The sequence below is a fragment of the Chrysemys picta genome, chromosome 9 (genome assembly GCF_011386835.1).
Source record: "Chrysemys picta bellii isolate R12L10 chromosome 9, ASM1138683v2, whole genome shotgun sequence".
NCBI lineage: Eukaryota > Metazoa > Chordata > Testudines > Emydidae > Chrysemys > Chrysemys picta.
Genome location: NC_088799.1, coordinates 50,601,396 through 50,745,574, shown reverse-complemented (window position 1 = coordinate 50,745,574; position 144,179 = coordinate 50,601,396). Strand labels below are relative to the sequence as shown.

Here is a 144,179-nt window from a genome sequence, read left to right as displayed (position 1 = left end):
CTGTGAGTTACTGGGACTGCCTACCACTCCCTGCATGGCCCCATCCTCCCGCTCTTATAGTGGAACCACCACCTGATCCAACCCAGGTGTGGCTCCTTGGTAGTCAGGGTTGGCTAGGCCTAGGTCCTCCTGCCCTTCAGGGCAAGCTGCTCTGTTATGCCTCCCCTGAAAAACCATGCCCACCCCAGGGAAAATCCTACCCAAGGAGAACCTCCCCCCACTTAGTAACAGCCCTTCTTGGGGCTGGTTTTATTACCAGATTCCAAATAACCCAAGAGCCCCCAGTGAGCCTCAGCCAGGACACTGCCCTCCTCCCTGGGGTACAGTCTCCCTCAGGACTGCTGGAGAAGACACAGGGCCTGGCTTCCTTTGCCTTCTCCCCACAAGGGAAACGAGTTCCAGTGGGTCTTTCTACCCTTCTCCAAAGCCTTGCCCATGCCCAGGCCAAGCTTCTCTCCCCACAAGCCCTGCGCTGCTCTGTCCTGCTGCTCTTATAGTTAGGGCCCTACCAAACTCAGGGTCCATTTTGGTCAATTTCATTGTCATTGGATTTTTAAAATCATAAATTTCATGATTTCATCTATTTAAATCTGAAATGTCATGGTGTTCTAATTGTAGGGATCCTGACCCAAAAGGGGATTGTGGGGGGAGGGTCAGATATTGCCACCCTTACTTCTGCACTGCTGGCGGAGGTGCTGCTTTCCGAGCTGGGTGGCTGGAGAGCAGCGGCTGCTGGCTAGGAACCCAGCTCTGAAGGCAGAGCCACTGCCAGCAGAGGCGCTGAAGAAGGATGGCATGAGATGGTATTGCTACCTTACTTCTGCGCTGCTGCCTTCAGAGCTGAGCCTCAGCCAGCAGCTGCCACCCAACTCTCTGGCCACCCAACTCTGAAGGCAGCAGCTCAGAAGGAAGGGTGGCATGGTATGGCATTGCCACCCTTACTTCTGCACTGCTGCTGGTGGTGCACTGCCTTCAGAGCTGGGCACCTGGCCAACAGCCACCGCTCTCCAGCCACCCAACTCTGAAGGCAGGTCAGACGTAAGGGTGGCAATACCGCAACCCCCCACAATCACTCTTTTGAGTAGGACTCCCAGTTTGTGAAATGCTGGTCTCCTCCATGAAATCTATATAGTATAGGGTAAAGGGGGGATAGCTCAGTGGTTTGAGCATTGGCCTACTAACCCCAGGATGGTGAGTTCAATCCTTGACGGGGCCATTTAGGGATTTAGTTGGGGATTGGCCCTGATTTGAGCAGGGGTTGGACTAGATGACTTCCTGAGGTCCCTTCCAACCCTGATAATCTATGATTCATACAGAAGACCAGATTTCATGGTCTATGACACACTTTTTGCAGCTGTGAATTTGGTAGGACCCTACTTATAGTGGAACTCTCTGATCCAACCCAGGTGTTGCTCCCTGGTAATCAGGGTTGGCTGAGCCTAGGCCCTCCTGCCCTTCAGGGCAAGCCACCCTGTTACTCTCCTATAGCTGTGCTAGATGCTGCCTAGAAAATACATACCCAGCAAATCCCTGCCCTGGAGGGGTTATAATATAAAGTCCTGATCCTGCAACTGGATCTGTATGGGGGCAGCCTGACATCTGCACAGAATCACATTAAAATCCATGGGGCACCACCTGCCTGCATGGGTTCACCCACACAGATCTAATAGCAGGATCAGGCCCTAAGAAATCCCAGGGGATCCTCTCAGGAAGGGCTGCTCTACCGAGGGACCATTATCACCTTGTTGTACCATGTGGACCTCAGCTGTCACACACTGGTTTGCGCATGCCAAAGGGCTAGTGCACTGGGTCGCTGTAACAGTAGGGAGCTCTCTGCATTACAAACCTTACTCTGTCTGGAGAAACTCAGTCGCTTCTTAGGCTGCAAGGCAACAAGTCTGGAGGTCGGCTTCTCTGCAAACATTGTCTAATCTTGATTGACCAGAGACACAGGGTCCTTACCGCACGACGTTGTCCTCAGCAGAGAGCAGAGGTTCCTTGGGCTAGGGTGGCATTTCTTCACTGCTATTCCTTTGCAGCACTTACCAAGTACATATAAAACTGCGTCACCTGCAGCTCCTGGGTCAGAGCGCTCGTGGTGTGGGCCCCAAGTGCCAGGCCTTAGAGAACACTGCTCACCTCCCGCTAGGCTCCAGGCACTTGGGTCCCTTCCACTGCCCTTTGAGGAGGCAGGAATTCACCTCAGAAATGACTGCTGCACTCAGCTAGGACCAATGCCGCCATCAGGGCAGCAGCCAGCGGGGACAACCCCTTGATTAGTACAAGGGCCCAGCAGGGTCCGGGGGAGTCCCACAGACCCTCCCACACCACAATAGCATAGCTGCCAAGCCCTATGGAGGAATGCTCTCTAACCTGAGCAGCCCCCACTCCCCTCCCCCCCACCAGGCTCCTCATCCCAAAGGAAGGCCCCTGGCTGGGAGGGCTGAGTTCCAGGCTCTGCTGCATTATCTACTGCCCATCGCCATGGTTGCTGTGCTGGCCAGAGCTCCCTGCTGTACCGGGGCCGCTCTCCCAGCCCAGGGCTGGATTAATCTATTACTGGCCCTAAACCAAACCCCCTCATATCTGCCCCCAGGGTTCTCAGTTGCCCCTCCCCTGTGTGGGCCCTCAATGCAGCTCCCTGGACTTATAGAAGCTGTGGAGGGTGTCGCTGAGCGAGTCCTGCAGCCACAGCAGAGAAGACCCAAGCTGCTGGAAGTGGGTGAGGCCGAGCAGGTCCCCACGGGGAGCCCTAGTGCCAGAGCCAGTCCCATGGTAGCAGTGAGAAGGAGCAGTGCTGGCCACCCTGCTTCTCCCTCAGGTTTTTCCCACTGCACCTCCATCACAAGGGGAGGCAGGAGGCCAAATCTGAGGGAATATAGGCGACCAGCTGGAGACCACCAGTCCATAAGGAGTGGTGCCACTCAGAAGAGGCACATGGACAACAGCCAGGTATAATTAACCCTATCATTTCTGTGTAGGGGCCTTGGCTTGACCCTGCGATTGGTTCAGCAAAAGCGAAGCTGAAAAATCTCCTGCCATCAATACTATAACGTGAGCCTTGACAGATAAACGGCCCATAAAAGCTTTGTTCCTATGTTATATTGTGTGCAACACCCGATTTCCCTGCTTTATATTGTTACGCTGCCATATCCTTCAGCACTGCAATTATTGGCATTTACATTCTATTTCTTGAGGGGTTTCTACAAAGGACGCCTGCCAGCTTCCTCCCTTATATAGGACTGCTACAGGGTGTTCCCTGATTTTAATTGCTGTTGTAGCAAAGGCTGGGGATATAGAGAACATTCAGTTTTAGGGAATAAATTTACACATGGCACAACTCTGTTTTTTTCCAGCTGCACTTGCAAGGGGCCCCTAGAAGCTCACCACCTCCCAGTGTGACAAAGTGGGGATTTTTTGTAATATTTGTATGAAGCTTGTGTGTGCCCCCGTTTCCCCTATGTGCCTCAGTGTTACCTAGGGAGTAGGAAGGATTGCTTGCTCCCTGCACAGGATAAGAGATTAAGATACGTATGGCTGCTAGCTGTCTAGGACTTATCAATGGAGCTTTTGAGAAGTTGCAACTCCAATCACCGGGACTTGGATACCTCTCTGCAGGGAGCCAAGCAGTGTTTGCCCCGCTGGAGAAAAAGAGCTGGGGAGGTGCTGGGGGTGGTTAAAGGTTGGCTACTGAGGTTCTGGGCACACACCTGAACTGGGACACACAGAGGTCAGGGGGACAGGGCTTGGGGCTCTGTGCTGACCAGCATGGACTCTGCTGTAATTTTCTTTTCTCCATGCTAACCAAGGGCTTCCAATGCTGTGTTCCAGTCGACTAATAAACTCTCCTGTTGTACAGCATTGGCAGAATGGCACAGCAGATGCTGACGGCGGAGATGCGCTGCTCCCTAAGACTGTACAAGTCTCCCTCCGGGGTCGTCTCTGTGGGACTCACAGAACACAGCTCGTTGTGTGAAGCTCCAGCCGAAGGAGGAGGTGAAGCCATGTGACTTACCCTGGAGGAAGAGTGAGAGCCCTGGGGAGTCTGGCACACTGAAAGGGTTCCTCCCAGAGGCTGTTCCAAAGCTGGAGCCACAGCACCAATCCTGTGGATCCATGACACCCAGCTACTGGGCCGATTCTCCACTAGCCTGCCCCAGTGCAGCCAGTGCCAACGAATTAGGAGAGCAGTGTCTGACACCCACTTGGCACAGGTGTTAATGACGACACAAGCTGCAGGGCTGTGGGGAATGAGGCCCACTGGATCACTTTGCATGCGAGCAGAGATACTGGGAAATTACCCATGATGGGCATAAGCGCCAGACGTTCAGGTTTGTATCTATGCTCAGGAGGATCAAGATGGGCTGGACAGCTTGTGAGCACAGACTGTCAATCTAAACTCTGACTGTGGGCACCTCACTATGTTATCTGAGCACCTTGCAGGCAGGAATGGATCAGGGCCGGCTCTAGCGTTTTTGCCGCCCCAAGCACACACACACAAAATAAATAAATAAATCCGCGATCGGCGGCAATTCCGCAGCAGGTCCTTTGCTCCCAGAGGGAGTGACAGCCCCACTGCCGAATTGCTGCCGAATGGCAGGACATGCCGCCCTCTTCACTGGCCACCCCAGGCTACGCTGGTGCCTGGAGCCGACCCTGGAATGGATGGATTCAGCCACCAACACTCCTATCCAGCTTGGTGAGTGTCACAGCGAGTTCCCAGGCAGGGAGCTAAGGCACAGCGAAATGAATCGCTTTGCCCAAGGCCACGCAGTAAGCCTGTAGCAGAGCCAGAAGCTGAACACAGATCTCCCGAGTCCCAGCTCAGTGCTTTACCCACAAGCCCCTCCTTCTTACCCACGAGGGACGATTTCTAGCACTTCCCTGGCAACACTGGAAATGCCTCTTGTGTGGTATCTCAGCACCTCTACACTACGCTGGGCATGGGGCTGGGTGATAGGTATTGCCTCTGAACCCATTCACACATCCTTTACAATGACACGACCCAACATTCCCAGGGGGAATACACAGGGGGCTGTCAATTCTGGTAGTGCTTTGCAGCAGTATACACATGCACTGCAAACAAAAGTACATGCCCTTGTAATAATCTAATGATACACATAATGAATCGTAATACTATACGAGCATACCCACTAATCTTAGCTTCCTTTTCACTCACATCACATGGGGCGGAATCCACATTAAAAAGTCACATGAGGCGTTTCCGTTGCCTCTTAAATCATCTGCTATTCAAGATGGAGACAACTAACATGGCAGGATCCCAAATGGGTCTGATGTATGGAACAGAGCAACAGTTGCAAGGGCTCTGAATGCCCTCAAGGCCTCTACCACGATTTTAGCAAGGAGGGAAATTTGCCACGAGAGCAAAAAATGACTCCGCTGAAACTCCAGCCTGAAGAAACGGGCTGCTTGCCAACAGAGTCCCATGGGAAGGAGTCAATCTTTGAGCAGGCCTGTGCTAATTAGGCCTTCCAAGAACATCAGAAAAATACATCTCACTTTTTGAACTACAATATTTTAAATTCTTTCAGCAGCTCAAGACTCAGTTTTCTCTTCTTAATGCCAGTATTTTGTGCCTACTTACACATGTGGCATTGGGTCTCTCTCATTCATAGAGATTTGAATACACCTGCCTCGATTAGTGGCACAGAATGCAGCTGATAGAACTGGGGCTTAGAATGCCATTCTTGACGGAATGAATTTAAAAAAAAATGGAACCTTGATAAACCTGTGGGAAACACATTGGGACTCCCTTAATAGTGGAAGAACAGGAGAAATTTTGGGCACTGGCACAAATATTGCCATCTTCACAGCACACCGTCCTTTTTCCTTTCATGGATTTTACTGGCATTTAAAAAGCTTCAACTGATACATACTGACTACCAGTGAAAATGAGGTAGGATCAGAAGAGGCTAAAATAGGGAAGGAACAAGTGGCTCTGGAGCCGCATGTGGCTCTTCAGAGCTTAATATGCTGCTCCTTATCTAGGTGCTGATTCCAGGGCTGGAGCTATAGATGCTAACTTTCCAATGTGCTGTGGGGCGCTCACTGCTCAACCCCCTGCTCTGCCCCAAGCCCTGCCCCCACTCCACCCCTTCCCCCAAGGTCCCTGCCCTGTCCCCTGAGCCTGCCATGCCCTTGTTCCTCCCCACTCCCCCCTCCCCCCATAGCCTCCTGCGCATGTGAAACAGCTGATTGCGGGGAGGAGGGGGAGTAGGCGCTGATTGTTGGGGGCTGCCAGCAGGCAGGAGGCACTGGGAGCAGGGTGGGAAGCTTATGGGGGGGCTGCTGATGTATTACTGTGGCTCTTTGGCAATGTACAATGGTAAATTCTGGCTCCTTCTCAGGCATTGGCCACCTCTGACATAACGAGTGGAGTCCTGCAGGGATCAGTTCTGGGTCCAATTCTGTTCCATATCTTCATAAATGATTTAGATAATGTCATAGGGAGTACTCTTAAAAAGTTTGCAGACGATACCAAGCTGGGAGGGATTGCAAGTGCTTTGGAGGATAGGATTAAAATTCAAAATGATCTGGACAAACTGGAGAAATGGTCTGAAGTAAATAGGATGAAATTCCATAAGGACAAATGCAAAGTACTCCATTTAGGAAGGAACAATCAGTTGCACACATAGAAAATGGGAAATGACTGCCTACGAAGGAGTACTGCAGAAAGGGATCTGGGGATCATAGTGGATCACAAGCTAAATATGAGTCAACAGTGTAACGCTGTTGCAAAAAAAAGTGAACATCATTCTGGGATGTATTAGCAGGAGTATTGTAAGCAAGACACAAGAAGTAATTCTTCCACTCTACTCCGTGCTGATTAGGCTTCAACTGAAGTATTGTGTCCAGTTCTGGGTGCCACATTTCAGAAAGGATGTGGACAAATTGGAGAAAGTCCAGAGAAGAGCAACAAAAATTATGAAAGGTCTAGAAAACATGGCCTATGGGGGAAGATTGAACAAACTGGGTTTGTTTAGTCTGGAAAAAAGAAGACTGGGGGGGACGGGACATGATAGTTTCAAGTACGTAAAAGTTTGTTACAAGGAAGAGGGAGAAAAAGATTGTTTTTCTTAACCTCTGAGGTTAGGACAAGAAGCAATGGGCTTAAATTGCAGCAAGGGAGGTTTAGGTTGGATATTAGGAAAGAACTTCCTGTCCGGATGTTTAAGCACTGGAATAAATTGCCTACGGAGGTTGTGGAATCTTCATCATTGGAGATTTTTAAGAGCAGGTTAGACAAACACCTGTCAGGGATGGTCTAGGTAATATTTAGTCTTGCCATGAGTGCAGGGGACTGGACTAGGTGATCTTTCAAGGTCCCTTCCAGTCCTATGATTCTATAAATCAGAGAGAAATAAATGAGAGAGACATAATGCAGAAACCCCTGACTTAAAATATAGTCAGTGGAATAGTGCAAAGACACAAAAATATTGGAAACAACAAATAATGAATAAACCATTGACACAGAATGAAAATCCTCAACTGGCCACATAGACAGTTCTCTAGATCCTAGAGACAATTCTACTTCTAACAGACGGACATTTCTACATAGTTTTTCGTCGCAATGTTCTGTAGGCCCAGGCAGTTAAGATCAGAAAGGCCCAGCCAGGAGAGAAATGGGTTTCAGAGATCTCACATTTTGTTACTGGTTTAGGAACTGAAGAATAATTACCAGACTTAAAATAAAAGGGGTGTGTGGGATATGTGACAGACCCAGACCAGTGGGGTACAGGAGTCTGTTAGAGGGCAAATATACTGGTCACTGGATGAGTAGTTTTCTGTTCCCTGAGTGACCAGAGCAGGGGCTGCACTAGAGTAATCAGAAACCTGCTAGAACCAGTTAAGGCAGGCAGGCTAATTAGGACACCTGGAGCCAATTAAGAAGAAGCTGCTAGAATCAATTAAGGCAGGCTAATCAGGGCACCTGGGTTTTAAAAGGAACTCACTTCAGTTTGTGGTGTGAGTGTGAGGAGCTGGGAGCAAGAGGTGCAAGGAGCTGAGAGGGTGTGCTGCTGGAGGACTGAGCATTATCAGACACCAGGAGGAAGGTCCTGTGGTGAGAATAAGGAAGGTGTTTGGAGGAGGCCATGGGGAAGTAGCCCAGGGAGTTGTAGCTGTCATGCAGCGGTTACAGGAGGCACTATAGACAACTGCAGTCCACAGGGCCCTGGGCTGGAACCCGGAGTAGAAGGCGGGCCCGGGTTCCCCCCAAACCTCCCAATTGACCTGGACTGTGGGTTCTTCCAGAGGGGAAGGTCTCTGGGCTGTTCCCTAACCCACATGGTGAATCTCTGAGGCCAGAAAATCCACCAATAAGCGCAGGACCCACCAAGATAGAAGAGGAACTTTGTCACACTGGTGTCAGGAGTGGGATCTTGGGGTGCACAGCGTGGCGGAAGAAGGAGGGTGATAAAAAAAACAACAACAACAAGGGAGAGGGTTTATTTTTTTCACCACAATGGATGACGTAGTGTGGGTACTGATGCAAGCTACGGCGGCCCAGCAGGAGGCTACCCGTGTCCAGGCAGCCGCCGAACAGGAGGCAGTGTGGCTGCAGCAACAGACTAATCGCCTGCTGATGGACCAGCCTGCTCAAGCCCGAGCTATGCTGCGGGAACTGGTAAACCAGGTAAAGACCCTTACAGAGCTGAATCGTGGCCATGATGGGACGCGGCTCATACGAGTCAGCCATTGGCTGCAGAAAATGACACGGGAGGATGATGTAGAGGTATACCTTCTGGCCTTTGAGAGGACAGCCCTACGGGAGGCCTGGCCTCGAGATCAGTGGTCTACCATGATCTGCCTGACGAGGCTGCAGCAGACTACCCCCAGCTGAAAGCAGAGATCCTGGCCAGATCTGGGGTAACGACAGCAGTGCAGGCCCAGCAGTATCACAGTTGGAGGTACCAGGAAGACAAAACCCCGCGGTCCCAATTGTATGACCTCATCCATCTTGCACAAAAGTGGTTGCAAACAGAGTCCCGGAGTCCAGAAGAGATACTAGCGGTTCTGGTCATCGACTGATACATGAGGGGACTACCTACAGACCTTCGTGCCTGGGTAAGCCGGAACGAACCCTCCACCTATGACGAGGTTGTCGCCCTGGTAGAGAGGCGAAGGACAGCGAGGGAGCTAACCCGACCAGTTAAGTGAAGAGGCACCCCGGGTTAAACTAGCAGCACCAAGCCCTAAAGTTCGGGTGACTGGGCCACCAGGAGGGCCCAGGTGGAAAAAGAGAGTGGCTGAAGGCCCATCAGAGGCCACAAAGAGTCGGAGCACTGAGGGAGAAGAAGATCGTGATGTTAGACTGCCCAAACCAAGAGACCGGGGAACGCCTAGGGCTCCATACAGATGTTATGCCTGCGGGGAGTGGGAACACATAGCTGCACAGTGTCCCAATGCTGAGGAGCCTAGGCAGTGTAACCTGGGGAACTGGGCAGATCCATGCTCCCTAATCCACCTTGTGGGGGTCTCACTAACCCCACATATGTATACCAGACCAGTGAAACTAAATGAGGTAGGGACCACGGCACTGGTTGATTCAGGGAGTGCTATCACGCTTATCTCAGGGAAGCTTGTGAAGCATAGTCAGCTGCTGCAGGCTAAACGTACGGGGATAACATGTGTCCATGGGACAGTTAGTTACTACCCCACCATCCCAGTAAAAATCAAGATCCAAGGGAACACTACTGAGGTAGCAGCAGGTGTAGTCCCTAAACTCCCATACACGGTGCTCATAGGGAGGGACTTCCCAGGGTTTGGAAACTTACTCCCAGTAGGGGGATTGGAGAAAGATGGGGACCCTAACATTGGTGAGGCATCCACAGCAGACTGTCAACCCCCAATCGTCTCTGAAATATCCCCAGATTTGTTCTCCACTCCCAGACAGGGTAGAAAGACAAAAAGGGAAAGAAGGGCAGCTAAGGGCTTGGGAACCCGAATACTGACCCAAAGCCAGAGGGTCGCTCTTGTAGGTAGGCGGACCCGCGCAGCTGAAAAGGAGGCCACGCAGGAGGGAGAAGCACCTGAGTCTGACCCCCACCCTAATGCTTCTGAACCAGTAGAGGCAACAGAGACTGGGCCCCTAGATCTTGGGCAGATTAGCCTGGGAGAGGAAATTTTGGATGGGACCAGGCAGAAGACCCAAGGTATGACAACATTAGGAAGGAGGTGACTGAAATAGATGGGGTCCCCATGGAAGGGAAAACCCAGGGACCAGGACCCTATTTCATAATGAAGAAGGATCTCTTATACTGGGTTGCACCAGTACAGGGGCAGAAGGTACAGCAGATCCTAGTACCTCAAAAACACCAGAACGCTGTATTAAGTCTTGCTCATAGTCATCTTTTTTGGGGGCATTTGTGGGTAGAGAAGACCCTGGCACGAGTCCTATGACGGTTCTTCTGGCCCGGAGTACATGAAGAAGTGCAGAGGTACTGTGCCTCCTGCCCGGAGTGTCAGCTGCACAGTCCCCGTCCCCACTTGAGGGCACCTTTAGTACCCCTTCCCATCATAGAGGTCCCCTTCAAGCGAATAGCCATGGACCTAGTGGGACCCCTGGAGAAGACGGCTCGGGGCCACCAATATATACTTGTTGTTTTGGACTATGCTACTCGCTACCCAGAAGCCATCCCTCTGTGGAACATGCCCCTAAAACTATAGCCAAAGAACTGGTGGGAATCTTTGCCCGAATGGGGCTACCGAAGGAGATATTAACCGATCAAGGAATCCCATTTATGTCGAAGCTAATGAAGGACCTTTGTACACTGTTCCATATACATACCCTGAGAACTTGGGTCTACCATCCGCAGACTGATAGGTTGGTAGAAAGGTTTAACCGAACCCTCAAGGCTATGATAAGGAAGGTGGTAAGTCGGGATGGGAAGGATTGGGACACCCTTCTACCCTACCTTATGTTCGCTATCCGGAAGGTACCTCAGGCCTCAACTGGGTTTTCCCCCTTCGAGTTATTATACGGGCGTCACCCCCGAGGCATACTAGATATCGCCAAAGAGATCTGGGAAGAGGAACCCAATGAGGGGAGAAATATAATAGAGCGTGTAATGCAGATGCGAGACCAGATAGCCCGGGTTACCCCTATTGTACGGGAACATTTGGAGAAGGCACAGGAGGCCCAGAGAACCCATTACAATCGCCAGGCAAAAGTGCGACAGTTCCAACCAGGGGATCGGGTTATGGTGTTGGTACCAACGGCAGAAAGCAAGCTTCTGGCCCAATGGCAGGGGCCCTATGAGGTGGTTGGACCGGTGGGGGAAGTAACCTACAAGGTGCGGCAGCCAGGACGCAGAAAACAAGAACAGATTTATCATGTTAACCTTCTGAAACCCTGGCATGCACAAGAGGCATGCACAACGGTCCAAAAAGACCTAACCCAGGAAAACAAGCCTTCCAAACAGGTGAGAGTGTCTCCCGATTTAACACCAGACCAGAAGAATGAGGTGTCTGAGATGATCTTCCGGAACCAAGATGTGTTCTCGACAAAACTGGGTCAAACAACCGAGACATATCACCACATCATCACGAACCCTGGGGCCAGAGTAACAATGAGGCCCTATCGGGTGCCAGCGGCAAAAAGGGAGGAAATAAAAGCAGAAGTAAAAAAAAATGCTGGAGTTGGGGATCATCGAAGAATCCCACAGTCAGTGGTCCAGCCCAATCATGCTGGTGCCCAAACCTGATGGCACCACAAGATTTTGCAAAGACTTCTGGCGACTAAACAAAGTATCCCAGTTCAACGCATACCCCGTACCTTGCATAGATGAGCTAGTGGACCTTCTGGGTAATGCCCGGTACTTGACTACCCTAGACTTGACAAAGGGGTACTGGCAGATTCCCCTTGCAGAAGACGCAAAGGAAAAGACTGCGTTCTCTACACCAGAGGGTCTTTTTCACTATACTGTCCTCCCTTTTGGACTACATGGGGCCCCAGCTACCTTCCAGAGCCTCATGGACAAGCTATTACACCCGCATAACAGTTATGTTGCTGCCTACTTGGACGATGTGGTCATTCATACCCCAGTCTGGGAAACCCACCTGGAGAAGGTGGAGGCAGTCCTCGATACCTTCAGGCGAGCTGGCCTTACAGCAAACCCTGCCAAGTGTGCTGTAGGGTTTACAGAGGCCAGATATCTTGGCTACATTGTGGGAAAAGGTCTGGTAAAATCCCAAGTGAACAAGCTAGAGGCCATCCAAAATTGGCCCCGACCAAGTCGCAAGAAACAAGTCCAGGCGTTCTTAGGTGTGGTGGGGTATTACCGACAATTTATCCCCACTTTGCCACAAGGGCAAGCCCCCTGACAGACCTAGTGAGAGCCCGTGGACCTGATCTGGTGAGATGATCTGACGCAGCAGAGGAAGCATTCACAGACCTACAGACTGCCCTCTGCAGTAACTCCGTACTGATAGCCCCTGATTTCACCAAGGAGTTTATCCTGCAGATGGATGCATCGGAAGTAGGGTTGGGGGGCCGTTCTATCACAGATGGTCAGGGAGGAGGAACACCCAATTCTATACCTCATTTGGAAACTCCTTCCAAGGGAACAAAAATATGCAGTGGTGGAGAGAGAATGCCTCGCTGTAAAATGGGCCATGGAAACATTGCGCTACTACCTGTTCGGTCGCAAATTTGTCCTCCTGACCGACCATGCCCCTCTTCAATGGATGCAGCAGAACAGGGAGAAAAACACAAGGGTGACCAGATAGTTCTTATCTCTCCAACCTTTCCAGTTCCGTGTGCAACACAGAGCAGGCAGCCGTCATGGCAACGCTGATGGCTTGTCACATGTGCACTGTCTGGCGTCCCAAGCTGCCCAACCCCTTGGCGTTGAGCAGGAGGGAGGGATATGTGACAGACCCAGACCAGTGGGGTACAGGAGTCTGTTAGAGGGCAAATATACTGGTCACTGGATGAGTAGTTTTCTGTTCCCTGAGTGACCAGAGCAGGAGCTGCACTAGAGTAATCAGGAACCTGCTAGAACCAGTTAAGGCAGGCAGGCTAATTAGGACACCTGGAGCCAATTAAGAAGAAGCTGCTAGAATCAATTAAGGCAGGCTAATCAGGGCACCTGGGTTTTAAAAGGAGCTCACTTCAATTTGTGGGGCGAGTGTGAGGAGCTGGGAGCAAGAGGCACAAGGAGCTGAGAGTGAGAGGGCGTGCTGCTGGAGGACTGAGGAGCACAAGCGTTATCAGACACCAGGAGGAAGGTCCTGTGGTGAGAATAAGGAAGGTGTTTGGAGGAGGCCATGGGGAAGTAGCCCAGGGAGTTGTAGCTATCATGCAGCTGTTACAGGAGGCACTATAGACAACTGCAGTCCACAGGGCCCTGGGCTGGAACCCGGAGTAGAGGGCGGGCCCGGGTTCCCCCAAACCTCCCAATTGACCTGGACTGTGGGTTCTTCCAAAGGGGAAGGTCTCTGGGCTGTTCCCCCAACCCACATGGTGAATCTCTGAAGCAAGAAAATCCGCCAATAAGCACAGGACCCACCAAGATAGAGGAGGAACTTTGTCACAGGTATAAAAAAGATTATTCCTTTCCTTGTAAAGGATGAATCCTGCAAGTATGTATACTGACTAGCGCTTGCTGTCATCTGTCCGTAACGGCACACGCAGGCACCTGCAGGGCGGGGTTTGGAAGACAGAGCCCTGTCACTCAAGGATGGTTTGTGTGGCACTTAAACCCCTGGTCCAAAGGGAGTGGGACAAAGGTCCCTGGCCAGAGACAGGTGAGGGCTGGAGTCCAGTGACCTGATCAGGTGCTCCTGGAGTGGGCCATGGAGGGTGGTACAGGTGCAGTTACCCTGAAACGGTGACAACTGCAATCTATTTTCTTCATCGCCCACCAGTGCATGAGTCGGGGAAGTTTGAGGGATGATGAACAAGCCGTTTGTGAGCAAGAGGGACTGAAGGAAACGTCAGACAAGTCAAAGAGCCCGATTCTCCCCCATGTCATGGTCCCCCCAGCCAAACGAGTGCGACTGTGTGAGAGAGAAACTCTGCCATTCCAACCTGCCAGCGTTTTCTAACCAAACATGGTGCATCGGTTACCCTGGGATTTGCTAAGACAACAGCGGGAAGAGGATGGTGGGTGCACTGGAGGGCTTTGGCATCCTATGTTAGCAACGGCCAATCTTCAAGCTGAGCACTGTGTTCTCCCAGAGGGAATTGGGTCTAGCCTGGGGCTGCTTTTGACACATGCTGCAGAAAGCAGCTCCCTTTCAGACCTTGCTGCCAAACTTAGCTGCCTCACCACACCCTGCAGCCCTCTAGGAGTTAAGTCTAAGCAGGACCCTATTAGCCCCCTAATCCTGACCAGCTCAGCACTGCTGCCTCTGCAATCTGTTCACTAGCCTTTGCCCCTCTGAGCAACCAGCTTGGCTGGGCGTATGGCTACCGGTATCGCCAAAGTAGCTTGCAGCCGGTGGCATGTTCCGATCAGTCTGGGACTTTGACTTTTGTGGATTGGTCTGTTAAGATGATGGGCCTGATTCTCCTCTCCCTTATGCCATTTTCACACTGCCGTGATTCCATTGCCTCCACAGAATTTCTCCTGATTCACTCCCATGTACACAAGTGGAGAATCAAGACCCCTTAGGACAGGGGTGGGCAAACTATGGCCCGCAGGCCGGTTCCGGCCTGTCAGGGCTTTGGATCCAGCCCACGGGATTGCCAGCCCCATGGCACAGCGGGGCTAAGGCAGGCTCCCCTTGGCGGGGAGGGCAGAGGCCTCCGTGCACTGCCCTCGCCTCCAGACAGCACCCCCTGCAGCTCCCATTGGCCGGGAACAGAGAACTGCAGCCAATGGGAGCTTCGGGGGAGGTACCCACAGGCAAGGGCAGTGCATGGAGCCCTCTGCCCCCCTCTCTCCAGGGACATGGTGCCTGCCACTTCCAGGAGCGGCGCGGGGCCAGGGAGCCTGCCGTAGCCCCGCTGCATGCCGCTGCCACTCCGGAGCCACTCAAGGTAAGTGGCGCCAGGCCAGAACCCACACCCCTAACCCCTCCTTCACCCTGCACCCCAACCCCCTGCCCTGAGCCCCCTCCTGTGGCCCGCACCCCTTCTGCACCCCAACCCCCTGCCCTGAGCTCTCTCCACTCCGCACCCCTTCTGCACCCCAACCCCCTGCCCTGAGCCCCCTCCTGCACCCTCTCCCACACCCCTCACTCCCTCCTGCACCCGAACCCCCTGCCCCAGCCCTACATTCATGGCCATGCATGCAATTTCCCCACCCAGATGTGGCCCTCGGGCCAAAAAGTTTGCCCACCCGTGCCTTAGGACAACGGCCAGCTTCACAGAAGACTGCTGAGAAAATCAGTGCTCAGAGAGTGGGGTGGGGTCTGTTTGGAACCAAACCAGTGTATACAGTCCACACCTTCTTCCCCTTACACTGATTCTGTAACATAAAAGAGTTTTTATTCTGTTTCTCAATGAACTCTTCTCAACAATCATTTCTTCCCTCACAGAGACAAGCATTAGGCACCACCTTGTGGCTATGTTTGTTAAACGCACCATTTTTGCATGTTCCTATCTTAAGCCACTCTCCCTGTGGTATTTGTCTGGACCCATCTTACAAGGTTAACAGCAAACTTGCTGTAATGGATTTCTAACCCCATTGCAGTGACAGGGTGTCGGCCTCCTTTAATTTGTAGTGGTTTCATTCTAGTTGGCGCACTAGTTTAGCATTAAGGTTGCCTAGGCAATTCCATTGTAACCGCTCCTTTTCAACATCTCAGAACTTCCTGAAGCTTTGCTTTTGCGGGATGAAATTTTCCATACTTGCTCTCTGCCAGAAAGTTTTGGCTTATTCTTGTTGTAAATTTTGAGCAGACATCATTCTACTGGTTTTGTGACTGAAGGGAAAGATCCATTTTTTTTCCTGAGTCAAATTAATCTTATCACCTGTTTTTGAACAGCTTGAACAACAAAGCAATGGAGATAGAGTTGAAATTTGGCAGTGAAATAGCCTTTGTTGTGGAGCAGTGGTGTGGTGTTTGGGTGAAAATCAGCTGTGATTTGACTGAGTTATGAAGATTTGGGAATTGCAGTTTGCAGATGATACCAAGCTGGGAGGTACTGCAAGTGCTTTGGAGGATTGGATTGGATTAAAATTCAAAATGATCTGGACAAACTGGAGAAATGGTCTGAAGTAAATAGGATGAAATACGGACAAATGCAAAGTAATCTACTTAGGAAGGAACAATCAGTTGCACACATACGAAATGGGAAATGACTGCCTAGGAAGAAGTACTGTGGAAAGGGATCTGGGGGTTATAGTGGATCACAAGCTAAATATGAGTCAACAGAGTAACACTGTTGCAAAAAAAGCAAACATCGTTCTGGGATGTATTAGCAGGAGTGTTGTAAGCAAGACACGAGAAGTAATTCTTCCGCTCTACTCCATGGTGATTAGACCTCAACTGGAGTATTGTGTCCAGTTCTGGGCGCCACATTTCAGGAAGGCTGTGGACAAATTGGAAAAAGTCCAGAGAATAGCAACAAAAATGATGAAAGGTCTGGAAATGAGGGAAGATTGAACAAATTGGGTTTGTTTAGTCTAGAGAAGAGAAGACTGAGGGGGGACATAACAGTTTTCAAGTACATAAAACATTGTTACAAGGAGGAGGGAGAAAAATTGTTCTTCTTAACCTCTGAGGATAGGACAAGAAGCAATGGGCTTAAATTGCAGCAAGGCGGTGTAGGTTAGACATTAGGAAGTTTTTTTTCTAACTATTAGGGTAGTTAAGCACTGGAATAAATTGCCTAGGGCCATTGTGGAATCTCCATCATTAGAGATTTTTAAGAGCAGGTTAGACAAACACCTGGCAGGGTGATCTAGATCAGTGGTTCTCAACCAGGGGTCTGGGCCCCCTGGGGACCTGCGAGCAGGTTTTGGGGGGCCACTAAGTAGAGTCAGTGTTAGACTCCTTGGGGTCCAGGGTAAAAAGCCGAATCCCCACTCCATGGGACTGAAGCCTAGGCCCTAAGTCCCACCACCCAGGGCTGAAGTCGAAGCCTGAGTAATGTAGCTTCGTGGGGGTTGCTGTGGCATGTGGCCCTGAGCAACTGCCCTACTTGTATCTCCTCATGTAGGCCCTGGCTTTATATGCAGAAAACCAGTTATCGTGGCATAGGTGGGCTGTGGAGTTTTTATAGCATGTTGGGGGGGGGGGGAGGGCTCAGAAAGAAAAAGGTTGAGAACCCTTGGTCTAGATAATATGTAGTCCTGCCATGAGTGCAGGGGACTGGACTAGATGCCCTCTCAAGGTCCCTTCCAGTCCTATGATTCTATGTGCAGTATCCAGTGCGTGATTTTTAAAGCAACTTGTTTTAAGCACGGGGAGGCTGTGCAGCACATGCCTGGCTAACAGCTGCAAAGCTGCCTCAGCCACAGCATGGTTGTTAAAGTGTGAATTGAACAAAGCCTTCAAAGGTGCATAGTAGACCTCCTGATGCTGACAGCACATTGTGTGTGGGGGACAGCACAGTGAACGTGTCTAGCCAAATAGTGACAGATCATGGGTTTGTTTTGCCTTTCAAACAAGGCTACAAAAACTACATTAAGAAAACATTCAGGTTGCACAGATAAGTGCTCAAAAGTGGTGTATAAGCAACCTTACCTTGCACCCTGGTATCAGTACACAGCACTATAGACTTTAATGACAGTCACACACTGTATCTCAAATATTCTGCTCCATCACACAGTGGAGATCAAAGGAGCTTTGCCAGTTTACCCCAGCTGAGGATCTAGCCCCTAGGTCCTAATCAATATTGCCAATTCAGCAAGAGGGCCTGACAAAATTGCATTTGAATGCAGGAATATTTCTATTCTCACACTCTCCCAAAGATTTTCTAGATAATAGAAAGCACGGTAACAAACATCGACATTTTGAGAAAGCTGACTGAAGTGGGAGAAAAATGCCACAGATATCACTGTGACTCGCTAGCTGAATTGCAGTTTGACCACTTTCCCAACCCTTTCATATTTGCTTTCAGGGAACAGTTAAGTGCCTGAGATATACGGCACAAACACTTGGGAAAAACTTCTTTTGAGCTCAGACACTGGACTATTTGCTAGCAGAAAATTCCGAAGCATATATTCAACTGTAATATTTGAAATTCACAATAATCCGATAAGTGAAACAATCCCAAATGACTCATGTAACTAATACAACATGAAGTATGAAGATCATGGCCCTCACTCTTATTTACACTAAGCCCTCTTTACCCTGAGTTGGCAAAGTAAAAGGCCCTTGAGGTGGGCATAAATTATTTATAACCTCTCTAAGGCCACTTTACTCTGCTACAGGGGGGCAAGAGACAGCGTCAATGAGAATCAGGCCTCATATATTTACAGTGAACTGCTCACAGGCCATTTGTATATGGGGAAAAATGTGCAGATAAAGAATTCACAATGTCAAACAACAAATCCCACCAGGAATGTTGTGATCGGTCCACAAATGTGTAACTTCTCAAAGTGAATTCCTGCATGTGAAGAAGCCATTCCACTCTGTGATAAGCTACATTTGTGGAAGCTGAGCAGCATGCGTGTGTGAGGAGAGAAAACAGAGCACTCTTCAAAGAGCAAACGTGCCCGCTAAAGTTACCTATTTCAGATTTTCCATCTCTGTTTGCAGCCAGGTGGGCTCTGGTCTCTCATCGTCCTTGGTGCTCATCTGGTCTGGTTATATACTCTCTGCTCTGGTTTTCCTTATCCAAATGTTGCCCAATATCCTGGCTTTCCTGGCAAGCTGACTTGATGGCTAGCAATGGCTTGTTCCCATGTAAGGGAGAGAATTATGAGAGTTTGGGGTTCCTATTGGCGGTCAGGAATGGTTACTGATATGCGCTCTGTGGGTAGGCATGAGAGTCTTGTCTAGAAGGGTTGTTAAATGATAGCTATACTTACGTATAACACCACCAATGTGGGGTGTACCCAGTGCATGGCTCCCAGGGGACATTATAAAATCCTGCTCCACATAGTTCTCCAAAGTTCAATGACGGGTAGTGTTATATGAGCCCAGTCACAGACCAGGGCCCCATTGTGCCAGGGGCTGTTCAAACACACAAGGAGATGATTGTTCAAAACCATGATGAGGCTGGTCAGGCTCAGTGGTTAGAACACGACAGTCAGGCCTAGTGGTCAGAGCCAGACTCAGGCATCCAGAGAGGGGTTGGAGCAAGACTGAAGCAGGATTAGGGACAGAGCAGGTGCAGGATAAGGCTTAGGGAGTCTGCTGCCACAATCAATCCTGGACGGACATGGAACAGACTCAGCAGCTGTTTCCCCTGTGAAGCTTACATACCTGCCCTGAGAGTCACCAGGCCAGTTCAGTTGTGGATTGGCTGGGGCCTAGCACAGGAGTGACTCATCACCTTGCAATGAGAACACTGGAGCCTGCCCTCATGACAGATTCCTTCAGATGCCATTTGTGGGTGCCAGCACTGAATAGCTCTGTGAGGAACATCATAATTCAGTCACCTCTTTATCAACTCATCTTCTGGAACTGCGAAGAGAACCTTGCCCTGAACCAGCTGGGCTTTATCATCACCCTGACCTGACATCTGGGGTTACAAGCTGAAGAGGTTTCCTCCTTAGTCTGTGACCTACCACACTTGTGCTATGGTGTATTTTGTGTAATGAGCATAGGGGATGGGCCATGACTCAGCCCTGAACTGCACTCGCCTGAGAGTGAACATGGACCTCTAGGGAACTCCATGTTTGGATGGTGGAGTTCTCCTCAGTGAGTTACTCTTGGCTCTGTTTTTGAAGGATTTCAGAGTGCAGGTGGGGGAAGTGGATGGAGGAAGCACTCCTCCTTCCTTTCCCCGACTTCTGACGTTAGGGATTTACACCCTGTCTTTGGGGAGAAGCAGAGAAGTGTGGCATGGGGCTATAGAGAGCTGTGAGCACAGTCAGTTCTGTAGCACCCTGAAATCACCTCCTGGGGCACAAGGTGCACCATTTAAGTGTTGCCTCCTCTGTCTCCTTTTGTGAGGCTGGCCAGCAAAGTGTTATCACCTCCCAAGATCAGCTCGTTATCAGTCTGGCATGACGCTGTCAGTAGTTCACTTCAAAGGTGCATTGGTGCAGCACTGGGCCATGGCCCCTTCTAGCAGAGGGTCCACACAAGAGGCTAACAGAGCAAAGCAGCTACCAGGTAACACAGTTACTCCGTTAGCTCAAGCCCTGGGTTCATTCCTTGCTAGAGCCAGATCACTGTACTTGTGTGCATTTCTGAGAGGCCACACATCGCCTCTCTGGAAGGGTTACTTTGCTTTAGAACCATTTTAGGTTCCTCGTTTGCTACAGAAAAGGACCCAGTAACAGTTCACAGAGAATGTCTTAAAGGGACTTACTGTAGTACACTATAGGCTGTCGTATAAAGGGCGCTTATGAACTCCCTGGACCATAGAGGTTCTATATGAAACCATGAATGAGATTTCTGGGGAAATCTTCCCAAGAGCCAGCAGTTAAAATTTGCCAGTTTATTAAAACCAACAAGCAAGAGCACGAGAACAAAGGCAGAGAAAAGGAGGGCAGCTGTCAGGACAGGGACAGGACGCAGACAAGGAGCAGGTAGCTCTAAGAGCTGTTTCCCCTCTCCTAGCTGTACCCCAATCCTGCTGGGCCAGGCTTTTATACCACTGGGCCATGTCCCCTTTCTCCCATCAGCCATTGCTTCATTCACACACACGTGGGGAAAAACATGTTAATGTACCCCTTAGGCAGATATAATTTTCAGAGCCCTGTTTGTGACTAGTTCAGGACCAGTGCTAGCCCACAGGAATATGGTAAATATAGGCAGAGGGCTGGCCGTGGGTGAATGTGTACCGAAAAGAAGACAATTAGCTTATGAGGCACTTTTCACCAATGGAGTTGAAAGGAGGGGATCCTTCTCCCCATTGTACAGATGGAGAAACTGAGGCTCACCTTTGCTCAAGGTCAGTGGAAGAGCCTGGACTAGTGCCATGTTTGCTGAGGGCTTGTCAACATGGTCTGTTAGCACGCAGCAAGGCAGGCTGGGATCATACAGCGCACTAGGTGGCTGCACAACTGGTATGTGGACTGGTACTGCACACTGAATGGTCCGTAGTGCATTTTGATGTATGGCTGTTTGATTGGGAGGCAGCTGGGAATGAGTGCATGTGACGTTCTGCCTGGTCCCCACAGCTGCTGGGCTCTGAGGAAGGCAGGCAGTAGAGGAGTAAGGCAGGGCCAGGAACTGGGCAGGGGTGGGGAGAGTGCCTGAGACACTGCCTGTGGAAAGTAAGGTGAGGCAGAGGGACAAGGCTGTTTGTGTGGAGCTGGGGAGGGACACAGTGATAGTACCCATGGGGTAGAGTGCTGGGCTGAGCACACGTGGGGATGCATGGGGGACTGGCAGAGAGGAGGCTGGGCAGAGCGCCTCAGCAGGCATGTGGGGGGACTAAGCAGAGTACCTGAGGTGGTGTGTATGTATGTGGGGGGAGGGTAGCAGATGAGGAGCTGGACAGAGGGCCCAAAGGTGTGCATAGGGGGCTGAGCAGAAGGCCCCAGATAGGAGCCAGGCCAACGCTGAACCTGGAACCCCACCCAGTGTCAGGCTAGTGGGGCAGAGGGGGTTATCCGGAGGGTGATGGATCATCCTGGCACCAGCACTGGAGATTAGGGGAGAGGGCATCAAGGAGAGGTGAGGGCTGGGGGACCAACTGACTGATCAAGAGAGTAGATGGGCACCCCAAAGCACCCATTTGCCGCTGGATTTCCCAGGTGGTGCTGGGGGCCACAGGGGGAGGTGGGATAAAATGGGAAACCCATTCTGAGCAGAACTCAGTTATAGGAAGGAGCTGTGTGGGGTGTTTATTATAAACCAGTGAGACTTGTGGACCCATTAAATGGAATATGGAAGGGCTCATTAGCCTGTCACATGTTCTGGGGGATCTTCCCCCCACCATGCTCGGGGAGTCTATTTCCCCAGGGGGAGGGGAAGAGCTAATCCTTCCCATCCCTCCCCTCTCACGCCAGCCAGAGCCTGGAGAGTGGTGAGCTCAGCCCTACGGCCCCTGAGGACCCCAATGCCAGTGCTGGTGCCCTGCTGCTGGGAAAATCTGGTGCTGCAGTGGCTGGGAGCCCTGCCTGGCTCTGGGCTCATGGGAAGCCAGCACTGGAAATGGGCAGAGGAACAGGATTCTCTAACCATGCACAGGGAGATGAGGAGAGAAGTGGGGGTTGACCAATGGGGATATTAGACCATGGGCCAAAGTGCAGGGGGGAAAAGGGGCAAGGGAAGGTTTTACCTTCAGTCTGGGGCTGCAGTCAGATCGGCACCTCCCGTCAGCCAGCTAGATGTTCCTGTGGGATTCCTAAGGCAATGATAGACTGAAGCAAACCCCATGGCACCTCGTAAGACAGTCCCTCCCTCAAAAAGCTTACAATCTAAACGGTACCACGGACAGCACTTGAGAAGACAGTGTGATTAGGAAATTGCTCACACCACCAAGGTATGGATCTGCTATGGCAAATTCTCAACCCTGAGCAATGCCACTGACTTGATGAAAAGGTTCTACCCCCAGGTTCAAAGCTGGATGCCTAAAGTTTGGAACCTAAAGTCTCTATTTATCTTCTCAAATAGGGAGACAGCAGCTCCCATTGGCCTCCGAGCAAGATAAGGATGCTCAACGCCCTAGAAAAATCAGGCCACTTATTTAGGTGCTTTCCTTAAGGGCCAAGATGTCCAATCCTGGGTACCTCAATGAACAATGCCTGTACTTTCGGATTGCCATGCTGTGTAGTCTTCTCACCTCCAGGCTTACTGAGCTAGGGCTCTTTGGCAAGGGAAGAGGAAAGTATGGTAAGTCACAAGAGAAACTCTACAACCGGTAGAGCTTTTACCTAAGGAATAAGCTAAACTGAGCACATTTGTTCCATTTAAGGCATATGCCTTCAATTCATGACATTGATTATGAAGTCAGAACTGGGCAAAGAAGCTGGTGAGAATCCATTCCCCTCCCTTCCCCCCTCACCCCCCCCCCCCCCCCGCTCTCCTGCTGACTCTGTTTAATGTGGTTCCAACACCTTTAGTACAACAGTATTTTCAAAGAACCTCTCATTTCCCACTGTGCACGTTCTGCCAAAGCGAGAGGGGGGGGACCTTTAAAAAGGATGCTGCTAGTATCCTTTTAAACTAATAAAGCCTAAAGCAAACAATCCACCAAAGAGAGAGGTAACATTATTAAAAAGTTACTTGCATGCATATTTCACTGTACCATACCTGTAGTTCTGACACTCCCCAGAGAACAAGTTCTGATTGAAAAAGGCAAATTGATCAGAACTGTTACTAGGGGCTAGTATTACAGCACTTGTGAACATGAATCTCTTTTTAAAAGGGAAAGAAGATTTCTCCTTTCATTGAAGACCATCCAATATCACCGCAGCAGCTTTATCAAATAGAATTCCATAAGCTGTTCCTAAGCTGTAAGAAGTCTACAAGGTGCAGAGTTGCTGGCACAGAATGGCTGCGACGTCACAGGTGAAGCATTTCGGCAATGGGACCTTTGCGTGCCTCAGGTTTGTGAAGTACTCTGATCTTTCTGGATGAAGAGTGTCAATTGTGCAGTTATTTGATTCACCTACAGTATTTGAATCAAGTTTTATTTTTCATTTGCAACTAGTACAAAACTATTCTAACACGCTGTGTTATGTTTAATTGAAGTTTAAACATTTTAAGGAATAAATTATGTAGTACAGTAAATAACATTCACCTATTTTGGCCATAGCATAAGCATGAGAAATCAGAACAAACAGATAGCATTACCCGAACAAGGCAAGTTTCAGCTCTCAAACCAAACACTGAGAAATAACTTTTTAAAATCTAAATAGAAGTTATTAAAATTGGTGATTTAAATAAAGTGTTTTTACTACTCATTTTCATCATGATTTAAGCCATTTTGATGTAGCAAATCTGCCCTGCCTTTCACTGCTTAGTTTCTTTGAAATCCATGTGACTAAAAATACAGTTTCCTCTTTGAGAGGACAGATTCAGGGGGAGGTGGCCATTTTCCAAAGACAACTGGGAGTTGGATGCCCAGTTTCCATTGAAAGTCAATGTGAGATGGACATCAAATTGCTCATTTCCAGAGTCGTAAGAGCTAGTGCAAACACAAATCCTGGAATGGACATTAAACCCCATGTCTAAGCTGAGCTGTTGCTATCAGAGATCAGGAGACCTTCAGCCCAGTGCAGGATTCTTGCACCTTCTTCTAAAGCAGCTTGTGCTGTCCAGTCAGAGACAGGATACTGGATGGGATGGACCTTGGATCTGACCGCTCCTGGCAATTCTTATGCCCCTTTGTCTTTTTGAAGACTCCTCCCGTGGACTATATCCTTTCCCACATGGGGCCCAAGTCAAAGCTGGACTCTCCTGGCTATCTATCTTTTCATCTACTGAAAGAAACAACTGAGGAGAAATACATTCTTATACTTTTGCGAAAGGAGAAAATATCACTTTATTTTCAATATACAGATTAAGTTCCACCATAATACACATGAATAAAAATATTTTGCTTTTAAAACAAGACTAATTCTGCCATGTCCCTTTCTTGACTGATCACAATCTGTCTGGAATCAGGCATACAGCCCCTTCCTTTCGGAAGCTGTTTCCTAATGTGATTATGGTACTCCACAAGCTACATTGCATCTATCTAGTGCATAAAATGCCTTCACTCCACATACAAAAGCTACATCTTCATGTACATTTGCAAATACTAGTTGGGTACAATACTACTCCATCATCTTCCTGCACCCAAAACTAGTCTTCTTCCAAACCTAGAGGAATTACTCCCTATAATGGAGGTAAATCCAGCAAGTTATCCCAGCCCAGAGTCTCTTCAGTGATGGATAAAGACGACATCCTAGAGTGACATGCAGCACATGTGCATACGCAATATGAACTGCAAGCCACCAGATACTGAAATGAGAACAATATACATATATTTTACTCAGCAAAGCTCTCTCAATAATGTAATTATTCCAATAATTTGATTTCTTGGTTCTTTTCATTCAAAAAGAGATACTCCTATCCTAGCCTGTTTAAGATAGTCAACAATATTTAATTCCACACACAACAGAGGCATATGTTATTGCTTGCAGCATAAGCATATTTGCTGGAAATGCCTACAGAAGATTCAGTCCTAGACAAGAGGTTCAGTTGTAAAGCAAGAACACCAGAAGGTGCCCTACACCAGCTTTACAGTCTGGGCACTACAATGAGTACTTTGAAGGTTCTTCCTTGTCCTGCTGCATACGATACAAAGGTCAGTAGAACAATGTTGCAAGTGTGCATCCTTCCATCCTCTAGGGGATGGCATCAGTGATAAGGATCTCCCCCAGCACTGACTTAGGGATGCAAGAGCAGTTAGCATCTAGAAATAGCAACTTCTGCGCATGTAAGGGTTAAATCAGATCAGCGTCAAAAATCCACATTCCCTACCTGAAGTGTGGGTGATCTGGGCTGTCATGACAAGTGCTCAAGTCAGTGCTCTATTCTATCAAGTATTGGCAGAACAGGGTTTCAGATCATCTCACAATAGCTTGGAAAGGGTTTACTTTCCCAGCAGGACTAGCTGAGCCCATTTTTCCCCCCACGATTTTCAGAGCACAGATGACCTACGTAGCATTTCAGGATGCAGGTATGTTGTACCAGAGGTACTGTGCTGTACAATTGATTATGTTCTCTTATATGCACTGCATGTTTTTTAGTAAGGGTTAAGTTATTAGAATAAATGAATAGGATAGTTGATATTGCTTTTTAGCCATTTTCTTTCCCTTGTAAGTAAAAAGATAGGATTTTGTCTGTATCTATGTTAATTAGATTAGAGGAATTTCAAAGGCCCAGGCCTGTGAATGTAGGAATGTAGGAAAAGATAGTTGCAAGATTTAGTAAGGTCTAATTTATTATGCCTTTCTTGTTCAATATAAAATACTGCTATTTGATACCTTTTGAAGATTTCTGTAAAGAACTGTTTGTGTGAATGGGGAATGCATGCATCAGGAAAAGATAAGGTGCGAAGGCCATTGTTAGCCAGATGGCCAAGGGAGGAGAAGTGAAGAGACTCAAAGATGCCAGAGAACCATCAACAAGCATCATGGTTGAGGAGGGGCAGATTGACGACCCTCAGGTGAAGGCTAGCACTCTTAAACACAAGATAATTGATTGAATCGAAACCAGACAGGATGACCCTCCTGGAGGTGTTTTGGGCCATCAAAAGATAACACCCGCTGAGGAGTAACCGGTCATAAACTGACACAGCAAAATCCACAGACTTCAGTGGAGAACAACAACTATAAGAACAGGGTGCTTTGCCATGGGGCTTTGGGTTCGTCTTGCCAACAACTCCAGGAGCATCGGATCACGAATGACAGAGCCCGGCTCCCCTCTGCAACCAATCTGGCTGGCCACTAGATTGATCCAGAGTCTGGACTGGTAACTATAACATCAACTGGCAGGACTGTGTCCATGGTGTATGTGTGTGTGTGTGAGAGATTGAAAAACACATGCTAACTGTTGTATTCTCAATAAATGTGGTGTGTTGCCTTTTCCCCTATAAAAAGCTCTTGTGTGCTTTTTATAAGCTTAACAGGTACCTAACAAAACTGCTGACCAAAATGTTTACGAAAAGACTGGATTTCCTGACCTACCTCTCTGATTGAAACTGGAAGTTACAATAAATATTTTTAGGGAGTAATTACAGCAGTCATTGAGATCTCTTCTTTGCAAAAGCAGATACAAAGGCTAGATTTAGACTGACAGCATGATACAAAAACATTGGGCTATTCTAGACAGCTGAGTCCAAGAGCACCAGCCATTGCTGGAACTGGCCATCTAGAAGGAGTCACCTTAGCTAAAAAACTTAAAATCGCTACCTACATTAAAACAACCTGAAGGTGTTCTTGTTTTAGAACCTCCTTCACTGAGCTACCTTTTTGTGAACTCTGGTGTTGACTATCATCACTGTTTCCAATTTCCCAATGAGATCACACAACTAAAAATGACTCGCTTTCTGCGCACATTTCTGGGTACGATGTTATGCAGAAACGTAAAGCTGATAGTTGTAGTAGGTCACCTAAAACTCCTCTTCCCTGGAACAAGTTCTGGTGGCAGATTGGCTAAAATGGGAATATCTGCAAACATGAATATGCTGACTACCTAGCTACTTACATATTCGTTCACTAACCTTTGCTCTGAATCACTGACTGGGGAGAATAAGACTGATTCCACTGCTTGGCAATGCACAATCGCTTGTGCATTTTCCTGGTGAGACCAGGGGGTGGATTGCAGCAAATGGGTATAAGACTGTGCTAGGCTCAAATTCATGCTTTGTAAAGTCTCCAGATTTTCAATACAACAGAATGAGGTAGCATTGAACAGCCTTTGCAATAGGACTGACTCCATTTTTGAGTTCTAATAATGTACTTCCTTGCTACATGTTTTAGTCTGTGAGCCAGAGGCTTTTTAAGGGGGGGAAATAATAAAAAGAATAAAGAGGAAGAATTAGGCCAACGATTTTACAAAAGCTGCCTTTTTGGTATCAGCACTAAGCACTGCTCTCTGTCAGCTGGAGAGAAATACAAAACACTGCAGTTTCGTTCTTTTCTTTTTTGTTTTTAAAGCCCAAGGGACTTCTGCACAATCTGCTTGGCAATTCTGTTAAACTGTTCTCTGTCCTCCCGCCACATTTTGGAGGCATCAACATTGGCTCCACTTTCATCATTTGGTTCTGAAATGAGAAAGACAGAACAGATAGGCAGGTTACTCACCGAGGACTCTGGTTCTTCAAATGCTGCCTCTGCACATTCACCCTCCTGTGTGCCTGAGATACCATCTGCACCAGGGGGAATGTAGAGGCCCTTGGAGAGGAAATTCCACTATATATGCACCACCAACCCTACCCCTTGTTTCATGTATCTCACAGAAAACAGAGGAGAGTTTCAGCAAGGGTTTTTTGGGGGGGAAAAGCTTAAGTGATTGGTATTGGTGCTCTCTTAGTAGCTGAACCTCAGCACTTTAGACAGTATTTTGTCACCAATGAGGCAGTCAGAAGATTAGTGGAGGTTTCTAACACTGCAGGCTGCCACCTGGCAAACCTCTTTCTGGTTCTGGAGTTTCATGAAAACCCAGATTTCTCTCCAGTCCCACCACTGCAGGTCATCGCCTGCACCTGGGGGAAGAGTGCCCAGAAACACACAACATTCACTTCTAGAGCAACCTTCATCCAAGAATCTGAGAACTTTGCAAACAATATTTAAGCTCCTGTGAGGTCAGCAACTCATTTTACAGTCAGCTAAACTGAGGTACAGAGACTTACCCCAAGATTAATAAAGAACAGAGGTGAAAGGAGGGGCATAATTACTTCTTAAGGATCACATAGACAGTGGCAACTGAGAATAGAACCCAGGAGTCCTGGCTCCCAGCTCCTACGTCTTGCATCTGCTAGTTTGCTTTCATGGTTTGATCACAAGGAATTGGAGCCATTTCATGACAACAAGGGAATAAAGCTCATGAAGTCTCTTGTGACTGTACATGAACTTCCGATCCAAATTAATCCAACTACGGATGATTTGACCAGTTCAGAGCATTGAAACACTAATCTGAGGATCGCCAATCTCCAAACCTAGCTTCTTCCAAGCTGTGACCCTCCAAACCTTTCTCACTACTCCTGGAGGATCAGACTGTGAGACTCTGTACCTCTAGCAACCTCTCCACTAGGCCCCAGCTGCCTTCAGTTTCCAGTCTCTGGTAGGCACAACTGCAGAGCGCACAGTTTGAATCTCCAAGCAGCCAGGGTCCAGGAGAGAGGCTTCCAGAATCTCTGCTACACAAAAGATATTCAAAGGTGTGTCTCTTGGAAGGGGGAAAAGGGAAACAAAGTCATGAGGACAGAAGAGTCCAGGCAGCTATTGGAGTATTGGAAAGCCTGGGTAAGATGGTGGCACAATCCAAACCTTTTGAGGTCCACACATCGCTGTATTAAGCCTTATGATGTTTAACGTATAGCTAGGAATTGAACTGATTTGGGGACAGTCTTGATGTTAAAAATGGGAACAAGTAGAGTGCTTTGTGTCCTGTTCATTCAGGTTTTCTGTTCCTAAAACCTTGGATTTTACATCTTGATGGTCATGCTGTGATTATGGTCGGCTGTAGTATTTCTTCCCTGAGTGTATACATCCAGAATACCTCTCTAGGTTCTTAGTCAGCCTTCATCATAGCAGCATCTAAGCACCTATATTATATTTTTAATCACTCAGTACCAATTATTCAAGGGACACATTTCTATCTTCTCCAGTTATTAGATAGCCAAACTTTAGAAATTTATCTCCAGGGTAGAAGTCTGTGTGAAATATTATTACATTAACTACAGGGCTTGCAGGGATATCCCTGAACCACTGACCTCTTAGGTGACCTATCAGAGTGAGAAGCAAAAACTGAACCCTCATTTCACACACAATCGCAGAGAGCACTAACTGGGCCTCACAGATCTCCATGGCGATGCCACGGGCCTGGAGAGAAGCGGTGTGAGGTTGCATGCAAGCCACCAATTTGCTAATCCAGTCCAGATATTTTTAGGGTACTGGTACATTAATAAAGCAGTAGGTGGCTGTTATGGCCCTGACAAATCTTGCTGTTGCAGAACAAGGTCTGAGACCTCTGACTGCCCAACAAATATCAAAGTAAAGACATTAACCATGCTCTAGAAATGCTATCCTAGCTGAGCAACTCCAGATGAGGCACTAATCCTTACCTGCTAACATGCTAACCACTGACAAGAGGATCTTCTCCACGCTCTGCACTGGGCTCCACCGCTCAGCGCTGCTCTCGTACCCCATGGGATCATCCCCTGGAGCATGCAGAATGGAAATGCAAACTCGCCCATCTGGGTATACTGAAGAGGAAGCAGAGGAGATGAAAAGTTTTTTATAAATGATACATGTGCCCCTTTGAGCTCCTCAGCCCAGCAATGATTTATGTGCAGAGATGACCAGGACTTGCTCAGCCCTTGCCTCCACACAACTGCTCCTGAACCCAAGGGGACACTTTCCCTTCAGAAGGCAACAGGACAAGTTATGGGTGTTTTGTTATCTTCCCTGAACTAGGAAGGGAGAAACTAACTTTACCACCATTGTAGCCCAGGTCACAGAGGTGGGCTGTAAAAATCAGATCTCATGCGCAGGAATAAAAATAATACTCTATAGTGAAAGTAGGCAGCAAATTAGAGCCAAACATTTTTCAACATCGCTACTGCCCAAGCTTCTCTCTCCCAATGACTCTGCAATACGGATTACTGTACCTCCAGAAAATCGTTACCCTGTAGTTTCCAAAGTGAACCACAATTCATTATTTTCTGCCCATGTTTCTAGCCTCCGTACAGCCTTTTGCCCTGTCCTCACCACCCATTCCAAATTACTCTCACCTGCAAGTTTCATTAACATACTCCTTCCGGAACAGAGATGGAGATATTAAGAGTGGATCTCACCCCAATCCCCACAATACTCTGCTAGTTTCCTCCCTGCAACTGGATATAAAATACTCTGACACCCCAAGAACTCCACCCTCTGCTGGTCACTGCTACGCTGACTTGCTGGATTTTCAAAGCAGTGTAGAAAATTTTAGTCCTATAAAGTTAACGGATGATATACAGCTAAGTCACCCAGGCTTCTTGAAAACTTCAGTCCCTGCAGAACTTTCCTTACATTAAGGTTGGATCTGTACAGGAGTCAACTGGGAGATCAGTTTCCATGGTGACAGGCATGGTGATCTCAAGAACCTTGACAATCGGGCATAGATAAGGGCAATGGGAGCTGAGTGGATTAAACTACCCCTCTTGCTGATGTAATAATATACCATAATGTGCAGGAAGGGCAGAGTAGGTGAATGATCAGTAGCTGCACAAATTCCATGGCTTGACATGAAATATGGATTAAACAGGTATCTAAATCTCAGCCAGAACTTGAAGTGGTTGACATTCCAGAGCTTCAAGGATCAGAGGAGTAGCCGTGTTGGTCTGAATCTGTAAAAAGCAACAGAGGGTCCTGTGGGTACCCTAAGCAGGAGGCTTCTGGCTCTGTTGATTTGTTTCTTTATTTCCTTGTGTGGGTATCGTAGTTTTGAGAATGCATTTTGAGAATGTAGCCTCCTGCTACAAGACAGGCCCAGAAGAGAAACCAACAGAACTCCACTGGCCATCACCTACAGTCCTCAGCTTAAACCTCTCCAACGCATCATCAGTGATCTACAACCCATCCTGGACAATGATCCCTCACTTTCACAGACCTTGGGAGGCAGGCCAGTCCTCGCCCACAGACAACCTGCCAACCTTAAGCATATTCTCACCAGCAACCACGCACCGCACCATAACTCTAACTCAGGAACCAACCCATGCAACAAACCTCGATGCCAACTCTGCCCACATATCTACACCAGCAACACCATCACAGGACCTAACCAGATCAGCTACAACATCACCAGCTCATTCACCTGCACGTCCACCAATGTTATATATGCCATCATATGCCAGCAATGCCCCTCTGCTATGTACATTGGCCAAACTGGACAGTCACTACGCAAGAGGATAAATGGACACAAGTCAGATATCAGGAATGGCAATATACAAAAACCTGTAGGAGAACACTTCAACCTCCCTGGCCACACAATAGCAGATGTAAAGGTTGCCATCTTACAGCAAAAAAACTTCAGGACCAGACTCCAAAGAGAAACTGCTGAGCTCCAGTTCATTTGCAAATTTAACACCATCAGATCAGGATTAAACAAAGACTGTGAAAGGCTATCCAACTACAGAAGCAGTTTCTCCTCCCTTGGTGTTCACACCTCAAGTGCTAGCAGAGCACCTCACCCTCCCTGATTGAACTAACCTCGTTATCTCCACACTGATTTATACCTGGCCTCTGGAGATTTCCATTACTTGCATCTGAAGAAGTGAGGTTCTTACCCACGAAAGCTTATGCTCCCAGTACTTCTGTTAGTCTCAAAGGTGCCACAGGACCCTCTGTTGCTTATTCCAGAGCTTGTGTACTGGGGTGGGAAACATGCAGGGCAGGTGTGACCAGAGTTTTCCCTCTAGTGTTGTCAGACTTCAATGAATCAGAAGATGGGTCCAGGCACATAATTTGAATCACAATAAAAGGTTCACACATTTTGTGTGTTGCTTTAATAACTAATTAAATCAGTAACCAACAGCTCTGTGCAGAATGCCATGGACCTGTTCAGAAAATGAGAACTGAGTGCTGGAATAGCATTTGGCGCTGTTTTTAAAATGTATGAGCTTTTGAACACAAGCATTAGTATTATTCAGTAGAACATTTTTAAACCCCTACCTGCAGAGAGGAGTCCCGTAAAAACAGTTTGGTTGTGATACTCCAGTCTTTTTAACTGTACACTGTAATACTAAAAGACTAAAAAAAACCTTTGCTGAAATTCACGTCCAAGAATCTGAGCTGTGCCACGTATTGAACAGAGGCACCTGGCCTCACAGCAACGTCACATCAGGAATCTCATTAAGATGCTACTTTTTCTTCTCTTAAAAATATTCCTCACATTAGCTACTTTTAAGTTACAGAACAGCACAGAAGAATCTACCCCAGATTCAGATTATTTTTCTAACCATACACCACAAGGCATTCACCACCAGAGAATTCAGATGTAGTATAACTGCAAGAGTTCCTGCAATGATCCCCATGCAAGACAGCCTCACTTGAGTCCTGACCCTTGCTGTACCATGACCAAGAAAGCACAATAAGAGAGAGTTAGATTAGGAGAAAAGACAATCCCAGAAAGACATGAAACTGTCCACTGGTTAGGAGAGTTCCCACCACACACTTCAGATCTGGGGTTAAATGAGAGAAAATAGCCTTTGTGGGAACACCTGATGTCCTGCTATAATAGTTGCCCCTTTAAAAAATTATGTATTAAAATAAAGTCTTTAAAAAAAAAATCTGTTGAATCAAACTTACTGTTTGGATGAAACATCTCACATGTGAACCTCATCTTCGGAGGACTTAGAGGATAATCAAGAGGGAAGCTCAGGATAGCTGGGAAAACACCATACTCAAAACAGGTATCCTCTGGGCCCCTAGAAACAAATTAAACAAATTAAGTACCTGACTGCAGTGTAAATGACTCTCTCTGCAACAGTCATTTATTAAGAGGATTAATTAAAGAAATACAATTTAACCTGGATGTTGTGAACATCAAAAAGAAACCGGAAAGAAAATTATATTGCTATCAGTAATCCTGCAATCAGAGTCAAAATGTTAAGAAAAATATTATGCACACACCTGGGATTCCACTAAAATTCAACTACTACAGTTACGGTAGGGGACAGAAAAAAAAAGATCCCAGCAGTTGAGCGTAACAAAATGATTATTCGTAAAAGACTAAGCGGTTAGGGGCAGGGACTCTCTTACTGTGTGTTTATAACACTGAGCACAGCAGGGCACAGAACCTGAATGGGGCCGTCAGCTACTACTGCAATAAAAGTAGTAAGATGGCACATCAGTAGCAGCAAATTACTTATCATGTGCAGGACACTATTCTTGTGCAATACATGCTAAAGTCTATTTGACCGACAGACTTCTCCTGTCCTGGCCTGGCCAGCATTATCACCAATATCCCCCATTTAAAACTGTGGCTAATGACTAAGAACTTGTTGAAACTTGTTCTGAAAAGTCTGATATTTGTTTTCAAGTTTACATTTCAGGAGAAAGGTGGTGACACATCAACTCCCAGCATCAGTCACTGCTATTCAGAGCTTGTCTCCTCAAAGTATGAAACACAGACATTCAAAGACTGGGTCCCTTCCTCACCACTATGGCACACAAAGCATGCTTTGCCCCATGCGACCACTATCTCATTACAACCATGGGAAAAGTGATTGAAATGGCACTGTTAAGTTATTTCTCCTTAGGTATCCTTAGGTTTCAAGTCCTCTTCACACAGCTTTTGACAGCCAAGTGGACTCAGGGAACTGAAGTTTGTTCCCTGAGCTTTCCTCTATAATGCACACCCAGGGGTGCATTTTTATATTTTAGGATATAAATATTTTAGGATATTTACTAATGGAGAACTGCTGGCATTTGATTACTGTAAGACAGTGGTCACCAACCGGTCGATCGCGATCTCCGGCTAGGCAGCAGGGCTGCCGCTAAAACAGGCTCCCTGCCTGTCCCAGCCCCACGCCGCTCCTGGAAGCAGCCAGTACGGGGCAGGGGTCTCCCTCCGCATGCTGCTCCTGCCTTTAAGCACCGCCCCTGCAGCTACCATTGGCCGGGAATGGGGGAGCTGTGGCCAATGGGAGCTGTGGGGGTGATGCTTGCAGAGAGGGGCAGCGTGCGGAGCCATGTGCTGCCCACCCACCCCCACTCCCTACAGGGGCACACTGGTGCTTTCCAGGAGTGGTGTGAGACCGAGGTAAGCAGGGACCAGGAGCTGCCGGAGGTCACACCCCAACCCCCTCTCCCGGAGCCAGCACCCCGAACCCCCTTCTGCACCCCAAAGCCTCAGCCCTGACCCCCCTCCCAGAGCAAGCACCCTGTACCCCCTCCTGCACCCCAACACTCTGCCCCAGCCCAGAGCCCTCTCCAGCACCCAAACTCCCTCCCAGAGCTTGGACCCCTCACCTCCTTCTGCACCCCAACCCCCTGCCCCAGGCTCAGCCCAGAGCCACCTCCCACACTGCAAACCCCTGGGCCCCAGACCAGAGCTCGCAACCCCTCCTGAACCCCAACCCTCTACCCCAGCCCTGTGAAAGTGAGTGAGGGTGGGGGAGAGTGAGTGATGGAGAGATCCTGGGTTGCCCTTAAATTCAAAAAGTGATCTTGGGTGTAAAAAAGGTTGGAGACCACTGCTCTAAGAAAATCAAGAACAGAGACCCTGTTTTAGGGGATACATACACCTGTCAGAAATGACACACAGGAGGCAGATAGACTGAAAAGCGGTAGGGCAAAGTTCTGTGCTTTCCATTACGCAGCACAGATGGTGGCAGATGAGTTTGACGTAACTTAAAAATGGCAGACCAAAGACTACCAGCTACTAATACCATACCAAAATCCAACCAGCACTGGGCCCTTCAGACCACCTAGATATCTGAAAGCACCCCACCCAAAGGAGACCTGCAGGAAAGGGAAAGAATCAGAACACCTAGTGCAAGTGGTACACAGCCCCAAATATTAGGCCATAAATGGAGCAGTAAGGGCACCAGACACAGTCAACAGTAATTAGTCCTAGGCTAGGTCTACACTACCCGCCTGAATCGGTGGGTAGAAATCTCTCTCTCGGGGATCGAATTATCGCGTCTCATCGGGACGCGACAATCGATCCCCGAATCGACGCTCTTACTCCACCAGTGGAGATGGGAGTAAGCGCCGTTGACGGGGAACCGCAGAGGTCGATTTTGCCGCCGTCCTCAGCGGGGTAAGTCGGCTCCGACACATCGAATTCAGCTATGCTATTCGCGTAGCTGAATTTGCGTATCTTAAATCGACCCCCCACCCCATAGTGAAGATCTGCCCCTACAAGCCTAGTTAACTCCTTTGGAAAGGTCACACACACGCAAAGAGAGCACAGCATGGGAGCAAGCCGTGCAGCCAGAGGTGCAGGCGACTGGAGCAACGTGGAGCAAAAGGCCAGGGATCCACAGGGTTATCAACCTTTTACCTGCTCAGCCTATGCATGAACGTCTAATTGCACAGCCTGCCCACTCAAACCACTTAGCACGCGCACAGATGAGCCAACATGGCAAAAACTCAATACGTCTGATGCTGATGCTATTTCCCTCGCTAGACACCTCAAAACCCAGCCCTTTGACTCTTCTGCTCGCTCTCTCTCTCACTGGCATACAGCATCTTCACCAGACTGGTAGAGTGGCGCAGCTACATCGGTGCAGCTGTGCTGCTGTAGCACTTCGTGTCAACTAGCCCTTATTGTCACGCAAGCTCCCTGTAGCAACTCCAGCTATGAAAAAGTCACAATGGGAAATGGGTCATTTCAGCTGTATATACCCAATAAGTGTTATTCTGTTCCTCTCTTCCCAGCTGCTGCTCTGCAACATGTCCCGTTCCCCATGGACATGGCATGCAACTTCCTTGTTCCCTTCCCCCAGGGGCACTCCTCTCCTACTGGCAGTTCCAGTCCTGTTGACATCCCCTAGCTGACTGGTTCTCAACCAGGGGTTTGGGGCCCTCTGGGGGGCCGTGAACCGGTTTCAGGGGGTCCTCCAAGCAGGGCCAGTGTTAGACTAGCAGGGGCCAAGGCTCACTGCATGGGGCTGAAGCCCAGAGCCCTGACACCTGCAGCTGAAGCCAAAGCCTGAGTAACTTAGCTTCACAGGGCCCGCTGTGGCTGGGGGCCCCAGGCAATTGCCCTGCTAGCTACCCCCTAATGTCGGCCCTGGCTTTTATATGCAGAAAACCAGTTGTTGTGGCACAGGTGGGCCGTGGAGTTTTTCTATCATGTTGCGGGGGACTCTGAAAGAAAAACGTTGAGAACCCCTGCCCTAGCTCTTCTGTGGGCCATGACTGGCAGGTCCAGTCGGGAGGAGGTGTAAGAGCTGCCCCCACAATGTAGCAGCAGCCTGCAGACTGGTAGAAGCAGATGGAAACAAGGAGTTACAAGACACAAGCTGTTCAGAGCAGCAGCAGTTACCCGCTACCATGCCTCATCTAGTCAACAGTCAGCACAGTGGGTTTGTGCAGGAGCCTGTGCACCTTGCGATAACTATGTATCAACAGAAGTCTTTCCCACTTCGGCATGGCAACTGCCTTGTGCTACCACAGTCATCAGTAGGCAGGCACCCAAACCCTTGTCTAGTAAGAAATCTCAGATTTCCATTACATGTTTCCTGAGCTCTTCTAAAGAGCACAAACAGTTAACCTGCTCTTATCTCACTCCCCATAAACTTAAAACCAAACATGGGGTTGGGAGGGAGGGGAATATCAAAGCTTGCACATTAAATTACTAGGAAGGTCGCAACACTCTGTTCAACTATACCCCCCCACACCCCGCTAATTACGCAATCTGTCTCCAAGGCATGGTCCAGGATTTGGGCGTCTGCACGTCAAGGGGAAATAGCCAGCAGGTATGGCACTTTTGCTTCTTTGAAGATACCTTTGTGCTCCACACAGGGATGTCAAATATAGCAGCTCAAAAATCATTTTAAAAGATAGGAATTAGGTAGGGACTCATCTAATTGACCTACCAAGAGTCGAACTGTCAGTATCAACTACAGCCACATGTCAGGACGTCTTACCACTTGAGACAAAATACTAAACACTTCAGGAAGCATAATTGCTGTATATGGGGTCCCCACACTTCTCAGCTTTCAGACTCTTGTTCTGCGACATATCCAAGGCATACACAATGCTGCGTGCAATTACATAGATCAGAGCTCTTGTGAAAGTGTTCTCTATCATATGCATCTAGTTCACAAAATAACCAAGTGTCATAGGGTGACCCTGCTTCGACAGGCCATGGCATGACAGTGAACCTGCCTCAGTTTCCCCATTCAGAATCCCGCCAAACAGCCACTCTTAATGCAGATGGCCTTTGTGGGGTTAACTTATTATAGAAGTCCTGTGCACATAATTCACAAAAAAGTCCCACAACTCTAGTCCAGAATTCCCCCAGCATAGTCCAAACAAGTACATGCAACATACAGCCCGGGTATCTCCCACCAGGCCCCGGCTTCCCAGTACAGTCCTCTCTATCCTCATCTCAGGACACCCAGCCCAGCCCTTCTACCTGGAATACATCCCCACTCTTCCCAGTGGGAACCCCCACAGCCTTTGTGCCTGGAGATCATATTTAGCAGGGAACATCCCTGCCAAGAGAGCATCCTTCACTCCCTTTGGCCATCTCACAGTTCCTCTGGGTCCAACTCTCTGATCCGGGAGATGTGAGTCACTGGGTACCTTTCTGTACCTGATTCTCCCTGTCCTTTATAGCCCGCAGGTGCTGTCCTGCCCTCTTAGTTGGCCTGTAGACCGAAGTTCAACGTCTACAAGTCACAAGTACTAGGTAGGATTGCTCCTCAAAAGTGTGGGGATTTAGAAAGGCTGGACAGGTTAGTGAGAACGATGAACATAGACACTAGACCTGCGCTTTCTGCTCCTCAGGTTACTGTAAGATCAGAGAAACACAAATAGCCAGCGAGAATCAAAATTACACCACAGTCATGTTTGCCTTCCTCGTGGTTAGTCAGGGTAATTCAGTCCTGTGCTTCAGCAAGAAACACCATGAGCTGACATTTATTCTGGTTACAGTTTAAATACATTTATGTATTAAAATTCCTGAAAGTGTGTGAGATTTCTCGCATTCCCTTTAAAAGCAACAGGCAACCCTGGGGGTTTCTCTGCTCAGATATGCTAATGCATGATAATATGCCCCATTTTTAGGACTTCTGTTAAACATGCCAATTGTTTTTGTTTTAGTCATTCGCTGCTGCGGGGATCAAGTTCAAAGGGAAATCATGAAGTGAAACCAAGATGGGATTTTCTACTATGAAATGCATAAGAAGGGTGTGAATTTTAGACCTAAACAATTTGACAGAATCCCATTAAGTTCAAGTAGTATGCCAAGAGCACTAAAGTTAAGCAGCCATTTGGTAATCCCACCACCTGGTACGGAAAGGATCTCAAAGCACTCCACAAAACTTGAAGCTTCAACACCTTATGCTATGATCTTGTCCGGCTTCCCATGCTAATCAGTAAGGTGTGCTGAGTAGTTGGACACCTCCAGGAAAAACTCTGATGATGCAGAAGTTATTACGGCACCACAGCGACTGGTGCTCTTTCCTTCTAGAGGGTACAGTATGGATCCAATGCTCCAGTGTGGTGTTAGGGAGCTGCTGGAAATGGCATCTTTCAAATGAAGTGCAAAACCAACTATCACAAAAGATATGTAGCTACAGATAAGTCCTGGAGTCCCCCTCAGCAAAGTTCACATCGGGAACTACATTCTGCCCACCTACCTGCCTCCCCGTAGTTTCAGCTTGAAGTCACCACTTCTCAAGCTAAACTGTTGTGATACTGCACAGAGCCTTAACATAGTTATTAGTCATGTTTCGGATGGCTAACTACCTTTTGATCATGCAAATCTCACATCTTTAACTTTCTCAGAAAGCTGTGCTCCTCTGGAACAACGGAGATCACAAGGCCCAGGACAAAGCATTCCTGCTTGAGGAGATCCAGCTACGGAACAAACAATTATATGGAGCAAATAATCAAGCAAGCAATTTGCAAATATCTAGCAAATAATAAGGTGAGAGGTAATAGTCAGCATGGATTTGTCAAGAACAAATCGTGTCAAACCAACCTAATAGCTTATTTTGACAGGGAAACAAGCCTTGTGGATTGGGGGTGGGGAGGGTGAGCAGTAGCGATAGATGTGGTATATCTTAGTAAGGCTTTTGGTACTGTTTCGCATGACCTTCTCATAAACAATAGAAATACAGCCTAGATGGAGCTACTATAAGGTGGGTTCAAACTGGTTGGAAAACCGTTCCCAAAAAATCGTTATCAGTGGTTCACTGTCAAGCTGGAAAGGCATATCAAGTGGGGTCCCACAGGGATCAGTCCTGGGTCCAGTTATGTTCAATATCTTCATTAATGATTTAGATACAGTAATGGCATAAAGAGTACACTTATAAAGTTTGCAAACCCTCCCTGCTTGGTAATCTGTGCAAGTGCTTTGGACGATAGGATTAAAATTCAAAATGATCTGGACAAACTGGAGAAATGGTCTGAAGTAAATAGGATGAAATTCGATAAGGACAAATGCAAAGTACTCCACTTAGGAAGGAACAATCAGTTGCACACATACAAAATGGGAAATGACTGCCTAGGAAGGAGTACTGCAGAAAGGGATCTGAGGTGTTACAGTGGATCACAAACTAAATATGAGTCAATGATTTAACACTCTTGCAATACATCTTGGGATGTATTAGGTGTAGGTTCCCCCCTCCCATTGGTGGGTAGGGACTTGGGAATAGAAGAGGGAAGAGTGCTGTGGTGGAAAGGCTCTCTCAAAAACGAAGGCTTTGCAATGTTTCCTAAAGATGGTCAGACTCTGGATTCACCTGAACTCCTCTGGAAGACTGTTCCATTGCCGGAACCCACTCACCAGAGAAGGCTTTGCTGTGCTTGGTCCCGAGCTTTGTGATCTGCATTGTCCCAGAAAAGCACAGCTGTCATGGTGGTTCGCAGATCAAAATTTCATCTTTCATGTAGCTGGGGCTTGATCCATTAATTGCTTTGAAAATTAGGACCAAGGCCGTAAACTTGCATCAGGACCTGACCAGGAACCAGTGAAGGGATGTGAACATGTGCCTGATGTGATGGCAGCCTGAGTCATGGAGAAGGCAGGCAGATGCATTCTGTACTAACTTGTGCATGGTATTCACATTTAGATACAATGAGTTACAGTAATCCAGCCTGCAGGAGACAAATGCATGAAACACCACGTTCAGGTCCTTGTCCAAAAGGAAAGGCTGAAGCTACTGGTATACATGGAAACCGATGGTACCTGGTCATCCACATGTAGCAGGGAGTCAGATAGGTCCCTGAGGCTACACCTCTTTGACAAATAGTGGCTGTGAGCCTTCAATGGAAGGCAGAGAATGTCTTGGTCAGTTCTTCGAAGTGTTTCCCTCCTTGTGACCAGCATCACTTGAGTCTTGCCTGGATTCAGCTTGCGCCAGCTGCTCTTCATCCAAGAGCTAATTTCATGTAGGCATTCTGACACAGTAGTAGTGGCAGCAGCTGCATCATTTAAAATGAGATCTAGAGTTGAGTGCAACCATTGCACTTTAGGCAGCCAAGCCCATGGCATCTCACTCTATCCACCAGTAGTCTCACGCAGATACTGGAGGAATGGGGATAGTTTGGGTCTTGTGGTACCCCAAAGGTGAGGGTCTTCAGAGAGGAGGAGGAGTTATCACCACTACTGTTCTGCTGGAAAGGAACAACTGGAGCCCCTGTCGAGCTTGGACATCTGCTCCTCCTATGTCAGGTAGGGGGGTTATTAGCACCTTCAGGTCCATTGGGTCAAAGGCAGCAGAGCGGTCCAGTGCCCATAGTCATGAGGCGATTGTCCTTTAGTGCACCAGAGCTATCTCTGGGCTGTGCCCAGGTCTGAACCCTGACTGTGAGGCAGCTAGGATGTTGGTGGAGCACAGTGGTTAATTACTTCACTCAAGAATGTTTGGCTGGTGATGAGGCAGCAAGTAACGTTGGCTTCTGGAGACCTAGGATGAATTATTGTGTTTTTCAAGGAGTTTTGTAGGTATGCTTTTCTGAAGGAGGCAATGACTGTTTTCATTCCATTTAACAGGGTATTTTTCCTCTGTTCACCACCAGTGTAACTAAGGGAAGCAGAGCTCTAGAAATATGGTATTAGCAATGTGACGTTCCCTGGTTTATCCGGACCAGTGATCTCCTAGGTCACTCCAATCCTCAACTCTGGGAGCCAGCCTTACCCTGCTCTGCTGTGAGAACCCCCACTCCTGGGCTGTTCACGCACAGCCTCTGGCATGTAAGCTGCTCCTTGAATTGTGGAACTGAATGACACTAGCCAATATCTCCGGTCCCAGACACAACCCTAGAACCTCCATCTTGCAGTGTCCAGTTATGCCCGCTGGACGCCGCAAGCTTATATGAGGTTGTCAATTTAACAAAGAAATTGATATGCACAGGCTTGTTATCCCACGGGGTGTCTCTGACACGCTTCAAACCAAACGCACTGCTTCAGGTAGAACAAACAAACAAATTTATTAACTACAAAGATAGACTTTAAGTGATATTAAGTGATAGGCAAAAAGTCAGAGTGGTTACCAAAAGAAAAGAAAGTATAAGCACGTAATCTAAACTCTCAACCCTATTAGACTGGGTAACATCTAGATTTAAGCAGTTTTTCTCACCCCACTGGATATTGCAGTCCTTAATATACAGGTTTGTTCCTTAAACCTGGGCCGATATACTCTGTTGAAGTCTTGTCTTCTTCTCAGTGTCTTAGTTGCTTGCAGCGAAGGTGGGGGCAGGAGAAGGGTCCAGTCTATGTCCACTCTGTCTGTTTTATACCCTCAGTCCACGTGCTTGGGGAGCACAAGTCCAGGCATGTATGGGGGGCATTGCTGAGTCTCTCCAAGCAAGGTTGAGAAATTCCTCTGGTGAGGAATTTCCTTATGCAGGTGAGACATTGCATTGTAGCTCCCTTGCTGGACAATGGCTGTTGATCGGTTGTTTGACACCCCGCCTGGGCGTTGGTTACTTTCCTTGCTGTTGCCTCTGGGGCAATATCTGGGGAGCTAATATCTGGCTGACTCCCCAACTTACAGCATGTTTTAGTGACCACCATACAACACAATTCTCATAACTTCATATGCATTAATGGTACATATATATGGATAGAGAAGTGACTTTCAGCAGATCATAACCTTTCCCCTAATGCCTTACAAGGCATGCTTTATATGTAAGATCACAATTATATGAAAATGAGGAATATGGGGGTTACAATATGCTCCCCCAAGGTATAGAATGTCACAAGCAACCACAGTCCTCCTCAGATGGATATCTCTGCAGCCAAACGGCAGAGATCATCTTCCGCCCAGCATCACTGGTGCCTATTGTTTAAACTTCCTAACAAAATTTATGATATTTAGGACCCAGAGGATATTATTACTGACTACAAACAGTTCTAAGAGAGGCTAGATGAGACCACACAGCTTTACACCATCCTTCAGAAGATTTACTGATAAATTAAAATGCTTGAATAGTTCAGTTCTTCTCTGTCAGAGATCACAGACGGTGGTATTGGGCAACTGCTCACAGGTCCTTAGAGCTCTAGCATTCAGGGCTCTATTGGATCTACCCGAGAAAGACAATATGGGGTGTAGTGCCTATTGCTCTACAGGGTAAAAAGACTTTGCAGAATTTGATTTTTAAAATATAAATTTGACATTTATTTTTAAGCATTTTTATCAATTTATATCGTCACAATTGCTGGAAAGTATGGGAGGGTCAGACAATTATTTAATGATAGTAGATGCTGAGATTCAAATGGTTAAAGCTTTTTAACCATTCAAACCCTGTCAATACCAAAGTCAAAATATACAAAATAAAGATCCTTAAATCAAACTCGAAGTTCTCAAGTAGGCAAAACAAGAAAAATGCTCTCTCTACATTTTGATCATCAATGGAAATATTTTTCTGTTGGGTTGTGTGTGTACAGTGGAAGAGATGCACTATTGATTTAATATACAACATGAGCACAAGAAACTCTGGAGTCCATCAATAAGATGCTATTTATGGTGGAAGAAGCAACACTATGGAGTGAAAACCATCATCCAGGTGTCTGCCAAAATAGTAGGATGAGACAAACTGGTGAGAGGATAGGGAATTCTATAATCACTGATTATGTACATTTGTAAATAGCTTCTTTTGTGTTTGTGACAGCTGGAAAATGACCAAAAACCACAACCTCATCAGATCCTGATAAAGGGGAATTCCATGCTAAAAAAAGCCCTTCTCCAAACAAAAGTTCTAAGTCTAAACACAGATCTAATTACCTTTCAAGACAGATTTTTGAAAAATTGGCTTAAATTCGTATTGTTTATATTTAAAAAAGCAATCTTTAGTCTAACAAAGTTCTTAACGGGTGCTTCTGTTTCATTTTGGTGGGCTAAGCTATTTCTTTAACACAAGCGTAAGCTTTCATGGTATACTGCTTTTGAAGTTCATAAGGCAGGATACTAAAAAGGCCCTGAAAGTTTAATATTAAATTCATTAACTTTCACAATAAATTCTTGGACCCCACACAGCGTTAAGGTATCATCCAGTATTTTGATTAAATCCTTTGACATTTTGGAACAATTTATCACTATGTTGTATGAACCGATCACCCCTTTTCTAAAGATCCAATCTGCAGACATCTATTAATTCAGCCGCATTCGAGTGTCACAATAGCATCACAGATGTGCACTATGATCCGTTTCACACACTTTTGTGTGTTAGAAAGACACCTCTTAACACATTCGTCTGGGATAGGTAAACACACATGGCTTTATGGAACTGAAAAACAGCTACTTGGGAAGTTCAACTCAATAAGATCTTAAACTTAACTATTACAGCAGTGCTGCATTGTGTAAACACAGCGTTGAAAGAATTCAGCATTTTAAAAATAATTTCCCTTGCTTTCTAGAAGAGAAACAAGAGTTCCCACTTACACATCTCCCTATTACTTTAACCAGCTGTAATTCTTGTATTTATAAAGGGACATACTTGGTAGGTCCTTCACATGTGCTACAGAACGCCCCTTAAATTAGTCAAAATGAAAAAATGTCAAGCCTCCTGTTTGCCATTTCACTATTTATGCTGCTCGTTTACTTTTTGCATTGTATCCCTCGTGGACAGGGCTAGACTAATTACTGGCACTTCGTAGTCTGTTTAGTTTCTTGGACGTCATGCAGCATCAGCACAAAGTTGCAATTTTGCAGTCGCACACAACGCAGGGGGAAGCTTACATCCAAATATAAAGTAGTAATTGAATTTTCATTTTAAAAGTAATTAAAACATTCTATAAGATTTTGTCACATTTATTTATAATAAACAGTTTTGAGGACTAAGGTACTTGAATCTCTGGTTCTATTGCAATTGAGCTTCAAAATCTATCAAGTGTTAAAATGCAATTTTAGTATTGCACACCAAACCAATAAATTTAACAGTAATAATGCTTAATTTGCACTGATGAAAGATCACAAGCTAAACATACATGAGAGTTTGCATTTTAAAGGGTGTTTATTTTCAGTGCCAGCAAGAAGTCCCTGGTTATTTACATCTGCCTTATAGCGACAAGGGAAACAAAAATATTTTATGCCTAACAATACACTTTTAAGTTTCTCCTCTGTGTGTGTCCTCCATGACAGCTCTCACTATTTGGCAGAGAAAATGAGTTATCGGTACTTCCTCACTCCAAGGAGTTTGTCAAACCCTGGGAGATTTCTAAAGTCAACCAGATCATCACACTGTTTACAGAATACTACATAGTGTGTGCTCACCTTTCACAACTACAGAGATCATACTGCTAAGAATGCTGACTACCACATTTCCAACTAGAAGACACTGCATAAAGAATCATGGTCAACATTTCTGGATTTGGATGCCTAAAAGTTAGGCAATGAATGCATATTTAGAAATCCAATTATCTTATTTTCAGAGACCTAGAGGATCCACAACTCCCACTGATATTGTATTAAGACAGGGGGTACTAATTGGTTGTATTTCAAACCAATATTTTTCTCCTTCCAGAACAAGTCAGAGATCCCATTCTTTAATTAAAAATATCACCTTAACCCACTCCACATTATACAGGGGCTGCAGACCTCACGTGCTCCAGTCACCAATCCAGGCTAGGTAAGTTCTTACATCCATGATAACAGACAGTATTCCGTTTTCATCTGATGTCAATAATTTCAACGTTTTAAAAGTATCAGAGGGGTAGCCATGTTAGTCTGAATCGGTAAAAAGCAACAGATGGTCCTGTGGCACCTTAGAGACTAACAGAAGTATTGGGAGCATAAGCTTTTGTGGGTAAGAACCTCACTTCTTCAGATGCAAGAAGAAGAATCTTGCATCTGAAGAAGTGAGGTTCTTACCCACGAAAGCTTATGCTCCCAATAGTTCTGTTAGTCTCTAAGGTGCCACAGGACCATCTGTTGCTTTTAACATTTTAAAAGTTTAAGTCATGCTGTAAGTGTATTCCTGTGAAGGCTGGTTGGCAGGGATGATGAACAGGCATCAGGTTGCTTGCAAAGCCTACAATTCCACCACTCAACATCACCACCTTAGTTTTTATAACTAGTGCATGCCCATCTCAGTTTGGGATTAATACCTATTTATTTATAGCTGAATGAAATTTATCTGGGAGTTTGTTTGGCCCTTTAGAGGGGCCACATGGAAGTTAAAAGCTGCACTGTTAGAGAACTCTCAGCCCGTGTACATGCAATACTGGAAAGCATGACCGTTTGAAATGTCGCACACCCAGGAGTTATTTTTGCTGCCTAATGCCAGCGGATGTTACACGTACCTAAAAGGCATCCAACAATGCTGGCAAAAGGTATAACTTCTACAAGGACTCTTTCAGAGCATGTGAACTTTTTGTTAGGAAGAGTTTGCCTCACTGTATTGCCAACCCAGAACACGGTTCACTGGAAAAAGGATGCATTTTGGGTAAGTTTCATACCACTACTCTCCATGTGGGACATCTCTCCCTGAAAGTTCAGAGCTCTCATCTTACCATTACATGTCTAGATGCGGGAGTGGCCTGCCCTGCTATATGCCCTCTTCTCCAATGCTGTCAAGGTGCCGTGTCAAGAGGGCTACCTGGCCCTCTTGGCTGTGATTAAGGTAGGGGAAAGGGAAGTCACCCCTTGAGTTAACGGTTAACCAGTTAACTTTTTAAAACTGATATTTACATCCCTAGTTACACCACAAGGGAGTTAAAAGTTATAAGCCTCTCACATGATTGGCAAGAAAATGCATCCTTTCCTTTCAGATGTAAGGCCTCACTATGCCTAACCATCCTTTGTCAACTCCAGATTGGACTATTACAACATGCTTTGTACAGACTACACCTGCATACCATCCCAAAACCGCAGCCATTGCTAGACAAGGCAGCCTGCCTACAGAGCAGCTTTCCACACGCAGCATATTACATCTGTGCCATGTGATCTTCATGGGCTACCCACTGACTTCTGCATAAAGTTTAAGGTGTTGATTACACCATGCCTACCCCCATATTATCTGAGCTCCTCCCAGAAAGCTACGGGTATGTCTACACTTGCAGTTTTTGCACTGTAAGTTTCACTGGTGATAGGGAACCGGTGAAAGTAAAGCGCTGGTTTGTGTACTCACTTAATTCCTGAGGCGTCACAGAGTGTTTACATTAGCAGCACTTCCATCGCTGATGAGAGCAGCGCTCTAGGGCAGCTATCCCAGAGTGCAGCTCTCTCCAGTTTGACGATGGGTCTTGTGGGAAGAGGGGGTGATTGCGTGGCATCCTGGGTCCCTGCACAGCCTCCTCTCCCCAAACACTGATAAGCTCCAGTAGCTCAGCATTGCTCCATGCAGGGGACCCTTTGCTCGTGGAGCAGGCATTGTCACCTGGCCAGATAAGTGAGCACTTGCCAAGAAAACAGGACAGGGAGTTTCAAAGTTCCGGGGGCTTTACAGAGGGACGGGTGGATGTCTGTTTACCTGGCATCAAAGCAGCAGTGCTACTGGCCAGAGTGGTCACTTAGGCATGGTGGGATATCCTCTGGAGGCTAAAAGCTGTATAAACAGGAAGAACATGTCTTCACTTGCACATCACTGCAAAAGCATCACCAGTAAGAGCTATATGCCTCTCGTGGAGGTGGTTTTCTTTTTGCAGTGAAACTTCTGAGTTTCACTGCAAAAAGTCATTGGCAAGTGCAGATGCTCCCATGGTTTTTGTGCAAAAAAGGGACTTTTTCCCGCTTTAAATGGCAAGTATAGACATGCCCTAAGTAAGCATCTATATGTTTTATAGACAATGCCTATCGATCCTGTATGCTTCTGTCGTGGAAAAACGACCAGGCGTTGTGTTTGGATCAGAACAAGCATGAGGCTTCCTTTATTGAATACAAGCACACAGGGGGTGACAGCTATTGGAGCTGCCCCCCGATTCAAGGAACACACAAGCTTTTAAAGCTTAAAACCACAAACAAATTACACATACTTTTGTCTTAATTACCTTATTTGGAATACATTGCAAAATCAATACAGGTTAAAAGCAAAAAGAATAATCATATTTCCTTATTTGGCCTTTCCTGTTGTTATTTACAGTCTTTTTTTTGTGTGGTTTGTTTTTTCTAACAGTACTATTGCGGTTATACATTTCTTAAGCTTGGCTATTGCAAATTGTTCTGCCTCCTTATGCTCCTTATACACAGAAAGCCATTGTTCTGTTTTGGGGACTTTCCATTCAGCTCCTTATACACAGAAACATACTTGGCCAATACTTTAGGCCTACTAGCTTGACCAGAGTTTTAAGGCCCCTTTAGATTATTCTTCAGACTCCGTAACAGTAAATGTGGAGCTTGCCAAATCATTCTGGCACTTTGGTTAAGTGCTGGAGGGGGCAAAAAGAAAATTAATTTTGGAGACAAAAGGAAAACAGATGTAACATTGGCAAACTGTCTGTTTTCTTCTGCTTATAATGTGAGAAATCTGTCCCTATTTTGTTGAATTTAGTTACCGGTTTTCACAGTCTGCAAATCAGTCAACTCATTCTGTTTTCCAAGTTACGTATTTATGTACACATTAAGTTGATGTGGTGCCAGCAGTGATCCTTGGGGTATGCCACTACACCCAGCACACTACTTCACTGGGCCAGCATCACAAACTTTTATTATTCCTTCAATAATATGACCATCAGCATAAAATGACTCAAATGCAAGTGATCTATTTTCAAATACACATCATGGTCTGAACGCAGAGAGGTTCCCAACTTCCCCCTGTGACTACAGACTGAGCAGATTGCATGGAGTTCTCTTTTACGCAAGAATATACAAGACTGAATTAAGATTTTCTGTATTAATGCTTTCCTTTCTGACAAGCTAATCCAAAAAGTTAAATGTAAGATGAAGTTTAGCTCCAAAGGAGTATCAACTCACATGATCAAGGCTTCCCATTCAAAGAAGTTTTCTTCATTCATAGGCCCTATTTAAAAAAAAAAAGAAAGATACATCATTGCTTTACGAACAACAGTCAATGCCACATACCTACATCACATGAGTTCTATATAGCGCCTTACCTGCTACTATTCCTTCTGGTGGATTCAGGGTTAACTCTAAAATTCAGAATTAAAAGAAGATTGTTACTGATATATTAGGTTCTTTATATTACTGAAAATTCAAAGAATAAGACATTTAACCTATCAATTGGATTGCTGTAGCTCAGCATGCTAATTCCTGACAAGCAGTAACAGCCAATCAGACATCAGGAAAAACTTGGGAATGTTCCAATTCCTCCTACTGGTTGTCTACTTTCCTCATCAGTTGAGCCTTCCAGAGAAGAAATACCAACACATCGAGCTCACAGAACTGAACCACTTCATGAACTAACACAATCACTGACTTTCTAGCCAACCTGGCTTTAAAACTTTTCCTGAAAGCCCAATACACAACAATTTGAACTATAAGGGGAAAAACCACTACTCCACACAAACACAGAAAACATGCACCCTTTTTGAGGGTGGGACCCTAATGGGCCAGGAGGCAAAGTTTGCCAACCCCTGAAATATAGGGTCAGCTTATGAAAGGGTCATAGTTCTTGCTATTTTTACCTAACCATCTTGGGGGGGTCGACTTATAAACGAACGGGCTAATGAACGAGTATATACAGTAATTTCTGCTGAGAATAAAAACTTCGTAGCGAGCTATCCTGATTCGAGTTGAAAAGCTTAGGAATACACTGAAACACAGTCTTTTGAATTATTTTAGCCCTGTGGTACACTTGGAAGACGAATTCACAAAAGAGGCTCTCTAGTCTGCCAGCTCTCTGCGTAAAAAACAATACAATGAAAGCCATTAAGGAATAGGATTCAAAGGGGAAGAGTCAAACCAAGGGGTTCAAAGAATTATTTCTCTTTGTCTTGCCAAGTACAGTTCAATGTCAAGCTGGCAAATGACTGAGACAAGCACTATCTTCAGCTCATTTTCTTGCAAATATTCTCAATACTTGGTACCAGGGTCAAACCTTAACTGATGAAGAAGAGGAGTTGGCTATGACATGGACATCCAGCAATCAGCCCTCCATAATGCCAACTATAATAAACTTCAGGCTAAGGGTGAACCATTCAGAAATATATGTTTGCTGATGATGTTTTAAAGAAAGTCACACCTGTGAACTGGTAGAAGTCACTTAAGCACTTGGATTCAGAGACTGTTGAAGTGATAATCTCACTTTTAACAGCAGTAGCTTCTTCTGCCAATGTAGAAAGAATATTTTCTTCCTTTGGACTAATTCATTCCAAACTGATAAATTGTTTGGGACCTGAAAAAGCAGGAAAGCTTGTTTTTCTTTTCCAGATTACGAACAAACAGGAAAATGGAGGTGAAGATGACTGAGTTAGCTGAAGAAGCCAATATTTCAAGTTTCTCATGTTGACCTGGCTGACATAGTCAATTTAATTTTTGTTTTTGTTTTATTTAACTATTTTAGTTAAAAACAATTTTAACAAAAATAAACCTGATTTTAAAAAACATGAAAGTTTAACTAAATTCAAAAATTCATATGCTTGTTTAGTTAAAATATTATGTTTGCTGTTGAAGAAAAAAATCCAGAATACATAACGTCGTTGTTTTAGTTAAATAAAACAATTTAAATGTCTGTCTGGTGATGTTCTCCTCCTAATACAACCTGGCAAGAAAATCCTCCAAATATTAATGATTAACCTGTTGAACTGGAGATAGTTCACCTCCCAATGACTTAATATCTGCTTCAATTAACTTTGGTAAATGAAATAACCAAATAATCATTAATTTTCTGATATAGCTGTAAAACTAATCTGAAAAGTTTTCAAAATAAATCACTTTAAAAATGTATAGTGTGTATCTTCTAAAAATGAAACCTACATCTATCTCTGAGTTGTGAAGAATATGTGTTAAGGTTAGAACAACCAACAAGAATGCACTTTTATGCAGAAATCCATGATTAAATCGAGTCTTCCTGACTAGTGATTTAAATCAATTTGATTTCAATCAAACCCACTGTGCTATTATAGCCTCCATTAGAGATGGTAGAAACATTCTCTATCCTGAACTCACCCATCTTATTTATTACAGTTCCCTCTTGTGGTAAGTGAATCCATTATCACTACTTGGTAAGCTTAAGTGTTTTATGACGAAATTTCCTACATTTTTTAACACGTTCTCTCTCTTGGGATTGAGTTTCAATAACTGACTAGGGAAAAGCCCCAAATACTATGTTTAGGAAAGGAAGGGCATTTTCAAAGCAGTGATTTTGATACTAACAATGTTAACCAGCTGCAGGGGCCTTGCCTAAATATTTCTCTCTTTATTTAATGAGCAGCAGCAGCTAATCACAACCTGTCCAGTGCATTGCTGGAGTTTTCTCTTTTTGTTCCAGATGGACTCTTTCCAATTTTAAGAACAGAGTGCAATAGTGTGCAACTGAAATGAAATCGGCTTATGTCCTGAAGCATAAAGGCTTATATCTCTTCTGTTTTTTTTTAATCCTGTCTAATGGAACCGTAGATGTTCTCTGCCATATAAATGACTAATTTTTTTCTTAATCCTACTAGGCCGGGGTGGGCAAACTTTTTGGCCTGAGGGCCACATCAGGGTTGAAAAACTGTACGGAGGGCCTGGTAGGGAAAGCTGTGCCTCCCCAAACAGCCTGGCCCCCGTCCCCCTATCTGACCCCTCCCACTTCCCACCCCGACTGCCCCCTCAAAACCTCCCGACCCATCCAGCCCCCCCTGCTCCTTGTCCCCTGACCGCCCCCCTCCTGGGACTCCCCCACCCCTAACCGGAGCCAGACACGCTGCCGTGCTGCCCTGCAGGAGCATGCAGCCCCACCGCCCAGAGCGCTGCCCGTGTTGCAGCGTGGCTGCGGGGGGGACGGGAGGGGCAACAGCAGGGGAGCTCCCCAGCCAGGAGCTCCAGGGCTGGGCAGGATGGTCCCGCAGGCCGGATGTGGCCCGTGAGCCATAGTTTGCCCACCTCTGGACTAGGCCCTTGACCTCAATTATATCTAGTGGTAATAAATTCCACAGATTAAACACCTCAATTTTTTAAAGGAAATACTTTCTTATATTAAACACGACTATTTGCAGTTCTACGGTTCTAATGATGTAAAAGAATCTCCATTTTACAGATGTGGAAATTCAGACACAGGAGAGTAAAGAGCTTCCTAAGATCATATAGCATGTTACTGACAAAGCTGGGGATATGTCTACACTAGAAACACTACAGCAGGAGCACCAAAGTAGCACTGTAGCGAAGACGCTACAGAGATGGAAAGGATTCCTCTACTGCTGTAGTAAATCCACCTCTCCAAGAGCCAGTAGCTACACTGACAGAAGAATTCCTACCAGTCTCTATGCCAAGGCTTAGGTCGGTTTAATTACATCGCACACGGCATGAGCAATGTAATTAAGCCAACCTTACTTTGTAGCCTAGACCAGCCCTGGGAAGAGGATTCCAATCTACTAACTCTCACATGCTTCAACCAAAAAAATGCTTTTCCTCTAAAACAACATTCAACCAATTTCAGATTTAACACAGCACAAAATCCAGGACATTTAGGCCAGGTCTACACTATAAACTTACACCTGTATAACTATATTGCTCAGGGGTGTAAAAAATTCTCATCCCCCCTTCTCCCCCCCAGCAATTCAGTTATACCAACCTCACCCATGGTGTAGATAGCACTGTTGACAAGAAGGCTTCTCTCATAGACATAGCTACCACCTTTCACAGAGGTGGGTTAACCACGCCAACGGGAGCAGCTCACCTGTCAGCCTAGTGGTGTCTTAACTTCCCGATATTTCTGACTTTAGTGCCCAACCATGCAGCAAGCTGCAATTATTTGACTGGCACTAGCAGAATGGCCAGTCGGGAGTCTGAAGCACACAATGCTCATATGATTCAAGGAGGCAATGGCTGATATAGTTTTCCAAAGCAGGGAAAGACATGCACACAGGGCAAAAAAATTGTAACTGCTTAAACCAACGTGCAGAGAATGGAACAGGATCTCTGCTTCATTCAACGTACACTGTTAACAAGGCAGTTTTCTTTAGAAAATGTCCATCTTCCCAGGGCACATAATTGCAGCTTTGCATAGAATATAGGTTTTAAAAAAATCCTACCTGCATATATAGGCAATTTGGAAACACTCCTATCTGCCAAATACAAATAAATTTCCACCAGAACTCAAAAAGGAACATTGCCATACAAAACTCTGAACTCTCTACCCCAGCCATTTTGCCAGTAGAGCTCTTCAAAAAATTGTTTCAAGAATTTATTTACAACATATAAAAATGGGGAAAGTTTGCTGTTGTCGTCTTTTACTTGCTCATTCAGAAATGACAATTTTTTTACTTAAACTATAGAAAAAAAAAATACACACATACAGGCAGAGACCATTTCTGGAAAAATTTCAGCCCAACATATTGAAGTCCCTGAACATTATGAAAAACTGAAAACAAAGGATTATAATGCTCATGCAACCTTAAGTACAGATGTAAATAAAGCACCAGCTAGAGTATAACTGCCCAATTCTAGCAAACAACTGACTAAACTGAAAAAAGGAATGATTTAACTTCTTTTACAAGACCAGAGATGCTGGAAGGGAAGTTGCTACTTTACAAAAATCAGATTAAGGCCCCAATCCTACAAACACTTATGCACACACTTCACTACCCTATGACATGAATGGGACCACCAGGCCCGGCTCCAGCTTTTTTGCCGCCCAAAGCAGTGAAGCGGCGGGGGGGGGGGGAGGAATAAAGCCGCGATTGGCGGCACTTCAGCGGCAGCTCTACCGTGCCGCTTCATTCTTCAGCTGTAATTTGGCAGCGGGTCCTTCGCTCCAAGAGGGACTGAGGGACCTGACACCAAATTGCTGCTGAAGACCCGGACGTGCCGCCCCTTTCCATTGGCCGCCCCAAGCACCTGCTTCCTTTGCTTGTGCCTGGAGCCGGCCCTGGGAACCACTCACAGTAGAAAGATAAGCATGCTGGTGTTTGAAGTATCAAGGCCTTAATTTTTATGACACAAATGCACTAACATAAGCAACCTCTCTAGATCTCAATAAAAAAAATCAAGGGAATAAAACAAAATAAAAAAAAAATCAAAGCAAGAATTTCAGAGGTAGTACACTAGGGAAAAAAAGCCGCGAAACAGGTATTTGTCATAATTAGGAAAAAATTATTGGGAAGAGGGGAGAAATCAGATAAAAGGAAGTAGTGAGAAAAATATATATTCATAAAAAGCTTTCTCCAGCAGCAGAGCCTCTTAACTTCAGTTTACACACTAGTTACCTAATAATCCATATCCAATAAAAGCAGAATAGCACAATAAGGGGATCTAACTAAGATTATGAACAAACTTTTACAATATTTTTACTTTTGAAAACTATTTTGGGCTAAAGAAAAATACTAGAGGACAACTATAATTGGGTGTTCACTTGTATATCATGAGCATAAAACATCAGCAAAAGGCGTGAAGAGGATTTATGGTCTAGATTTACCTCTGCTTTTTGTAACAAAATCTTAAAGAAGAGGCTAGCTAGGAAAGTTATTGTCTGCATAAGCAGTTTTACTTTGTTTGTTCAAATGTTAGAAGACAGATCAATTAATGGTCTACAAGGACTGACAATTACATGCCTCGGAGAGCAAACATGTCAGACTTACAGTTATAATTTTCCAAGAGAAACTTAGAGTTTTGATAATAAACTACACCACTTAGAAAGTCGGGGAAGCTGGGGCACACAGTGTGCCAAACTTTTCTGCTTGTGTCTCCATAGGTGAAATCATTGCACAGTACATTAATTATTGTAGATTACATTAATTGTTCACAAGACTACATTCCATTATAGTTTGGAAGCCTCTTCTCAAGGAAGACTCAGAACTGGAATACCATATGTTGCAGGTCATGACTGAGATGTACTGGCAGAGCTGTGCAAACAATACATATAGAATGCTGTGATGTTATAGGATTAAAATATGACCATTGTTGCTACCATTGTTATATAAATACAGCAAATCTTAAACAAAGTACCGGTATGTCATCTATGGAAAAGTTATGATTTGCTGAATATGGTTATCCTATTTGGATGAATATATTATTTTTGTACCTGAAGTTATGAATATTGATTACGTTCCTGTATTTCAAATGTGTTTGCTCCTGTGGTAAAACCCACAAGGCAGTTTACATCTAGTCTAGCCAGCACATTGTGAATGGAGCATTCGAATGATGGCCCATCAATGAACACAATGGGTCATGGAAGAAGCCTAATGGGCTTTCCTGAGGACCTTCTATCTAGAGTATGGGTAATGGCTGCCCTGACAAATCAAAGCATGCAAGGACGTGACTAGACCATGTGGTACTAAACTTCATCTTGTGTGCTTGTATTTTTCCACAAACTATGCCAAGGGCTTTGTTTGGGACAATGAATTTTCCCTCCAGATGGCAGAAGCAATAAAAGGTCCTGGAAACATCTCCATTTTGCCTCTTTCCTGCTCTGATCTCTGGACTATGGACTTATACTAATGGGAGCATTTTAACCAAGGTACTGAGGACCTTCCAATTATTTGGGAGCAACCAGAGATTTAGCCAATTAGCAGTTTATGCCATCACTGCTTTAAACCTAATCCAAGAACTTTGCAATTATTGTATGTACAGCTCTACCCCAATATAACGCTGTCCTCAGGAGCCAAAAAATCTTACCGCGTTATATCAAACTTGCTTTGATCCGCCAGAGCACGCAGCCCCCCCCCCCCCCCCCCCCCCCCCGAGCTCTGCTTTACCGAATTTGTGTTATATCAGGTCACGTTGGGGTAGAGGTGTATTTTATTTTAATTTTCTTTCCCCCCCCCCCCTTTTTTTTTTTAAATAAATAAACCTTTAGATGTTAGATACTAAAGCACTGGCTGTAAGCATGTATTTGGGTGTGGTCTGAAATATTCATTAACTTGATGGGTAGTATGTCCAATCATTTGGGATTGGTAGAGCTTTTTATATGATGAACAAGATTTTCAGTAATCCTCATCATATTTGACTTGGCTGTCTGGGTGGAAGCCCAAGGCTGGGTTGCTTTAAGGGAACTGCATTTTGGCTTCTGGGTAACCAGTAAGGTATTACAGAAGTGTTTTGTTGCTATCTTGGTGGAGCTAAGTATTGAAATAACCACCAGTCTGGGGGATTGTCTGAACCATTCTTTGCAGTTTGCCCTAATTGAGCAATCGGAGCATGGCTCCCCTGGGACCCTGGCCACAAATGCCTACCCCTATTATGCCCAACTCTTTTTAATGCTATTAAGTTCATATTTTCATGAACCAGAGTTCAGTTAGACGTTTCAGACAACAGAAGCTCTATTTTTTTTTAAATTAGGAGAGCTACTTAAAAGGAAGAACATCTAAGATCCCAATTGCAAGCAAGGACTAATCCAAGGATGGGCAAAGTACGGCCCGCGGGACCGTCCTGCCGGCCCCTAAGCTCCCGGCCAGGGAGGCTACCCCCAGCGCCTCCAGGTTCCCCTTCCCCTGCAGCCTAACCTCAATGTGCCACCGGGCAGCTCAGCACCAGTGCACCCCCCGCGGAGGGGAGCAGGGAGGGAGGCTCACCCGCAGCCTCAGGGGAGCAGGCGGGAGGTGCAGGCGGCAGGAGCGCTGCGAATGCAGCCGGAGGACTCAGGAGGAGCACCGGGCGGCCGCGCAGCCAGCCGGAGAGAAGCAGCGCCTTAAAGGGAAAACCGCCGCTACTCTCCGGCTACAAGGCTGCCCTTGCTCCTCCTGAGTCCTCTGTCCATGTTCGCAGAGCCACATTCCAAAAGGGGTTGGGGGGCAGGGGGATTGGATAGGAGGTGAAGTCCCAGGGGGACAATTAGGGGCAGGGGGTCCCGGGAGGGGGCGGTTGGGGTCCCAGGAGGGGGGGTGGATAGGGAGTGGGGTCCCAGGAGGGAGCGGTCAAGGGACAAGGAGCAGGGGGGTTGGAGGTTCTGAGGGGTGCAGTCAGGGGGTGGGAAGTGGGAGGAGGCGGATAGGAGGCAGGCTGCTTGGGGAGGCACAGCTTTCCCTACCTGGCCCTCTATACCGTTTTAAAACCTCAATGTGGCCCTCGGGCCAAAAAGTTTGCCCACTCCTGGACTAATCCTTCCCCTCTTCTCGCCCAAGATCAGAAGTGTATCTAATGCTTCGGAAGGGTGCAAGGGAACTTTGGTATCTAGGGCTGTCAATTTAACCACTGTCAGATGCATCAAAATCAGCAGCAGCACAAAAAGACTTCACCCTTGCCCATAAGTAGCAGACCGTAGAGATCAGAGTAATACACTCTTCATGCTCATACAATCCTCATCCTCACTGAGAGCCAACAAGGGCCCTGATAAGTGCCTGGTCATCATGCAGCTTTGGGACATGGATACCTGCACACTATGAAAGGGACTGAGGCTATGGGCATGGCTACACTTGCGAGTCAGAGTGCATTAAAGCAGCACAGTGCGCTCTAACTCATGACGTGTCCACACTGGCAAAGCATGTAGAGCTCTCGGACTCCACGGCTACAGCGCTCCTGGTACTCCACCTCGGCGAGTGGAATAACGTTTGATGCACCCCCGCTGGAGCACTGCGACGCCAGTGTGGATGCCCCGGTCTGTTAATGCGCCCTGATTGGCCTCCAGAAGTGTCTCACAATGCCTGTTCTAGCCACTCTGATCATCGGTTTGAACTCTACTGCCCTGCCCTCAGGTGACCAACCGTCAGACCCACCCTTTAAATTCTCTGGGAATTTTGAAAATCCCCTTCCTGTTTGCTCAATCAGGCGTGGAGTGCTCTCAGCGAATCTTTCCAGGTGACCATGCCTCCACGCACCAGGCGATCCCCAGTATAGAGCAATGGTGAGGTGCTGGACCGCATCAGTGTTTGTGGGAAGGAAGCTGTCCAGTCCCAGCTGCGCTCCAGCTGTAGGAATTATGATACCTTCGGGCAGATATCAAGGAACATGATGGAAAGGGGCCAGGGTTAAAGTGAAGTAGCTGCGGAATGCCTACCGCAAAGCCCACGAGGCAAACAGCTGCTCCGGTGCTGTCCCCGCGACCTGCCCTTTTTTACAAAGAGCTGGACGCAATACTTGGGGTGACCCCACCTCCACTCCAAGTACCACCATGGACACTTCAGAGCCCAGTCCAACAAGGCAGGAGGAGGAGCAGCAAAGCAGGAGTGAGGGTGCTGAGGAAGAGGAAGACACCCCGGCATCCCTAGATGCATGCAGGCAGGAGCTGTTCTCAAGCCAGGAGGAAGGTAGCCAGTCGCGGTGGCCAGTGCTTGGGGAAGGACAAACACCAGAGGAGATTCCCGGTAAGCGGCTTTTATTTTGGAAAGGAAGTTATTCAGTGCAGGCTCTTGGGGCAAGGAGGGTTAGGTCTACATGCCTACATGCGGAATAGGGCATTGATGTGCTCTCTCACATTGCGGTAATCGGCCTCAGTGATCTCTTCAAAGGTCTCCTCCAGAACTTGGGCAATGCGCTTGCGCAGGTTTCGTGGGAGAGCCATTGTGGTCCTTGTCCCAGTCAGGCTAACATGTCCGCACCACTGTGCTGTGAGGAACGGGGGGACCATTGCTGCACACAGGCAAGCTGCATATGGGCCAGGGCAGGAGCTGCATTGTAGTAGAAGACCCTCCCTTGCTTCCCAGATCACCCTCAGCAGCGAGGTATCTTCCAGGATGAACTCCTGAGGAAAATTTGGGGACAGTGTTCAGTATAGGGGTCTCTGCAGCTGTTGGCTCTTCCCAAGGCACAGAAACCCAGAGGACAGTACAGCCATGAAATAATTAGTCCCCCTTAATCCTGTACTTACTCACCATTTTGGGGCTCCCGGAGGTTGTGTGTGCTCGCTTTGGGAAGGGTAAATTATGCTATTGTGTAGACTGTGCTTGCCCTCCTTAAGTACGGGGGAATCATTGCTCTGTCTGGTGTGAACAATGCTGCCTCTGTTAAGTGTTGCATTTTGCCTTTACAGATGCAACCTTGAGATCTCAGCCGTCCGTGTTATCACCGGCTGAGAGGCTGCAAAGAATCAGGAAGAGGTAGAAGCAAAGAGGAAGTCCCTTCATGAAAATCAAAAAGTGCAGGAGTGGCGCAGGAGTGAAAGGAGGGTCCACCAGCAGAATTCAGATCGCCAGCACCAAAGCACAGAGCAGCTGATAAGCATCATGGAGCGCCAAGCGGACTCGATCCCCACGCTCGTAGCCATGCAGGTGGAGCACTACCACGCCCGCCCCCGCTGCAGCCCTTGTCCCAAAACTCTTTCCCTTGTTCCCCCATGTCACCTCCAACCCACTTTCCCCAACATCCGGGTTCTTATCGCCACCATCTGCCTCCAACACCTGTATCTTCACCAACCAGCCCTGAGAACTACGACCCTTACCCTCTGCACTCAACCCCCATCACCATGCAGTATAAACATCCAGAAGTGCAGCACTCATTGCACAGCACTCCAGACAGGAAGGCTGAGTATGATAACAGGACATACGCAAATCTGTGATTGTACCATTCCCCACCCTACCTCCTTGCCCTTTCTGTTTCCCAAGCAGTTGTGTTTCTTTTCGATAAATGGATTTTTTGGCTTTGAAAACATTCTTTATTATTGCATAAAGTAAAAGATACCTTAGCCCAGGAAAGCAACAGGCACTGCAAGTCAGTGTATCATACGTAGAAAACACAGATTCCTACTCACATTGGAACCACTGCACTTCACTCCCGTGCAGGGCACCAGACATTACTGGTGGCTTTCAGCCTCAGATTGCTGCTTCAAGGCATCCCTAATCCTTGCAGCCCCGCGCTGGGCCCCTCTAATAGCCCTGCTCTCTGGCTGTTCAAATTCAGCCTCCAGGTGTTGAACCTCTGAGTTCCATGCCTGAGTGAATCTTTCACCCTTCCCTTCACAAATATTATGGAGGGTATAGCACACGGATATAACCACGGGGATGCTGTTATTGGCCAGGTCCAGCTTCCCAGACAGAGAGTGCCAGCGGCCCTTTAAACAGCCAAATGCACACTCCACAGTCATTCTGCACCGGCTCAGCCTGTTGTTGAACCGCTCCTTGCTGCTGACAAGGCTCCCTGTGTAGGGTTTCATGAGCCACAGCATTAAAGGGTAAGCGGGGTCTCCAAGGATCACAATGGGCATTTCGACTTTCCCTATGGTGATCTTCTGGTCTGGGAAAAAAGTCCCAGCTTGCCGGTTCCTGAACAGGCCAGTGTTCCAAAAGATGCATGCGTCATGCACCTTTTCAGGCCAGTCTGGGTTAATGTCAATGAAACGCCCACAGCGATCCACAAGCGCCTGGAGAACCATAGAGAAATAGCCCTTCCGATTAACGTACTCGGAGGCTAGGTGGGCTGATACCAGAATTGTAATATGCGTTCCATCTATCGCCCCTCCACAGTTAGGAAAACCCATTTGTGCAAAGCCAGCCACAATGTCATGCACATTACCCAGAGTCACAGTTCTTCTGAGCAGGATGCGATTCATTGCCCTGCAAACTTCCATCAGCACGATTCCAACAGTCGACTTCCCTACTCCAAACTGGTTAACGACCAATCGGTAGCTGTCTGGAGTTGCCAGCTTCCAGATTGCAATAGCCACCAGCTTCTCCACTGTCAGGGCAGCTCTCCATCTTGTGTCCTTGCACTGCAGGATGGGGGCGAGCGCCTCACACAGTCCCATGAAAGTGGCTTTTCTCATGCGAAAGTTCTGCAGCCACTGCTCGTCATCCCAGACTTGCAAAACAATGTGATCCCACCACTCAGTGCTTGTTTCCCAAGCCCAAAAGCGTCGTTCCATGGTGGTGAGCATGTCCTTGAATGCCACAAGCAATCTCGTGTCGTATGCATTACTCGAATCGATATCATCATCGGAGTCCTCGCTGTCATTTTCGATCTTAAAGAATAACTTGACTACCAAACGTGATGTGCTTGCGAGGCTCGCCAGCATATTCCTCAGCAGTTCGGGCTCCATTCCCGCAGACCGAAAGGGAAGACAGAGCGCACAGTACAAAGAACGTTGAAAGATGGTGCCAATTGTGGATGGAAGCAGAGGGATTGCTGGGATGCAAACTGATGCAACACGGGGCTTTGGGACAGGACCCAGAATGCCCCACATCCTCTGCCCTCTTCCCACAAGCCACAGCACCAGAATGGGAAGAGGTGCTCTGTGGGATAGCTGCCCACAATGCACCGCTCCCAATGCCGCTACAAGTGCCGCAAAAGTGGACACGCCAGTGCGCTTGCAGCTATCAGTGTGGACAGACCGCAGCGCTTTCCCTACTACGCTCTACGAAGGCTGGTTTAACTCAAAGCGCTCTAAATTTGCAAATGTAGCCATGCCCTAGGTCTACACTACAGCAGCCACAGCACTAAACCAACAAGAGAAAGCTCTCCCGTCAGCTTAATAATTCCTGCCTCCACAGGAGGCAGTAGCTAAATTGGCTGGGGAACTTCTCTCACCAACACTGCGCTGTCCACACTGGCGCTTAGGTCAGTGTAATTTACATCACTTGGGGGGAGGGGAGGCGTTGGCTTATTCACACCCCTGCATGACATAAAATATACCAAAGTAATCTGTAGCACAGGTAGCCTGAGACAAGCAACTAATTTGTCTGGGGTCAGCCTCCTATCAGATAGGAAAGATCTCTAGTCACAATTGTCCTGGGATTTTTATATACCGGTTGAGGATGGAGTCTTCAAGGGGGCCATTTAATTATCACAGCACAAGTAAGTACCATATCCCTGCAGCATTTGCAGAAGTCAGATTCTTGCATCATTCATAAGAAAGCAACGAGGCTTTCTCTGGATAAACTGTGAAGTAAACGTCTCATTGCTCCTTCTAATGGGAAAGATGTGAACAATACCAACGTTGCTCCACCCGAGCTCAACTCCAGCTTGTCCCACGGTTCACATCTCCAACCAGCCTCACCCGGTTAAGGGAGCAGAGCGTGCTCAGAACTAGGATGATTTTCACACTGCAGCTAAAGCAGCTGTTTACTTTGACCCCATTTCCCCACCGTCTTTGCTCCCTCACCTAGGGTGACCAGACAGCAAGTGTGAAAAATCAGGACGGGGGTGGGGGGTAATAGGCACCTATAGAAGAAAATACCCCAAATATCGGGACTGCCCTATAAAATAGGGACATCTGGTCACCCTACCCTCGCCGCAGCTTCTCCCGGGGGCCTTGGCACCCCCGGGTCTCCCCGCCTGGCAGGGAAGGGGCCGCTCCTCAGCCGCGGGCGGCCCACCAGGGAGCGCTGTCACACGGCTCCGCCCAGGGGCCTCGCCTTGCCCCGCTTCAACAGAGGCCCGGTGGGCCGGGCGAGACTTCCCCAGCCCTGGGCCAGCGGCAGGGGCCATGCCTGGAGGCCCTGTCCCGCGCAGGCCCGGGCCGCAGCACGGGAGGGAAGGGAAGGGAAGGCCCGGCCCGGCCCGCTGACTCACGCTTGTACTCGGCCATCAGCCGCTTGAGCGCCGTGCCCGCCATGCGCCGCAGCCGCGAGGAGCCGGAGCCGGAGCGCGTCCCGCCGCCAGCAGCTTCCGGGGCAGCAGCGCACCATAGAGACCGGGCGGCGCGGCTAGAAAGGCCGCCCAGGCCCAGCGCGCAGCTCCCTCTCGCTGGCGCTGCGGGGTCCGCCGGGCGCACGCGCTAGGGGCGGGGCTGCTGGAGACAGAGCCCAGGGGGGAGGGAGCGGGGACATCAAGACTCCGCCCGTGCGGCTGCTCCCCGCCTCTACAGCCCCGACCCCCGTAGTTAATCCTGCTGCATAGCGCTGCGTGGCGGGATCGTTGTGCGTCGAGCGGACGGAGGGTCCCGCGCAGCCCCGTGTCTGAGCGCAGGGGGCGGGGCCTGGTGCTTAGAAGGGCCGAGTTAAGGGGACGCGGCGGGTCCTGTAGTGCCATGCCTTGCCCTTCAGAAATGCCAGGCCTGGGCTGAGCTGGGCTGGGAGATGTGAAGTCCAGGTCTCCCTCTTCCCCCACGCCAGAGGCTGCCGGTGAGCGGCTGGGGGATTTGTTTATAGCAGAAGTGGACTGGGTGTGTGGTGGCCCTGGTAGCTAGCGCAAGCCTCTGCCATGTGCTGCTCTGCCACCCAGTTGCACCTGCCAGCCCTGTGCTGCCAGTGCTGCCTGCCTGTGGCCCCAGGCGGCTAGTTTGTCCAGTCCTGATGTGTCTGGTGATGGGATGCAGAGACCCCCAACTAGGAATGGAAGGAAGAGGAAGAGCCCCTGCTGCAGAGAGGCCTCCCAGCCAGGGCCGCCCAGAGGATTCAGGGGGCCTGGGGTCTTTGGCGGCAGAGGTCCTTCCACTCCGGGTCTTTGGGGCACTTCTTTGGCAGCGGGTCATAGAGCGAGTGAAGGACCCGCCACCGAAGTGCCGCCGAAGATCCGAAGCAGATGGAGTCATCACCGGCTAACTGCCACCGAAGACCCGGAGCGGAAGAAGCTCCGGATCTTCAGCAGCGGGTCCTTCACTCGCTCCGGGTGTGTTCGGTGGCACTGAAGAACCTGCCGCTGAAGACTTGCCGAAAACTCACGTGGGTGCCAATACTGGATTTACAATGGCGCCACTGGTGCCGGGCCCACAGTCAAAAGGGGCCCCGCCCACTCTTCTCCGCCCCCTGATCTCTCCTGTGGGGTCAGAGAAGCTTGATGCTGCTGGCTGACACGGAGCCGTGGCTGCCTCTGCCGGCAGCAGCCTGGCTCCTCCCCCGCCTCTTTCCCCAGTGTGCTACATTTCTTCCCCCCCCCCCGGCCGATCAGCTGCTTGCCGGCAGGAGGGGAGGGAGGAGGAGGGAGCCTCAGCACACTCACAGCTCCAGGGAGGAAGAGAAGAGGCGGGGGTGAGGCCTTGGGAAAGGGGCTGGAATTGGGGCATACCCCCTCCAGCCCCCTGCGTGAGCACCCCCATGACCCCAGCCCACACCCCCAGCCCCCTGCCCACCCTAACCACTGCACCCCCTCACATACCCGAGCCACCTGCCCTGACTCTTGCACCCCACACACACACACACCCTGCACCCCCTCACATACCCTGAGGCCCCTGCCCTGACTCCTGCACCCCCCCACACACACCCAGCCCCTTGCACCCCCTCACACACATCCAGCCCCCTGTCCTGACCCCTGCACCCCCCACACCTCCCCAGCCCTGACTCCTGCATCCCCCCACATCCCCACCCTCATCCTGAGAACCGAACAGGAGCTGCCCCACGTAAGTGCTTCACACCCCAACCTCCTGCCCCAACCCTGAGCCCCTGCCCTCGCCCTAGCTACTGGCCAGACCCCACACCCCGAACATTTTTTAACAATATTTAGAAAGATCATTAAGTGGTCTGTCGAGACCCTCCGTGATTTTCAAGTGGTCTGTGGAAAAATGTTCTTTAGTCTAACTTAATCAAGGTACCTCACTTTATTTTCATTTACTTGCTATTACTTAAAGGAGGAGGACGAAGGAAAAAAGAATGAAAAACGGGGGCCGGGGGGAGATAAGAGAGAGTGTTCTTTTTCTTGGCTGGGTCCCAAGGAGGAGCCCCAAAAATGAAGCTGAGCACAGGGCTGGGGGACCCCACTAACTCTAAATCCACCACTGGCTGTCACGTCACCAGGGCTGGGGATACTGTCAGGGCCGGTGTAACCAGTAGGCGAACTAGGCGATCACCTAGGGCGCCAAGATTTGGGGGTGCCAAAAAGCGGTGCCAAAAATTTTTTTTTACACTATAGTGGAGTCACATCTTACATGGGGGTTAGGTTCTAAAGTCACTGCGTAAGAGGAAAATCGCGTACAGTGAAAATTACCATAAACTACAGTATACACTAGAACAGGGGTCCTCAATCTACGGCACGCACGCCAAAGGTGGCACGCAAGCCGATTTTTTTTTTAATAGCAGGTTGCGGATCCTGGCTGCCGCTGAGCTTGCTGCCGACCTGGGGTTCTGTTCACTCAGCTGGCAGCGGGCTGAGCAGAGCCAGCAGTGGGCTGGCTCCTGCCAGCCAAGGTCTCGGCCACCGGCCCCGCTCAGCCTCCTGCCGGCCTGGGAGAACGGCAGGTGGCTGAGCGGAGTTACTGGCTGGGACCTCGGCTGGCAGCTGAGTGAACAGAACCCCAGGCCGACAGCAGACTCAGTGGTGGCCAGGACCCGCAGCCTGCCATTAAAAAAAAAAAATCAGCTCACGTGCCACCTTTGGCACGCGTGCCGTAGGTTGTGGACCCCTGTTCTAGTGTATACAGTACTGTGTATACTGTAGTTTATGGTAATTTTCACTATACGTGATTTTCCTCTTATGCGCTGACCTTAGAACCTAACCCCCGTGTAAGATGTGACTCCACTGTATTCATTTTTGAACATTTATAATAAGCGATGCTCCGGAGCGGGGGAGCGTGCAAGGTGGAAGTTTCGCCTAGGGTGCAAAATGTCCTTGCACTGGGCCTGGATACTGTGTCAGCTGATCCCCACAGTCTCCAACCTACCTGGGCAGTACAGCAGACATGGCCCTGCCCGCTAGCTCCTCTCCACTCCCTAGCCCAGCCACTACTTGCCCCCCCCCTTAAGGCTTAGCCCTCTTACTTTTAAAAATGATTGCTTGCCCCTCTCCCACCCTCAGGCTTTTCTGGCAGCCCTGTTGCCAGGTATCCAGTTTTAGACTGGAAACTCCAATAGAAAACAGGACCTGAGTGTTCGGTTAGCAGTGCTGACTGGAAACTAAATGTCCGGTTATAGGAGTAACCACATTAGCCTCCGCTCCTCCCACTCCCAACACCCACCCCAGAGGGCTAGAAGAGAACCTGTCCTGCTGCTGTGGGAGGAGAGGCAGCACAGTGCAGAGAGAGACAAAGAGAATGGGCTAGAACCAGGTAGGTATCCGCTCTATGTGGGCAGGGGCGGGGGGGATCCTGTTTACCCCCTCCCCAGCCCTGCTGCGCTTGCAGTTTACTCCTGACCCCTCCCTTGCTCCAGAGACCAACCCTAGCTCCTGCCCCACTGTGCTTTTAACCCCGGCCCCTTTTACAGTCATTCTCCAGGGGCCCCACAAATATGTTTGGCGCTGGGCCCACAAAAAGTTAATCCGGCCCTGGGGGGCAAATTGCCCCACTTGCCCCCCCCCTCCCCGGGCAGCCCTGCTCCCAGCTGCTGAACAGTTCATGCCAGGGATGGCTTCCAGACTCCAGGCTGGTGAGTGAGTGAGCAGGGCTGTAACAGCAGAGCTGCAGAGGGCTCCCTGCATGGCCTCAGAGGCAGTGTCACTGGATTCCTGCAAATGCTAAGTGCAGGGAAGGCTGCAGTCCTGTGGGCAGAACAGAGACCCTGGCACTCCCAGCTGATGTGACACGGTCAGGTCTGTGACAGCAGGGCTGCAGAGGGTTCCCTGCTCTGCCCCAGGAGCCAGTTAGCAGCAGGGTGGCCTCCCCAGCAACTAGGAACTCATCCTCCTTCTTGCAGTCCTAGCCAGGGGTCTCTGCTCTGCCCCACCACGACCTGCTCAGCATCTCCCGTGGCAAAAGGGCTGCAGAGAGCTCCCTTTGTGGCCTCAGAGCCAGTGTCACCCGGTCCCTGCAGGCACACAAACTGTGTGATGTCGGTGTCAGCTGAAATTGACAGCTACAGACAGTTATAGATTAAAATGGAACCCGGTCAAACCTGACTATAGTAGTGCTATTGCTCGGCTATAATCTTGAGTATTGCTCATGGTATGAGGGAGAATGTGATGTGGAGGAAGTTGAGAGGTGAGTGACACTAGGCAGACCTGCACTGTTAACACTGTGGGGAAATGTGCCCAGTGCTGAGGGTCAGCACATCCCCTGAGCCCTGCCAGTGATGCTGTGTATAGAGGCAGAGTGGCTGCAGCTGGGGGCCTTTGCAGATGTTATACACCATAGCAGGGCTCAGCCTCAGATCAGATTAGGCTGGCATGAAGGGGAGACTTCAGAGCAAGCCCAGGAGAAGGTCTATAGAACCTATGATTACCTAGATTCAGGGGCTCAAACCTTATGTCTGCCCTAGGCTGGAGTAGTGGCTGTGAATGGATTGCAGGAGGTGCATTTTGCTTTAAGAAGGTACAGCAACACTATCTAACTCTGGCACTTTTATAATCTGGAACATTCTGGGTTGGCAAAGTTCAGCAGTTTGCAGCTAAGCATTGAATTATACGTGCAAACAAATTGAAAAATGTTCTATTTACTTGGTCTCTGTGATACCAGGGCCTGCTCCTGCTGTTCCTTAGAATTCATGACAGCACATTTGAGTTCTTCATGAGCACTGCTTATTCTTTATTCCTTTGCTGACTCAGCCTTATGGGAGTTGGGAGAAAACGTCCATGACCTTTTGTAATAACAACTCACATTGATACAGCACCTTTTATGCCCAAGACTGTAATTACAGAGATGGAGGATTTAGCATCAGAAAAGAATGGCTAAATACACACACACACAAACAAAAGGCTGCCTTTCTACGTTAGCCTCTTTCACTGAACACATTAGGCTGCTGATCCCAGTTTAATTCCATTAGCTGCACCAGTTAAACCAGGTTTGAATTTGGAACGTGTACAAGGTTTTAAGATTGCCTTATTAATAGTCATAGGCTTCAAGGACAGAAACGACCTGTTTGAGGGTGGCTTGCCCTTTAAGGGGCATTGGGCCCTACCTGTAGCTAATCAGCTACTGCACAGTTGACACTGAGAGACCAGGAGTCAGGTGATGAAGATCACCTGGTATCCAAAAGAGACAGAAAGTAGTTGTGCTGGAAAGCTGTGGAGAGTAGATAGACTCCTGCAGAAGATTCTGGTGTAGGTAAAAGAACCCTATTTATATACAACTCTTAGGGAGGGGAGATGATCTGCCAAGGTGAAAATTGCAGAGAGCAGGCCAAGGAGAAAGCTCATAGAATCATAGAATATCAGGGTTGGAAGGGACCTCAGGAGGCCATCTAGTCCAACCCCCTGCTCAAAGCCGGACCAATCCCCAACTAAATCTTGACTCCCAGGCAGGTAGCCTGCAAGATGCAATCCAGTAGGAAGTAGGCGGGTCAGAAGACTCTAGTTCAGGGGAAGGAATGCGACTGAGGTCGTGGACAGTTTCATTTTAAAGACATAAAACTGAAGCTGTGAAGAACAGAGTGTAGAATCCTGAGGTTGGAGTGTTCGTCAGTGTATGGGCTGGTGAGCTAGCACCCAACACCCTTCTAACTTCTTATGTAATAGAGATCACAAATTTTCATTCAGATTCTTGTATCTTGGGTGAAGTAGAGCATTTCTTAAAGATTTCACATGATGGAGAATCCATCACACCCGTTGGGATTTTGGTCCCATGGTTAATTTACCTGCATTGTAAAAAGCACGTGCCTCCTTGGAGTTTAAATTTGTCTAGTTTCTATTTCCAACCAGTGACTTCTTTTATGGCTTTGCTAGATAGATTAGAGAGCCCTGCAGGCACTCTGAGATTATGAAATGGAGTTTGCCATGTAAAATGTAACATCTCACTGAAAGATGGGAAATTCAAACTGTCCCCTAGTTTTTGGTTATTGATACCTGCAGACCTTGAGAGCTGTAGGTTGTCTTGCTGATCAGGCATGCGTGGCTTAGCTGCAGTCACATGAGCCTGTAGACCAGTTCAGGTAGAGGGAATCTGACCACTCTACAGTGGAGTAGTAGTCTGAGGGAATAAGGTAGGAGTGGCCAACCTGTGGCACTTCAGAGGTTAATATGCGGCTCCTCGCATAGGCGCTGACTCCGAGGCTGGAGCTACAGATGCTAACTTTCCACTACAGGTGCTGTGGGGTGCTCACTGCTCAACCCCGTGCTCTGCCCCAGGTCCTGCCACCACTCCACCCCTTCCCCCAAGCCTGCCATGCCCTCGCTCCTCCCCACCAGAGCCTCCTGCGCACTGCAAAACAGAAGGCATGGGGAGGGAGGGAGAGGTGCTGATTGGTGGGGCTGCCGGTGGCCAGGAGGCACTGGGGGCTGGAGTGGGGTAGCAGATGGGGGGCTACTGACATATTACTGGGGCTCTTTGGCAAATTCTGGCTCCTTCTCAGGCTCAGGTTGGCCACCCCTAGAATAGGGGAAGACAGATTTCCCCCTTCTCCTGATCCATGTTTTCCACTCTCCTCTGGCTGCTCTCAGAGGCCTAGGCTACAGGGTAGACTCCAAGCTTCTGCTTCCTGAGTGATTCAGTCCCCCTTCAGGGGTGAAGGGGGGAACCTTAGAAAAGGGGAGCCCCACCTCCCTGAGAAAGCAGTATACCTCACAGATGGTACTGTCTGCTCAGCACAATGGGCCTGTTCTGAGTGCTTGAGGTGTTTTCCTTTCCCCACATTTTTGAATGATCTAGTCCCTCTCAGGCCAGATAAGTTCTAGCTACCCTGCTTAGGGCTATAGGAGCTGTTTCTGAAGACACAAAATGACATACATCAAAGTGACAAGTATGGTACATTGTGTGTAAAATGTCAAAGCTGATTCTACACTGAGAAACACTAGTGCTGAATTTCACTCTGCAAATCCTCTCAGATGAAGTGGATCAGGTCTGGTGATGTGTTTGGCACTGTGGGAAATATTCTAATTCATCAAAAGGGAAAAGCTGCATGCAATTATCATCTAGAAGCCTCATCACAGAGAGAAGAAATAGTTACCACAAACTATTTCATTGGGAAATCAGTGATGGTGAAAGTTGTCTGACACAAAAGCAATGCAAGATGTTGCTTTTTTTTTAGTTTGGTGGGATCACTTATCTTTATGTGCATTCAATCTTCTGTATATGTACCAGTAGTGCTGTCATACTGGCATCTCAGTAAATTCAGTTACAGGTATGTTTCTCACTTACATTGAGCTGGCCTCTTGAACAACTCAGCACAGCTGCTGTTTACACAGAAACCAATCTTCCCACCCTCCTGCCCAATTATTTTTTGGTTCAGGTAATTTTATTTAACAAAACACACAATTCACGCGTTAACCATAGTAGAGTTTGGATTACCAGACGAGTGTGCCTTTACTGTAATCCTAGTTGGTTGTGAGTATAAGTACCCTGAACTGTGCATTTATTGTACCTATTATCATGTTCAGTGTAGCTGATTAGAACTGTCCGAGGTGAGGATTTCAATGCAAGATATGGCAACAAATGAAGCAATGGCACTTCAGTGACTTAATGTCAAGTAAAGCCATCTGAAATGCAGCAGCATTAAACATAAGCCATGAGACAGAGTACCAAACTATATTTACTGTATACAGTAGTAAAGGACAACAAATAATGTACAAATTGGTGAATAAACTATGAGCTCTAACAGAATATCCCACCCTAGCCCATATACAATAAAATGAAAAAGAAAATAAGGACTTTTCCCAGCAGATTTCAAGCAAAGAGATGATCTAATGTTGTCAAATTGGTCAGGTAAATATAAAAGGCAGATAATGACCTAATCAAGCAGCAATGGACAACCTATTGAAGGATAATAAGATGACCTTTTTAAAATTTCATTTGGAGTAGAGCCCAAAACTTCATACAGAACTGAAAGTCACCACACAAATGCATTTAAAATTAAATACATTTTTGGGAAGCAGCGGAGCAGAATTTTCTCAGAAGAACCTTAAATTACCTTTTCAAGGTTTTTGTGCTTAGCAATCTTTTAATAGCTCTTCTGCACATACAACTTGGCCATAAGCTTATCAAGAGTCTGTTTGTTAGAGGTTTTGGTTTGTTTTATGTAAGACCACATTTATCCATAAGAAACATGTACTGAAAGAAACCAGAGGCCACATATTTACTAGTACCAAGTGAGTAATAATGATACAACTTTTATGTTTGTATTAAAGGGGATGATAGGGACAAGGTACACATTTTTTTGTCCATCACCTAGTAAACCGATAGTGAGCTGTGATGATGGACTTTTTTCTTTTTATTCTTATGGAACATAATACACTAGTCATGAACACTAGTAGGTTTGGTCTAGCATTCTGGTAATAACTCAATTGCTGACATTAATTCTGGGCAATTCTCTCATTTTTGCTTTTTAAAACTTAAATTTCAATCTATTTTATCAGATTATGACAAAGCACATGTACATTTGCAATATTTAAACATTTACTCTATACTAAGCCTCATATCTGCACGTACAGTCCTTGTATCATAGGTTTTAAGTTTTACAATAATAACTGTGTTTACAACACATAGTAAAAACTTTTAAATCAATAAACTTTTCTTCCCTTCACTTGCCCTATTGTAGGAGGAGATTTTAAACTCACTACTGAAGTGAGGATATATTTACATGATTAGAATTATGCAGTGGGGCAATAATACAACAAGAGTCAGGAATGAACAATCGTGTCCTAGAATATAGGTGGATACTCAGGCCACAGGTTTATATAAACAAGGTAACAGCAGACAGACAACCCATATTTTACTTAAACTGAAAAGTTAATTCCATTTGGCCCAATTTAAGATGTAGATTAATCCCTGCAGATACAGTTTTGACTTGCACACGCAGTATGTCAGAGGGACAGCAGAACAATTTTGGTAAATGTCCTCTAAAGTTTTAGAAGAATCCTGTGTGATTGGCATGTTCATTCATTACTATTTAATAGCAAATCCAAGGACAGATGAGAAAGTGAGGTGTGACAAGGGTCTTTAAATTCCTCTTCCCAAAAGGACAGCATGTTTAACACACTCCACCTGTCTGCTGTTGAAACACATCAATAGTATCTTCATCTTCCATCTCCAGCTGTTGGATTAATATACACATATTTAATATATACATAGCTATACATTTTAAAAGGGCATTTAGTTCTTGCACCGTTAATAGCATTACTCGTTAAGAAGCAGTGTTTAAATTTAAACTTTAATGCTTATTAAATTCCCCTCTCCACCCAATCAGAAAGCAACATCACCCCCTTCACCACAGTGTCTTCCCAGCTCCAGTCACAAGTTATCTTGGTCTCCCTTCAGCCAAGACATTCCAGGCTGACTGACACTGTGTTGGGGAACAAGATCCCAGATTTAGGCAGTAAAGTAGAGTCTAAGATCCAAGGCATTAAGGGCTTCATGTCAGTCTATGCTTTTCCTTTAGTGTCAATACTCAGCACAGATTGTTCCTACTCGACAGGGCACAACTCTGGCCCTCCATTCCCACCCCTGCTCCCCACAGTCTCAGGCTTGGTCTACACTTAAAAATTAGACCAACCTATCTTCATTACTCAGGGCAGTGGAAAATTTCAGGCCCTGAGAACCATAGTTAGGTCAAAATGACCTATGCATGTCTACACCAGGGGTCAACAGAAGGATTCTTCCATTAACCTAGTTGCCGCCTCTCGGAGAGGTGGATCACCTACATCAACAGAAAAACCCTTTCTGTCAACATCAGGAGCATCTACAGTGTTACCGAGGCACAGCTGAAGCACCACAGCTGTGCCGCCGTAGTGTAAACGTACCCTGAGTATACTTCCCCAAGAAGTCTGGGGCAAGATTCTCTGCTCTGCTTCCTCCTTGCTAACTGCTAAAGGTGTGGTTTCTGTTGATTTAATCTACAGATCTCCCCAAACTTGCAAATCAAACCTTTATTCCACTCCCAGCCAATTTCTGCAGCGGTGCACTTTGAACAATTGTGCAGTTCAATTTGTCTTCTGAACAGCAAGGGTTTGTAACTAATCTCAACTAACCACTGTGAACAGTTATTCACATGAGTAGTACCATTAATTCTACAGGGATTATACTCTGTGGGCACAGAAAAAGTTAGTTTTTTCAGCAAGCCATCCTGGGGTCCACTCCAGTCAGCTGCAGTCAGGGTGTTCCTTTTCAGCCTAGATTATCTCTCTCATAGTTTTCACATCCAATTACAAAATAACTTTGTAGGGCATTCCCACAGCCAGAACAAACCAGTTTGGTCAGTGATTTATTGTTCTCTCTCAACTCCAAAGGAGGACTCATTAGTCCAATCCACACCATCGAGAATATTTCTGGGTTTTGTTTCTTGTATTCCCTACCACAGGCCTTGTCCATACCAGGAATTTTCCTCCCTGAAATTTATCACTATTGCCAATACTGATTCAGCTTCAGCAGTGGCAGAAATGGTGGTAGCACTAGCGTAGACAAGGCACCAGCAGCCACCTGTGTTTTAATCATGTTATTGTCTATACCTACTCTGCGCATGGTTCGTAAGACAATCCTTAAAACTCTGGCAACTATTTGAAGCCATGTCTACACTAGTACTCTCACTTGCTAATTGGGTCAAGCTCCACCAGTGGTAACAATTATGAAAATATTTAAAGAAAAAGAAATCCTACTACACGTTTTGGGAACTGCTGGGCCTACAACACAGATACTATTTCTATCAAAATCCCACCTAAAATAGTTTTCTCTAGGTGCAGACACATCTAAAAATATAGAGTTCTACTACAGTTATTACAATGTATTTTCGTACCTGTGCAGGCGTGTCAGTTTCATTAATTGGTTGTCCATCAAATCTGAATCTAATCTGTCTCATTGACAAACCCTGGAAGTTAAAATAATTAACGTGAGCTATGGAGTTCTTACTTTGCAATCCAAATAAAATAAGTTTATGATTAGGAGCAAGTATTTGATATAATGTGTAAAAATCAGAATTCAGAAGATTTAAAGTGACAGAAGAGCTATATTTATGTTGTAATATATGATTCGACCCAGATGTCAAAATTCTAAGTTAGTCTGATGTCCCAGGGCAGGCACTGTATGATCAGGACATCTACAGTAGAATCTAAGAGTTATGAACTGATCAGTCAATCACACACCTCATTTGGAACTGGAAGTACACAATCAGGCAGCAGTAGAAGAAAAAAACCAAAACAACAAAAACATCCCCCAACAAACACAGTACTGTATTAAACGTAAACTACTAAAAAAAATAAACAGAAAGCAGCATTTTTCTTCTGCACAGTAAAGTTTCAAAGCTGTATTAAGTCAATGTTCAATTGTAAACTTTTGAAAGAACAACCATAATGTTTTGTTCAGAGTTATGAACATTTCAGAGTTACAAACTACCTCCATTCCCAAGGTACTCATAACTCAAAGGTTCTACTGTATTTTGGTATAGCACATGTCCCCTGCACCTGGCAGTATGTAGCTTTCTGTTGAGTGAGAGAAGGAAGAGTAAGCTACCAGAGCAGAGTGATGCAGGGGGATAGAGAGGCAGCAAAAAACATTAAGGGTGGGGGAAAAAAAAAAAAAAACAAAAGGAAAAGACAGACAACTACTTTTCATCTTCAAAATACTCTGCAAACTTCTTAAACCTCACTTCACACGTGTCAGGTGGATAAGGATTTTATATACGTTATAACACTGAGGTTAAGAGGTCTAAGGCAACAGAGGGAATTAGCGTCAGAGCCGGGATTACAGTTCAGGAGTTCCTGGCCCCTAGTACCAATTTTAGAGAACCAGGAGCGCTGGATGAGGAGAAAGTCATTTTGATTAAAGTATAATTGAAACCAAATTTTTCAAACCTGAGAGAGAAAGTTAGGCCGCAAAATCCATATTCTACCATACTTCCATATAATCGGGTCTACTCATCTCTGGAACATTGGTATTTAACACATTTTATGAAAAGAAGTAAAGTTTCCATAATGACAATGTTTTTCATAAGGTAAGTGATCCTATTGACTCTCAGGCAGCAAAATGAATTTATTATAATACTACAACATATAAAAACTGTGTTAAACACATGTACCTGTCTCTCACAATAAGCCTTCATTAGTTTGCTTAGGGGTGTATGCCTTTTTATTTTGAACTGCACCACAGATCCATCCTGGCCAGCTACTTTTAGATTGATATGGTCATTCTCTGTTTTTACTCCTTCCTGCAAAACAAAATGTAAAGATGGACATCACTATTTATTAATAAAAGTTACCCTAAGAATTTGGAAAAGACTGATAGTAAGTTAGCAAACTGTTGCAAAACAGAAGCATTCCTTCCTATATATAAAGGTTTGATGTTCTCCACAGCACACAAAGGAAAAAAAAACCTCAAGTTTTGTGTTTGCCTCTGAGACTTGCAGGCAAATAGGTAAAAGCAAGAAACTTTAGAACAAATTACTAAAAACTGAACAAATTCCAACATTTACATCTGCCAACTCAGACCATCCTGAGGGGAAGTTAGTAGATTATTTATACTCAATGGCAAAACACTAAATTAACACAGAGTTAAGGTTACTTGATGATATGTCATGCAGAACACTGAGTTGAGCAAAACTCAAACCTCTGAAAACCAGGAAATGCACAGTTAAGTGTGCATGGGCAACCTTAACTTTGCTCTCTTTCAGTAATGCCCCAATATGCCCCATTAACACAGGAACCTTTACTCTGCCAACCCCACAGTTGCTGAAATTACTCCTGGAGGGGGACGGGGTTTCTGCGCCCCTGCAGGAGCACAGAATTCACACGACCTGCATTTTTCTGTGCCCCCGTGCAGAAAAACACACACACACACACAAAAAAAATCTGCCGGAGGACACGCGCCTCTTCCCTGCCAGCGCATCTGTTCCAGTGTGCCTGAAGCAGCCTCAGAGACAGGGGAGAGGAGCTGGGCATGCATGCTTGGCTGATCGCCGGCGGGGGCGGGGCTGGGCATACGTGCATTCCAACAAGTGAGAGAGAGACTCTGTCCCTCTCTCTTGCGACTGCAGCTCTCTGGCGTGTAACGGTAGGGCTTTTTATTATGCAGGAAGCACGCTAGAGGCACAAATGAAGCAGCCTGCCTGAGGGCTTGTCTACACTGGCACTTTACAGCACTGCAACTTTGTCACTCGGGTGTGAAAAACACCCCCTGAGCGCTGCAAGTTCCAGCGCTGTAAAGTGCCAGTGTAGACAGTGCACCAGTGCTGGGAGCCGCTCTCCCAGCGCTGGAGCTATTCCTCTCATGGAGGTGGGATTTTTAGAGCGCTGGGCGAGCTCCCTCCCAGTGCTGCGCCGCGACCACACAAGCCACGTTAAAGCGGTGCTGCGGCCACGCTTTAACATTGCCAGTGAAGACGTGCCCTGAGTTAATTGATCTCATTCTCTGAGGCACAAATGTAGCTGCATGCCTATTGTTCCTATTGTTAATTAACTGTTCCCATTCTCAATCAATTCTCCCAGGAGCATAAAATTTGTGAAAGTTTTAAGGCCAGAGTGATGTAAAGAAGTCTTATCATAAATGACAGTAAGGGGATCCTCAGCTAGGAAGATCTTATGTACCTTCTCACTTTTTTCCTGTGCCAAAGTGGCACAATGAGGTTAGATTACAGCTCAGGATTTATTTTACTTACCTATTTAAAAAAAAAAAAAAAAAAAAAACACTGAGGGCAAATAAAACATTTACCAGGCAGTCAATAAAGGCCCCATCTACACTGGCAATTTTCTGCCCAGTAAAGCGGCTTTCTGTGCTGTAACTCCTGAGGTGTACACACTGCCAAGCCACTTAGTGTGCAGAAACTGCGCAGCTGTAGCTCTCTTAAAAAAAAATCCACCCTGACAAGAGGTGTACAGCTTTCTGCGCCAGGGCTACAGCGCTGTGGTGCCAGTGTAGACACCATGGCAATTACAGCGATGTGATTGGCCTCCAGGAGGTGTCCCACAATGCCTGTTCTCGCCTCTCTGGTCATCGGTCTGAACTCTACTGCCCTACCCCCAGGTGACCAACCGTCATCCCCACCCCGTATGTTCCTTTGCAAATTTGAAAGTTCCCTTCCTGTTTGCTCGGTGATGTTTGCAGTGGTCTCAGCACATCTTTCCAGGTGGCTATGCCTGCTCCACGCACCAGCCAATCCCCTGCTTGGAGCAATGCCGAGCTGCTGGACCTCATTGGCATTTGGGGAGAGGAAGCTGTGCAGTCTCAGCTGTGCTCCAACTGTAGTAATTATGATATCTATGGACAGATTTCTAGATGCATGATAGAAAGGGGCCATGACCGGGACACACTGCTGTGTAGGGTAAAAGTGAAGGAGCTGCGGAACGTCTACCATGAGGCGTGGGATGCAAACCGCCGCTCTGATGCTGCGCCCACGAGCTGCCGATTCTACAAACAGCTGGACGCGATACTCGGTGGCGACCCTACCTCAACTGCAAAGGCCCCTGTGGATACTTTGTTGGCTCACGTGCCAGTGGAGAGTGGATCGAGCCAGGAGGAGGAAATCTTGGACGAAGAGCGGGAGGGGGACCCAGAGGATGGCTCGGAGGCCAGAGATGCATGCAGTCAGGAGCTCTTTTCTACCCCGGAGGAGCCTAGCCAGTCACAGCAGTAGGATCTTGGTGAAGCGCAAACAGGAGAGGAGGCCCCTGGTAAGTGGATCTGATTTCAGGAATTGCTGAAGCAAGTTGTTGGGGGCAAGAGGGTTGCAGAAAGCAGGCTTTTCTCCCACCGCATGCCTAGTCTGAGCGGCAGAACAGGCTGTTGATAAGACTCCCTCACTTCACGGGAATCTCCCTCAGAGATCTCCAGGAAACTCTCGTGGAGATACTGGGCAATTCGCTGCCGCAGGTTCCTCACCAGAGCTGCTTTGTTTCTTTCCCCTTTTAACAGTAACTTTCCCGCGCCACTGTGCCATCACGGGGAGACAGGGGACCATTGCTGCACACAGGCAAGCTGCATAGGGGCAGGGTGGAAGCTGCAGGCTTGGAGAAGACCCTTCCTTGATTCCCTGCTCACCCTCAGCAGCAAGATATCTTCCATAATGATCACATCCTGTGGAAAGTGTGGGGACAGGAATGATTATCAGTCCCACCCTACAGGGCTGGCTCTCCCCAAGAGCCACGTGCCCACTGTACAGCAGGGTCCGGGAAGAGTGATTCACCCTGGCCCTGCGGCTACTCACCATTTTGGGGGTCTTGTGGCTCGTGTGCTTGCATGGGGTCAGCCAGTTAGTGACAGGTGTGTGAGTACTGACTGTGTTTTAAAGCACTGAATCAGTGTTGTCTGTGTTGCAAAAAATACTGCTTCTGTAAAATGTTGCATTTAAACTTCACAGAGATGACCTTGAGAGGCCAGCCTCCCTTATCGGCAGCAGAACGGCTGTGCAGAATTAGAAAGCGGCCACGAAGAACTAAGGAGGACTTTCTCCGTGAGGTTATGATGCACTCTGACACTGAGAAACAGGAACTGAAGGAGTGGCGGGACAGCAAAAAGAGGGACCGAAAGGAGAACGCGGCACACCAGAAAGAAACCATGGAGCAGCTCTTAAACGTTATGGAGCACCAAGTGGACACGCTCCAGGCAATACTAGCTCTTCAAACCGAACAGCTCCGCACCCGCCCTCCCTCCCCTGCAGCCGCTGTCACAAAACTCTTTCCCATGCGCCTCCCCCACCCCCCCCATCAACACACTTATCAATCTCCTGGCTCCACTCTCTACCCACAGCATTCCACTCCTCCTTCCTCACAGTCCAGCAGTGTGGACTCCCAATACCCACTGCACTCAACACCCATCCCCCTGGCCCTGCTGAAGTACAGCACCCACTACATTGTACTCTAAAGGAGAAGGTTGGGTATGATCCCTGTACATACACAAATCTGTAGCTGTCCGGGGACCCCTCCTCCTCTGGAGACCTTCCCTTTCCCCCCTCCCCCTCCCTGCTGATGTATTATTGTTGTTTGACTCTCTCTTTTAATAAAAGAATTGTGTTGGTTTGAAAGCAATCTTTATTCTATTAAGTGAAAGCAAAAAGAGCACTGCAAAGCAACATGCAATTATGTTAAACCCCCCTGTTGCATCATGTTCACTAGACACCTCCTAGCATTACAAGCACTGCAATCCTGAGCATAGCAGCAAATATTAGTGGCTTTCAGCTTCAAATTGCTGCCCCAAGGTATCCCTGATCCTTATGGCCCCACGCTGTGGCCCTCTAATAGCCCTGGTCTCTGGCTGTTCAAACTCAGCGTCCAGGCGCTGAGCCTCTGCGGTCCAGCCCTGAGTGAAGCTTTCACCCTTCCATGCACAAATATTATGCAGCGTACAGCACGCAGCTATAAGCATAGGAATATTGTCATCGGCCATGTCCAGTTTCCCATACAGGCATTGCCAGTGGGCTTTTAAACAGCCAAATGCACTCAAAAATCATTCTGCACTTGCTCAGCCTGTTGTCAAACCGCTCCTTCCTGCTGTCAAGTTGCCCCATGTACGGCTTCATAAGCCACGGCATTAGGGGTAGGCGAAGTCTCCCAGGATCACTATGGGCATTTCAACTTCCCCTATGGTGATCTTCTGGTCAGGGAAGAAAGTCCCTGCTTGCAGCTTCTTGAACAGGCCAGTGTTCCAAAAGATGCGTGCGTCATGCACCTTTCCGGACCAGCCTGCATTAATGGCCGTGAAACGCCCACGGTGATCCACAAGCATCTTGAGAACCATTGAGAAATACCCCCTGCAATGTACTCGGTGGCTAGGTGGTCTGGAGCCAGAATTGGAATGTGTGTGCCGTCTATCGCCCCTCCACAGTTAGGAAAGCCCATTTGTGCAAAGCCATCCACAATGTCACGCATGTTGCTCAGAGTCATGGTCTTCTGGAGCAGGATGCGATTAATGGCCCTGCACACTTCCATCAACACGACTCCAACGGTCGACTTTCCCACTCCAAACTGGTTAGCAACTGATCGGTAGCAGTCTAGAGTAGCCAGCTTCCATAGTGCAATAGCCACACGCTTCTCCAATGACAGGGCAGCTCTCATTCTGGTGTCCCTGCGCCGCAGGGCTGGGGCGAGCTCATCACAAAGTCCCATGAATGTGGCTTTCCTCATGCGAAAGTTCTGCAGCCACTGCTCATCATCCCAGACATGCATCACAATGTGATCCACCACTCAGTGCTTGTTTCCCGAGCCCAAAAGCAGCCTTCCACTGTGGTCAGCACCTCCGTGAATTTTGTACACTTTTTTTTTAAAAGTTTACTTTAGAGAGACATTTGTTTGACTCAAAACCATTTGTTTGACTATTTCAGATAGGAGCAGCTGTCCGATGGGGGTCCCCTGGAGTGGTTGAGGAATATCCTGAATTCCAGGTCCTCAGCCCTTAACTGCCCATCAAATGTCTTCCAGGAAGGCAATGGTTATCCCTCAAGAAGATCAACGTCGCACTCCTCTTGCCTTTGTAGTTTAAGGAATAACTCCACTGCCACTCCTGATGTGTTGGTCAGAGCGAGCAGCATACTGGTCAGCAGTTTGGGATCCATTCCTGCAGCCTGAAGAGGCAGAGCGCGCAGTACACAAACAGTTGAAAGATGGTGTCAAACACGGACAGAAGCACAGGGATTGCTGGGATGCAAAGCAATGCATCATGGGGCATTGGGATGCCCCATGGCCCCCTCCACCTTTCCACAAGTATTAGCGGCAAAAGAGAAAGAGGGTGCTCTGTAGGATAGCTGCCCAGAGTGCACTGCTCCAAACAGCGCTGCAAGTGTGAACACACTATTGCGCAGGCAGCTGTCAGTGTGAACACACAACAGCGGTTTTCCTTCTGCGCTCTCTGAGCAGTGCTGTAACTGTCGGAGCTGTAACTTTGCCATTGTAGACATGCCCAAAATGTCAGGACACTCAGAACCAAGCACTTCCCAAAGTACAGAGCCAGGTCCAGAACAATGATTAGCAAAACTGCATTACTTTCATGTGTGAAAGTCTGAGCAATTTAAAATGACATTCTACCCGCCCCCCCCCGCCCCGGTTTGGTGTTCTGTAATGTAATTTAAAATTAAAATCCAGGATTATAACTGGAATGCCGGGTATTAGTTACCAAGTGTTTGTAACTTAACTTCCATGTGTTTAGGAAATGCTGAATAGTTATTGTGACTTTTTTCTGTATTGTAGTTTTAATAAATTACTAAAACAATTGAAACTGGTGTGATTATATTACATTATTTTGACAAATAAAATATGCAGAATTTTGAATTTTTTGGTGCAGAATTTTGTTTTGCCGCAAAATCCCCCCAGGAGTAAGAAATGTACAAGCTCTTCACCTCCTTTTACAACCCATTCACTCTCATGCCCAGGATTCCAGCTAACACTGTTAAAGAACCCCACCCCACCCCACCCCCCCAAAAAAAGTTGCCCTGAACCCACTCAGTCCTCTGTCCCTGGCTTTTCCCCCACCTGATTAAACAAAATTTTTTGTTTAGACTGGCTACTGACTATCCTGCTGTCTTCACAGTAAACCTCCCCGTAATATAAAAATATGTTATCACACACACAGCTTCTAGCAAACATGAGTTATTAAATCTTTATTGCACAGGTGCGCAAAGGTTCAGACTAGAAATGTCAGTGGTGGGGTGTTCACTAGAGGCAATGGCATCAGCACATTCCCTCAACCGACCCAGATAAGTATAAGTGGCTGCACAGAAACCCTCTTGGTTTTGTTCTTTATTGGCGCATGCACACTGTGCTCCTTCCAGGTTGCACATCTAGGCAAGCAAAGAAGTGAACATGTTCTTAAATACTGTTCACAGCTTGGGTCTGCCAAAGACTTAGGGGGTGCCATGTACTACCTTGCGTAACAACTGACTGACCGAAGGGACTATTTTGACCTGCATCACAGCAATAGTTTTATCTGTAGCTCTGCACAAACACACATGCACACAGAGCCAGAATTTCCCATTGTCTCCCTCATGCCCGTGGCTGTGGAGACACTCCTTATTCTGAGCATACCTCTGTATACCACTGAAATAAATTGCCTTACTTATCAAACAAGTCAAAATAAGGACTCAGTCACAACAGAATAAAAATTGTTGCTCTGGTACCTTGCAATCCATTGCTATGGAGTACAGAGGATGCAGTAATATGTTCAAAGCACTTAATCACTCTCTCTCTCTCCTGGATTCTAATCCCTCTTTTCCTCTCCTCCCCATGCAATCTGAGTTCTGGTGATTTATATGAAACAGGTAAATGTCCCATCAGTGGATATCTAGGATTTGTTTTGGGTTGTTATGTTATGTCTAGCTGTCTGCAAGTCTCTAAAAGTGTAAGAGAAATTTTGTACACTTTTTTTTAAAAGTTTACTTTAGAGAGACATTTGTTTGACTCAAAACCATTTGTGTGACTATTTCAGATAGGAGCAGCTGTCCGATGGGGGTCCCCTGGAGTGGTTGAGGAATATCCTGAATTCCAGGTCCTCAGCCCTTAACTGCCCATCAAATGTCTTCCAGGAAGGCAATGGTTATCCCTCAAGAACAGACACCATGCTTAGCAATAAGACAATGCTTGATGGGAGCCTGTGTGTCCCAGTCAAGAGAAAGGGGTATATCCCACATAAATATTATGCAAAGACCTTTTCCGCCTACAACAGTACTAAGTTTGGCACAATTTGATTTTTTTTTTGTAAATTTAAAAATAAAAATCAATATTAACTTAAATCTTTTTCAGAGTTGTATCAATGTTAATACATTTTCAGTTTTACGGTGGTGCTGCAAGGGCCTCCCTGTACAGCTGCGAGGTACTGAATCCCTGCAGGAGCAAGGTGTAGTGAGAGCTATGGTCCTGGCAGGGCAGAGCAGTGACCCCCAGCCTGGAATGCAAGGACAATGAGTTCCCAGCCACAGGGGAGGCCACCCTGCTGCTGAATGACTCCTGCTAGGGGAAGGCCACTGCATCCCCAGACAGTGAGTGAGTAAGTGAGCAGGGCTGTGATAACAGAGCTGCAGAGGGCTCCCTGAGCAGCCAGAGGAACAGTGATGCAGATCCCTACAAGCAAATAGTGCAGAGAGGCCAACAGATTTTTTTTTAGTCCATTTCAGTGCATCAGGCAAAACTGACATTTACTGAGAACTAACAAACAATTTAAATCGAATACTGCCAAGCCTAAATAATACAATGCACCCAGTACTGCAGGCCTAGATAAACAAATTAATGCTGTCTACCCTGCACAGAATCTCCAGCCATGCAACTCCCCATTTCTTTGAGATCTGGAGCAAAGAATTCCAGATGGTTGAACTAGATGACCTCCCAAGGTCTCTTCCAACCCTAATCTTCTATGATTCTATGTGTTGTGAGCTAGGGTTGCTGCTCCTTGGTCTTGACACACCTTTTCTGGGAGGAAGGCAGGAGGAGGAAGGTGGGGGCAATGGAGGAACGCCTCAGTAAATCAAAGTTTATAATGTGGCCCACCCAACCTATGCTAAGGTTCACAACTACTGTACTTCAAATGTGTAAGTTAAGAGTCACATTCCTTTATGACATGAATTTCAGTGAAATAACTGTCATTCACTGAGTTATCCCACTGTCCTCAAACCCTGCATTGAACATGCTCACCTACACAGGTGCATAATAGACCACAAACACTTTAATTGCTGAACAATCATTTATTACAAACCAACTATAAACAAGCAAACAACATTTAAAACTCTGTTAAATCTAAAAAAAAAAATAATAATCCCAACACCTAAACAGTCGTTCTCAAACATGCTGAAACATGCATCAGAAAGTACTGATCATACATCTTAAAACCCTCTGTATATTTGAAAAATCTCCTGACCCTTGTGTGACAGATGTACCCCAGCTACAAGAAACAGTGAGGTGTCAAACCTTGTAAATATTTCTGACACACAATACACATTTTTCAATTAGCCATGAACCTTCCAATTTCCCAATTAATGTTCTTCCAACACTTAATAGTTTTCATATTGTCACTGTAGTGATTATTCAGAGGCTCAGCCAAATTAAAGACTATCACAGCTCCTGGACACAAGTCACTGATGCAGTCCAAGTCTGCTCTCATACATTGTGTGAGCAGTACACCAGGAATAAGGCCCAAATAATTTCTGCCTGACTGAATCACCATGTCTGACACATCACCACCTCTCAAGTCACCAGTGAGACATTGTAGAGTGGGCAAAACATGATGCCAACCTCTTTTTTCTCTCTCCACCCAAATCAACTTGCAATTAGTAATCCCCATGTCATGGTGCACTCATTACTCTCCTGCAAACTTATCCAACCTTGTGATCCAGAAATTGCCCAGAAACCACACATTAGCACCTCTGGCAGCACACATTTATTTTTCCTCAGCAATCAAGGTAGCCATGCTGTCAGTTCCAAATCTCTGAGCTATGTTTCTTTAAAGAAAAAACAAAAACAAAACAAAAACAAAACCACATTAAACACAAGATCAGGAAGTAGCCACTTGGCCCCACCCTTCCCCCAGGGGCTAACAATACACAGATTTTCTCAAAAACAATGAGGAGTCCAGTGGCACCTTAAAGACTAACAGATTTATTTGGGCATAAGCTTTCGTGGGTTAAAAAACCCACTTCTTCAGATGCAGAAGTTTTTTTTACCCACGAAAGCTTCTGCCCAAATAATTCTGTTAGTCTTTAAGGTGCCACTGGACTCCTCATTGTTTTTGTGGATTCAGACTAACATGGCTACCCCTCAGATTTTCTCAAACCATCAATTCATGGCTTGCCAACCAGCAATTCATATATATCCCTCTCCCCATAAAACACCTCCCCTCACTGCAGCCCCAAACTCCCTCCTCCTATTGCCTCACTCCTAATACCTCTCTTTTCCCAGCAGGAATTCACATATCTAATTTTCCCTCAAAAGACTTTGATGGCATTGCTCCTCCCACCCCAAAAAATAAAATTGCCATCCATTACTCACATATTGCAGCAACCTCCATCCACTCAGTCAAAATCTCCATTTGCTTAGCCAGGGAGGGTGGGGGAAGGGTTTGTGATTAACTTATTCTTAATTATGTTAATTGAAGGGTGAGTTCACAGCCATCAATCTCAATGAGATCTGTGATTCATCAAGTCATTAATACCTCTCAGTTTATCAGTACAAGGCACAGAGGGCAACCAGTTTTGGAAGAGGGGTCATAACTTGGGAACTCCTCAATCAAATGACCCATTTGGATCACTAATGGTACCCCATGCGGCACACCAACTTTCAAAACAATCAATGTAACCGGATAATAGAGCGCTTACAAGAGTCGAGCTTTAAAGCACATTAAATGGCAAAACACCTAGTTAACACAGCCTTAAGGCTGCCTGGTGACATCTGTTGTCCCTCCAGAACACTGAGCTCAGCAAAATTAAAAACCAGGAAATACATAGGTAAGGTACACACCCGTGTAATCTTGAGGTGAGTCAGGTTCAAAGGACGACTGTTTGTCATCTTGAGCTATCCAGCTGGTAGGAAACTTTGAAGGCTAACAAGCCTATTAACTCCTCTGTCTCCACATGCTCAGCGTCATCTATTAGGTGTGCGAATAGGCTTGTGAGCCTTCGGGTTTGGCTACACTGGCGCTTTACAGTGCTGCAACTTTCTCGCTCAGGGGTGTGAAAAAACACCCCTCTGAGCGCAGCAAATTACAGTGCTGTAAAGCGCCAGTGTAAACAGTGCCCCAGCTAATCCCCTCGGGGAGGTGGAGTACCTGCAGCGCTGGGAGAGCTCTCTCACAGTGCTGGTGCCTCAACCACACTTGCACTTCAAAGCACTGCCGCGGGAGCGCTTTGGAGTTTCGAGTGTAGCCAAGCCCTTAGTGTGCCTAACTGGAGAAGCAAACTCTTTTTCAAATAATGTTTAATGTGATTTCTGCCAAAGGGCTGGTGAGTGCCATGCACTCTGTTGAGTAACCGTTGAGTGTCTGAGATACTGGTGCAACGATCTGAGACCTGGTTGGATCTCTATCTGTGAGCAAAAAAAGCATTGCCAGGATGTGTCAACTTTAAGAAAAGTTGACCCCCGCCCCAGAGTCTGTATCTTGGGAACCCCTTGGTCACATTGACCCAAATTTAGATCACTATACTCTATGTCCCATCACTTAATCAGATTGCCTTAAAATTCAGTGTAACAATATGGATTTTAGAGCACTTTGAACTATTGAACATTAAACAGAAAATTGATTTTAAGGTTAAGATTAAAATGGTAGGAATGGAAACCTGCGAGCAATTTTCTGTACTGGTGCATGCATGCTGTGAACAATGTCCATTTTCTTAAATATCATTCTACATTTGGGTGCCCCAAAGACTGGTGGGTGCCATGTGCTACCTTGGGTAAAATGACACATTGGATGTGGTGTAAATGAAAATGGTCTCATAGCTTGATCTCTAGCTCAGTTGGGGGTGGGGACAAAACAAAAAACAAAACCCTCCACCTAGAACTTTTTGGGAAATGGCTATTTTTCCCAGGGCATATATCTCCAGAACCTCTATCTCAAATGTCCCCAAATTTGGGTCACTAACCCTACTTTACATCCCTCTGAAGCACACCAAATTTCCAAGTAATCTAAGCATGATGATTTTAGAGGACTTCGAAAAATCGACCTTTAAACAGAAGTCGTGACGCAGCCATAACTATGGTGGTCAGGCCTTGTTACTATAATTAGCTGGATCCTATTTATAAGACACTGCAAAGATCTGCAAGTTATACAACATTCACTAATTTTCTATTAAAATAGTCAGCGTTTTGTAAGTGACTAGCACCTGTTTTTGCCATAGAAATAATATAAAAAATGATAAAATAATTCTAAGTCCTAAATAGGTTCAACTACAAACTTAAATGGGAGTTTCATTAACTTCAATAGAAGCAGAAATACATTAATGCTAAGTGCTTTTGAAATTCCCACCCTAAATGCTTAGATCATAAGGCGTTATTTCAACTCCAAGAGAACTCATTTTATAATTCTTTATGTGCTTTGAAGTGTTACTCACTAAATGCTATCTTTAACTGTATATTTTCAAAGTATTTCCAAATATTTTCTTGTTCATGGCAATCTCTCTCATAAGCTTCCTCTCATCCCACCCCCAAATCCCTAGATAGACACAGGAGATGATTTCAGGGCACTAGAGTACAGTGCTCGCCACCTCCCAGAAAAGACCCTGTACTGCAGGCCAACAGTAGAGAGGAGGTCAGCCAAACTCTGTCCTCCGCCCTTCACAGAGAAGGGAGCTGCTCTATGGCACTGCACTGTCAGTGGCAGCAGGAGCGCACATGCAGTGGTTTGAGAGATCAGAACCACTAGCTTTAACTGTTGATTTATGTGGGGAGGTCAGTGACCATTACACGCAAGGTACAGGGAGAGAGCTAGAATAAGAACAGGTGATCATGTGAAAGTTAGGGGAAGGTGTAGACACAGGAGGCAAGAGGCAAGGATCATTTTCCTTTCCTATCAAGAGACAGGCTAAAATTACAAATAAAAATTGGATCCAGGAAAAGGTGCACGTGGACATAGGGTTTAAATAAGTTCACAGAGGAGTACAAAACGTAAAACAGGAGAATATGAAAGAATATTGAAACTTGTGTTACCGCCATTTACCCCACTCCTTTGTCTATGTGTCATCTATTTTGATTGCAAGCTCTCAGGGGCAGGCTTCTGATAAGCACTTAGCAGAAGCAGTTTCAGCAGGTAAAATAACACACTGGAGGAGGGGAAGATGAGCTCCAACTGAAGCTAACAGGTTCCCTCCTTCTCCCAGCACTTCTTAGACAGAGAACTCTGCAGGGGAGACCCTCCTGCCCCTAGGGGCACCAGGCTCTACCCTCCCCACAACCATGTGACTCTGGGGAAGCTGCATAGAAGCAGCTAAAGTCTCAGCTGGCAACAAACAGAAGCCGTTACAGCTGGCACTATTGGACACATGATGATGTCATCTAGAGCAGTGGTCCTCAAACTTTTATACCGGTGACCCCTTTCACACAGCAAGCCTCTGAGTGCGACCCCCCCTTATAAATTAAACATTTTAATATATTTAACACCATTATAAATGCTGGAGGAAAAGCGGGGCTTGGGGTGGATGCTGACAGCTCGCAACCCCCCATGTAATAACCTCACCACCCCCTGAGGGGTCCCAACCCCCAGTTTGAGAACCCCGGATCTAAAGGTATGTCTACACTGCACACTCCTTTCAGTGGTGTGTAGAGTACATAGATGACATGCTCCCCTAGCACTGTTAATAACTAGCACCGTAGATGGAGAGGCACTGCTTAGGTAAGTAACAATATGCCTGAACCCCGTGTGTACCCAACATGACTCTCTGTTTGCCCAAGCACTGCCTGTCCTGCAGCTGCCTCCCCACAGCTGGGGTCCTTCCCCATAGCAGTGAAAGACTCTAGCAATGTGGAGGCAGCAGAGCCAAGCCTTTCTCCACTGCCAACCCCTGCTAGAGCTTTACTGACACATGTAGCTACACTGCAGCGTGGACGCAGCTTGCTTTGCATAGCAGTATGTAGTAACAAATACCCTACATGCCACCACAAGAGGTGTGTAGTGTAGACATAGCCTGTTTTCTAGTATTGCCTCTGGACATTCTCTCCTCTGCTGATTAGTTGTTTACTCTCCCCCCCCCTTCCTCATGGTCTCTTCACTTAAATCTCACTCCATCTGCCCTCCACACTCCCCCCCCCCCCGCTCTCTTCTGCGTTTTCCATCTCCCTTCCTCTTTCTGTTAACCTCAACCCACCTAATCACAACGTCCTCCCCACAAAAAACCTCCAAGGCACTAACGTTCTCAAACCATCACTGGATTCACCCTATTTGTATTTTCTATCCCTCTGCCCTTTCCTTTGGGCTTGGCTACACTGGCATTTTATACCGCAATAAAGCCTTCTACCTTACTCCCCATCCACACTGGCAAGGCACGTAGAGCGCTCTGACTCCCTGGCTAGAGTGCTCCTGGTACTCCACCTCCACAAGAGGGATAACGGCTGTTGCGTATTGGCTGAGACGCCCCAGGGCCAGTGTGAACGAGGATTTACATTACAGCGCACTGATTGACCTCCAGAAACGTCCCATAATCCCCTTAAGTCAAGTGGCCACTCTTCTCTTTGTTATTAAATCAGCTGAGGAATGCGGAAGTGCCTTTTCAGAGCTCCGTTTCAGACAGCGGCTGCTTATCGGCAACGGGGCAAAGCAAACGTTTACTGAGTGAGTGAGAGAAGCAGGGGGGCTAGGGAGATCTGGACTTACAAGATAGCGTGCTGAGACACTCAGTACTCCAAAAACCCACTCTCTCTCTCCCCCCACATACAAACAACACACTCCACCCCACCCCCCTCATTTGAAAAGCACGTTGCAGCCACTTGACTGCTGGGATAGCTGCCCATAATCCACCGCTCCCAATGCCGCTGCAAATGTGGCCACGCCAGTGCGCTTGCAGCTATCAGTGTGGACAGACTGCAGCACTTTCCCTAGTGCACTCTCCGAAGGCTGGTTTAACCCAAAGCGCTCTACAGCTGCAAGTGTAGCCAAACCCTTTGTCTGTTTAGATTATAAACCAGGGATCAGCAACCTTTGGCAGGCAGCCCGTAAAGGAAATCCACTGGTGGGCCGGGATGGTTTGTTTACCTGCAGCGTCCGCAAGTTCGGCCGATCGCAGCTCCCACTGGTCGTGGTTCACTGTTCCAGGTGAATGGGGGCTGCAGGAAGCAGCGCGGGCTGAGGGATGTACTGGTCGCCGCTTCCTGCAGCCCCCATTGGCCTGGAACATTGAACCGCGGCCAGTGGGAGCTGCTATCTGCCGAACCTGCGGACGCTGCAGGTAAACAAACCATTCCATCCTGCCAGTGGATTTCCCTTACGGGCTGCATGCCAAAGGTTGCCAATCCCTGTTATAAACTCTTGGAGTGGGGGAGGGCGGGAGACTATCACTAGGTTTGTATATTACCTAGAAAAATGGGGCCCCTTTCTCAATTGACATTTAAGTGCTATCACAAAACAAAAATATCTTAGTACATTTTTGGGTACAATAATAATTTTCTAATATTTTTGGAAGCCTGAAACAGTCATCTCTTTATTTCACATCTTTTGTTGGTGTTAAACATTTGAGTCAAACATGACTACTATTAGAAACAAGATAACTTCTGACAGTCAAGACATAATCCTGCCCTTCTTTCCTGATAGTCCTGGTATCTACCCAAAACAGAACACAGATGTTTCCATCAAACACAGCCTCACTAGTTCAACCACCTTACCAGATAATATATGGAGATATACCTATCTCATAGAACTGGAAGGAACCTTGAAAGGTCCTCAAGTCCAGCCCCCTGCCTTCACTAGCAGGACCAAGTACTGATTTTGCCCCAGATCCCTAAGTGGCCCCCTCAAGGATTGAACCCACAACCCTGGGTTTCGCAGGCCAATGCTCAAATCACTGAGCTATCCCTCCCCCGCCCCCAGATAAAGCACCAAATAAATTCAGTTTAGATTTTTAAACAGCAATGACTGTCCTTTAAGTACTGAGAATGCAAAGTCCTAACCATCCTCTTCATCTTAAGAATCATACAACTATCAGAAACATTCACCCACGTTATCAGCAGAAGACAGGTGAGCTCTCCAAGTAAGCCAGTGCCATAGCTCAGGTCAGATCCTCCACTACTAGGTGGAGATTTCACCCTTTCCTTAAAATGGCAAACTCCTCCAGATGAGCACCAGTAAGAGAGAAAGTGATCTTCTCCAAAACAGTCTCTAGAAAAGATTCCAGATTCTGAAGGGTACAATCCAGAGAGGAAAATATCTATCAGCAGAGCCATAGAAAAGCTATACCAAATATAGCTAGTCAAGTCCAGTCCTCCTTGGCCCCTAGATTGATTCTCCCTTCCTTCGTCTCAAGACTGCTTCCAGCACAGGAAGTTTCTAACCCCAATGGAAGGAACAAGGACTAATAAGGATTTTGTGGACCAAAAGTTTAAAAGCTCACTGGGGAGCGGTTTTGAATATTTGCCCATTGTCCTACAAAACAACTTTAAATCTCCAATCTTTGCTCACCTGTCTTTATCATAAAGTCACCCTAAATCTAAGGTTGCCCACAAAAGTCAAAAAAAAGCTAAAGATTTACAAGTTAGCACTCTGCTTCCTGTATAACTATCTACATCATTGCTAGTTTTTCCACCAGAACCCTTCCCTGCAACATTCTAGCTTGCCACAATATGTGGCTTAGAGCTTTGGACACAGACCTCCAAGGGCAATTTCATTCTATTCTATATAGGTTCTTACAATGCACTGATCACGGTATCCAAACACCTTCCAGTAGCATGCTAAGTGACATGACTACACACCTGTCATATATTGTTTGTTCTCTCATCCTCTCCTAGAGGGAGAAGTGTGTTCAGGGGAGTATGTTGGTTCAATAGTGTCTGCTCCCGCCCCCACTGCTTTTTTAATATATGTGTTGTTAGGTGTATTATAAAGAGAAGGCAAGGTGGAAGAAATGCACCTTGTACTTGGAACAGAAAGTGATGAGGTTTGTGGTAGTACTTAGTCCCGGGGCAGGGTGTCTCCAATGTCTCAGACAACCCCTAGAGAAAGCTCTGTCTTCTGCACAGACAAGCTTTACTCTTATTGTTGAGAGTTCCACTGTGCCAGAGGAGTGGGGTTGTCGACCATGGTCTTCATACCCGAGCTTTAGACAATCTTTTAGCTATCCTGGACCCAGGCCAAGGAACACTTTTAAGATAATGATTGAGACCTTGAACTTGATTCGCTATTCTATGGGAGGCCAGCGTAGAGAACAGAAAACAGATGTGATGTGCTCATGGTAGCCCATGTTGCTGAGGAGATGTGCTGCAACCTTCTGCACTAGTAGGAGTTTCCTAAGTTCTGAAGGTTTCACGCCCAGGTATATCATGTTGGTGTAGTCCAGCTGAGAGGTGCCAAAGGCACGAATAACTAAGGCCAGGTCTTTGTCCACCAGAATGGGACAGAGTCTCCTAGCTAAATAGAGATGGAAGAAAGTACTACTTGCAAATGTTGGCAAGTGAGACTCAGCGTCAGTGAGGAATCCAGGAGTATTCCTAGACTATGGACTGAACTGACCAATTGTAGGTGTGTCTCTCAACCCACGGAAACAGCACCATGGCTGCAGGCTTTTCAAAATACTTTCCTTTTGCCCACCAGCCTCACCTCTGTCATTCAAGCTCCCTTTGGTGAGATTACACTTTTCAGGGGATCCCCCCAAAAGACACCAACAAATTCCTCAGACTTGAATGAGATCTTGGCCAACCAATCCTCTTTCAGAGAGTTAACAGAAAATTTCAGCTGCCACATCTCTTTTCCGCCACCAGAAAACAGCCAAAAGCCCCTCTGCATTATCTTCTCTAGACCACCACATCCCTCGGCCCGCGCTGCTTCCCGCAGCCCCAATTGGCCTGGAGCGGCGAACAGCGGCCAGAGGGAGCTGCGATCGGCCACACCTGCGGATGCGGCAGGTAAACAAACTGGCCCTGCCCGCCAGGGGCTTTCCCTGAACAAGTAGCGGACCGGCTTTGAGAACCACTGCTCTAGACTACAAAATCTTTTCAGCCAACTAGCCCATCATCTCCACAGACTAAAGAAGACTAAAGAACTTTCTCCTCCTGGACCGTACCTCTTGACAGATGGGCTCTGAAGATTATTCACGCAGGTCTTCTCAGTAATTCCCACGCCCTTTCTTTCTGGCCTCCTCACCACCCCATAAAGTAACAAGTGTTATCTAACAGTGTCTCAGATATCATCTATTTAAGAATGATTGTTCTAATTCCAGCCAAGAAGTTCTTCCGTTTCTATTCAAGGTTCTTTGTGAGTAGAAAAAACATGGGATTTCAACTTAAACCTGGTAGTAAATAAACTCCATTTCTGCACACAATTTCTGGCTCATATCATTCAAGAATTACCTCTGAAAGAATACCTTTCCTCTGTCAATCTCAATGAGACCTACCTTCAAATTCTGTTTAGTTCAGCTCACCTGTGTTACATTTACTTCACAATTTAGGACAACTGGCTGTGGTAAGTAATGCCCTTTGATCTCATCTACTCACATTTTCAGAGAGATGACAATCATAGCAATAGTGAGTCTGAAACAAGGCAGCATCCACAATTATCAATATATGGACAACCTGCAGTGAAGGCTTGATCATACTAAAGTGCTTTTCTTAATATGCACAGAACTATCAAGGTCCTGGCGAACCACAATTTTGTTTTTAACCCTGGGCAAGAAACTCAGAAGCTTCCACACATTTCAGAATCAAGGAACTTAGTAAGTACCCACTGGCCATGCCTCCACTAAAGAGGCACAGGTGTAGCCTGTATCAAGCACGTTCTTTGGGCACTGCTGCAACTCTGGTCCTCGGAGAATTTTCTGGGACTACCAGGAAGAGGCACTGGCTCATCAACTGTTCCCACCTCTATCTGTTCAGCTTTCCATCCTCTGGTAAAAATCTTTTCTTCTTCAGTGACAAGCCCCTGAATGGCAATATGGCTGTCACATGGTTCTTCGAATGAATAAGTGGCAAGTTCACTTTTCCAATTGTTAATATTCTATTTTTTGTACATGTATGGTAGCTGTTTGTAAAATTGGTTATATTTCTCAAATGAACATTGTTGCAATCCCATACTGTCAGGGCAGGTCAATGAAAGCACGTCAACTGGCAAAGCTTTGTCACTTCTCAGCTGGACTAGAGCAATGCAATGTACTCGAGCATGTATTCTTCAGCATTTAGCAAACTCCACTAGTAGGGAATGTTGCAACATGTCTTCCTCAGCAACACAGGCTACTGCGAGCACACCAAACCCTTCCTCCGCTCACTACAGTCGCTGCATACAGATTTTCAAATCAAGGTCAAAGTCTCAGGTCTTATCTTCAAGGCGCTCTGTGGCCTGGTCCCAGGAGATCTAGAAAGACCACCTACAGCCCCAGGATGAAGACTGCAGCGCACAACTCTGCTCTGGGGCCAGTCTTTGACACCGTGGAATGAAGGCCTCCAGAAACCGAGGTCCGTCCTGACCTCACCACTCTCGGCTCCCACGGCAAGGTGTATGTCTTTGAGCTGCCTTCTTGACCGGGAACACACAGCCACAGGTCCATTTAAACAGGCACTACCCAACTGGCTCCCCCGGGGAGCGACCCCGCAGGCCAGGAGTTGACACGCTGCCGCGATGGGCGGCGGGAGCTCGGCGAATGGGGGCGGGGCGAGCGGAGGGGAGCGAAGCGGACGCTCCCCACGACGGCACGGCGCAGCGCCTCTCCGCGACGTCGCCCCCAACCCCAGGGAGGCCCGACCCGCAGCCTGGCCACGCTCCCAGCATCCCTCGCGGGCGGGCGGGGCGCGAGACCCCGAGTCCCTTCGCTATGGGGCGGGGCCGGCAGGCCCCAGGGAGCCCGCGGGCCCGGGCTGCGCAGCGGGGAGCCCGCCTCTGGGCCGGGCGCGGGCCCGGCAGCCCCAAGCAGTGTGCAGTGTGCGGCGGCCCCAGCCCTTACCTTGGGCTTCTCCTCGGACATGGCGGCGTCGGACGGGTCCGGCCTGGCGGGAGCGCGGAGGGGGCACAGTCACGCTCTCAGCTCCCGCGTCTCTCCCGCCGCAACTGCCCGCGAGAGCGCGCTTCGCCCCCCAAATCCCCGGCCTCTGATTGGCTCCGACGGGCCCACGTGCGTGTGCGCGCTCACGAGGCGCGCTCGCGAGCGATTCCTCGTCGGGGGCGCGCTTTAGGGGCGGAGGCAGGTAGCGCTGGGAAGTGCGTCATCGGGGAACCGGAAACGGTGGAGCAGGACGCCAAAACGGGGGGAGGGGCGAAGTAAGTGGTTCTCAGAACGAGGGGGGTAAAGGGGAAGAGGGAGCTCCCCACAGATCCTGGAGAGAGGTGCAGCACAGAGCCCCCCGGGTCAGCTCCTTCCAGAGCTTGGGGGAGGGGCAAAGGGAGCAGAACCTATGGGGAGGGGCAGCACAGAGCCCCCTGGGTCAGCTCCCCAGGGAGAGTGGGGAAGGGGCGAAGGGGACCCTGCTGTCCTATTGCCTGCCATACGCCCTGGTGGTGCCACAGTCACAACTGTTAGACAGAAGCACCTTTGCCATGGGGAGATAGCAAGTGGGGTATGTTGGGTAGTGGCGGTTTGGGTAAGGGTAGCTCACCTCTCTGAGACACCCAGAGGTACAAATGCAGGTAACGTATAGCTCTGCACTAGCACTTTTCACCAGCAGGTTGAGATCAGTATTGTTTTCCCCATTTTAAAGATGGGGAAACTGAGGCTGCATATGGGTATACAAATACTTGGGTCCCCGTGTGTGCGCTCATGACTTCCCCCCAGCACACCCACACCTACATGTGCACGTTCATGGAAACGTATAGCTCTACCCCTATGCATAGCTAATGGACACTACATGAACATGGCGCTCTGTGGCCTGGGCCCAGGAGATCTAGAAAGACCACCTACAGCCCCAGGATGAAGACTGCAGCGCACAACTCCACTCTGGGGCCAGTCTTTGACACTGTGGAATGAAGGCCTCCAGAAACCGAGGTCCGTCCTGACATGAACACACACACAATGATGCAGGTACCTACATAAACATGTATGATCACATGCACACAGGAAAACAGGCACAAATGTGCTTGTACATGGAAAGACATGCACAAACATATACACTCTAAACAGCCATCTTGAAAACCCACGTGCACCCTCAGGCTGTATCCACATCCCAACCTGTATGCACACTTAAGAAAACATGCACAGAGTATACATACACTCTGTTTTCCCATACATGCACAAAAACATAGAAACATGAATGAGCATGCACGCATGCATATATAGCTTTACACATATGCACATACACAAAACAACTGTATATGCTCACAAAAACAAAGCAACCACACACTTGTGCACATACAGCAGTAACATACGTGCATACTAAACATGTACACAAATGCCCCTACACAAATCAGACTCATGAACACAAAACCACACAGGTTCATGTACAAAAAAACTGCACATATGTATGTATACATATTTTGGGGGTGTATTTGCTTAGGAATGTACATGCACAACATGCTAATACATATACAAGACATGTTATACATGAGATCAGACTAGATGATCACAGTAGTTCCTTCTAGCCATGGAATCTATGAAAAGACTTGATACAAAACCACACAAATGTGTACATAATATCATACATATGAATACATGAGTGTATGTACGTATACTCACAACCCCTCACGCATACATATGGATGTAGTATGTGCACACACAAGCAATAGTTCACACACGTCAGTGCAACGTACTTCCCGTGTAGAAATAACGTAAGTTACACATAAGGAACAGGGATAGCAGTTCCTGGCTTCCTTACACCATAAATTCCTTTCTTTTGGTGAGGAAGAGAGACTGACTGCTGGTCCCATTACTTTTGTATAGCAGCCAAAGTAATTTCCCACCGTCCAGGATCCTAACAGAAATAGTCTGTCTGGTTTTTGTTAGGAATTACTGCATGTGTACCATATGATTTGCAGCAGTTATCTCTTCAAAAGCATTCCTTGAATTCGTACAGCAGCTAATGGTGGGATGACAGAGGTCACCTGCAAACAGGTAAGTTATTTTAGCAATGAAGGTAGCTAGGGCCAGACAAGACTGAACCCTAAGCAGTATAACAATTTGTAATCAATGGTATAGCAAATCTATGGTCTTCCAGGTACTCTGGAAGTTGTCACTCTGTTGCACAACCTGGCCTCTCAGAACTTCCTGGAGTCAAACTAGAGCTGCTGCTCGAAAAGCACAGGCCCCCTACTTCTTGAGATAATTAAGAAACTGAGCAGTAAATGATAACTTAGTGAAACAATTCTAATTCTCTCCAGTAGAGGACAGTGGCAGACATGTTGTATGCAGCATAGTTGTAGCTGGGTGGGTCAGGATATTAGAAGTTAGTCCAGTAAAAGATATTACCTCACCCACCTTGTCTGTCTAGTGATACACATAAACCGTTGCCCCAAGGTTATTTTCATAGAATTTTTTTCTCATGGGCTACCTCCCCCCATTCATGATTGTGCAAACCACTCCTTCCATTGATTAATAATACCTACCTGTTATGTAGCACTTTTCATCCATAAATCTCTAATAACATCTCTGTGGCAACTACAACAGTTTTTACATGGAAAAGTAATAGGAGGAATGTATTTTTAGTGGTCTTTTTATATAATTTAGCAGCAGGAAACAAGGATGGGAATAACCATCTCTCCCTGCACAAATCGTGAGGTGCAGTTTGAGAATTTCTGCAGCACCCACTCCATTACAACAACAAAGAGTAACCTGATAAACTGAAAATCTATTATGGTATGTTATATATTCAATGCTGCTAATAAGAGTCCTGGATTCTGAAGCAGGTGCTCTGTAACTCAGTGATTCCACCACACCTCGATACAGAGAGATCCAGATCAGGTTTAGTCTAGCTGTGATTCTGAGCATGTCACTGTTGGAGGGGCTTTTCCCCTCACACAGCAGAGCTCCCAATCTCCCAGCAAACAGTCCTTTAGAACAAGGGTGGGTAAAGCCGGGTCAGGGAAAGAAAACCAATTTGGAACATATGCAGGTGATGATGTTGGTTATTGTTGCTGGCAACTACCCATCAGCTAGAAAACAGATGTTTCTTTTTAACTCCCACCCCTCCCACACACAATTTCCTTCCTCTTTTCCTGCTAATTTCTGACCTAATGCTTTATTCTTTAGCTTACCTCTGCCTTCTTTCCAATGCTAAATTAACTTTTAACATCCCTGCTTCAGTTACAGAAAGCATCTTTTTCTTGGAGTTGCCTAACCCGTACTCCCTTTCTCCCTTTAAATAGTCTCTCTCTTTTGTCTAGGACCATAGCCAAACTAGAGCTGGTTGGGAATTTTTGGATGAAATGTTTTTTTGGTCAGAAAATGCTGATTCATTGAAACAAATTTTTTCGCCACAGAAACAGAAGTTTTCTCAGCTCCAGAATGGAATCTCTGGTCAAAACCAGAGCGAAAACACAAGGACCCAGAATAGACACTAGCCCAGTGGTTAGGGGCACTCACCTGAGAGACCCAGTTTCAGGATCTTGCTCTGCCTGATTTGGAGCAGGGACTTGAAGCTGGGTCTCCCAAATGAGAGCCCTAATCACTAGGCTTTTGGCTATTCTCTTACCCTCATTCTCATTTTTCAGGCTAGGTCTTGGATTCATCTTGCTACAGAATGGGAATTTTATTGCAGGATGGACAAAACCTGTTTCACGCCCAGCTCTATTCCCAGCTCAACTAATTGCCCTCCAACCCCACTTCAAGATTTCTGGCTGCTGAATGGAGGATGCTACTGACACTCAGCCAAGCCAGGCATCAGGACTCCTTCCCGTTCTCTGTTCTGAGCCTTAAATCAGCTCTGTTTTTCCCAACAGAGTACATAAATCTGCTGGGGCATAATAAGAGAAATAAGAACAGCCAGACTGGGTCACATCTATGGTCCATCTAGCCCAGTATCCTGTCTTCCCACAGTGGCCAATGCCAGGTGCTTCAGAGGGAATGAACAGAACAAGGCAATTATCAAATGATCCTTCCCCTGTCCTTCGGTCCCAGCTTCTGGCAGACAGAGGCTAGGGACATGCAGAGCATGGGATTGCGTCCGTGACCATCTTGACTAATAGCAATTGATGGACCTAAACTCCATGAACTCATCTAATTCTTTTTGGAACCAAGTTATACTTCTGGCCATCACAACATCCCCTGGTAGGGTGACCAGATGACAAAACTGAAATATCGGGACGCAGTGGAGGGGGAAAAAAAAGCCGCCGGAGCGCCTCCCCTCCCCCCCCCCCCCCGCACCAGCTCTCCTCATCTACACCTCGCCCCGTAGGGGAAGGTGCCCAGCTGGTGCAATCCCGCAGGCAGCCCCAGAGTGGGGGCAACAGGCCCCAGCCCCCCCGTCCCGCTCGGGTCCCGCAGGGGAACGAACAGGGCTGCTGCTGCCTCCAGGTGGCGGGAGGTGAAGCCCTGTTGGAGTCACCGCACAGGCAGCTGCTGCCCCCCCAACCCCACCCATGGGCGCATACAGGGAGCTGGTTCCCCAGGCGAGACCCGGGGCTGCCCCTGCAGGTACCGCCCTGGCCTGCGCTTGGGGCCAGGCCGGACTCACACACCCCACGCTCCCTTGCATCCCCTGGGCCTCCCTCCAGTGCTTGCGCTGCCATACAGCTGATTGGCGCAAGTCTGGGAGGGAGGAGGAATTGCGTGCTTGGGGAAGAGGCGGGGATTTGGGGAGGGATCCTGAGGGGGCAGAGTCGGGGTGGGGTGGGGCATGAGCTCCTCCGTGCTCCACCTGTGCATGGGAGCAGAGGGCAAAATTGCTTGTTTGTCCAGTGTCCTGACCAAACATTGGTCGGGACAGTCCCCATAAAATCGGGACATCTGGTCACCCTATCCCCTGGCAACAAGTTTGAGACAGAGTATACAGGACCCAGAGGCCCTGCTGGGGAGTCTTGGGGTCCTACCACATCCCTTCCTAGAAAAAGAGCAGTGGAGGAGAGTCCTCCAAGGGGCTTAGAGAGGCTGTGGTGGAAGCAGCCTATCAGGGGGAAGGCTACAGGGAGAAGCCAATCAGAGGGTTGCAGGCCCCTATAAAAGGAGCTGCAGTACCAGAGAGAATCAGTTGTTGTCTGGAGCCAGAGAAGTGAGGATGTTGTTCCTGGCTGCCTGAAGGACCTGTATGAGCATGAACAGAGAAGTTGCTGGTAGGGACTAGAGGAGCAAGAAAGAGCTTCTGTCTGGCTGCTGGGACTGAGTACAATATTGTCCTGAGATAAGGCTAAAGGAATGTACCAGGGGTTGTGGGGAAGTGGCCCAGGGAAATGTAGGATACAGAAAAAGGACACAACAGATGGCTGCTACTGATGGGGTCCCTGGGATGGGACTTGAAATAGTGGGTGGGCCTGGGGTCCCCCCCCCCCCCCCGCACTAGCTGTTAGGAAAGTGACAAGTCCTGAAGAAGGGGAATTTACATAGGTACAGGAGAAGGGATTGAAGACCCCAAAGAGGGTCAGTAATTATTGAACTGAGATACCCCCTCAGAAGGAGATCAAGTGAACTGAACGATTCAGCTGAAGAGCTGGGGCCAGAGAGGATAAAGACATTGTCTCCAGGGAGGGAGCCCTGGGCCACAGCCCCATACCAGGGCCAGGATTGTTTAAAGACTGTGGGACTGGTTAAAGACTGAGCCCAGGGAGGGCTATAGGAAACCAGTGAGGGTACTGAGACAGGCCACTTGACTGCGAACTGAGCCTCGGGAGGGCTACAGAGACATTCCAGCCAAGCAATACTGTGATAGGCCCCTGTTGGACTAATTAAGGACCTGAACCCAGGGAGGGCTAGTTTGAGTCTTTTGCTATTTGCTCTTCCAATTCTTTTTTGGCCTGCCTAATTATACTTTTACACTTGACTTGCCAGAGTTTATGTTCCTTTCTATTTTCCTCAGTAGGATTTACCTTCTGATGTTTAAAGAACACTTTTGCCTCTAGCTGCTTCTTTTACTTTGTTGTTTAGCCATGGTGGCACTTTTTTGGTCCTCTTACTGTTTTCTAATTTGGGGTATACATTTCATTTCAGCCTGTATTATCGTGTCTTTAAAAAGTTTCTACACAGCTGACAGTCATTTCACTTGTGTGACTGTAGAGTGAGAATGCATGTTTAATCTATCTCTAGGTGCATGGGATAAAATTCTGTTGTACATCCATCCTGTCTGCTGAAATAGTAGCAACATAATGTTCTGCATGGCTGAGGTTTTGGTATTGACAAATACAAATCCCTGTTACTTTTGTGTATGGCTTTTTAATTAAAGCAAAGTATTTCCTAGCTTCTGCAATGAAACAATGCTTTTCTGTCAGGTGGGCAGAATTTCATATGTTGCTAGACAGAAACAGCTTGAGCTAGCTCCTGGAGTCTCACTCTGGTCTTTCTATTCAAAAGGACATGTTGCCTTGGTGCAACCTGCCCAAACAATGTGTCCTTTGGGGGGGGGGAGGGGAGAGCACCAAAGTGAGACTCCAGGAGCTACCTGGAAAGGCCACCCAGAATCAGCTGCAACTAATGAGAATCATTCCTCCTATGGCTAGAAGGGCTGGGAGCAGGCAGAAGCCAATCAGGATCCATCAGGTTGGACAAAAAGGGCTGGCTGCTTTTTCCAGTGTCCAGTACTGAGTGAAGCTGGGATGGGGGAGGAAGGGAAATGATTATTCCACTCTATTTGGCACTGGTGGGGCCACATCTGGAGTATTGCATCCAGTTTTGGGGGCCCCACTACAGAAAGGATGTGGACAAATTGGAGGGAGTCCAGCGGAGGGCAATGAAAATGATTAGGGGGCTGGGACACATAACTTATGAAGAGAGGCTGAGGTAATAGAGCTTATTTAGTTTGCAGAAGAGAAGAGTGAGGGGGGATTTGACAGCCTTCAACTACCTGAAGGGGGGTTCCAAAGAGGATGGAGCAAGGCTGTTTTCAGTTATGGCAGATGACAGAACAAGAAATGATCTCAACCTGTTGTGGGGGAGGTCTAGATTAGATATTAGGAAAAACTATTTCACAAGGAGGGTGGTGAAGCACTGGAATGGGCTACCTCGGGAGGTGGTGGAATCTCCATTCTTAGAGGTTTTTAAGGCCTGGCTTGACAAAGCCCTGTCTGGAATGATTTAGTTGGTGTTGGTCCTGCTTTGAGCAGGAGCTTGGTCTTCCATGATCTCTGTCTTCTAACTTAAGAAGTCTGGACAGAGCCTAACTCACTTTGCACCTTTTTTGTCAAAGTCAACACAAGACTGTTTACTGTGATATGTAAGGCCCAGGTGACATCCTAGGTTGAATAGTGATTTGATTGCTATAAGACAAAGCAGGGTCACTTTGCGAAATGCTCCTCTGGCTCCGAATTCCCCTTTGGGAAGAAGGGGCTGATGGAAGACCTCCTGAGACTCCTGCATGATGACAGGCCCAGGCTGAGACCTAGTGACCATACCTGAAGGGGCAACAAGAGGCCCAGTGATTCAACAGCAGCAACATAGCCAACAGCAAGAGAGAGTTTCTGGAGTCAGTGCTCCAGCAGGTGACCAGCCTAGCCCTGTCAGAGTAGTAACACTAGGTACTGGCCTGGCCCTTCCCAAGCTGGGGCCAGGTGAACATGAGCAGATAGGCCTCTGAATCATCAAGTGGGCAGCAGTAATGGCCCAGTGGGCTAGGGAGACCTGGGCTGTATGGGCTTGTACTTTTCCAATCTAGGGACATCCACACCCCCTACCAGCCTTTAGAGGATAGCCTAAAGGCTGTTATACTTGACAGGATAGGAGTATCCCTAGAGACATACCACCACCAATTCTGGACAGTCTTCCCCTTCAGGGTCATCACCCTGGACTGTTGCCCAATGCCAGAAGGATTAGGCTTTGCCCAAAGGCCCACACTTTAATGGACATTGTAGACTTGGTGGCATTAGAGCAATACTTAGAAGTTCTTCTGGCCACTATTCAGACACGGTATCACCAGCATAATCTCAGCTCACTAGTAGTCATGGTTCAAACTGCCAAAGAGCATTGGGCCACAGGTTGGCCTAGCAAGGTTGATCAGGCCAAGCCAAATGGCCACAGGCCTAGCTCACAGAGAACCCACCATCAGCAGGCAGGAGAACCCATAGAGCAAGAGTCTGCCACTTACTGAGATGCCCTGAGACGTTTCATCAGAACTATACCCAGACTTCTGTGGAGGACTGCTGGAGAAATAACCAAAAACTAGCAACTCAATGGTCTTTCTGTTGCAGGAAGCCAGGACATATTAGTCAGTCCTGCCGCCTTATGAAGTCCAACTACACAGGATGTGAGGCCGTAGAGTTTTGTGGCCTCTGCCTCAGCAGATGATAGGCGCTACTGGGCATATGTGGCCGCAGTATGTGGGGGGCAAACGGTGTCAGGGTTAGTGGATTCAGGATTGTAATGGGGTAGTGGCCCTGGAAAGCAGGAGGAGATAATTACCTTGTTCCACAGAAGGCCTTGAAGCAGTCATTGGTGGTGGGGAAAGGAAGTTGGTTCTCCTGGGGACAATCGTCTTCTGGGAGAGGGGAAGAGTAGGAAGTGGTCTGGGTTTTTTCTGTAAGGGCCTAGAACTAGGAGCTTTGTGGGGGGGAGGCAAAGCTCCCCTCTCTCCCAGCTAATACCAACAGGTGTTTGGGGTTATTAGACCCACCTGGGGAGGATTCTGAGAATGATTTGATGACTGGGCAGGGATGTCAAAAGGAGGTGTCAAGCCAAAGAGTTGCTGGAGGGAAAGAAGTCAACCAGCACCCAGTGGCTGTGAAACCCTGGACTTAAGGGGAGGGGCCAAAGGGGCTTCTGGAAGCCAGAAGATACTCAAACTAGACCTTCAGAGAGGGGGAATATTACTTTAAAGACCTTTTTGCTGTAAGGTATTTCTGGGGACTCAAAGGGAAACTGAGGCAGGGTGTTGGGCACCAGCTCATGGTAGTAAGGCCTAGCGGCTGGAGTAGAAGTCAAAGCCAGACTTAGTCAGGATGGGTCCAAGGGTTGTACTGGAATAGGCCGGGGTCAGAACCAAGATCAGAGCCCATATGCAAGCCCAATCAGTACTATAGGTGGAGTCAGGTGCAGGCCAAAGGTTGAATCTGGGTAGTGAGGATCTGGGGGGCATGGGGCAGGCCAGGAGACAGAGGCAGGGCTGGAAGGGGTCAGTAACAAGGTTGGAGCAAGGTCAGAGTAGGGCAAGGATAAGGCTAGAGCAGAGCTTGGGCAGGAAACAGATCAGGCTAGGAGTCTAAAGAGCCTGTTGCCCTATGAGGCAGCAGGAAGGTCCCTGGCCTGGCAGGGCTTTTAGACAGATTGATCTGCAGCTCTGGCATGGTTGGGGAAATACCCGAGCTAGGGCGTCATCTGATCCGGGTTCTGCTTATGGATGGGCTGCCACCGCATGCCTGACAACTGAGTCACTACAGGGTAAGTCACTGTAGTTGAGTTGTTGCCACCTGCCTGAGTGGTGACTCAGTGTGATCCTGTCAGCCATGACAGTCCAACCAATAGCAATGGAACTGGCATAGGTCTGTTGATGGGTAGGTTTACCCCTGGTCTTCACCCAGCAAGGGATTAAACTTCATGACCCACTTACTACAGGAAGTGTGGCAGCTCTCCAGGTCAGACCCTGCCGAACCTCAGTTCAGCAGCCCCAGATATGAGCTGCTAGAGAAGTTTAATCAAAACCAGGGTGAAAAAAATCATGAACACAGACCCCCAAACACTGAGCCTGGCTTCTGCTGCACCCTTTCTGTGGGGTGCAGAAGGTACTACAGACATTGCCAGGCTTTTCATGCTGGAGTTACTGTGTGGCCAACCATGCACAAGTAAATCTAGATCTCCTTAAGGAAGCTGAGAAGAACACTCCTCCCACTCCCAAAACATACCACAGTACGTCCAGCAGATGTGGGAGTGTCTGGACCTTGTGGAATGACTTGCCAGGGAGAAACTCCTATCGTCCCAGCAGACCCAGGCCATCAAGAAAGTGTATCAGCCTGGGAACTGTGTGCTACTGCTACTCCCCAGCAAGTGGCAAGATCCATATGAAGAATACTAAATCCACTCAGCCCATGGAGCAATAGCACCAACACAAACTATCCATGCACTGTGCCAGGTAGTCAATGCCTGAGTACCACCTGTACATTTTTCAACAGAGCAGGCACAGACCCTGCCCCACTAGGAAGCAACCTTGTTCAAAGCTTTGAGAACACAATCTCTGGCAGTATGCGTGGGGAAAGATTCCCAAAACAGGAAAACTTTTTTGGCTGGTCTATTGCTTTGGTAGCTTTACACACGTCAAAGTTAGCAGTGTTTCCCATGACTGTCGACTCATCTAACTGCAGAACAGAGAAGTGGCTACATTTTATTCGAGGCACACATTGTTCTTTGACATTTTCTAACATGACTTGTTCTGTGAGAAGCCATGGCCCTTGATAGAGAAATGAGGGCTAAAGTGTTTTGCTCTCTCTTTGAACATTATTGACACTACAGCCCTAGGAACTAGTAAAATCAGTTTTTGACAGTGTTTAGCTTTCCTGCTTTTGCAAGGCACAAACTAGCTTGATACATACTTCCAAAGCTTTTGAGGGATCATTGCTAGTAGTAAAGGCAGATTTTATCATTTTCTTTTCTGTGAGTAATTCAATTAATTTGTCATTGGAAAAAAATCCCAATGGTTTGCTTTTAAATCCAGTACATCTTGATTTCAGGTAATGCTTAAAATGAGTTGGCTTTAAACTCTCATTTGCCAAAATTATTAACAAACACCAGGTTGTGGAGAAGGATTGTCTTAATTTCCTGGCTATGTGCATCTTAACCACTAACATTTTGCATCATCTCTTCTTGCAGCTTTTCTGTTTTTAATATACAGCTTCTTTATTCCAACTCTTGTCTTCACTATTAAATTTCTTTTACCCTTCCTGGTTATATCCTGTTGTCTGTTCTTACTGCTCACATAAAATATACTGCCAACTATTGGGTGGTACACAATTCAACAAAATCAACTTTAAAAAACAACACTGCATGCTGATTAAAAATGAGCACTATATACTTTCAATACAAACACTAAATGGCCTGAGAACTGGTTGCTAGATCTCAGAGTAGTTGTCAGTAGGGATTTATCATTGAATGGATGTTTCTCTAAGGAGGTTGCTGTAGGTATCAGGGCTAGGTCAGATGCTATGCAGTAGCTTGTTAGTGATCTGGAAATAAATACAAAATCAGACGGAGCAGAGAAGAATGGTGCTGGGGGGGTGTTAGGCAGAGTGCTGATCAAGGAGACCAAAAGAGTCTAGTACTATGGAGATGGAAATTAAACAGGAAGGAGATGAGAGGAATGGAGTAGGGTGAAAAGATAGTGGAGCAGAAGTTACAGTTCAACCGAGTATGAGTGAATGGGCAAAGGGAAGAGGGTGGGGGTGGAAATGACGACAATGCTGAAAGGACAAGGGCCAGTGTTCCAAGAGGCTGCAGTGCTGGCATGATGCTTTTGGTCAGGTGGGTACTAGATTGTGACTTCTGGTTCACACACTACCTTGTAACAGACTCTTTCCTCTCTCGGGACTATCTTAAAATACTGATACTTCTAGCATTGAGAGCAATGGGCCCCTGTGCAGCAAGCTAGGAAGACTGAACAGATCCCAGATGCATGTAGCCATAGCTACCAAGTTTTGGGCCACTCTATGCAGCTCAAGCTAGCCCTAGGTGCCGACTCTATGTGTGCTCCAGGGCTGGAGCACCCACAAGGAAAAATTAGTGGGTATCACAGTCCCCGCTCTGATGAGCTGGTCAAGTTGTGCAGATATGGGAGCTGGGACTAGGACAAACTCATCTGAGGTGTCATTGGCTAGGAACAGCTTCTAATCCCTGCTGAGTTAGGCTGTATTCTGATAGCGACAGGCTTTGGGGCTTAATGGCAACATACTGAACAGCTTCTGCTCCCATGATGCCCTCAAGAATGACACTTGCTTTCTAGCTTATGCCAAGTTCTCCCCTTTTTGGAGCATGCCCAGGCAGTCTCCTACACTCTGGCCACACAGGCAAACTCACCCTGCTCTGGCTCCTGCCAACTCTACCAGCGAGTGCTCCACCCTGTTCTTAATGGGACAGTTCTCTTAACTGAGCCTAATGTTAACACAACATCCAACTTCACTTCTAAAGACATTGTGCCCTAGCAAAGTTTTCAATGATTTCAGGGTCCCATTACATTCTTTTAACATGGTTTGTTTTAATATTGCAAAGTCAAACCTCTCAGAGGTAGGAAGTGCTAAAAATAAATTTTTCCTATGCAGATATCTGCCCTCTTGGGCATATGCATTCTATGATCAAATACTCTTCCCCACACAGGTGATCAGCAAGGTTTGCTCCCAGGTACTTCCACTCACAGCACAGCTATCTTCCCGTCATGCTAAAGGAGCAACTGTAGCTAAAGTGGACAATTATCCACTGCCCTCTAGCCCCTAGAGGGAGACACACGTCACTCTTTTTTAGTGGTTTTACATCACTTTAGGAGGCAGCAATGGAATGGTGGAGATCACAGGACTGGGCTCTAGAACAGAACATGGTTGAGTGTTTCCAGACCAGACAGCCAAGCACACACCAGGTACATGCTGTCTGAAAAGCTCTGTGACTGGTGTCATAATTCTTAGGGGTGCTGATGAGCACTTCCTACTGTCTGGACACTGAAAAATCCCGAGGAGCGATACAGCTACTGTCTCCTCTCAGAGAACTTTTAAGCCCTTATTTCACCCTAACATGACTGACAGGGCTGAAGAGGTGAGGCCAGCCTTTCCCAGAGTGCTTCTTTAACCCCTCCACCACCAGTGCAGGGTTAATACACCCCATCACACTGAGTTAGAGACCTGGGTTCTATTTGCAGCTCTGGCTGAAATAACAGGCTGGACAAAGGTCACCTCATTTGTAAGATTCACCAGGCTCCCAGGCTAGGGAGATGCAGCCTGGGTCAGTAATAAGAGTTATGAATGGCATACACACAAAAATAATTTATAATTCTCAGTAGCAGAGGTAAAACCAGCAATCCTCATCTCCTGGCTCCTAGGCCAGTTCACTGTCCCCTAGGAAAAAAGTGTTAGCAGGGCAAGTGTCTCTCTCTCTCTGAACATGCCTGATAATTGCCTGATATCTGGGGAGGCGTGCCCAATGCATGAGTCATGCATGTCTGTCTCCTGAGCCTGTGTATCTGCCAATCTAATCTTCCTCCACCCTCACTGTCAAGGTCATTAATTGTATATTAGCATGAACTCTCCTTAGGACACGCATTTTGTATTCTGCCTGTAAAGTGCCGTAACAATTTGATAGCTGGATATGAACAAGAATGCCCAGCCATAGGTGAGGAGGCAAAAGTGGCTAGTTTATAAGCTTGATGCTGCCCCTTCCCAGCTTCTCTAGCATCAAAGGAACACAGGTCCCAATGCTGCTAGATTAAGCATGGAGGGGAGATATGGACTCTCTCAAATTTGAAGTAAATTAGGTTTCTGGATTATGACACAAACAAAAAGCCCAATTTGAAAATTTACTTGCTTTACAGTGTAGCAAAAAAGAAGAAACAAATCCAGTAAATAATTGTCACAAACTAATGAAGAGGAGCAAAGGTTAGTTGATTTTTTTTAATAAAATGGAGGAGACCGTAGTCCTTTCCCTCCAGTGATCAATGGACAAAGGAGAGCTTTTCCACTAACAGTGTTCGGGACAAGCAATTCACAAACCACAACATTTTAATCTAGCTTGATCAAAGCTAGCTTGAGTAACAATAGAGTGACACCATGGCAGCATAGGCTAGCCCTGCCCGGCCTGGCTCTGGGTACATGCAGCTTCGGAGGCAGCAGGTAAATTATACTGAGTAGCTATACCAGCCAGTTCCCTGTGTAGACAAAGCTTAAGTTTACCAAGGCATGAAGGTACAGTGGACAATGGTTGGCTATCCCTCCCCCTACACCACTCGACACCTCCCAGAAGAGAACTTGTTTCCCACGTACCTCTGTGACAATCAGGCTCTAGCCACCCAAGGGAAGAACAGTAAGTTTAAGCCCCCAAAATGAGCAAGTTGAACCAACTGATATAGTACAACAGTAGTATACAAAGTGTTTTGAGGAAGGTCTTTTATGAAAGCTTGTAATGTTCTGAACAGGATGGTCATTACAAGATATGCATGCAGACTGTGGTTATGGATCTAGATATTAGTGTATCTAGAAAATCATGCTTATCATTTCAACCACCTCCCAGCTGCAAGGGGCACATTGCAAGCCAGGTATTCACATGAAACTAGCTCCAACTAACATTGTTCAGCACAGGAAGAGATAAGTAAGGGCCATAGGAGTTAATGGAAAGGCACTGAGTATCCCAGCTTTTGAGTCAAGAGTTTCCACTCTGAATGAACATGGATCATCATGGTCTAAAAGAAAAAAAGCCTTTCTAAAGCAGGCTTGCATCTAAGGTTTTTTTTTAATCCAGAATTTGAGGTAGGAGGCTGCCAGTGACGGCTGGATTCCTCCTATGGGTAAAGGGCATGCTAGGAAATAGTTTTAAGGAAATGGGCAACTTTTATTAGAAAAGGGATTTTATTTAAACTTGAAAGTGTAAAGCCTGAAGTAGCATCTTTGTCATTTTCTGTGTAACTTGGTTATGTTTGCTTTCCCTTACTCTTGTTTTTGAAGCTGTGGTTTTTCTATTAAACAAACTTTGTTTTTACCCCAAGTAGTTCTCTGGTTTGCAAACACTGTGGAGTGTGTGCACCAAAGTGAACTGAGAACATGGGGGCTGGTTTCACACCTTTGGGTAATGAACCAGATGGGAAAAGTCCAAGTGGCTAGTAGTTAAGAATTTGGGATAGACAGATTTGGGGAGATCCAGGACTGAAGGGCTACTGCTGTCACCCTGGAAGGAGTAACTAGGCTGGTGGATGCCAGGGTGAGCCCTTATGCTTGTGGGCTGGCTACTGGTGTCAGGGGTCTGAACCATAGCTGCACATCACAAGGGCCCCACAGTTACACAGTGGGCCATAAAAGAACCCCTTACCAGGGTGGGTAGACCCCCACACATCATAATCTCAAAGAAAGGGCAGCCCTGTTCCAGACCTCAGGCAGCAAGTGGCACTTTCATACCTGCTCTTCCTAGCCCCATATTGGGATTCAAACCCTCCCCTCCCCCCACAAAAACAAAAAATCCATGCACATATTAAGAAATTCCCAAGGTTGTGTCCAGGAACATGAAAGTCAGACAGTTTGTCTGACTAATAGGGGATGTGAACACCAGACCCGGAGATCCTTATCCGATAATCCCTTACCTCTGGCCTCCATACATTCAAGTCTTGGGGCTCCGTCACAACCAATTTCAGCTGCCATCATGGCATATAGGGCTCCATAGGTTTTAAGTCAGACGAGATAGGTTTATGTGGCACTGAAGGAAGGTTGCTTTATCAGAGCACTAGAATGTCTTCCAGAAGTTTCAGAACCCCGACCTGTTTCTGACACTTCCAAATTAAGACTCATTGCACTGAATTATGGCACAAGACAGTGGAAGCTTTCAATTATTCTTCCTAGCAGCAAGTGACAGAGCTTTTCCAAAGCACTGTCACTTTGTTGAGGGCAGCAGCAAATGATTCTTTTGTTAAGATATCACACCTGACCCTGCTGCACCTAGCAACTAACTTTTCACTAACAAGAGCGGGGGTTAGGGTAATTTAGGGTTGTATATTTTAGACTATTCAAGAACGATGCTCCTTTTCACCAAACATGTATACATCTAAATAAGCCAGAGAACATCAACCTCCTTTTCTTTAATATGCCATTTTAAAGAGGGCAATACCAAAAGGAGCACTGTAGTTTATCATAAAGAGGAAACACATATGACACACTATTTATTCTTACTAAATCTGTTTATTTAGCATTAGCCAAGTAATGCATTTAAATATTAGTTATAGGTTCCTTGCCTAAAGTTGTCTGCAAACTGCTGAAAGGAAGGCAGAAAAAAAAAAAAGTGTACAGATTAAAGACTATATGCAAGTTTCTTGTGCCCATTATGTCCAGTGTTAGTGGAGGTGAAATCACATCTTACTAGTATGTAGAAGAGCTTGACACAGCTCAGCGCTACTGTGCACTTCAAGCCCATCAACGTCCATAAGGTTTTACACACGATGGATTAGTTTTGAAAGTCTGTTCGAAGTTCAGCTCCAAGGTTTGGCTTTTATGTTGTTCTAGGAGACCAGAGAGCCATAAGAGTGTGACATTACAACAAAGTGTTTTAAGAAGTCCCCAGCAATATTACAAGATCCCAGATGTACTGAAATATCACCTCCAGGTTAGTTTTTAGAAGCCTGCAGGGAAAGGGATCCCAAGTTACCATTCTAACAGGCAGAATTTTCAGGGCAGACATGTCTTGCTCAAAAGACTTTACACAGTATTATACACAAAAATGGCTCCCCTGGAAAACAAAATTGATATTTCAACATTCATCAAAATGTTTATGACTGGTTTGTATATTAATTGACACTTGGCCCCTGACTTGAAAAAATTCTGAGATGGTCTGGAATGTAACAATGAATGTTACCACCATTTGTTTTTGTTTCATGTGCCCAAAACACTTTCAAACATTTCAAAAATCAAGCTGCCTCGCCTGTTCAGAAGTGTGTCTCAGAGAAAAACAGCAACTGCTTCCAGCTGTCTGCTCTCAATGTTGTCAGTTATTTGATATATTTTGAGTGTTTCATAGAAGACTAAAACTCATCCCCTATAAGCTGTTTTCATCCCATCTTTCCACTTCTCTATGGCATTTTCAACACATAGATTAGTAACTATGATAGCACCTTGGCTCAAGCCCTAAGGCACCAGGCAACATTCCAGGCTGCTGTGCCTAGGACAATGCAAAACTACCCGAAAAGCTGGCTACTGCACTTACACGTGCAAGGACAGCAGATTATATTAAATGCAGAGCATAGGCCACATTGCAGCTCAACCAAAAGGCTTCACAGTTGCTTCTGCTGTATGAAAGCCTTTTCATACTTCTGACCGTTTGGTTATTAGAACATTCTTTTAGAGATTATATGCTGCGTCAGCTATAGCATGGGTTTGCCAACACATTTTGAAAACAAATTATACTTTGCATTGAAGCAAAAGTCAATCAATCAGGCTTAGAGTAATCAAATCAATATTGCTGAAACTTTACAGTCTATTTATAATTTTATCTAATGGATCAAAATACTAGTATTACATCTAAGTCTTATATTATTACAAAATATCAGTCTTTAATTACTTTTATTATTACAGGAGAAGTTATAGAAAGGCACAGAGGTAGGATAGACTTTTAAACAAAATAAATTCTGAAAGGAGAATTATTTGCACTTCTCAATGAGTAGATGCTCAGACTAAACTCCCTTCCCCCCTCCTCAGAATAATTAAAAAAACTTACACAAATTGAAAGAATAGCTGAGTAATACACAACTGTACAGGCACATCAAGTGACACAGTTAAGGCCTTGATGATCTAAGAAGTTTTCTTTTATTCATCTACCCTGATATTCTGAATTGCTGCTATACCTTATGTAGGACCAAACTACCCCCCACCCTGCCCCAGTCCTGCTCTGCCCTCAGATTTAAAGCTTTACTTTATTTGGCGAATAAGAAAGGAGTAGGGCAGAAGGGCAAGACTGGTTCAATGAGCAGTTCTTTGAAGCCATTGCATTACAAAGCATCTGGCAAGTCAGACAACAGAAATAGCAAATGGACTCTCAGACAATGCTGCACAGTCTGTTGAGCTGTGTTAGAATGTCTTGAGGTAAAATCAGGTTCTTTCTGATTCAGTCTCGCTGTTTGTAATAGCTCATTGGGATTACAGTAGGCTCTGTCCCAAGTTAGCACAAAGCTTTCTACTGAAGCACGACAGTCTTTGGCAATTTAAGGCTATCGCAGCATCTCAGTAATTTTATTTTTTTGGTGTTTGGAATACAAAGTCTCTAAGCCTATACTGTAAAGCTGCAGTTGGCAAAGGTAGAAGAGCTTTGGTGTTGCGTGGTATTTCTAGGGAGACCAGTTAGTTTTCAAATTTGGCGTAAGGGTTGTCTTCCTTAAACAAGCCTGAAAAGAAAAAAGCTCCAGTTAGAGTAATACATTTCAGGATTGGAAGGGAAGTGGGGGCGGGAGAAGAGTAGACAAGTTGAGTGCACTCTGATCTTAGAAATAAATCAAGCTTTTCTTCACTCAGTACCAAGTCTGCTTTTGGTCAATTATGCAAGTGTTATGACTCAGTACACAGTTTCCCTCCCATCTTTAAAGGTTGAGAGCCCCCAAAGGTATTTAGAAGCCTAACTCCTATTGATTTCAATGGAAATTGGGTGTGTAAATACCTCTGAGGTTCTGAGCATGACTGTACGGGCTTGATTTTCAAAAGGGACTTAATTACTTGCACTGCAAATGCTATCATTTAGTTATACAATTGTGCTCACAAATCAGGTAGACATTGAAGTGGTAGCACTTATATCCAAAACAATGAACGCTGCATTTAAGTATTTCTGCTCTGCAAGTCTAACAGAACCCAATTCCATACTAAGATGTTTGTGTAAAGCAGTGGCAAATTTCTCCTTAAACAAAACAAAAAAAAAGACAGAAAGGGCAGTCATGTATTGGCTCTTTCCTCTTTAAAAGATGTTTAAGAAAACAACTGGAAGTCCAAGCATAGGGCCGATCAAAGTGTTTTTTGGTAAAGGTTGGAATTAAAGGAAGAAGTGTGTTCTGTATGAGAGGTCTGGCTAAATGAAAGCTGCAGTAATTCTCCTCACCCCACTTTCCTGAAAGATGTAAAAGGAAAAGTCTGCACACAAGCTCTGCATTGTTAACCTTTCATAGACAGCTGGAAGGAGTCACCAGCTCTACCACAGCCCCTTCCCAAAGGCTGTCAGGCTGCTGTGCCCCCAAGGCTTCTTTCTCCAAAGCAGCCAGCACCAGTTCCCCCACCATCCCTAATCATAGGAAGACAGAGCACAGTGAGTGTAACAGGAGAGAGCTGCTCACATCCTGGGAGCTGTGCAGCAGGGCTTTGGACCAGGCCAGAGCATGAAGACAGCACAGACTTCCTCATGGCAATAGCTACTGGCTAAGCAGAGCCTTCCGGTTCCTCTCCTTCCCCAAAAGCATCAGGCCCAGCAGCCTCATCAACTCTTCCCTCATTCCACAAGAGGAATGGGGACAGCAGGCAAGAGGACTTAGTAGAAGACAGTTTAAGTCCTCATATCCACAGAGTTCATCCTCTACAGTTCAACATCAGCTACAAGTAAGGGCAAGTCAAGGCCTTTCAGCCTCCTCTCTGTGGCTGACTAAGAGGGACCCACGCAGGGCCCAGTGGCTTTCCCTGCCCACCCCACCCAAGGGCAGCAGCTTGAACAGCAGGCTGTGAAGGCAACTCTGAAACATGGACTCAAGGTATTTGTTTATTCTGCTGCCATTGGCTGCTGCTCCCTCAACTGCCCAACCTCACTCTCTCAGATTATGGCCCTCACCCTCCTCTCACCTCCTTTCACCCACTCCAGGATCTCTTCCCTCACTTCGGCCCCAAGGAACCCCTCCAAAGAGGGAATAAGACACACGGCACAAGAGGATGAAAGCTTGATGTCACCTGCTCCCTTTGGGCCAGGCTGTGAGCCACATACTCTCACTGGGTACACTGTTACTCACATGCGCATTCTGCCTGGAGTCAATCAGCTGCAATCTCAGTCTCTGCTAAACCCACTGCACAGAGATGACCATTGAATAAATTCCCCCACATGCAGCCAGTTCCCCGACAGCCCCCAACCTCACTGCAGGTGAAGAATCTGACCCTACAGAATTATTGTGGAGTAAGGTGCCACTTCTTGAAGGAAGAGTATCTGGCCCATTGGCTTGACAAGTTGTATCCTTTGGCTTGCGTTATTTTTAATCACACATCCTGCCTGGAATCTCAGAGCTTCCTCCTCACCTTTGTTTTGTCAGATTTCAATTAAACCCCAGGAAAGCTGAAAAAGCAACATACAGAACAAGCTGACCTGCGTTCCTATCTGGCACTGTGGAAGGGCTGTGTCTGAAGTGTTCACTGTAACTGCATTGTTGTGTTCCTCCCTAAAGTGCAACTGATCATTTGGTGGTAGGGAAGACAATGGTTTGTCTTAGTCTTCCTCACTAGTCATGCAGTCAATGTTTTGTTTATAGCAAGGTATAAGTACTATAGTGCAATACATGGATTTGAAGAATTGCTTGAAAAAGAAAGTCACTTCTCATGAATTTTACCATATTTTTTCCGGATTTCATCATGTCGAGATTTCATCTCAGCTCTCCTACAAAAAAAATTAAATAAGACTTTAAAAAAAAAGGAAGTGTAAGGTAATGAAGTTATCTGTCTCTTCCTATACTTTTTCCTCCAAAGTACCCGTTTCTGGAGCCAACATACATGGGGGGAGGGATAGCTCAGTGGTTTGAGCATTGGCCTGCTAAACCCAGGGTTGTGATTTTAATCCTTGAGGGAGCCACTTAGGGATCTGGGGCAAAATCAGTACTTGGTCCTGCTAGTAAAGGCAGGGGGCTGGACTTGATGACCTTTCAGGGTCCCTTCCAGTTCTATGAGATAATATATGGAGATATACCTATTTATTTATAGTTATACATAGGGTTAGACGGTTACCAGTCTGCATACAGGTTGTGTTTCCCTGCCCCCAAAAAGGCCTTCATGAGAAAAAAAAAAAATCATCAAATGCAGCAACCCAGGACTCAAGTGGAAACCTATCAGAAATAGTTACAGTACAAACAACAGATTATAAAAAAACTGTTAAAAGAACTAAGTATGCAGTGTTGCTGTAGCCATTGGTCCCAGGATGTTGTAGCAGTTGGGTCCTAGGAATTAGGAAGACAAGGTGGGTGAGGTAGTATCTTTTACAGGATCAGCTTCTGTTTGTGAGACAGATCTGTGTAAGCTCAAAAGCTTTTCTCTCACCAACAGTTGATCCAATAAAAGATATTACCTCACCTACCTTGTCTCTCTAAAAGGAACTAACTGTTTCACGTTCTAATGAGTTAGTATGTTAAATCAATGTTTTCAAATCTTCCCAAGTTTATGTATCTTGACAACATACTTTTAATTTAACAAGTTCATCCAGTCATCTATGGAAATAGTAGTCTCCAGAGATGCTTGATAATATTACATTAAGATTAAAGCATTAACCAGAAGAACAGGGCCTCACTAATGAAATTTACACACACAATACACAGAATTTTTGTAATCCAGTTGCACAGATTGCTGGTTGGAAGTAAGTCATATGTCCCTTTGAGACCTAGCACTGGGAAGCCACTCCAATGGCTAAGTACTCCCACTGCTGTCACCAAAGGAGCCCCTCATCTTATTGCCCATGGGGATGTTGAGATTGAGTCTGGATGCGGATACCTAGGACTGTGTACGTGATGGTATATTTAAATTACCAACTACCCCATGTTATTAGGAGCCCGGTAAATATACAGGAGATCAATATTTTACAATTTGAGCAAGACTGAACTATAGCATCCCACTTCTACAATATCAAGACAGATGTGTTGATCTGTTTACAGAAAGTTATTTTAAGCAGAAGATGACCCATTTCTGCCTTCTCCATCCCATTACCTCACATTGAGTACTCACCTCTCTTCTTGCCGTACTCTCCTCTGTTCCCGCTCTCTGGCAGCTTTTTCATCCTCTTTGTCTGGCCTGACAGGAATAATAGAGACTGTCTTAAACAACCATCAACAGACTCTGTTTGGCATTCACCAGGGTGTGGGCATCTAATTACGTTTTGTAACTTTCTAAAAGTGCTGTACAGTAGGGATTAGACTTTCAGATACTTGCTTTTTGCTCTTCTTTTTTCTGCAACAGCAGTAGCAGCAGATGCAGAGAGCAACAAGGATCACTCCTCCTACCACAGACATTGTGATGATCAAGGCTTCAAAGTTCACTGAGAGTCAAACAAAACATTTATAAGTACAAAAGCGTATGAAGATGTTAAGAAAGTGAGAATTACAATCTTGAGGTCTTTGAGTTATGACACAGAAGCCATTGTTTTCTGGAAGCTTAGTTGCGTTTAAAAAGTCAGAAATATTAGCTTGACCCATTTATTTCAATTTTTTTTTTTTTTCTCCTGTAGAAAGCAGTACAGATATTACAGTCAACGACAATCATCCCAAGCTGGAAGACTACCACAGTACAGGGGTGTTATACAATTAACTGATGCATAACTTAGGGCTGCCAACCCTCCAGGAATTTAAAGATTAATCTTTAACTAAAGATTATGTCATCCAACAAAACCTCCAGGAATATGGCCAACCAAAACTGGCAACCCTAGCATAACTGTACACTTTAGATACTAGCTATTACTGCACCTATCAAGAACTTGCAAAGACACTGATGTGTTCTGAGATGTTAGACAATGATTCCCGTGGAAATAATTACCAGCTAGTTGGTATGCTTGTAAGGTGAGGCAATTTAAATACAACTTGATATCAAAGTCATTCATGTTGCTATAACTTACTTGAAAAATTGCAATAGCACAAATTTTAAATTTATAATTTAGCTATAAATTCTAACAGCAGTTTTAAGCAGTCTTATTTCAGTCATACGACTGGTAGGGTGTCTTATTTAAGACGTTCTGTAAGCAGACAACAAAACCAACATTTTCCAGATCTCTATCATCCTGTCAGTTGCTCAAGGCAAATATAACTAGCTGAAAGCTCAGACTGATTGTTCAGATATGGTTTTTAGAAACTGGAATTTCATCAGCAGATTAAATCATTTAATGCAGGGGTTCTCAATTTTTTTTTCTTTCTGAGGTTCCCCCAAACATGCTAAAAAACTCCATGGTCCACCTGTGCCACAACTGGTTTTCTACTTATAAAAGCCAGGGCTGGCGTTAAGGGCAAGCAGTGCAATTGCCACAGGGCTCCCACGAAGCGAAGTTGCTCAGGCTTTGGCTTCAGCCCCCGGTGGCGGGGCTCAGGGCCCCGGGTTTCAGCTCCAGCGTTCTGCCCTGGGGCCCAGTGAGTCTAACACTGACCCTGCTTGGCGGACCGCCTGAAACCTGTTCGAGTCCCTCTCCCCCACCCCCCTCCCGGGGGGGCCCGGACCACTGGTTGAGAACCACTGATTTCATATGTTTCAATTAAATATCCCTCAAGACTAATTTAGCAGAAATATCCTTCTTATTTTTAATTCAGGCTAATTTCTTACTGATAGTCTTCCCAAGAACTCTGGACAATGCCATTTCAGAGATGGGCCAAGGAGACAGTGTACCACAAGCTGGCATTGAGCTCTAACATGCAAGCCCAGATCGGAGGTCCATTCGCTCACCTTTAAGTGTATTACCTAAAACAGGAGTAGACTTCAGTGGCAGAGCTTTTGGACCTAACTGAAATTGAAACACCTGCATGAAATTCACCCCTGCTCAGAACTCATCAAAAGTTAATATCAGTCACTGTTTGCCAGGCTCTGCCCTCATCGCCTTTTATTATACCCTCAAAGTTTGTAAGCCAGTGCTCGAGATATTATGGTTGTGATTCCATATCTGTATCAGGCAGGAAAGAGTCCATTTGCCTTTGTTTTTCCACTCTATGCTGTAAAGTTTTACTGTTTAACTATCCCCATCAGGAGTAAATGGAATTGGATGTACCACACCTACTACGCAACTGCCGAAGATCAGAGCTGTACAAATCAGACTCAGGAAGGGATACAATGTTTTGTCCCTTAATGCAAGTGATTAGAAGGTAGGGAACAGTCCTTGGAGAACACCCTGTTAGAATTTAGGAAAATTGTGTAAACATTTCTTTATTAGGATTCCCCGTATGCTTAGCATTTTATTCATGGCCAAGACAGACGCCTCCCACGAGGCTGGTGACAGCAGAAACCATTACACAACAAATGAGCACTATGTTCTAAAGGAGCAAAAAACATCTAACAAGGCATTTCAGTTCCTTCAAGGAAATTTAATGTAACAGCGAATAGCTCTTTACGTAACCACTACTAAAACATTAATAAAGGCAAAGGCTTATAAGACAAGAGACTCAGAGAGCAAACCTAGATCAGCCACGTTTGGGTTCACTGGGCAATGCAGAGGCAACGCATCTTTGTCTTTCTCCTCAAGACTGCTGCATGTGTGTAACTTCATTTATAGACTCAAGGCCAGAAGGGACTATTATGATCATCTAGTCTGCCCAGCATAGCATAGGTCAGAGAATTTCACCCCATAATTCCTCCATCTAACTCAAAAGATAGTTGAACTAGAGCATCTTTTAGACAGCTATCCAGGCTCATTTTAAAGAATGAATTCTGCTATGACCTTTAATGAAGAGATCCCTACCATATACTATGACACAAAAGGGAGGAGAAGCCATTCTTAAAGCTTGTACAGCTCCAAATACCTGCAGATGTGCCACATCATTCCCTTGGTTAAACAGGCCAGCCCAATGCATAAAGGGCAGGAAGAGAGGCTTGCACCCACAGGAACAGGAGGCTGAAATACTGTGGATCCCATATCAGACATATATAGTGGTTCAGGTAATATCTTTTATTGGACCAACTTCTGTTGGTTAAAGAGAATTTGTTCTAGAATATGGTCTTGTTCAGCCACAAATTACTGGGCTAAATGGGCAATCACAAAGTGAAGTTCTATGACTAGTGCTATACAGGAGGTCAAACCAGATACTAGTAAAGGTCTTTTCTGGCCTTAAAAAAAAAAAAAAAGTAAGTATAGATGGTATGTCACCATTCATCTTGCAATATTAGCTGTATGTCACTCTTCTGCTCTTCACAATGCAAGAGGACAATGTGGCCCCTGTTTCCAGATTGTAGCCTGTGGACCACCAGTAGTATAGCAAGCATTTGCTGATGTTCTACAGAGACCTGGTTCTTCTTGTTTCCGGCCCCTAAACCATATGAAGAAGTTACTATCACATTAAAGGCTTTCCAAATACTACTTTTCTATGTAGGTAGGTAGTCACATGAGTTATTCTATTGGCAGCAGAAAAGGAGGTGGTCCAGAACACACAGCATTAAGATGTGGTATTTGAGAACGCTTGATATAGCTAGGATCTCTGTTAAAACATAGTGGCATCACACTAGAGAAACTTGGGGAAAAGTTCCTTCTCTTACGTCCAGTGTACAAACAACAAAGGCTGTGGAATTGATAAGGTGCCACCCATTTTTAATTACTGTACATTTTCCACAAAATCACTAAGTAAAATCCACTTACCCCAGCAGACTCCCCAGCGTGCAGAACTCAACTCACAGAGAGAACGAGGAGGGAAAAGGTTTTTAACTGGATAATCCATGCATTTCTTGTTGCTGCTGCACCAGAGACACTGAAAGAGAAGCAAAGCAAGTGAGATGGAAGTGCAAGATTATTTGAGTGCAATGATACTATTAGGTAGCAAAGGCTATTCAAGCTAAGAGCATTGTGAAGAGCCAGGCAAGTTTACAAACTACAATGCATGACATGCTTTACCATATTCCAATATATTCAAGGGCACAGGGCTGATGAGAGTAATCTGTATTTGACTACAGATAGTTAAGGTGATTGCTATGGTTAAGTGTTAGGTTACATTGTGCTGGGGATATACAGAATAGCAGATTCCTGAGGCATGGTGAAAGCTCAATATCTGCACTTTTGAAAAAGAAGTTTGCAAGTCATGAATGTCATGCTTTGCTGCTGGTGTTTGTTGGTATGAAAGTGTGCCTCAACTAAGGCTGTCCAGAAACAAGCTTTTTAAATAGCTATGGGTTTATAATAGTTACAGTACATTTTTGTAAGATAAAAGGCTAAAATCTGCTTCCTATATGAAGGTTGTTGAATAAATAAGGGAGGAAACTTTGTAAACAAATGGAAATGTCGCTTTAAGTCAGGACTTAGACTTAGTTCGGCAAGTCAACTTTTAATATGCAACGTTTGTACTTTTCATCCCAAAGCAAATATGAGTGAAAGCAAGCCACTGATTTTCATACCAAACATAAGGGTGTTACAAAGCATTTTCCCTGGAGCCTACGGGGAATGTTATCATTAGAACCCTTAAAATGCAAATAATCAGTGTCAACAGTAGACAGTAATGCAAAGGCTTTCTGGACTACAAGGCTAAATAGTTTCATGAGCAAAGCATTCAATAACTATTACAGAACCAGGGAAATATGAAAGGTTAGTGTCCACCCTAGCTAATTTTTCTTTGATCAGATTCAGTGTCTTCACATACAGTACTCCCCCTCAACTATCACAAGATTAGGGGGAAGTAGTTCTTGAAGTTTCTCTACAGGTCTTGGCACAGCTCTTCGAAGCAGAAGTTTGTGGGAGTTGCTGTTGGAGATGCTGAAGCAAAGTGGAGATTTACAAGTTGTTTTTTAAAAGGACAAAAAAAGAGGCCTCAGGGTTGCTCACACTACCTCATAAAATGGGAGCCATACGCTCAGGATTACAGCAGCTGCAGTAGCTCCAGACATGAAAGGAATCAGGACTACGGGACAGAGCAATCATGGTACAGCGAACAGAAAGAGCACGCAGCAATGCATTCAGAAACCTGGAGATTAAGTAATGGGCTGTAATACTGGCCTAATTTCGGTTGTTGGGTTTAGTACGTGGATGCTGGTGGTTTATGCTATACATTAAGTCAGACTAAATGATCTGATGGTCCTTTCTGGCCTTAAACTCAGTGACTAAGTGCTCCTTTTTTATCTACAGCTTTGGGGGGGTTTTGTTAAGTAAGATGTCCACATACCTAGAGTAACTCTTAGTATAACATACATCCTCCCTTCCCCTGCATCCTTTACCCACCACTGTTGCATCTTGTCTTGTATTTAGATGAGCTCTTTGGCAAAGGAACTTGCCTTTTTTGTTTGTTGAGGTGAAGACCTAAGTGTGCTGGGTTCTTAACATTTATAGTGCAGGATAGACCAAATGAGCCAATGGAGCTGTGCCACCTATGCTTTTGGCCTATGGTAGCACTAGTATACCAGCAAAAACAACTATAGGACTTGGTCTGAGCCAATGTGGTTATGCTGGTAGTTTGAATTCTTGTGAAACAGGAAGCATGTGAGTGGGCAGTGTTTTACAGGTGCTTTGGGGAGGGAAGGGGATGTATGACTGTCCTCTTTTCCCCTAGCCCCAATGGAAGCACAGTGACTAGAAGTGGCATCATGGAGTTGCATGTTTTCTACAGTGTAGTCAAGGTCTAAAATGACAGTTTTAAAAACATCTGGAGCTGTAATATAGCCAGATCCTTGTCTGACAGAACCTTTAACTGAAGGTAAAATTTAGCCCTACAACTGGAACTTGAACAAGTTTGTTGACATTAAGGCCAAGGTTTGAAAAGTTTTCACAGCTACCACTCACACCAATACCTCCACCACCTCTACCCAAGACTACACCTATTTATACTGTTTGATGGGGAATGGAAGATATGGGAATCAAGTCTGTCCTGCCATCCACCTATCAAATCTAACCCAAATGTCATTCCAAAACACCCAGTTAGTAAATTCTGGGCACCAATTGGTATCTCCTCATATAGGAGCTAGCCAGTTAGTTGTACAATGCTTTCATAATTCTCCCTTGTAGAGAAAAAAAAATGCTGTGTTCAAGATAATTAACTATCGTGTTCTTGTTCAGTCTTACGATCCTAGAACAACGGGCAATACAGTTAAAGACTTGAGCACTCACAAGACTATCATCTGATTTGAGGCTGGTATGAGAAGTGTATCACATGAGGAGTTTAAGGAGAAGCTTATCAAAGATTTGATTACCAGTATCAGGAAATACTCAGGCACAGTGATGCAGGTTAGAATTACTGACCTCTCACATACTCCAGATAAATGAAGCTTTCTTGCTTTACCAGATATAATTAGTGATGGAAATTGATCGTAGGGCTGCATCAGGACTGGACTGTGACAGCAAAGTGAATTTTTCCAGCAGTTAACTGTATTGTAAAGAAGCTCTAAAGCTGATTTCCAGTGTAATCTAGATGAGTTGATTTTTATTGTTCTTTTATGCAATGCAAGTGTCAGCATTGTTATGCCCAGTGTTATTCTAAGCCTCTTGGGATATAGTATTTTAGGTTGATTTCCCACAATATCCTCAGCTCAAAAGCTGGGTTATATCAGAGAGGCAGTTTATTAGGCAGAGCGTGAGAACAACTGACCCATAACATTACTGGGGGTTAGGGGGGAAAACTCTCTTCATTGCTGTTTCAGTGACCTCTTAGGGTCTGTCTACAGTGCAGTGGGGAGGCAGGATGGCAGCACATGTAGGCGTACCTCCCTAGCTTCGATCGAGCTAGCTTGCTAAAAATAGCAGTGAAGTCACACCAGAACAGGTGGTGGTGTGGGCTAGTCACCTGACCACCCAAATATATAATCAGGGTCACAGGTGGGCTTGTGGCTAGTCTAAGCCACTGTACCTTCACTGCTACTTTTTAGTGAACTAGCCTGATGAAAGCTAGGATGGGTACACCTACAGGTGCTCTCATCACATCTCCTGACTGCAGTGTAGCCAGACCCTTAGCTGTTCATAAAGGAAGCACAACTCCTTCCAGAAAGAAATAAAGGATTTAAATTCATTATATGATATTATATTCTTCAGAACATGGAAGCCACAGGATGGCAGAGTAGTTCTGGTAAATCTCCATAATCCAGAGGTGGGGTTTAGAATAGTCTGCCTTTCATGAAAGCCAGGGGCAGAATCCCAGAAGCAAATAAACATTTTTCTTAAAAGAAAGTCAACATAATTGTCTCCCAGAGCACAGCTGAGTGGAACCTATGCATGCTGACCCAGTCACGTGTTAGGGGTATTAACCTTTGTCACCTGGAGGTCAGGTGACTGGAGCCTGGAAATAGGATTGAGTTTCTTCCCATCACTCCTCTGTCACCCCTTTATCAGAGGAGTTATCTTCTGGTGGGGGACTTTCCCTCTGTTTCCATCAAGTCAACTAAAATTGGTACTGGGCAAAACATGCTACATGTTGTGCACAACAAGGACTTTTCAGAGGTGTGACAAGCTTTCAACAGCAACTGAAGATGTTGGAGGGACTTCACAGGCTAAGGACACTACTGTTGCAGTCTCAATAGAAGTCTGGCTTGATCTAACTAAATAACCAGAGCCACACAAAAACAAAGCCAAGACAGTGCAATGAAGCCATGGTACTTTTCCATTATCCCCACTGATGCCACAAAGTTCTAGGCTAAATCTATATTGTGGAAGAAGCAGAAACCGGGCTGATGGATTGTAATCCTGAACTCCTTATTATAAAAGGATTAACAGATCCAGATTTCTATTTCTATTCCTATTCAAAGTTTGTAAAAAAGGTTATGTCAGTTTACTGGATCAAAAAAGAGAGAAGATTGTGTAAGTAGTGGAAGACATGACAGCTTTGAATTCAAAGCTATCCTTTTTATAAGACCTACAATTCCTGCATAGCCAGCTCAGCATCAATTGAGCATATTTTGAATACATAGGTTTGGCTTGGTTGGAACTTTATAGTAGACTAGATGCTGAAGAAAAAAAAAAAATCAAGCGTTAGAGTTTCAAGAGAAGATACAAGAGAGTGGAAGGCCCAGTTAGACTAAGGACTCAACTGTATTCTACTCAGAAATGTCCCAAATGGAAAGCTTGCAATGTGCCTTTCTAGGCATGAGGAATAAACTTGTTTTTGTGTTTACTGTTTCATTTAATAGAACACTGGAGGCTCTCTCAATTTCTCACTTTCCCACAGTTAGGGAACATTACAACTCTGAATTTGAGCTCAGAACTGACTGGTATAAGGGACAACTTCATACCTATAAATCTATGGTTTTCCCTAGCTTTAGAGCCACTAAGTTTCACCTATCTGCACCAACATCCACCTTCATCAGATAAGCAGGTACAAATTCAGAGACATGTTAACTCTGAATTTCTCAGCAAGCCAATTTAAAATCAGAGCCCTGACAGTAGACAGAGAAAAACCCACAATGTCATTAGAAGACATTTCAGGTGGAGGTCATCAAGGCCCACAGTCACTTTTAGGCCTTCCACAATTGTGGAAGGTTTGCTTCAGTAAGACTACCTCTATACTTGAATTAAAGAGCCAAAACTTTGGATTTTTCCTACCTTTAGAGCCAAACCTTCAAAACTGAGGTATTTGATAACTTTCCCTACCCGCATCTGAATTCCACTTGGGTCTAGGAGTGCTAGAGGAGAGACTCGATTTCCAGCATATCCTCAGATTGTTGTGATCTGTTCTCTCAATCCAGTCAGCCCACTGGAGAAGTGAGGCAGTTTGGCCAGCACGCACACAGTGGCAAAAGGAAAAGCAGGACTCCAAACAGGCCCTCAAAATACTGAAGGGGAGCAGCAGGTCATCCAAACAAGGCATGTGACAGAGAACATCAGACCCTGCAGGGGAAGGCAAGGTTCTTTAGGAACCCTTTCCAAAGGTTTGGATTCAACATTTAAAAACCAAACCAAACCACCACCACTGGTGCTTAGCACTTGCAGCTCCCTTTGTAGTCAGCTGGCATAGTGGCTGCTCCCCACGAGACAGATCTTTTCAGATGCTTTGCAAAACTCTGAACCTTTGACAGGTTGAAATAGCAAGTTCACTTACATAAAAGAAGTAGATATGTTTTTCTACTACTTACTGAGACATTTTTCAGGCACTCTTCACAAGTTTTGTTTGTGTATTGAAGACAAGCTGTGGAGAGGAAAAAGAGCCACATCAGTAGTTAGCTGGGCCCATACAAACAACATATTGAAAACAAACATTTAACTTTGCTGTATCCTCACAGCCAGGCACACACATATAGTTTCTAAAAAAACAAAAAAGCCTTGACAGACATTTTTGCTTGACTAGTTACTCTGTCAAGTGCAGCAATTTCTTGCCTTATTCCTGTGCACTAGTGCTTTGTCTCAGAAAACTGGAGAAGCAGAACCGTACCATCAGTATATTCCCACTCTATTCGTGTACATAACATCTATTTGTAGAGGCTCCTTTCCACATAATTATCACATGTTGTTGCAATTCCCTTGCCATTTGTGTAACACAATATAAATAGTTTGGGGGGAGACACAGTCTTGAAACTAGATAGCATTACTGCAAGCTTATTATGAAAAGTCTCTTCCACGCAGGCTCATTTTAGGGTGTCTAACGTTTAACTATAAAAACATGCAAGCTACCACAGATTTAGTCCAATGTTTTCAGTTAATGTTTTATTACTTAATTGTTGGGGAAGCAGGTTATGCCAGGTTCCAATTATCAGATTTGCAATTAAATAAAAGTTTTTTAAAACTCCACCAATTTTGCTCAGTCTCCCATTCACAGTGACCCTCTTGATGAAAAAAACAACTGAGCTGGTCTTCCTCTTGGTATGTGAGTAATTCCAAGCAGGAGGCTCAGAAACATTAGTTGCAGTTTTTAGTTTTCTTCAAATCCAAGCATGCAAAATCCTTCAAACTGCAACAAATCATGGTTTCTGACAAACACTCTTCACTACACTCTTCTGTTAATATTAAGCCCTGTTCACAGTAATCATATTCTGTTCTCTATAAAGGACAAAGCCAAACATAACTAAGGTGAAAATATGGAGAGAGCATGAATTGTTTCCTGACACTTATACACTCAGGTTTCAGAGTAGCAGCCGTGTTAGTCTGTATCCGCAAAAAGAAGAACAGGAGTACTTGTGGCACCTTAGAGACTAACAAATTTATTAGAGCATAAACTTTTGTGGACTACAGCCCACTTCTTCGGATGCATATAACTTATACACTCAGGGTAAATTGTCCCTGAACTGAAGGGCTTGTATACTTTATTGGTACAATACCTCAGTGGTTTTAGGTAGTTATAAAAAGGTTTATATGTTTTTGTCATTGTGTAGAAGCTTAAACATGCAATGTCTGCAGATTTTAATTTACGGAATGCATGTTCGCATCTTCAAAACACTGATTTTTCTTCCATATAACTTTGAGATGCTTATGGACAAGTTAACGCTACAAATCCTTCCCTCACATTGTAAACATGAAAATGGATGCGGTGATCTGCCAAAAGCAAGGAGGGTCCAACAGTATCCGTTTTTTAAATATCGCAAATTAAAATACAAACAGTTTGGTATACAAAATATCCATAAGCCTACATTTTAAAATGCCCATTTAAATCAAAGAGGAGGAAGAAAAATAGCCCAGACGTTAAGAACCATGTTTGCTGCGTTTACATATAATTTTGGTAGCCTTGCAACAAATGCTGGCTCTAGATCAGATGAACTTTTTCTTTATACATAAAGTTCTAAAACAAATATTCAGAACTTGATTTTTTAAATTAATGTTAAATATTTCACTTTGTTCAGTCAGAATTAGGTCATCCCCTACAAATGTTACCATTAGTGGGCTGAGCAACAGGTGTTCTCCTTTACCACGTTAGTTAATTTGTTCTAATAAAAACAAGTGATGTAGACATAGAATTCTCAAGAGGTGAAAAGTTGTCAGACGTTATGATTGAACCTGTGGGCTGGCTGGCCACTGCTCCCGCACCTTCATTTGGCCCCCATGCCTTAACTTAAACACGATAACTCATGCCCTACTCTTTCAGTCTCCCTGAGAGCCCAGGTCCATTTTCTTAGTGTGACGGGGAGTAGAGATGACCCATGGGGGAGGGAGGGAGGGGGAGAGAGGCAGAGTGAGGGCAGCCGGCTTCAGCAGTGTTACTGAGCATGCTCAGTCCATGTGAGCATGCTCAGTACAAGCCAAGCAGCAAATCTGGAGGGGGAACGTGACCCTGCATGCCCCACCCTCCACACAGCACCTCTGGTTCCCAGATGAAGTCCAGCTCAATCTCAGTTGGACAGAAATAATTTCTATTTACAAGAGATGACAGGGTCCTGCTGTGGCTCCTAAACAGACCACAGAAACATATACAGAAGGCTGTTCTTTGGGGATTGCGGTGGCCAGAGTACAGCCCCTGGAGCTGCTCAAACTTACTTTGGAGCTGGACTAGTCCTGGGCAGCTCCCAAAATTCAGCAGTGCAAAAATGGTATAAATCCATCTTTACTCTCTCCATCAGCTGTGACAAGCTCAACATGGCTTCCTGTCAATCAAGGACTGCTTAGCCCTGAGTTACAAAGTCTCCGATAAGCAGTATATTCTTGCACACTTAATATGCCAATTTTCTCAGTTCCTCATTTCTGGGCCTGACTGGCTCCCAACTCTCCCCTTCCCCAATCCCCAGCTGGACTGCAAAGAGGAAGTGTGCTCTCCCAGCCTCCCTTTCACATCCCTGCTCCTAAGAGCCTTCAACTCTGATACTATGGTGAGAGTCATACAAGAGCTTGTCTACACAGGGAGTCATTCAGGAACAGCTATTCCTGAATAAACTTCATGCATAAACAAGTGCCAAGTATCTAGATAGTTAGCCTCTTCCTTGTCCCACTTAGTATAGTGTATGAACACTGCCACTCCTTCCCCCAACACACACTTTCATAATTCCCCTGCCAACTACCTCCTAGAGCAGTGGTGCAACCCAGAATCTACCCTGTTCCTTCCCCAAAGCCCAGCCCCACTCACTCCATCTGCCTCCCTTCTCCTCCCCTCCCCCCCCACTGCTCACCCTCCTACTCACTTTCACCGGGCTGGGTTGAGGTTTGGGGTGTGTGTGCAGGCTCTGGGCTGAGGCAGAGGAGTTCGCAGTATGGGAGGGGCTTTGGGCTGAGCCTGGGGCAGGCAGTTGGGGTGCAGGAGGGGTTGAGGGGTGCAAGTTCTGGGAGGGAGTTTGGGTGCAGGAGGCGGCTCCGGGCTAGGGCAGAGTGTTGGGGTGCAGGAGGGGGTACAGAGTGCTGACTCTGGGAGGAGGGTCAGAGCTGGGGTTCGGGGTGCAGGAGCGGGTTTGGGATGTGGGCTCTGGGAGCGGGGTCAGGGCTGGGGTGTGGCCTTATCTCCGGCAGCTCCCGGTCGGTGGTGCAGCTTGGCTGCCGCTAAGGCAGGCTCCCTGCCTACCCCGGCCCCACGCCACTCCTGGAAGGGGCCCCTGCCGCCCCTGGGGGAGAAGCGGGGGGCACATGGCTCTGTGTGCTGCCCTCTCTGCAAGCACCACCCCTGCAGTTCCATTGGCCACAGCTCCCCGTTCCCGGCCAATGGGAGCTGCAGGGGCGGTGCTTGCAGGCAGGAGCCCCCTGGGGCCATGCTGGCCACTTCTTGAAGCGGCCTGGGGCCAGGGAGCCTGCCTTAGTGGCAGCCCTGCTGTACCACCAGAGATCACAATCGACTGGGACATCCTCTAGGATGGACCAGCCGATCGCGATTGACTGGTTGGTGACTGCTGTCCTAGAGGATGCCGATTCCTCCATATTATGGAGTGGCAGTAACTACTCTAGTGAAGGTTGATTATGCATTATGTGTATGTATTTAGAATGTGAACTCCTCATTATGTCTGTAAAGACATACTTTGGGAGCACGGAGAATTGAGAAGCCAGCATACAGATGCTTGTGACAAGAGCCTTTCATTCAAAATGTTCATAAAACACACTGGAATCACTAATGAGAAAGGCATCACTCCTCTGACCTATAAGGTAAAAGATTCCTTACTGCCTTCTTCTGAGAAGAAGACTTCTCTCAGTTGGAGGTCAGAGGAGTTTTAACTCATCTGTATGCATTGACAGACAAACCTTAAAGAGGGAAGGAGTACAGCAGTATGGCCAGCCTTGCAAAGACGAGGTGGCAGCTGGGAACTAGCTAGGCAACAGCATCAGGAAGCGAGGTCACATTTAAATTCATACCATGTGAGTCGATTGCTACCTCTAGGGCAGTGGTTCTCAACCTGCAGCCCAATCAGCACAGAGCTGCGGCCCATGTGATATCCTCAGGGCCATACAGGTAGTATTGAATGCGGCCCACTATGGTAAATAGGTTGAGAACCACTGCTCTAGAGGATATATCTACACTGCAATAGAAGACCTAAAATACATCCACAGCTGGCCCAGGTCAGCTGACTCAGGCTCCCGAAGCTTGGGCTGGGGGGGCTATAAAATTGCAATGTAGACATTCAGGCTCAGGCCGAAGACTGGGTGTGAGACCCTGTAAAGGAGTGGGCCTCAGAGCCCAGGTTCCTTCCCAAGCCTGAATGCCTATATTGCTATTTTAAGGCCCACAACCCAAGCCAGCTGACTCAGGTTCTGAGACTTGGTGCTGTGGGTTTTTTATTGCAGTGTAGATATATCGTAGGCATCTGACTCTTGTAACAACACATAGTTGGGTGAAGACACTTAATATACAAGTAATTAGACACTAATAAAATAGATTATAAAACACTGATATCAATACAAATTCAGTGATCATTATTTGGAGCAGACAGGTTTAAACCATTTGCTTAACATTGTAAAATTCAGACAATATTCTGTGACAAGTAGCATTTTAAACAAAAATCTGTTTTCCAAGAGGTTTCTGCAGCAATGATCTAAAGCAGGGGAGTCAAACCTATGGTGTGTAGGTGAGATCCAGCCCACTTGATGCATTTGTGTGCCCCAGATGGCTTATTCAGATTGTGCAGAAAGGCAGAGTTTTAGCTTTCATTTACAATGAAGAGCAAATTTCTAACTGACAGTAAGAAAGAAAAGTTTTCAAATGTAACCCAAGTCCGAGATGGCAGGGAGCTTGAAATAATGTCTCTGAGCTGTGAACTCCCCCTCCTGCTATTAATCTCACTGGAATGTCAACCAGAGAGTCTGCCATGACAAGCAAGCTATTGGGCAGCTGGAGGAACATGCAGAGAGGACTGACAATCCCTCCGAATGCTACTAAGAGGGAAAACTTTTGGAACTTAAAATGTCAGAGGACATACAAATAGCAGCCCAGGATAGACAGAGATGGTGGAGCCTTGTGCATGCCATAAGTGATGTCTGACACCCAGGAAGAATTAAGAAGGTTCAACTCTCAAGCCTAACACTACCTTACACATTGTTAGCTATTTAATTTTTAATCGGGGTATTAGATAGGATAGGCAAAAGTGAGAGTGAGCCCACAAATGGAATGGGACACTTCTGCAGGGAAGGAAATGCAGAAGAAAGAAGGAGACGGAAAAAAATGGGAAGTGGGAAACATAACAGACATAGCTATTGTTCTGGAAGAACCATATTTTTCCCCAGAGTTGCTATGTTAAACTTAACAAGAGGCCAAGATCCTCAGATAGTAAGTCAGCATAGCTCCACTGATGTCAGTGGAACAACACTTATTAAACTGGCCCTCAGCTAATATTCATTTGTACAATAGGCTATAATCCACCCGACCTTTGTTTAAACCAGAAGCGGCGCGGGCGAGCAATGTGCTGGCCACGGCTTCCCGCCGCCCCCATTGGCCCGGGACGGCGAACCGCGGCCAGTGGGGGCCGCGATCGGCCGAACCTGCCGCGTCAGCAGGTAAATAAAACTGGCCCAGCCCGCCAGGATGCTTACCCTGGCGAGCCGCGTGCCGAACGTTGCCGACCCCTGGTTTAAACTATGCGCTGGCATCAGGAGAGATCCTCTGTAGATTCCAGGAAGTACATCAGCTCCAGTTTATCTCCAGCCCCCCAAGACCATGATTGCAAATAGAATTTGTCCCTCTCCAAAAACAAGACAGCTGATTAACAGATTGCTCATCAAGGGTACTGTTGGTCTTCAGTGCCAGCATCCCACCTATGACATGGTGGACTGGATCCTCAGCTGATATCAGTCAGTGCTTCAGTCAAAATACACCAATTTACACCAGTGGGGGATCTGGCCCTGTATCTTTGTTACCTCTTTTCTGATCAGTATACTTGCTGCTGTGTGCCAGAGCTCAGTAAATAAAATAAATCTTCTAAATGACAGGTCTCCCCAATAGTCCCCATTAACATTTGATAGTCTCTTGGTTACCTTAGTGTGCTATAGCTCCGTTTCCTCCCTTCAACCAAAACAGTGTTAGAAAAATAGAGGAGACAAGACCTCTTTAAGAACCCACTTCACTAGAATGCTATCTTCCAACTTATCTGACTCCTCCATCTAGTAAACTTCAGAAAGATTATCTCCTTTTCAAACATGGAATTTGAAGAGCATTTTTACTTACTGAATGTTTAAGGAGTAGTTGAGAAGGTTGCCCTCTCCCAATTTTAAAATATCAGCAGTACCATATTTTGGGGGGGCACGCTACTTTTCTTGATAAGATTTTAGTGAAATTATTGAGCATTCAATCAGTGGTCTGTGGAAGATGATGCACTACATATTAAAACACCTTTAAAATATCTTTTGTAAACCAGAAAAGAGAAGGGTATTTGTTCATAAGAACATTTTTAGTAATGGTTTTCCATTAGCTACAATGCAGCTGATCAGTTTTGTGTTTTCATTTACAGCAGAGATCAGTCATGTGATTAAGGAGCAGAGTTGTGGTTTCTTTCAGGTTTATATCCTCAGGGTACAGCCCTTGAAGTGAGTCAGCATTCTATTAACATAGGTACGATGTAGAGTGGTATGTAAACATCTCTATTTTAGAAGTCAGACTCTGCACTCCTAAACTAGATCTGAAGCAGAGACTTTATAAACTACTAGTATTCACTGTGTCATTACTATCCAAGTTGAAGGAGTCATGGAACAGCCAATCCACACCCCTAAGAACAGTTACAAATGTTGGGGACAGAAGAGAAATCTCATGGGACTTTTATGAGAACACTAATTATATAGTTTAAAAAGTACAGTAAATTTGTGATTCAGTCCAAGATCAGTTAATTCAAGCCAGCACTATTGTTACTGCTGTTTAAGAAGTCCCAATTTCTAAGATCTTCTGACTTTCCTGAATTGTTCAATTTTGATTTAACAATAATGCAGCTTTAGAACAGTTAATTCAAGCAACAAGCTCATGTGCAGCAAATATAAAATCGGTCAAGTTTAAAGTCTGAATTAAGCTACATTTGCTCTTCTGCTGCTTTCTACCAGCTTGACAGATATTTTGTATGATACAGCTCATTGAATAAACAAAGATACTGCTAACTAATGTAGCAGAATCTCACAAATCTACACTATTGGGAGAGCCCTAATACAAGATAATCAGACCTTTCTGCATTATGGTCTGTCTAGGCTAGGAAAGAGGTCCTTTAAAAAAATTGAGGTAGCCAACATGATTTGAAGTGTCTCTTAAAACCGATGACCTCTCTCCCCCCCAGGTTACAAAGTGGATAAAAACTGATGATTTGGGGGGGGGGGAAATCAAATAATTGGATTTTTTCCCCTTTAAATAAGATTTTTCATTTTATTTAAAATTTAATATTTTTTTCTTGTTAAAAATACACCTGTTTAAAATTAAATCTGAATTTAATGGAAAATATGCTAAGGCCTAAAATTATAATAATTAAAACATTTAAATAAAAATAAATATGCTGAATCCATGAGCCATTACCAAACACTGAGTTAAAGATTGCTTCTCTATGTAAGGAATCAGGAGAAAAACATTTCACTTTGGAGGGCAAGCTTTATAAATACGGCACAACAGGTCATGTTCTGTATTAAGAGTTTGATCCTGTGGGGTTTCCAGGTCCTGTGCTACTGGGGGTAAGAGACTGAAATTCATCTCTCATCAGGATCATCCACTGAGCCCACCTGGATAGTCTCTCACTCCTATTTTATAGCTTCTCTCTCCCTGAGCTCTGATTGGCCCAGTTCTCAAATTATGAATATATATAACTCTACCCCTCATTCATCATTTTCTAACCTACCAACACGTACAATTAAGAAGCTGAAAATATTAAACTCTATAACTCTTTAAATAAATGTATATAGTTATAGTGTACTCTCTTAGGTAGCAAAAAGATGTACCAAAAATAGCATAAAGGCTCTATTCAGTTGTAAGTCAACATATTTTAATGAATACACCAACCAATGAGAATGCATCTTTCTTTAGAAAGAACTGAAGTACAAATGGAAAAGTTGATTGAAATTGATTATTTAAATCTAGACTTTCCACTTTAATTTAAATAAAGGTGATTTAAATCATCTACCCAGGTAGGATAAAGAGGTACACTCTTAAAACACACCAGCTTAAACATCTTAAAATTCTAGTGTAGTGATAGAAAGTTGTAGTTTTTAACATGTTAACATGTTTTAACTAGAGGGGAGCCTAGGGTTCATCTTGACTAATTAATAATGCATGTCCTAGTGTGGACAGACTCTTAGTGTAGACAATTTAATACTTTTGCAGTTCTATTATCCAGTTCAGTTTTCATTTTGTTCTGAAAAACACCTACTTTTACCCCTAATCTAGAAAGACCTTTAGTGAGTGTCTGGTCATTCAATGACAGACCTGCGGGTGGCTATATTACAAACAGAAAAACTTCAAAAACAGACTCCAACGAGAGACTGCTGAGCTGGAATTGATATGCAAACTAGACACAATCAACAAAGGATTGAATAAGGACTGGGAATGGCTGAGCCATTACAAACATTGAATCTATCTCCCCTTGTAAGTATTCTCACACTTCTTATCAAACTGTCTGTACTGGGCTATCTTGATGATCACTTCAAAAGTTTTTTTTCTCTTACTTAATTGGCCTCTCAGAGTTGGTAAGACAACTCCCACCTGTTTATGCTCTCTGCATGTGTGTATATATATATATATATATCCTCAATATTTATTCCACTCTGTATGCATCCGAAGAAGTGGGCTGTAGTCCACGAAAGCTTATGCTCTAATAAATTTGTTAGTCTCTAAGGTGCCACAAGTACTCCTGTTCTTTTTGCGGATACAGACTAACACGGCTGCTACTCTGAAACCTGTCTTTAGTGAGTGCTAAGGACAGGGCCAGTGAAAATGACATTCTTCACAGGCTAATCAGGTAGAGCCACCTCAATCCTTGGCCCAGCATTCACTGAAACCTTGAGAAAGGCCTACAATGTTTACTACCAGTGCTATCGCCTCATACTGCCCCCCTTCCCGCCCCCGCCCATCTTCTGCTTCTGTTCCTCCAGCTTGTGCAGCTGTTAGAATGCAGGGTGCAGGGCCAGGTTCTTTGTTATTTCACTTTGTTGAAGAATGAAGAAAAGCCAGTATGACAAAGCAGGGTGGTATGCTATTAGGAAGCTTGCTGCCACCCTGCTCTCTTTGCCTTCAGAAGAAACTCTGGGAAGCAGTGACTCCGAAAAGGACTTTGGGGGTCCTAGTAAATAATCAACTAAACATGAGCACCCAGTGCAACACTGTGGCCAAAACAGCTAATGAGATCCTTGGATGTAACAAACGGGAATCTTGTGTGAAGTAAAGAGGTTATTTTACCTCTGTATTTGGCACTGGTGTGCCTGCTGCTGGAATACTGTGTCCAGTTCTAAGTGCCTAAAATTAAAGAAGGATGCTGATATATTGGAAAAGGTTCAGAGAAGAGGCACAAGAAATTAAAGGATTGGCAAACCTGACTTCTAGTGACAGATTGTTAAATAAATAGACTCAAGGAGCTCAAAGAGAAGGTTAAGGGGCAACTTGATCACAGTCTGTAAGTACCTACATGGGGAACAAATATCTAATAATAGGCTCTTCAGTCTAGCAGACAAAGGTATAACAAGATCCAATGGCTAGAAGTTGAAAATGGACAGTCAGACCGGACATAAGGCATCCTTTTTTAACAGTGAGGGTCAATAACCAAAGGAACAATTTACCAAATGATGTGGTGGATTCTCCACCAATGGAGATTTTAAAATCAAGATTAAAAAAAAAATTGTTTTTTTAAATCTGAAGACATGCTTTAGTTCAAACAAGAATTTTTTCAGGGGAGTCCTATGGCCTGTGCTATGCCGGAGGTCAGATCAGTGGATCACAGTGGTCCCTTCTGGCCTTAGAATCTAGGCATCTGGTAGTATTGCTAGATTCCCACTTACTCTTTGGTGATCACCTGAACAGGTGCAAACGGGTGGAAGTGGTTAGCCAGGCACTAGCCAAGAAGTTAAATTTTTTTCTTTTCGATTCAATCTTTCTGCCATGGTCTATGCCTTTGTAACCTGAGGATTAGACTTCTGAAATGTGTGAGGGGGATGCACTTTAAATCAACTCACAAACCGGAAACTTGCAACAAAGGGTGGCAGCTTGCTTATTGGAGAAGTTTCTCACAATGAACACATGACATCAGTGCTTCATGACCTGCACTGGCTGCACCTTGGCTTGAGTGAATTGAAGGGGGTGGTTTTGACCAAGAATCTTAAATGGCTTGCAACCTTCCTATTTGAGATACTTCTCTACTTTGTGCCATGTTATGGTAGCTGCAGTCAAAGCACTCAAGTTGGAGTCCCCTCAAGAAAAGAGGGAACTATTGGGTAGTGTCAGGGTGTTTTCTGTGATGGGCTGTAAATCTTAAAATTTATTCCTCACTTTAATCAAAAGTCACATGACATCAGGGCACACTTCAAAACCCATCTTCTCCTCTTGTCTGGTTTGGGGAAGCCGCCTTGTTGGTCTGTAATTGTAAAGCATGTCCAAGGAATACATAGCTTTTGGAAACCTTTTACAGTTTGTGAAAAGCTGATCTCAAGACCCAAAACCTCCACCCTAAGATTTTGAAATCTGTTAACTAGGAGGAAGAGGGTGGAAACACTGCCTTGGGATGAAGGCAGTTACATCAAGGGAAAAATAATGCTTCAAACTCAAATATTTCTCACCATCCATCATGTTTAAGAGATGCATTCCATGCGTTTGTAATACTACACTCCGGCAGAGAAATCAGGTAGCCTGTTCAGACTTCGCTGGACCTTCAGGAGGTTAAAATAGAACCTTGCCCTTCCACACATGAACAAGCCACCTCTCAAAGCCTGAAACAGGAGCCCCCTTTATAGCAGTCAGCTATTACTAAGCAATAAGCTATTACTTCATAGGGTTTCAGAGATACAAGCTTATCAATACAGTGAAAGGTTAAAAACTAAAGTTATCAAAACTAATAAAATACATAGCAATACACTGTCCTTGCTTTATTTGTTCGCTTACCCACCAAGTTACATAATTCAGTAACTGACATCCCTCCACGGAAAATTCGTAACAAAACTACAGGAGAACTTCAATATGTTCTGTAACTTAGACTATCAGTAGACAAACACAAACTGCCTCCACCATGAATTGATTGCAGTTCAAAGAACAATGTAGCTTTCTCCTTTTCAAAGAGATGGTGCATGTGGGTAAGTAGTATATTTTTAATTAGAGGGACACCACACCACCAAGTTAAAATATAGCCAATTTTAAGACAGGAATTAGAAGTAGTTTCAGGCACCCCCTCCAGTTGCCATGATATTTTTTGTGGTTTTATGATCATGTTTCCAGTGCTGAAAGACTTAAAACACAGAGGAAATAGTATGTATGGTTGGTTTCAGAATGCTGTTTTCTCTAATCTCTCTCCTTAGTCATGTTAGGTGTTACTTGTAACACTAGCAGATAAACAAGTTTTCACACAAAGGTGTGATTTTAAATTGGTGTTCTGCTAACAAGAGTTTGTAGAACAGGAAAAAAGACAAGAGCCAAGACAATTAATGAAGCTTAAAATTTTAAACTGACAGACTCAAAAGCCTTCTATTGCAATAAGTAGAAAGCACAGACGTTTTGTTGTAGCATTACTAAGTCTTTAAATATATAAAAAAGCTAAGTCTTCAATGTTCGTTTTATAGTCACAAGTAAATATCACAAAATGAAACCTGTTTCATCAGAAAGTCTGCTAAATCACTTCAGTGAATCTTACAAGGGGGCTACAAACAAGGCAAGTACTATCAGAAAATATAGTCTATGTCTAGCTACTAACTTTCATCAGTTATTTGTGATTCACCACAGCAACGTTCAAATTCAATGCACATCTTCCAGAAGTTAAGAGACTGGCGTTAAAGCCACTACCACAATGGGGATCTACTTCCAAGACAGATGTCATCTGACACAGTTCTAGTTTTAAGATTACATGCTGCCTAACCACATTTTAATGACTTCCCTGATTAGCACACTCTGTCCAATCTTTGATAAAGCAAGGCTGCAACATGGCCCATTGTGTTTGGAAGACTAAATACTGAGACCAAGTATTGCAAGGCCTTATCTTCACGGCGAGAAAGGGATGCGTTTTTCCTCTGTGTTAGCTGGCAGTAGGGAAAACGAAGACCAGACACTAGTCAAGTTGCTGTGTTCAAACAAGTAAGCAAGTAGAGGTGAAACCTAGGCTCGCAACTCCACCGGCTCCATGGGAATCTACCAACTGCCGTCTCTCTGCTAGAGGCTAACGCGAGTTGTCAACAAGAGCAGTCGCAAGGCAGAAGGGAGGGCATGGGTGGAGGGGAGTTAGTCTCAGATCAGAGTGCAGGACAGGACACTTGGGGATGTGTGGGGCAGACAGGGTGAGACTAGGGTGACCAGATGTCCCGATTTTATAGGGACAGTCCTGATTTTTGGATCTTTTTCTTAGATAGGCTCCTATTACGCCCCCACCCCATCCCGATTTTTCACACTTGCTGTCTGGTCAATCTAGGTGAGACACACCAGAGGCAGGAAGTGAGGGACAGGACACGGTGGGGGGAGCGAGGAGGAAGTGTGAGGCAGGGGAGGCAGGGCACCAGGGACAGAAGAAACGGGGCAGAGACACCGAGGGCTGTGTGGGACAGGCTGTGGGGAGGGAGGTATGGGGCAGAACATGGGGGGAGGGCATAGGGAGTAGACACTCGAGGGCTGTGGCGTGGGGAGGGAGGTGCGGGGCAGAACACGGGGGGGGGGCAGGGCATGGGGGCAGACACCCAAGGGCTGTGGCATGGGGAGGGAGGTGCGGGGCAGGACACGGGGGGGGGCAGGGCATGGGGGGCAGACACCCGAGGGCTGTGGCGTGGGGAGGGAGGTGCGGGGCAGGACACGGGGGGGGCGGGGCATGGAGGGCAGACACCCGAGGGCTGTGGCGTGGGGAGGGAGGTGCGGGGCAGGACGCAGGGGGTGGGGCTTGGGGGGCAGACACTCGAGGGCTGTGGCGTGGGGAGGGAGGTGCGGGGCAGGACGCAGGGGGTGGGGCATGGGGGCAGACACTCGAGGGCTGTGGCGTGGGGAGGGAGGTGCAGGGCAGGACGCAGGGGGTGGGGCATGGGGGCAGACACTCGAGGGCTGTGGCGTGGGGAGGGAGGTGCGGGGCAGGACGCAGGTGGTGGGGCATGGGGGGCAGACACCCGAGGGCTGTGGCGTGGGGAGGGAGGTGCGGGGCAGGACACCAGGGGTGGGGCATAGGGGCAGACACTCGAGGGCTGTGGCGTGGGGAGGGAGGTGCGGGGCAGGACGCAGGGGGTGGGGCATGGGGGACAGACACGCGAGGGCTGTGGCGTGGGGAGGGAGGTGCGGGGCAGGACACGGGGGGGGGGGCAGGGCATGGGGGGCAGACACCCGAGGGCTGTGGCGTGGGGAGGGAGGTGCGGGGCAGGACACGGGGGGGGGGGGCGGGGCATGGGGGGCAGACACACGAGGGCTGTGGCGTGGGGAGGGAGGTGCGGGGCAGGACACCAGGGGTGGGGCATAGGGGCAGACACTCGAGGGCTGTGGCATGGGGAGGGAGGTGCGGGGCAGGACACGGGGGGGGGGGGCAGGGCATGGGGGGCAGACACCCGAGGGCTGTGGCGTGGGGAGGGAGGTGCGGGGCAGGACGCAGGGGGTGGGGCATGGGGGCAGACACTCGAGGGCTGTGGCGTGGGGAGGGAGGTGCGGGGCAGGACGCAGGTGGTGGGGCATGGGGGCAGACACTCGAGGGCTGTGGCGTGGGGAGGGAGGTGCGGGGCAGGACACGGGGGGGGGGGCAGGGCATGGGGGACAGACACGCGAGGGCTGTGGCGTGGGGAGGGAGGTGCGGGGCAGGACGCAGGTGGTGGGACATGGGGGCAGACACTCGAGGGCTGTGGCGTGGGGAGGGAGGTGCGGGGCAGGACACCGGGGGTGGGACATGGGGGCAGACACTCGAGGGCTGTGGCGTGGGGAGGGAGGTGCGGGGCAGGACGCAGGGGGTGGGGCATGGGGGACAGACACGCGAGGGCTGTGGCGTGGGGAGGGAGGTGCGGGGCAGGACACCGGGGGTGGGGCATGGGGGGCAGACACGCGAGGGCTGTGGCGTGGGAGGCAGGGCGGGCCGGGGTCTCTTACCTCCCTCGGACGCAGCAGCCGGGGAGGCGCTGTCCGGGGCCATTGCCAGCAGCAGTAGCGCCAGCGGGGCGCAGAGAAGGAGCCCGCTGCCCGGAGCCATCGCGGGGCTCGCAGCTGTACAGCCCAGCGCTCGCAGCCACCTCGTCCGGCCCCGCCCCGCGACCTTCCGCAACCGCGCCGCGAGACCTGCTATTTGCTCGCGGGGGCGCGCGCGGCGGCACTCGAGAGCCGGCGACACACGCCCCCTGCCGGGCAACAGAGTCCGCGCGGCCCGAGCCTTGGCCCCGCCCCCCCCAACCGCTCCACGTCTCGGGTCCCGCCCCCAACCGCCCCCCAGCACCACCCCGAATCCCCGTCCGCACACCCGGCCACCTCCCGACCCCTCGGGCTCGATACCGCCTGAGCCCCACGTCGAATAATCCCCCCACAGGCCCCAGCACCCGCTGCCTGCCAGCCCCTGAGCACCCCGTCGCCCACAGGCCCCAAGCCAAGTCCTACCCGCCCCTCCCCAGCCCGATCGCCTCCCAGCCTCTCTCTAAGCGGCCCCAGGGCTGAGCTGAGGGCTGGTTGCAGCGTGCTGTGATTGCACTGCTGTAAGCAGAGTCAGAATGAGCGCTACCCTGACATCTGGTGATGAGCTGGGGGAAAGGATTTCAGGGGTGATCTCGTTTGCATGGGCACATCCACCCTGCCTAGCATGATGGACTGCTTGCCCAAATGGTCACTTTGGCTGCTGTGGGATCCCCAGTCTTTGTTATTGGGGCAGGAGTAATAAAGGTTGTTACCCTGGTTATGTGAATCAAGGCCAGTAGAACTGTACTTGGCATTTTATGACAGAGGGACTTGCCCTCAACGAAGGAGCACTCGCTAGGCAAGGGACATGGGTTCCACCACAACCCAGTGAATTGAGAGTGGTTGGTTGGTTGGTGTCTCCTTTTCCTTTTGGGCATAAAGCTTATGCCCAAATAAATCTGTTAGTCTTTAAGGTGCTACCAGACTCCTTGTTGTTTTTGTAGATACAGACTGTGACGTTGTGCAGTCTATATGGTTTTATAAAAACTTGATAATAAGTCAATATAATGTAACTGAGATAGTTTTAGAGAAAATACGGTAATAAGTGAATGTAAGTAACTGGGATATGCCTCATGCAAAAGGTCTCTTGTAAGGTATCATTACAAAGCTTATAATCTACTGAGTGTGATCATCTGATTTGTATAAATGTACCACTCTTGTATCTAAAACTAGAAATATAAAATGTAACTCTGAGGGCCTATTGTAATTGTGTAAAGTGTGGACCATTAATGATGGTTTGGAATCTTGATGACTCCCATTGTCTGCAGATGGCTGTATTTACCTGTGAGTCTTCCTGTATATGTGTGTGCTGGCAAGTGAGTAATGAAGTCTTGCAGTGACATGTGATCATGTCACCTGAACTGGAATCCATCTTTAACCTGGTGCTTTTCCAGTGAGGGGGGGGTGGAAACCCAGAGAGACAAAGAGTTCCCGCCTTATGCAAAAGATATATAAAGGGGGGGAAGAGAAGCGAGAAGAGGAGAGAAGCCATCATGAAGAATCCCCTAGCTACCACCTGAGCTGCAACAAGAGCTGTACCAGGGGAAAGAATTGTGCCCAGGCCTGGAAGGTGTCCAGTCTGAGAAAAACTTACTGAAACATCTCTGAGGGTGAGGAAATTATCTGTATTCAGTTTGATTAGGCATAGATTTGCGCATTTTATTTTATTTTGCTTGGTGACTTACTTTGTTCTGTCTGTTACTACTTTGAACCACTTAAATCCTACTGTCTGTATTTAATAAAATCACTTTCTATTTAGTAATTCACTCAGAGTATGTATTAATACTTGGGGGAGCAAACAACTGTGCATATCTCTCTATCAGTGTTATAGAGGGCGAACAATTTATGAGTTTGCTCTGCATAAACTTTATACAGGGTAAAACAGATTTATTTGGGTTTAGACCCCATTGGGAGTTGGGCATCTGAGTGCTAAAGACAAGCGCACTACTGCGAGCTGTTTTCAGGTAAACTTGCAGCTTTGGGACAAGTGATTCAGACCCTGGGTCTGTGTCTGGAGCCAAACAGGAGTGTCTGGCTCAGCAAGACAGGGTGCTGGAGTCCTGAGCTGGCAGGGAAAACAGAAGCAGGGGTAGTCTTTGCACATCGGGTGGCAGCTCCCAAGGGGGTTTCTGTGATCCAACCCGTCACACAGACTAACACGGCTACTCCCTGATCCTTTTCCTTTGAGGGCACTAAACACCATTATAACTCCTCCTTTCTCCACCATACAACAACAGAGCTAATTTTGATTCCATTAGGAGTCTTCTTACATGCTACGGAGTTGAAGTTACTGATACCTGGGTCTAAGCATTTGACCTACTTTGGGCTAGTGGTGCAGCACTGAGGCTCCCCTACTACCAGCTAAAAATCACTAAGAGGTGAGCTCACTTCAAGCTGTTGGAGATGCTGCTGTGGGTGCTAGAATCAGTAAGTTTGGCTTTGGAGAGGGAGATGGGGGGAGTAAGGGGAGTGAGTGGAGAGGGAATTGAAGATCTGAATAATTCTGCTGATAGTTTTTTATCATGAGGGCTTAGTTTGGAGCTGCTTGAGGAATTCCAGAGCTCCAAGGCTTAGTTTTTGTGCTGTGATAATCTATTCAGGACTGTAGTAGAGTAAGGCGAGTCTTTGGCTCCACTGAGCACCCAGAAGTCTGCTCTTTATTCTTTCATTAGAATTTTATTTCAGGAAGTAATATATCACTAAGAAGAACATGAAGACAGCGGATCTGAATCTCCTACTTATACTGATGGAGATTAGGAGTAACTCCCTGGAACAGACTTTCACCAGTGTAAAGGGAAAGGAGAATCAGATACAAGATGTATAAGCATACATTCTTACATATGTTATTCCTACTTCTGTCTTTTTTGTCCATAACAAAAGACCTCAAAACAGAAGGATCTTGTGGTTCAGGCACTTAAGAAATCTGGGCTAAACTCCCAGCTCTGCCACAAACTTCCTGTATGACCTTGGGCAAGATTTTCAAAAGAGCCTGATTTGCCACACCCACAAGTGGGGCCCAATTTTCAAACACATTCAGCTCCCAACAGCTCCTACTGTGACACTTGTGTCTCAATTTTTCAAGAGATCTCATCACACTAGGTGCTTTTTGAAGTGCTGAGATAGGAACAGCGCATTGGTCCCTGTTGTGGATACTGAATTCTTTGAAACCTCTCTGTGACAATGTACCCCATAAGGCTTTATGGGGGGGTGCTTATAAATGTGTGTATGATATAACTGGAATAGGTTTTTGCTACCTATGCCATGTAACATATCCATGTAAAGGTTATGATCTACTGGTTATGTTCATCCTAGTTGTATGCAGGCACCATTTGTGTGTTCAAAGTTATGAACATTGGCTTTATAATTGCTAAGTAGTCTTAGATTTCTAAGTAGCCTTAGTTAGAACATTTGGTCACTTCTTGGGAAAGGAATGTGCAAATTAGGTGCTCAATCAGGAAGCACTTAACAGACAAAAAAGCTTGGAAGACTCCAATCCACATAAGAAGTCTATCTGAGGACATTCAAGGTAGCATGTGGGTAATGGCTACTACCTGCAAGTCCTGAGTCATGCATGGACATGTGACTTGCCCATGTGATTCCAAATCTCCATTTTGTGACTGGATTCTACACAGAGTGAGGAGGGGGTCTCCACCCACAAGAGAAAGGCTATTTAAAACCCCTGGGAGACCCTCTATTTTGTCTTCAGCTGGCTAAAGAAGGAGCCTCTCCACGCTTCCCCCCCCCCCCCCCCCCCGATACTTGAAGGAAACTGGAACAAAGGACAGTAACTACAGAGGGTGTGAGCGATTGTTGGACCCAGGCTAAAAGGAGATTAGCCTGTAAAAGGGAGCATTCTGGAACTGGTGAGGATCTTATCTGTATTTAGTTTGATTAGACATAGATTTGTGCATTTTATTTTATTTTGCTTGGTGACTTACTTTGTTCTGTCTGTTACTACTTGGAACCACTTAAATCCTACTTTCTGTATTTAATAAAATCACTTTTTACTTAGTAATTAACTCAAAATATGTATTAATACCTAGGGGAGCAAACAACTGTGCATATCTATCAGTGTTATAGAGGGCGAACAATTTATGAGTTTACTCTGCATAAGCTTTATACAGGGTAAAATGGGGGGAGGGATAGCTCAGTGGTTTGAGCATTGGCCTACTAAACCTAGGGTTGTGAGTTCAATCCTTGAGGGGGCCATTTAGGGAGCTGGGGCAAAATCAGTACTTGGTCCTGCTAGTGAAGGCAGGGGGTTGGACTTGATGACCTTTCAGGGTCCCTTCCAGCTCTATGAGATAGGTATATCTCCATATTAAAAACAGATTTATTTGGGTTTAGACCCCATTGGGAGTTGGGCATCTGAGTGCTAAAGACAAGCACACTTCTGTGAGATGTTTTCAGGTAAACCTGCAGCTTTGGGGCAAGTAATTCAGACCCTGGGTCTGTGTTGGAGCAGATGGGAGTGTCTGGCTCAGCAAGACAGGGTGCTGAAGTCCTTAGCTGGCAGGGAAAACAGGAGCAGGGGTAGTCCTGGCACATCAGGTGGCAGCTCCCAAGGGGGTTTCTGTGATCCAACCCGTCACACTCTCAGTGACTGTTCTCCCATTCCTAACACTAGAAACATGCTGCACCTCCTCCTCCACCCACCCTCATGGGAAAGATAGAGAGAGAGACAGTGTGTCCCAGTAGATGCTGGGGAGTAAGATCTGGCCTGGTACCTGTTGACTCGGGTTGGCTTTGGGATATAAACTGATATTGTCATATCAGCACTTGGATTTCCCAGGGGTCCCATGTTTGTATCATGGCCTCTGGGGGGGGGGGGGTTCCCCAGTCTGGCTCCAGATTGTGTGCGTCAGGCCCCACTCTGAGTGGGGGTGTTGTGTAATTGAGTGAATTAGTTGGTGGGGGTGGAGGTACAGGA

At 46.4% G+C, this 144,179-nt stretch overlaps 3 protein-coding genes across 8 annotated transcripts; all 3 read right to left on the bottom strand.

Annotated features, from left to right (window-relative positions):
* Nucleotides 1-24,501: 24,501 nt before the first annotated feature.
* On the bottom strand, nt 24,502-62,551 carry UBE2G2 (ubiquitin conjugating enzyme E2 G2). 5 transcript variants are annotated; one of them, XM_005303674.5, is made up of 6 exons: nt 62,339-62,551; nt 48,916-48,951; nt 48,776-48,821; nt 33,048-33,166; nt 29,822-29,962; nt 24,502-27,799 (listed from the first exon to the last, which is right to left on the bottom strand). In XM_005303674.5, exons 1-6 carry the CDS (start codon nt 62,379-62,381, stop codon nt 27,687-27,689), a joined length of 498 nt encoding a protein of 165 aa, XP_005303731.1. In that variant the 5' UTR covers nt 62,382-62,551; the 3' UTR covers nt 24,502-27,686. The 5 variants fall into 5 exon arrangements, with proteins under 5 accessions (XP_005303731.1, XP_042709386.2, XP_065412280.1 ...); XM_042853452.2 differs by having other exon boundaries at nt 62,053-62,346; XM_065556208.1 differs by lacking the exon at nt 62,339-62,551 and adding an exon at nt 50,004-50,156.
* Nucleotides 62,552-70,077: 7,526 nt separating this feature from the next.
* On the bottom strand, nt 70,078-94,226 carry LOC101934351 (small ubiquitin-related modifier 3). Its single transcript, XM_005303678.4, has 4 exons — nt 94,018-94,226; nt 74,569-74,697; nt 73,291-73,362; nt 70,078-71,595 (listed from the first exon to the last, which is right to left on the bottom strand). Exons 1-4 carry the CDS (start codon nt 94,036-94,038, stop codon nt 71,533-71,535), a joined length of 285 nt encoding a protein of 94 aa, XP_005303735.1. The 5' UTR covers nt 94,039-94,226; the 3' UTR covers nt 70,078-71,532.
* Nucleotides 94,227-109,959: 15,733 nt separating this feature from the next.
* PTTG1IP (PTTG1 interacting protein) lies at nt 109,960-139,402 on the bottom strand. Of its 2 annotated transcripts, XM_065556206.1 has the most exons (8): nt 139,178-139,351; nt 135,709-135,858; nt 124,725-124,777; nt 119,326-119,434; nt 115,935-116,040; nt 115,731-115,796; nt 114,353-114,399; nt 109,960-112,171 (listed from the first exon to the last, which is right to left on the bottom strand). In XM_065556206.1, exons 2-8 carry the CDS (start codon nt 135,731-135,733, stop codon nt 112,128-112,130), a joined length of 450 nt encoding a protein of 149 aa, XP_065412278.1. In that variant the 5' UTR covers nt 135,734-135,858; nt 139,178-139,351; the 3' UTR covers nt 109,960-112,127. The 2 variants fall into 2 exon arrangements, with proteins under 2 accessions (XP_065412278.1, XP_005308683.1); XM_005308626.4 differs by lacking the exon at nt 135,709-135,858 and having other exon boundaries at nt 139,178-139,402.
* Nucleotides 139,403-144,179: the final 4,777 nt, after the last annotated feature.

Coding starts and splice junctions, on each gene's coding strand:
- PTTG1IP (XM_005308626.4), bottom strand. CDS start 139,277: ATGGCTCCGGGCAGCGGGCTCCTTCTCTGCGCCCCGCTGGCGCTACTG. Junction 119,435..124,724: donor AGTGCCTGAAAAATGTCTCA/GTAAGTAGTAGA, acceptor CTTCTCTTTCAG/TGTCTCTGGTGCAGCAGCAA. Junction 115,797..115,934: donor AGAAAAAAGAAGAGCAAAAA/GCAAGTATCTGA, acceptor TATTCCTGTCAG/GCCAGACAAAGAGGATGAAA.
- LOC101934351 (XM_005303678.4), bottom strand. CDS start 94,038: ATGTCCGAGGAGAAGCCCAAG. Junction 74,698..94,017: donor TGTCCGAGGAGAAGCCCAAG/GTAAGGGCTGGG, acceptor TTTGTTTTGCAG/GAAGGAGTAAAAACAGAGAA. Junction 71,596..73,290: donor AAACTGACACGCCTGCACAG/GTACGAAAATAC, acceptor TTAATCCAACAG/CTGGAGATGGAAGATGAAGA.
- UBE2G2 (XM_042853452.2), bottom strand. CDS start 62,254: ATGGCCCCTGCCGCTGGCCCAGGGCTGGGGAAGTCTCGCCCGGCCCAC. Junction 48,822..48,915: donor ACCAGAAGGAATAGTAGCAG/GTAAGGCGCTAT, acceptor TTTTTTAAATAG/GGCCTATGAATGAAGAAAAC. Junction 29,963..33,047: donor TGAGATGTTTCATCCAAACA/GTAAGTTTGATT, acceptor CTTCCTCTTCAG/TATACCCAGATGGGCGAGTT.